This window comes from Caretta caretta, chromosome 1 (assembly GCF_965140235.1).
Source record: "Caretta caretta isolate rCarCar2 chromosome 1, rCarCar1.hap1, whole genome shotgun sequence".
Taxonomy (NCBI): domain Eukaryota; kingdom Metazoa; phylum Chordata; order Testudines; family Cheloniidae; genus Caretta; species Caretta caretta.
Genome location: NC_134206.1, coordinates 351,836,053 through 351,952,193, shown reverse-complemented (window position 1 = coordinate 351,952,193; position 116,141 = coordinate 351,836,053). Strand labels below are relative to the sequence as shown.

Below are 116,141 nucleotides of genomic sequence, written 5' to 3'. Positions count from 1 at the left end.
TGGCCCCCAAAGCTCCAACACAAACTCAGAGCACCAGGGCCCAGGCTGCCCTGCTCCGAGCTGGCTAACAGGCCGCAGCACAGACCCTAGCCGCCTCCTGCCAGCTACTTTCTGCTGCTGCAGTAAAGAGCAGCAGCAGCTCTTCTTGCTGAACCCCTTTGCCTGGGCTTGACTCCTCTTCTCCCCCCGCCCCCGCTTCTGATGGCAGGGACCAGTGCCCTCTTGCCTTTACCATCTACTCAGACCCAGCCCCGCTGGGCTCAGCCCAAGGCCCTCGTGCAGCTTGCCTCAGCACCTGCTCTCCGGGCCTGCACACGCAGCATCTCCTCCTACACCAAGGCTCCTTTGTTCACCCCAGGGATGGTTCACATGGTGGAGAGCTTGGCTTTCTAAGGGGGCAGTGAAGGGCCCATGGCCCCAGGACACAAGCTGGGCCGCTTGAAGCCATGTAAGAGGCTAGAGCTGCAGAGAAAGGCAGCTGGCACTATCAGCAGCCTGCAGGAGATGGTACGGGGAGGATGTAGGCCTGACAGAACAATAGAAACAGGTCCAAAGGCCAAAGAACACAGAGGCTCTGCGCTGAGTCCCTGACCAAGAAGGGGCAGGAGGGGAGGGTGGCTTTTCATAGCACAGTTGCTGTAGCAGCTGCCTCCCGTGTGGGCTCAGCCTTGGAGCCCAGCAGGGGAAAACATGAGCCGTCTCCAGCACCTCACACTGTTACGCTAGAGGTCAGGCGGCTCTATGGCGAGGATGGACAGGGGAGGGGGGGGGGGCACGGTGGTGTCATGGAGACAGCTAGGGCAGAAATCCTGGTACCACAGCTTCAGGGGGCAGAGCACACAGGGGCTAGGCTAGATCAGCCTGAGCCAGGCAGCTGCCCTGCAGTTTCTGCAGCCACATTTCCAGGGCCCTGCTGGCCAAGGATCCGGGCCTCAACATTCAGAGGAGGAGGGAATGTGTGCACGCACCCACCACGTGGCCCCGGGGGATTAGTATTACAACCTGGGGCAGCCTGGCAGGAACTGTCAGCCCATGCCCTATGCACCCCAGCTCCTGTCTCAGGCTGGATGCACTGGCTCCTGGGTGAGGGGCTAACCACCCCCCACTCCTGGCAGGGAGGCAGGGCTGGAATGTCAAAGGCTTTATTTAGAAAGTTACAGGAAATGTCTCCGCTCCATTAACAGCTGCTGGGAAGCACGTGCCAGCCAGGCTCTGTGCCCAGGGAGGGGCCAGGGCAAGCGAGACAGGTGCTCATGCCCCTGAACACGATCATGGGATTGCCCAGCAACCCTGGGCAAGCACAGCAACCCCCACCCCCCCACAGCAGGCTGGTACAGGAGGGGGCAGCATTAAGGCAGTAGTGGAAGGGGAGAGGATGGCATGGTTTCTATTGGGCCTCCTGCCTGCCTGTATGAGCATAGTACTGCTGTCCCTGAGCACAAGGGGAAGGGCTGGGCGTAGCTGGAGCCTGCAGCTTATCCAAGCTGGGCCACAGCTCCTTGCCTAAAGGCATCTCTGGGATGAGATCCAGGATTCCCACCCTGCCCACTTTACAGTGCCCCTAGGAGCTGGAGATCTGCCAGGTTGGGGCAATTCAGCCCCCAAGAGCCACTGGCCATGGGGGAAAAGAGTATGTGGCTCCTTGCCCTGGGTCTGCTGTAGGGATCCCCGTTACCAAGTACCCAACCCCAGTTCTCTTCTCAGCTGTAAGGGCCAGCTCCATGGGCAAAATAAGGCCACTGTTGAGCAGCAATAACCGGGAGTGCCCATGGCACTCAGGGGCAGCAAACTCCCCAGCGGGGAGGGAAGGGACTGACCTCACAGGTGTCCAGAGACTGCAGTCCTAAGGGAAGGGGATGACAACTGTTGCTCCACAGAGCAGGGTGGGTGAGGGGTAGGTCAGGGCATGGCCTCTCCTTGGGCAGACAGGGATGTAAGTGACATTCCACACCTTTCCTGAGCTGGGGCAGAGCAGCCTCCCGGGGAGCAGGCAGCTCCACAGCTCAAATCCTCGGGGCTATGGGGGAAAAAGTCCAGGCCAACATGGAGCCAGTAGGGGTGGAGGCTGATAACCAATGGGCCCCCACGGTAAGGCCTGTGGCCGGAGCAGACAAGATCCATTTGCCGTATGGTTATGGAGACAGGAGAGCTAGGAGGAGCCATCAGAGTGGAGCCAGGCAAGGCGAGAGCGGCAAGTCCAGAAACAGGAGTTCAGAGCAGAGGTGATATCAGTCATTGCCTGGAAGAAAGGGGTGGGGGGTCTAGGGCTGGCACCTCCGGGGCTACTTCTTCTTCTTGGTGCTACGGAGGCTATCTGAAAGGGCATCTCCAGCCCCTCTGGCTCTGCCCTCGACCTTCTCCTCTGCCTCCTTCTTCTTCACCTGCCCATTCTTCTCACTGCCCGCATGGTCTCCGTCTCCCTCTGCCACATCAGGCCGCTTGGAGCCTTTGTGCCGGCTGATGGGGGCGCTGCCCAGTGTCCTGCTGCTCAGCACTCGCAGGATGCAGATGGTGGCAGCAGTGAGGTAGAGAGACCACACCACGGCAGGGCCTGTGTAGGGGCAGCTAAGCTCCCGGATGAGTTGCAGGGTCATGGGCAGGAAGGCATCCGTAGGGCGCTTCAGGGGCGTCTTGTCCTGCATGCAGAGGAAGAGACACGAGTGCAGATGCAGTCACAGAGCTGGGCTGTTGGAGCCCTGGCTGCCCCACCAAGCCTATGGGTGGTCCCTGCTTCGGGGCAGACAAGCCTCTCTGGAGCCACCCACCACTAGGGGCTCAATTCCTCCATCACCACTTCGCTGAGATGCAGTGCTGAGTACCTGGTCTTAACACAGGGCCATGACATATCTGTCCCCACTGCAAGGGGGCGTGTGGGGCTCTGCTGCTCAGAAGTGATTCCAAGGCAGACATACAAGGTGTGTGCACACAGGGGGACACATTGCAATCCAACCCCATGGCAGGCAGCCCTCCCTGCTCCAAGAACACTCCCCCTGGAAGTGCCCAGGAAGTGGCCCAGGCCTCGTATGGCTCACAGCCTAGATGTGGTGTTCTGCCAATCCTACCTTCAGCCCGTACTGATTGAGCATGGCCTCCAGATTGGGGTCTCCCAGGAACACAGTGGGGTAGAACTCCTCCACGTGCTGCCGCCGCCACCATTGGCGGGGGAAGCCCCTGCAGAGAAGGGAGAAGAGGCAGGAGCTGCTCAGATCAGCCATGCTGAGCGGCAGGTGCGGTCCCAACTCCCACTCCTGGAGAGCTTTCCTGACAGCACAGCCGGCCCTGCCCTGAACGGTTATTGCATAAGGACCAGAATATTCCCACTTGCAGAAGCCAGGCTGGGAGGCAGTGGCCTCCGAGTAGTTAGGCCCTCTGCAGCCAAGAGTCTCCCCACCACACACACAGGACAGATGCCAGTATTTGCCCAACTCTAGTTCCATTATTCACCATCCCATTCCTCACATCCTAACAGCTTCTGACTGCAGCTGCAGTGCGTAGACAGCTGTCACCCAGTTCCATCTCAGGGGCTGACAGTTCATTTAGAGCCTTTCCGGTTAAGCGATTAAATGTTTCCCTCCAGCATGCATTACTTCACATTTAACACCGAATTGCATTTGCTCGCCTCTTGCCCATTCCCCTGATTTGGCTCGGTCTCTGGAGTTCCTCACAGTCCTCTCTGGTCCTGACTAACCTAAAGACCAGAATCCTCTGCAAGTTTTGCTTCCTTGTTGCCACCCCCTTCTCAGATCATTAACATGTTAAGCACCAGGGAATGCTGGCCATGGGAATAAGCAGCGCAGGGTGAGCCCTGGGGACAGTGGGCTGTGCCTGCTGCTCAAGCCAGCTCCTCATCCCCTCAGATGGAGGCTGATGGCGAAAGGTGCTGGCGTCACTCACCCGGCCTTAGGGCTCTCCGTGAACCAGTACTTGTAGAGCTGGGCTCGGACGTAGGCAGGCGGCCGTGAGCTGAATGGGTATTTAGTTTCATCAACCTGTACCAGGTGGATCACTGCCGGGAACAGAGGAGTTAGCGCAAGGCCCCAGCACACCTTTACCCCAGGCTGCTCCTCCTGCCCAGCTGCATTAACACCAGGCATCAAGGCCATGCCGCGGGCCCCAGCCTGTGGAGCCTGGTGATCTCACCAGAGTCTCCGCTCTCACATTAGGGTTTCTAGCTCTCAGTGCTGCAGAGAGAAGCTTGATGGCCACGACTCCAGTGCAGCCAATGCAGAGGCCAAGCGCTCCAGCAGGAGTGAACTCCCACGATGATGCATGGGGCAGCTAACTCCCTGCCCTGTCACTGTGGGGACCCCAGTAGGAGGAAGAGCAGAGCATGCCTTACCACCGCACCCCAGCTGCTGGGCTCACACGGGGAGGCCCCTGCTGCCATCCCAGGGAGTGCAGCTTGCCAGGTTTGGGCAGGCCTAGGGCTGGGACCACCTTAGCACAGGCATGCTCTGGCTGCACTGCATGGCACTGGGGAGGCGGGGCAGGAAAGCAGCAAGGACTCAGAGCGCTGGCCAATTTGAGGCTAAGAGGCAAGCAGGGAGTGGTATGGAAGACAGCTCTGTTCATGTCAATCCTGACCCAGAGTTCCCCCTGCTATCACAGCCCTGGACTTCTCATGCACGCAGCTCTGCCGGTGCCCCCAGCCCCAAGCCACAGCCCACTGAAGTGACTAGCTCCGTCGACAAAGCAGAGTAACACCCACTGCCCAGGGCACCACGTGAATTTACTGGGTGGGCAGGGTGAGGGGCTGATCACAGGGTGAGAGCGCCCACCCCGAGCTCAGCCTGGGACACAGAATGGCTGGGCATGCATGGCCCCCTCACCTTCTTTCTTGCCCTGCAGCAGGCGATAGACGAAGCTGGTGAACCAGGGGCTGTGAGCGTGATTCCCCAAGGCCGCAAACCACATCTGCCAGTCGAGGCGGGGCTGGTGCGGGGCCACCACAGGAGGCCCTGCGCTGATGTTCCCTGGCTTGTACATGAACTCAATCTCCTGCAGGGACAGAGGAGAATGGGGCAAAGGTGCCTCTGAACTGCTACCTCACCCCACATGCAATGGGGCTCGAACATTCTGGACCAACATGGTTGGAATGAGGATGCCACCGGCAACGCCCCAAAGCACTTTACAGCATCACTGCCCCATTCCTAAATGCAGCTACTTATGGGGTGGAACACAGCAGCTGTTTAACAGCACACAGCACCAACACAACAGTTCAGGGCAGGAACTGAAGGATGCCACATCTAGATGCATGGGGCCTTAGACCAGAAGGCCAAACTGCAAATGGGGCTGACAGCCAGCTCTTGCTGGGGGGAAGGGGGGCGGGGCTCATTGATGGCCACATGGCACAAGCAGCACCTCCAGAGCACGTCACTCCTGTTCAAGCCCCAGGGATGGTCACCTCCTCTTCAGGGAAACACAGCCACCTGGAGCCGCAAGGGGTCAATGGGGCTAACTAGTGTTGATTTCACTGCTGATGTCCAACAGAGTCTGGGTCTCGTGGTTAACCTAGACTCCCCCTCCCCACTCACCCCAGACGTATCCCGCCCCCTCCCCCCCCTTAGGGAAAAGCTACAGCAGCGGCATGAGATCACTGGCAGGGCATAGCAGCGAGTTACCGTCCAGTTCTCCTTGTCATAGCTTCCTTCCACCACCACCTCTGGCCGGCCCCCGACCCCCGTCATCCTGCGGAAGAGCCCGTATGAGTTCACCAGCTGGTAGCGGTCAACAGCACTGAACATCCGGTGGATGCTGGGCCACAGCTTCCCATTCGACTCGTACTCTAGGTAGGTGAAGGGCACCTGGGAGGCAGCAGCAGAGAACAGGCCGGCTTAATCACCCTGTGCAATAGGCACCGGGGAGGGGCGATGCAGCAGAGTGGGCCAGTTCATCTGCTGGCCCTGCCCAACTCACGCCAGGAAGCAACCCTGGCTGGTGTCTGCAGCAGTCAATATCCAATGCTGTCCACCCAAGCCCTGAGGATAGTGCCAGCCAATGCCCAGAAGATGGAGCTTTACCTTGACCTCAGGGCATGACTAAATCACCCCTGCAGTTACCCAGCCAGAGTATCTAACTCCCTGTTACCCATGGTGGGGATTCTGTGGGCTGGTCACATACTATGCCACACAGCATTTCCCCAGACCCAGCCAACCCTCCAGCACCAGTGGCCCTTCCAAAATTTGAGGCTGCCTTAGAGACAAGCCTCACCAGCGGGGAGAGCTGCCAGGACGCAGCCTTGGCAGCGTTCACAGCTTTGCTCCCCAGCGCAGGTTGTTCTGCCTGGCTGCATCGCCAACGTGCTCCCCCTAGCAGATGGCACTGCCCTCTACTACGCCTCAGGGGATGGGCCTGGGTCCAGTAGTCCGAGCCCGAGACTGCAACGAAGCTAGAGCTGCAAGAGCTAGGTAGCGTGATCCGATCACCCGGGGCTTTAACCATGCTCCTGTCCCTCCCGCATCCTGTATGTCTTCTGACCCAGAAGGCCCCAATGCCTTGAGGCAGAGCCTCACCCTGAATTGTAATGGATGGTGCTCAGTCTCCACCTGCCTTCTCTTTTCCTGAAGTGCCCACAGCACCCTGAACCCTGCCCGCCCTCTACCAGCCTGGGCTCCCTAGAGGGTGGCTGCAGGAACCAGGCACCACCCCATGCAGTGACCCTGCCTGGCCTGTACTAGGTATGGAAGGGGAGTGATTAGCCAACCGCCAATCCCCTGATCACACAAGACATGATAGGCCGCTGCCCCACACCATCCCACCCACTCACCAGGCTGACGGCAAACATCCCTGCTGCTGCAGCAGCGAAGACAGCCCACTGGAGAGTAGCCCAGAGCTTCCAGGGAAAGCCCCGGATGCAGGCACACCTGTGTGGGAGGCATGAGAAGGACAGGTCAGCAGACAGGGCCAAAGTCCCCCATTAGCCCACGACTGGAAGTGAAGCACCCACTGAACAGCAGAGCTGGGGGAGGGGCTGCAGACTTTGCCCCACTTCAAGAGGCCCAGGCCGCCAGACGACACCGCTGTACGAAGGGTTTGCCAGCCGCAGTCCTTAGCTGTGCTCCGGACTAGAGACTTTGCAGCAAAGACAACTGGAGTTTAACTTCAATCCCATCCCCAACCCCTTAACCCACAGAAGCGAGGCTTTTCATACGAGTTGCTGGCCCAGCAGGGGGTACAGGCTAAAATTCCAGTTAGTGCAACTCATCAGCTGCCAGCACAGCTGTTCTGCAGTGTACTGCAGGCTGCTCTCCTTGAGTGCAGGTAGCCCACCAGTGCCTCTCCCCTGACCCCCATGTGCCCAAGAGGGGCAGACAGGCTCCCCCACAATACCCTCAGAGCTAACTGCAGCACTAGGAACCCTGGGAAGTGCCCCAAAGAGCTGCACTCATGTGCTACGCCACGCCAGTGTAGACAGCAGCGAGTGCTTCAAGCAGTGTGGCTGCTCTCACTCGAGCCAGGATAACTGGAGAGGGGTAAGGAGAGTGTAGACAACTCCAGCCAACTCTGCAGGGAAGTCTGACCCTGTGGGGCCCCTGAGGCTGTGGGTGAAGGGTTAAGCATAGCAGTGCCTCATCAGCCCATGAGCCAATCTGACAAGACTCTCCCAGGGCAGCCAGTGGCTACAGCATGAAACTCTATCTGAATGCAGTGTTCCTGCAGACCATGCCAACAACCAGGAGCTGTGGGGATCCTGGGATCCCCCAGGCAGACAGCCTGCCCCACTGATCTGAGGGGTGCCAATTCCCTCAGACCTGCTGTACTCTAGCTCCAAGTCAGGAGTAATCAGATCTGTGCATGGATTGGCTGCATTGTTCTACCACTCCAGACCCCATGGCTGCACCTCCGGGGCAGTTCCCCTCAGCTTTAGGAGGGGATGATACAGCAGAGAACTGATGCTTGCCACAAAACCCCTCCAGTTCAGAGGCACAGCAAGCAGCAGAGCCTGCCCCTGGAACAGTGACTCACCTGTACATGGCAGAGAGAATCTCCCAGGCCAGGGAGAGGAGGCCCAACCCCACTAAAGGGAGAGTCACTGTCTTCAACCACTGGATGAAGTCATGATAAGTGAAAGCTAGAGAGGAGGGGTAAAACCACAGGAGTCAGATAGTGCCTGGGCAGGGAAGGGGGGACGCACAAATCACCCCTTTCCTCCAGGAAGGAGTGCAGGTCATATGACACAGAGGCACCGAGGGGTGTCACTGTTAGCAACAAGGTGGCTCGTTTTGAGTCACTCAGCCAAAGTCAACAGGCTCACCAGGACATGGACCAACTTCACCATTGGGCGGAGTAAAAGGGTCGGGGAGCCAAGTTGCACCTGACCTGAGGGAGGCCTTGCCAGGATGTTGCCTGGATGGTAGCTGGGTCAGGAGCTGCTCAAGGTTGCGTCCTACTAGTGTCACTCTCCTGGCTGAGCTGCAAGGCCCAGAGCGGATCACAGAAGAGATGGGATACCAGCCAAAGGGCACATCAGCACCCAGCTGTGGGCTGTGCATGCTGTCCCACCCTGCAGTGAGGGGAGGAAGCACCACACCTGTTTTGGATTCAATGAGCTGCTTTTCCCAGTTGAAATGCAGGCCGAAGTCCTGGATGCTCCAGTAGATGAGTAACCCATAGACAGTCAGCTCCAGCAGCGTGGAGAGGACAGACAGCAGGCTTGGAGGCCAGGCTGCAGGGTAGGGGAGGAAACAAGTGATGTTACAGGGACTGAGTGGAACTGATGCACAATGCTGTCTGCCAGAATCTGATCAGAGCCTGAAACAGCTCCAAGGGAAGCATAATTGTGCCATGGGGGCCTGCTCAACTATTAACTCTGAAACCCAACAATGGCAGTTTGAGAGGCACTGTTAATCATAGAATCCTAGAATATCAGGGTTGGAAGGGTCCTCAAGAGGTCATCTCGTCCAACCCCCTGCTTAAAGCAGGACCAATCCCCAATTTTTGCCCTAGATCCCTAAATGGCCCCCTCAAGGATTGAACTCACAACCCTGGGTTTAGCAGGACAATGCTCAAACCACTGAGCTATGCTCCACATCCTTCAACAGCCACCTCTCCAGATCCAGCAGCTACCCCAGATATAGCAAGGAATCCGTTACTTACAGCCAGGCACCCAGGTACCACAGAACATGCTCCGAGGAGCAAGTCTGGGATGCACAACTTAACACACTTAAAACCGCCTTCACCAAGCAAGGCCTATCCACCAGAGAAGTATACTGCATCATGGAACAAGCGACACTAATAACCTGAGAGAACTTGCTTCAATCGAGAAAAACACCCACTGACCACACACCTCTAGTTGTCACCTACCACCCCACACTGGAACTTGTACTGGCATCTAATAATTACTACCCTGACTCGATTGGGACCCCATCCTAAAAGAAACCTTTTCCAACCCCTCTCTTCTAGCCTTCAAGCATGCACCCATCATCATCAGAAGCAAGTTCCCCATAATTGAGGGCACGCCAATTCAAAGCGGCACCAGACCCTGCCAGAACAGCTGCAAAACCTGCAGTCATATCTCCACTGCTACAATGATCAAGACCCTATGCAGGCCTATTGCAACACATGGTGTACCTCATCCAGTGCATCAAACTTCACAACAGCTATCACGACGTTCTTGGATGAGCTCATGCAGAAAAATGATAAGACAAAACCATCTTATCACCAGAAGTGAACATTTCTCACAAAGTGATCACTCCACACCCGAGCTCTCAGTCCTTGTCCTCAAAGGAAGCCTGTACAGCACCTTCCAAAGATGAGCCTGGGAGAACTCTGCTGAACACTAAAAATCATGAACTAAACAGACACACTAATTTTAAGTCTCATTACAACAATCTGTGACCTAACAAATCTTTTCTCTTATGACTGAAGGGTGTTAACGGCCCGCTGCACCTTGGTTTCTTACAATGCGTGTTAATTCCTTATGCTAACGTTTAGCTGAGACACTGCGCATGGCTACACTTCGGGTATGTCTACACCTAAAACGCTGCTGCAGCTGAGCTGCTGGAGTAGATTTAGTGTAGACACCACCTACGCCAACAGGAGGGCTTCTCCTGCCAGCGTAGGTAACCCACCTCCTGGAGAGACGGTAGCTAGCTGAATGGAAGAATTTTTCAGTTGACCAAGCACTGTCTATCCTGAGGGTTAGGTCAGCATTGCCATGTTTCTCAAAGTAGGATTTTTCTACACTCCTGAGAGATGTAGCTTTGCCAATTCAAGTTCCCGCTGTGGACCAGGCCTGAGTACCTTTTGAGACCTGAACAGCTGGGGAGGCTCAAAAGCTTATCTTGTATTGAACCAGCTTCTGCTGTTGACAGACATCATCTCACCCACCTTCTCTCTCACCATTCTTTTAGCAGATGCATGCAGCCAATGTGCTTCTCCCACAATTCCTGCCTACCCCACAGCACCCCTGATTGTTTCAGTGCAGCTGTGTTTATTAGACCTACAGCCCCCTAAAAGTTAATTATGGGACAGTTTAAAATAGCCCAGCTGAGTCTGCTGCAGGATCTCCTGTCTGCACCAGGGCGCTGCCCCCTTGCTACAGGGCTCAGAGCAAGCTCCTTGCACAGCACATGGGACTGATCACCGAGAATTCTGCCAAGGGCTCCCCCTCTGCCACTTCTGGATCAGCCCCAGGACCTGCCCACCCCCAGAGCAGGACCCACCTCACCCTGTGGAACAGCTTGAGCCCAGGTGAGCTCAGACCACAGCAGAGCCCTAACCCACACAGACTCACCGCTGGTGGGTCTCCTTTTGCTGCGCCCCAGCCCCAGGTGTTCGTCATCCAGCAGCGAGAAGCACAGGACAATGGTGAGCAGGTTGAAGAAGTTGTAGTTGCCTGTGATGATGATCAGCAGCTGGAGCAGGACCTGCGGAGGAGGGCAGGAACTCAGAGCCATGGCTTGGGTCCCATCACGGCATGAAGTGCAGGCCTGTCATCCCCAGCACCTCCCTTCCTGAGCCCGGGGACAAAGTGCGAAGAGAAACACCCAACATCCCTTCCCATGCACCCCCTCCCAGGCTCCCTGCCCAAGAGGCCTCCACTCTCAACATTCCCCCACGGAGGGGTCCTGCTCCCTGTAGGGGAGCTGCCCCACACTGGCACTGCCTGCCGCTCAGCCTAGGAGGCAGCTTGTCAACTCCAGAGGGTTAACAGAGATCCACACAGCAGCATGACCATTCTTCTGGCTGGCACCAGCAGCCAAAGGGCCAGGATCGTGGCACGAGAGGAAGGTATGCAGGGGAGAGGTGAGGGGGACCCTCCCTGTCTGGCCTTGCAAGGCAGGGGGAAACCCATCTTGCTTGTAAGCTGCACCCTTCAGTCTGAGGCTCTGCTGCCCTTTGCCTCCAGTGAGCAAGGCAGGAACACCCCCTTCTGGGCCCAGAACTTGAAGGGTCCAAGGTCACTGGCATTTGACCATGGTGAGCCTGCAATGCATAATGGGAACAGACTGCTGGGATGCTCATTTCCATTGTATCCCCCTTGGTCTCCTGTCCCCTAAGTCTTATACCCGAAAGCGAGATCTGAACTAATGGCTCCCACTGGACAACACGTGGGACAAGCACAAGGCCCCCGAACTCTCTTTCCTGCTCCTATCCTCAGGGGCGCATCCGAAGTCTTCCAGCCCTCGCTGGCTGTGGACGTACCTGGCAGTAGAAGGCGAAGAGGCGGAGGCGGCGGATGGGGGAGAAGAACAGCAGGGGCACAGCGATCTCGATGACGTACGTGGCCACTACGCTGAACTTCTGGAACCACACAGGGAGCTGGTGGGCAAACCAGGCGGCCGGCGTAGGGATGCACTGGGTCTCGTAGTGATAGGTCAGGGCTGCGTGGGAGAGAGCAGGGTCAGGGCCATGAAGGGATGCATTAGACACAAGCAAGGAAGGAGGAGCCAGTGCAGGGTAATAACTGGATGTGCCTCAGAGAGCGGGAGAGCCAGGACCATATGGGGACAGAGGCCATGCAGGGATATGCAGAGATGCTGGAGCAAGCTGCACACAATATTAAGTGCTGCCCTGAACAAGTCACTTGGGCTGCACAGCAGTGCATTTGCCATGAGACCTGGTGCAGGAAACCCTGCCAGTGTCTGGAAATGGGAGCATGGCCTAGTGGGCTGAGCACAGGGCTGGGAGCCAGGAACCTCTCTCTCATCCAGGCTCTATGGCCCACCCAACCTGTAGGAAAGGGTCAGTGACACTAACTCACCCCCAGGGGTGCTAGGGAGGAGTGCTTGCATGGGTTGAGAGAGCAGCCACAGCGATGCCGCCCCCGCACTGTGGCCATGCCAAGCCCCTCACCTGTGAGCCCCCACCACGTGGGGCAGCGGCTGGTCAGCTTCACCACCCCCGAGGCGAACATGAGGCGAAAGAGCAGCCAGCGCATCAGCCAGAAGGTGATGTTGTCATGTGGCCGCCAGGCTGTGGAGCGCCACTTCAGTAGGTGCAGGGGGGCCACCAGCACGGCCAGGAAGCCTGTCTCCAGCAGGAGGCTGTCCCTGCAGGGAGCACACCACACAAGGCATCAGACAGAGGGGCCAGAGGCTCCCTGTTTGCTGGGGCCAACCTCCCCTCAACTGTCCTGGCCCCGCGGGTGCCTCATAGAAGCCCCCTCCACATGCCTCTTTGTCTGGCAGCCTCCAAGAGGCCAGGTCTGAAAGGTCACGGTCAGGCTGCTTCACCTGGCTGCAAATCGTTTCTAGCCACCTGCACGCGGATAGCATGCATGGCTGCACAAGAGCGCTGACCACCCAGACTGCTCCTACAGAGTGCCCATGTCCAGGGGTCAGCAAGGCACTAGCAGGGCTGTACTGCGACCAAGCCCCCAGAGGCTGCAATGCAGGGCACGATACAGCTGAGCTGCAACCTCTGCCTACGTACAGCCACGGGGTCACCAGTGACTAACTGTCACCGCGATGAGGCACCAACCCCATTTGCCCACCACCTGTACACAACACCCTAGGCAACCCGGAGCTTGGGCCCTTCTGGAGGATGTAGCAGTGGCCATCGCTAGGGTAGACTCTCCAGGCTTAGCTGGTGATCCCTCTTCCCCAGAGGGGAGGCGAGCTTCCCCAGCTGATGGTCTCAGGTACCACTGCAGAATCAGTGTCTTTCTCCTGCCTTTAGCATGTTACTGGAGCGGTTTTTGAAAATAGGACAAACTGTGGCCCACTCCCCACAATGCCTGCTTAAATGGCCCCAGCGAGCATTCATAGTGAAACAGGAGTCCCACAAACCTAGACATACAGCAGCCATCTTGAAAGAGAACGGCCACCTCCCCCCACCCCAGGAGCACGTGGCAGGCGGTAACAGTCAGAACCAGTTCCTGGCACACCAGACCAAGCATGATTTATAAGTTGGATAGTTCCCAGGAATGCTCAGCACAAGAGGCCTGCCTGACTACACTGAGTTAGGACAGCAGTGTCCAGGCAGCACGGTGCAGGGATCTGTACTTCAGTGTTGCTTCTCTGAACTGATTCAGCACAGCACAAGACTTGCCACTCTGAACCCCTACAGAGCTACAGTGCAGCCACACAAGAGGTCATGTGAACACCTGCATATTACAGCTGGGGCTTCCACGGCCCACCCATCGGGGGCCCATCCTGCCGGGGAACCAAAGCTGTGCTTGGAAAGGGCTGAACGACCCAACAGGAGTGGCCACGTGTAAATCTGGGGAGACGGAGTCACTTACCACTGGAAGTACAGGAACACCTGCCCCACCTGTGGGGAGAGGGAGCACAAGGGTATCAACAGGTGACCCAGGGTGCACTACGGAATGACAGGTACAAATAGGTTCTGATCACAGGATCGCTCCATTCCGGTCTTCTCTATCCCACCCAAACTAGAGCGGAGAAGAGTGCAAAGAATCATGGGAAGACAACGCCTTCTCCTGGGCACATTTCAGGTAGCAATGCCAGCTCCCTTGTGGCAACAGGCCCCGATCCAACCCCTGGGAATTGAGACCAGGCACTGTCACACAGCCAAGAGCTGTGGGGCCACGGTAAGGCCCCAGCAAAATGCCTGGGTGAGGGGAGGGGTGCAAAGACAGAGGGGGCGGGGAGCTGGGACACATCTACGTCACGTGCTCCAACAAGGCTGGATGATGCTGGGAGCTACTGCACCAGCCTCCTCTCCGGAGAGTCTGCTTCAGGCCTCGCTTGTTCCAGTGGGATGGGCTGTCTGGGTCGAGCCTGGCACCCAGATGATTATCCAAGGAAGACTCAAAGGACAAGGGACTGTGGGTTGGGATTGAGGGGTAGCAGCAGAACTGGGGGAGCCCAGGGCTGGGCTAGCGGGGGGCTGAGAGTCAGGACTGATGGGCATTTGCAGCTGAATCTTGCTTCATACCAGCCTGCACTATGGCTGCCTCTAGCCCTGGTGCTATCAGCGTCTCACTCCCACTAACGCTTTAAGCACGCTCAGAGATCAGGGCAGGACGATCAATACTGACAGTGTAACAGGCTGACTCCAGAGGCCAGCTCCTGACTCGCCCACAGCTGTGGACATGCCAACACTATACTAGAAACGCAGGGGATTGGATTACTGCCAGATTCTGAGTCAGTGCTGCTCCAGAGGGGAGGCGCCCTAGAGACTCCAATAAGAGGAATGATGTTTCTCTCCAGTGTCACCTTAAAAGGGAAGAGGCAACAAGTGGAACATCCCTAAAGCCAGGAAGGTGCTAGCGGGCCTGCGTGAAAGGGAGGCAAGACTCCTGGCAGAGGCAGGGGATGGTCCTCCCAAGCCTCTTGTTAGGATATAGATATTCAGGCCTGTCTGTAAAGGGCTATACGCTAAGAATTTAGGTGTATTCTTATCACTTAGATAGTTCTAGAGGTATAAAACAGAGAATCAAAACCACTGTCTGCCAGTGTAAGGGCCTTCCCTTACTGTGACAGTCTGAGGCCCTGTGCTTAGGCTCAGGCCTTTGGCTAAGCAACAGAGGCAGCCCTAAGCTGGGAAGCGACCGGTCACCTCCTCACATTCCAAACTAGTCACATTGAAATAACATGCTATTGGGCTGTTAGGAATACAATCCTGTCCTGATAATGCCTATCGCCTCCAGAGAAAGGGAAGTGCCTAGAAGATGTAAAAGGAAACTTAGTTTGATAGCATCCTGTCTGGCATGAACTCACTTATCCATAGCTGGGATGTGAAATCCTCACTTCTGTATTGTTTTGTCATTATAGTTCCCACTTTGCTATTGTCTGTCTGTATAATCTCTGCCTGGTTCTGTGATTGTTCCTGTCTGCTGTATAATTAATTTTGCTGGGTGTAAACTAATTAAGGTGGTGGGATATAATTGATTACATAATCATGTTACAATATTTTAGGATTGGTTAGTTAAATTTCAGGAAAATGATTGGTTAAGGTATGGCTAAGCAGAACTCAAGTTTTACTATATAGTCTGCAGTCAATCAGGAAGTGGGTGTGTGTGGGGGAAATGAGAACAGGGAATGGGGTGGGGAAATTGGAATCATGTTTTGCTAAGGGCAGGAATGGGAACAGGGACACAGATGTAAGGCTCTGTGGTGTCCAAGCTGGGAAGGGGGACACTAAGGAAGGAAACTGGAATCATGCTTGCTGGAAGTTCACTCCAATAAACATCAAAGTGTTTGTACCTTTGGACTTCGGGTATTGTTGCTCTCTGTTCATGCGAGAAGGACCAGGGAAGTAAGTGGGTGAAGGAATAAGCTCCCTAACACCTCGGCCCAGAGGTCACTGCCCTGGGGACAGAGAGGGCCTCTGAGATACTGCACCTAGCAGACCAAACTCCATCAGTTTGGAAGGTAGAGAGCACCTCCCCATGGCCCTGTTTCAGAGGCAGCTACCGTCCCAGCTAAGAGGACAGTCCAGTTACCTTTGCTTTTCCTGGCTACACAAAGCTGCAGCCAGGATACTTCACTCCCTCTGCACAGCTGGGGACAGCACTCATGGCCACAGTAAAAGCTCCCCACCCTGTCCCCTTTCCACACCTACCACCGCAACAACTGACAGGGCTGCTACAAGCTGTGGGTGGTTTGGCAGAGGTGGCTGCTGGCATTAGAGTACTTTGGTCAGACTGAGCCGAACTGGAGTGGAGCTCTTTGGAGAGGCAGAACCACCCAGCAGGCTCTCAATGGGGACCTGGCTGGCTGGCACGGGGCCAGAGCCCTATGTGGGGGTGAGTATAACATCAGCACAGTGTTAGTGCTGGAGCAGGCTGTCAGCACTCACTGCTTGGTGCACACAGGGATACCAGACAGGTGTACGGATTTGGGGAGAGCACCTAGGATGCAGCGATCCCAGATGGCTGGTCTCCTTAGTGTCCCAAACTGACCCAACTAGCTCCACTCTCCTTCACCGATCCCTGCAGGAATCACTTCTGATTGAGATCTGCCAGGAAACGACTCCCGTCTCAGCAACTGGGAGAAGCTCTGTTCTGATCAGAGAGATCAGAGCCAGCAATTAAATGCAACGCACTAGTATTAATGCAGTGTTAAGGCCAAAACATCAAACACTCAATAGCCAGGATATTCTGAAAGCTAAGGTAGCAATGACAGGGTTAACTCAACTACGCTGCCTACGCAAGGGAATTCAGGGTATACAATACAGCAAGTGCCGCCTTTTGCATTTAATTCTTCTGGTGTGAGAAGGAAGAGAAACCATGCTTACAAACTGCCAGGATACCTGACTCTCACCACAAGTTCCTCAATAGGGAGCTATGGGACCCAGGCAGCCTGCAAGCACCACCAGCAGATTAAGATCCCTTAAGTGTGCTAAAACTATTAGGCACCACTATGCTTGTGTGCAATATCCTGTCCTCAGTGGTGGTGCACTTAGCGAAGTGATTCTTTGCAAACCTGGCTTGCTTTGGAGAGCTAAAAGATTTGGGGTTTTTGTTTTTTTGAAGAAAAGTATAGTGTGATGTTTCTAGCCCAAGTCATTAAGTGAGTAAAATTCCTGCTAAGAGCAGGTGAGAATGTGACATACCCACTTCCCAAGAGGCTACTCCAAAGCCCAATCAGTAGTCACAGACCAAATATGGAGAATTTTAACCCCAGAAGGAACTGGGGGGACATTATGGAACCACCAGGAACAGGGGCAGGGATGGAGACTTGAATTCAACCTGAGATGGCAAGACCAACACCTGCTATGGAGAGAAAAATCACCCACCCCATCGCCCTGGGCAGAGGTGAGGGAAGAGGACTGACAGGAGGAGAGCTGGGCTGCTTTAAAGAGTGAGAAGCTAAAGAAGAACAGCAGGGAAGAGGATCAGGTGAACAAACCCTGCCCCAAGCACGGATTCTGCTAACCCACTGCTCTATTAGGACCCAAGCTACAGGTGGGTGCAGAGCAGCAAGGAGGGCACTCCCACCATGTACCTGTCACAGATGAGAAGTCTTCCCCTGCCCCCACACTCCAAGGGATTGCCTCTACCCCCAACCATGTACTGCTCCATCCACCCCCCAGTGCCCACATACCTGGTAGAGCGAGAGGTAGAACACCCAGAGCAGCAGGAAGACGAGGCTGTCCCGCAGGGGCTCAAGCACCAGGGCGCCGAAGGAGGTCAATATTCCCAGCAGACACAGCAGCTCCATGCCCTGTTCCGTGTCCAGCCCCAGGTGTGGGCCAAACCACAGCAGCGTTGGGGAGTCCCGCAGCTGCTCCCAGAAGCCCTTCCCGGAGACACGTAGCATCTTGCGGGCTGGCAGGATGCCATCTTTCCCATAGAGCCCTGGGGGGGGGGGGAGGAGACAAGAAAGAAAGTTGTAACCCCCAGCAACCTCTCCCCCCAGGTAACTATCCATCCGCTAGAAACATGCGGTCCTCCCTTCCCAAGGGACACCCAGCCTTTCTGGTGAGCAAGTTTGCCCTGGGAGGAGGTTCCACTGAATACCACCTTCTCCAGGATCAGAGGAACAGAGCTAGGTCCAGAAGCCTACCAGCAACATTCAACCCTCCATTGCTGCCACTGAGCCTGGGAGAGGGAATGAACATACCATGGGAAACATCCACCTGCAGCTCCTGGGGTGAACAGCTGCCTAACGATCCATGGCCATAGCCTGCAGGGCTGCCCACGTGGAATGGTTACAAGGACTCTGCTCACCAAGCAAACCAGGCTTGGTGCTGGGGACTGGGGGAGCAGCTGCAGGAGAGCAGAGTGATGCACATTCCATCCTGGTGGGCCCAGCAGCATGCAGAGGTATAGCAGCCGGGACCACTCACACCTGTTGTAAGGGCCCAAGCACACTGTACTCAGCACAGCCTGGACCCATATGTGATCAAGGCCTTAAACAGACTTGAAGCCTTTTAGTCTTTGCCGAGCAAGGGTTCTCTCTCCTTCCCCAGCCTGCAGGGTACGCTCCCTTGCGGGACGTGACCATTTCAAGGGCAGGGGCCCAAACTGTGCCACAGCCATCTTCTTTCACTCTCTAGAGCAGCTCTGGACTCATGGGGGTGGGGTGGGGTGGGGGGGGGAATTATCCTCTCCCTGTGGATTTTAGGGGCCACTCCAGATTTAGAGATGCCAACATCAGAAAGACCCCCCCTGCTACGCTCCAGCACAGCCTCAAACTAGGGAGATTAAAAGCCCTGCTCGGAGTGGCTAAGCACTTGGCCGCTCGCCCGGCTCCCAGCCAGCAATTGGCAGGAAACAGAGAAAAGGCTCTCAAATAAAGTGGTTAAACAGAGGCTGGAAGTACTGGGCAAAGGGAGGGACCAGCTGGGCAGAGCAGAAGCTACTTCCTCTTAGTCCCCAGGAAGAAGGCAGCAGCTGGAAGGCCTCGAGGAACTGCTTCCCAAGGTAGCGGCACAGAACTCCGCACCTGGGGTCAAGCACAGCCTGTATTTGCAGGCACAGCTCGCAGGGAGAGACGCAGCAGCATGAATGGTGTGATAAGGAGTAGGGTAGTGCAACTGGGAGCAGGGTAGCATTCTGTGGGCATGGGTAATGTATACAGAAGAGAAGGGTAACGGGAAAAGCTATCAGGAGGGGGGTACAAGGTAAAGAAGGCACTGGGAGGGCACTAGCCTACAACTCAGGGGATCCTGGTCAATTCTCAGCTCAGCCAGACTTCCTGTGCAATGCAGTCTGTGTCTTGGGAGGAGATAATATTGTCCTACTTCAGAGTTAGGATTAAATACTAGTGTTTGAGGGGTACTAGCATAGTAGGGCAATGGGGACTCTATGCACACCTAGACAGAACCCCCTCATCCTCCACCTGGTCTCACACACCTCAACCCACCACTTCCAGACACCAACCAGATCTGGTCCAGGTGGAACCAACTCCTATTGACTTCAGGGGAGCTACACCTGCTTACACTGGGGGACAGGGGGCAGAATTTAGTCCCCACAGAACACCAGATGGAGGCAAGTTACATACCTTGGCCACTTAGCCATCGTGGGTCACTGCTGAATGAGGCCCTTCAGCTGGGACCTGCTCTGCTCCCCCTCACCCCAAAACAGCAGGAGTCAATGAAGTGTAACAGAGGTTTCCCCCTCCCCGACAAGGGCCTTCACTGCCCATCCTCATGCCTTGGTCCAGGAGCCTCACTGCACTGAGCCAATCCTCCCCCAAGGAGCTACTGACTTGTTCCCCTTGTTTCCGCATTACCCGCCTCCCCGGTGTTTGGAGTCTCAGGGTGGCATCTGACCCCGCTACAGGCAGGAGACCAACACATCCTGGGGCGGGGGGGGGGGGGGAGGGGGATAGCTCAGTTGTTTGAGCATTGGCCTGCTAAACCCAGGGTTGTGAGCTCAATCCTTGAGGGGGCCATTTAGGGATCTGGGGCAAAAATTGGGGATGGGTCCTGCTTTGAGCAGGGGGTTGGACGAGATGACCTCCTGAGGTCCCTTCCAGCCCTGATAGTCTAGGATTCTACGTCCTACCGCTCCTAGTTCATCTTCGGCCTCTGTCTGCTCCTCCTCTTCCTCCTTCCCAACCCCACCTCCAGGGAGCAGCCCAGAGCACCAGCCCTGGCCCCGCCAACTCCTGCATCTTTCCTCCCCTTTGCCCCAACGGCATCAGGGCCTGACACAAGGCCCAACAGGAGCCACCCAGGCCATTCGATGGGTTTCTCCGCAGGCGATGAGATGACTGAGGTACCACAGCCCGTTCCCAGGGAACTCCCCGCCCCCCCAGTGTGGGGGGCTGGGACCCCTCGCGGTCTGTCATAACCGACACCGCGTCGCCGAACCAGCGAGCCCTTCCCCCCGAGGTACCCCGCCGGGCCGGGCCTGTGCCCCCCCGGGCTGTGCTCCTCCCTCAGCCCCTCCCCCTGCGGTACCCCCCCAGGTCCTGCGCTCCCCCCTCAGCCCCTCCCCCCACGGCTGCACTCCCCCCTCACCCCCCCAGGGCCCCCCCCGGGACTGCGCTGCGCTCCCCCCTCCCCCTGCGGTACCCCCCACACCCCCCCGCGCAGTACCCCCCCAGGGGCCCCCCCGGGACTGCGCTCCCCCCTCCCCCTGCGGTACCGCCCCCGCCCCCCCGCACAGTACCCCCCCAGGACTGCGCCCCCCAGCCCCTCCCCCCGCGGTACCCCCCCCGCGGCTGCACTCCCCCCTCAGCCCCCCCGGTACCCCCCCGCGCAATACCCCCCCAGGGCCCCCCCCGGGACTGCGCTGCGCTCCCCCCTCCCCCTGCGGTACCCCCCACACCCCCCCGCGCAGTACCCCCCCAGGGGCCCCCCCGGGACTGCGCTCCCCCCTCCCCCTGCGGTACCGCCCACGCCCCCCCGCGCAGTACCCCCCCCAGGACTGCGCCCCCCAGCCCCTCCCCCCGAGGTACCCCCCCGGGGCTGCACTCCCCCCTCAGCCCCCCCGGTACCCCCCCAGGGCCCCCCCGGGACTTCGCTCCCCCCTCCCCCCGCGGTACCCCCCCAGGGGCTGCGCTCCCCCCTCAGCCCCTCCCCCCGCGGTACCCCCCCGGGGCTGCACTCCCCCCTCAGCCCCCCCCGCCCCCCCGCGCAGTACCCCCCCAGGGCCCCCCCCCGGACTTCGCTCCCCCCTCCCCCCGCGGTACCCCCCCCCAGGGAGCTGCGCTCCCCCCTCCGCCCCAGGCCTCGAGCTCGCGGCAGGCCCCCCCGGGACCCGTTCCCCAGCCCCCCGGGACCGCCCCCGGCAGCCCCGCCCTGACGCCTGGGGACAGAGCCCCCCGGGCCCCCGCCCCGCACCCGGTATCTGCAGGTAGAGCGAGGCGAAGGCGGCGACGTAGACGGCGGCCAGGCCGCCCAGGAGCAGCTGCCGGGCCAGGCGCGGCGGCTCCCCCATGGCGCGAGCGGCGGCGGCGGCGGCGGGACCCGGCCTCCGAGCGCCCGACACGTCCCCGCGGCCCGCGCGCCGCCCCGCGCCAGGGGAGACCCGCCCCCGCCGCGACGTCACCGCGGCCCCCGCGCGCGCTGGCCGACGTCACCGCTCTTGAGCGGGAAAATCGAAAGGGCGGCCGGCCGCGGGGGCTGAGGCGGAGCGGAGCTATTCCCCCTGCGCCGCGGGGTGAGTGTGGCACGGTCCTGGTCTCCCCGACGCGACACCCCCCGCCCCCGCCCCGTGGTACGGTCCGGATACCCCAATGCCTCCCCCACCCCTCCGGTACCGTATTGTCTGGATTCGCCCCGCCCCGGGGAGCGGGAACCGACTGGGGGCGGGGGTGTTCTGTTAGGTGCCGGTTTTGGGGGGACGCATTCCGGGAGGTACCGTCACGTGACACTCTTTGGAACGGGCGGGGGCCGGCGCTGGGGGGGTGAGGGGCAGAGCTGGGGGGGGGCGCCGTGGGAACAGGTGGGGGGCAGCGCTGGGCGGGACAGGGGCCAGAGCGGGGGGGGGGGCGCTGTGGGGATGGGGCAGAGCTGTGGGGACGAGGAGCAGAGTTGGGGGGTGGGAGGCAGCTGTGGGGCTGGGGCAGAGCTGGGGGGATGCTGTGGGGCTGGGAGGCAGCTGTGGGGCTGGGGCAGAGCTGGGGGGATGCTGTGGGGCTGGGAGGCAGCTGTGGGGCTGGGGCAGAGCTGGGGGGATGCTGTGGGGCTGGGGGGGTGCTGTGGGGCTGGGGCAGAGCTGGGGGGGTGCTGTGGGGATGGGGAGTAGAGCTGGGGGGATGCTGTGGGGATGGGGCAGAGATGGGGGGGTGCTGTGGGGCTGGGGCAGAGCTGGGGGGCTGGGGCAGAGCTGGGGGGGTGCTGTGGGGATGGGGCAGAGATGGGGGGTGCTGTGGGGATGGGGAGTAGAGCTGGGGGGGTGCTGTGGGGATGGGGCAGAGATGGGGGGTGCTGTGGGGATGGGGAGTAGAGCTGGGGGGATGCTGTGGGGCTGGGGCAGAGCTGGGGGGATGCTGTGGGGATGGGAGGCAGCTGTGGGGCTGGGGCAGAGCTGGGGGGATGCTGTGGGGCTGGGAGGCAGCTGTGGGGCTGGGAGGCAGCTGTGGGGCTGGGGCAGAGCTGGGGGGATGCTGTGGGGCTGGGAGGCAGCTGTGGGGCTGGGAGGCAGCTGTGGGGCTGGGGCAGAGCTGGGGGGATGCTGTGGGGCTGGGAGGCAGCTGTGGGGCTGGGGCAGAGCTGGGGGGATGCTGTGGGGATGGGAGGCAGCTGTGGGGCTGGGGCAGAGCTGGGGGGATGCTGTGGGGATGGGGGGTGCTGTGGGGCTGGGGCAGAGCTGGGGGGATGCTGTGGGGATGGGAGGCAGCTGTGGGGCTGGGGCAGAGCTGGGGGGATACTGTGGGGATGGGGGGTGCTGTGGGGCTGGGGCAGAGCTGGGGGGATGCTGTGGGGATGGGGAGTAGAGCTGGGGGGGTGCTGTGGGGATGGGGCAGAGATGGGGGGTGCTGTGGGGATGGGGAGTAGAGCTGGGGGGATGCTGTGGGGATGGGGAGTAGAGCTGGGGGGATGCTGTGGGGATGGGAGGCAGCTGTGGGGCTGGGGCAGAGCTGGGGGGATGCTGTGGGGCTGGGAGGCAGCTGTGGGGCTGGGGCAGAGCTGGGGGGATGCTGTGGGGCTGGGAGGCAGCTGTGGGGCTGGGGCAGAGCTGGGGGGATGCTGTGGGGATGGGAGGCAGCTGTGGGGCTGGGGCAGAGCTGGGGGGATGCTGTGGGGATGGGAGGCAGCTGTGGGGCTGGGGCAGAGCTGGGGGGATACTGTGGGGATGGGGGGTGCTGTGGGGCTGGGGCAGAGCTGGGGGGATGCTGTGGGGATGGGAGGCAGCTGTGGGGCTGGGGCAGAGCTGTGGGGATGCTGTGGGGCTGGGGCAGAGCTGGGGGGGTGCTGTGGGGCTGGGGAGTAGAGCTGGGGGGGTGCTGTGGGGCTGGGGAGTAGAGCTGGGGGGGTGCTGTGGGGATGGGGAGTAGAGCTGGGGGGGTGCTGTGGGGCTGGGGCAGAGCTGGGGGGATGCTGTGGGGATGGGAGGCAGCTGTGGGGCTGGGGCAGAGCTGGGGGGATGCTGTGGGGCTGGGGGGGTGCTGTGGGGCTGGGGCAGAGCTGGGGGGGTGCTGTGGGGATGGGGAGTAGAGCTGGGGGGATGCTGTGGGGATGGGGCAGAGATGGGGGGGTGCTGTGGGGCTGGGGCAGAGCTGGGGGGATGGGGCAGAGCTGGGGGGGTGCTGTGGGGATGGGGAGTAGAGCTGGGGGGGTGCTGTGGGGATGGGGCAGAGATGGGGGGTGCTGTGGGGATGGGGAGTAGAGCTGGGGGGGTGCTGTGGGGATGGGGAGTAGAGCTGGGGGGGTGCTGTGGGGATGGGGAGTAGAGCTGGGGGGGTGCTGTGGGGCTGGGGCAGAGCTGGGGGGATGCTGTGGGGATGGGAGGCAGCTGTGGGGCTGGGGCAGAGCTGGGGGGATGCTGTGGGGCTGGGAGGCAGCTGTGGGGCTGGGGCAGAGCTGGGGGGATGCTGTGGGGCTGGGGCAGAGCTGGGGGGATGCTGTGGGGATGGGGGGTGCTGTGGGGCTGGGGCAGAGCTGGGGGGATGCTGTGGGGATGGGAGGCAGCTGTGGGGCTGGGGCAGAGCTGGGGGGATACTGTGGGGATGGGGGGTGCTGTGGGGCTGGGGCAGAGCTGGGGGGATGCTGTGGGGATGGGGAGTAGAGCTGGGGGGGTGCTGTGGGGATGGGGCAGAGATGGGGGGTGCTGTGGGGATGGGGAGTAGAGCTGGGGGGATGCTGTGGGGATGGGGAGTAGAGCTGGGGGGATGCTGTGGGGCTGGGAGGCAGCTGTGGGGCTGGGGCAGAGCTGGGGGGATGCTGTGGGGCTGGGAGGCAGCTGTGGGGCTGGGGCAGAGCTGTGGGGATGCTGTGGGGATGGGAGGCAGCTGTGGGGCTGGGGCAGAGCTGTGGGGATGCTGTGGGGATGGGAGGCAGCTGTGGGGCTGGGGCAGAGCTGGGGGGATACTGTGGGGATGGGGGGTGCTGTGGGGCTGGGGCAGAGCTGGGGGGATGCTGTGGGGATGGGAGGCAGCTGTGGGGCTGGGGCAGAGCTGTGGGGATGCTGTGGGGCTGGGGCAGAGCTGGGGGGGTGCTGTGGGGCTGGGGAGTAGAGCTGGGGGGATGCTGTGGGGATGGGGAGTAGAGCTGTGGGGATGGGGCAGAGATGGGGGGGTGCTGTGGGGATGGGGAGTAGAGCTGGGGGGATGCTGTGGGGCTGGGGCAGAGCTGGGGGGATGCTGTGGGGATGGGGAGTAGAGCTGGGGGGATGCTGTGGGGATGGGGCAGAGATGGGGGGGTGCTGTGGGGATGGGGAGTAGAGCTGGGGGGATGCTGTGGGGCTGGGGCAGAGCTGGGGGGATGCTGTGGGGATGGGGAGTAGAGCTGGGGGGATGCTGTGGGGATGGGACAGAGATGGGGGGGTGCTGTGGGGATGGGGAGTAGAGCTGGGGGGATGCTGTGGGGATGAGGAGCCAGAGCTTGGAGGGGTGTTTGGGAGATGGGGGGGCCAGAGCTGGGGGGGTGCTGTGGGAATGGGCACAGATGGGGGGACAGAGCTGGGGGGCCATTGTGGGAACAGGGGGACAGAGCTTGGGGGGTGGGACAGCTGAGGGGGATACTGTGGGAACGGGGGGCAGAGTTGGGGCAGCACTGGGGGGTGGGGGCTAGAGCTGTGGGGGTGCTGTGGGGATGGGGGGGTGGTGTGGGTCGGGGAGCAGAGGTGGGGATGGGGGGTGCTGTGGGTCGGGAGCAGAGATGGGGAATGGGGGGGTGCTGTGGGACAGGGAGCAGAGCTGGCGGGATGCTGTGGGGATGGGAGGCAGCTGTGGGGAATGGGGGGGTGGGGATCGGGGCAGAGCTGAGACGGTTGCTGTGGGGATGAGGGGCCAGAGCTTGGAGGGGCATTCGGGGGGCCAGAGTGGAGGGGGGTGCTGTGGGGAAAACCCCAATCTGGTATCAGGGTCTTCCCCAAGATACACTAACCATCCTGAGTCTGATGCATCCCTGGGGAGATCCTGGTTCCTTTAGCCTTGTCCCCTTTTGCGCCTGCGTACCATGATCGGACGTCCCCTGTGTCCTAGGGCAGTGGTTCTCCAGCTTTCCAGACTACTGTACCCCTTTCAGGAGTCTGATCTGCTTTGCACAGCCCAAGTTTTACCTCACTTAAAAACTTGAGACTAAAAATACAAAAGTGTCACAGCACACTATTACTGAAAAATTGCTGACTTTCTCATTTTTACCATATAATTATAAAAAAATCAATTGGAATATATGTATATTGTACTTACATTTCAATGTAGAGTATACAGAGCAGTATAAACAAGTTATTGTCTGTGTGAAATTTTTGTTGGTACTGACTTCGCTTGTGCTTTTTATGTAGCCTGTTGTAAAACTAGGCAAATATCTCGATGAGTTGTACTCCCTGGAAGACCACTGCGAACCCCCAGAGCTACACGTACCCCTGGATGAGAACCACTGCCCTAGGGTCTGACCCCTCCCTGAGTCTTTATTGCTCCAACTTTTCACACTCCCTGACCCTCCCCCACCCCATCCGCTCTCTTCGCTCCTGGGTCTGACCTCTCCATCCCTCGCTGACAGCCAAATACTGCAGTCAGCATGGTCCTGTATGAGGCACCAAGGCCCACTACCTGACACTGGCTAAAAAAGGGAGGGGAGGCGAGGCGAGGCACCCTCCACAGCATGGGAGGGCAGGATGGGGAGCAGGAGAGGCACATGAGATGGGCTGGTTTTGAGGAGAACACTCAGGTGTGTAATGAAAGGCAGCTCCTTCCTAAAGCGTAAGAAAATCCTATGTGTAAAGTGAAGGAGGACTTGTGGCACCTTAGAGACTAACCAATTTATTTGAGCATAAGCTTTCATGAGCTACAGCTCACTTCATTGGAGTGATGCCCATGTTCAGAGCAGTCTGGCCATGAGTGAGCCTGCACCTGTGTAAAAACAATGAGGAGTCCTTATGCCACCTTAGAGACTAACACATTTATTTGGATATAAGCTTTCATGGGTTAGAACCCACTTCATCAGATGCATGGAGTGAAAAATACAGTAGGGAGGTATAAATACACAGCACATGAAAAGATGGGAGTTGCCTTACCAAGTGCGGGGGTCAGTGCTAACAAGGCCAATTCAAACAGGGTGGATGTGGCCCATTCCCTACAATTGACAAGAAGGTGTGAATATCAACAGAGGGAAAATTACTTTTTGTACCAGACTGGATCCTAAGACCCAGGAGTCAGGTCATGTGTGCTTAATTGTTTGCAGAATTGGAGCTCAGGTGTGCAGATTAACTATCATAGAATCATAGAGTATCAGGGTTGGAAGGGACCTCAGGAGGTCATCTAGTCCAACCCCCTGCTCAAAGCAGGACCAATCCCCAACTAAATCATCCCAGCCAGGGCTTGGTCAAGCCTGACCTTAAAAACCTCAAAGGAAGGAGAATCCACCACCTCCCTAGGTAACGCATTTCAGTCCTTCCTACTGAAAAAGTTTGTCCTAATATCCAACCTAATCTTCCCCCACTGCAACTTGAGACCATTACTCCTTGTTCTGTCATCTGCTACCACTGAGAACAGTCTAGATCCATCCTCTTTGGAACCCCCCTTCAGGTAGTTGAAAGCAGCTATCAAATCCCCCCTCATTCTTCTCTTCCGCAGACTAAACAATCCCAGTTCCCTCAGCCTCTCCTCATAAGTCATGTGTTCCAGTCCCCTAATCATTTTTGTTGCCCTCCGCTGGACGCTTTCCAATTTTTCCACATGCTTCTTGTAGTGTGGGGCCCAAAACTGGACACAGTACTCCAGATGAGGCCTCACCAATGTCAAATAGAGGGGAACGATCACCTCCCTCCATGTGCTGGCAGTGCCCCTACTTATACATCCCAAAATGCCATTGGCCTTCTTGGCAACAAGGGCACACTGTTGACTCATATCCAACTTCTCATCCACTGTCACCCCTAGGTCCTTTTCTGCAGAACTGCTGCCTACCCATTTGGTCCCTGGTCTGTAGCGGTACATGGGATTCTTCTGTCCTAAGTGCAGGACTCTGCACTTATCCTTGTTGAACCTCATCAGATTTCATTTGGCCCAATCCTCTAATTTGTCTAGGGCCCTCTGTATCATATCCCTACCCTCCAGCATATCTACCTCTCCTCCCAGTTGAGTGTCCTCTGCAAACTTGCTGAGGGTGCAGTCCACACTATCCTCCAGATCATTAATGAAGATATTGAACAAAACCGGCTCGAGGACCGACCCTTGGGGCACTCTGCTTGATACAGGCTGCCAACTAGACATGGAGCCGTTGATCACTACCCGTTGAGCCCGACGATCTAGCCAGCTTTCTATCCACCATACTTCTGTAACTTGCTGGGAAGAATACTGTGGGAGACCATGTCAAAAGCTTTGCGAAAGTCAAGGAACAACACGTCCACTGCTTTCCCCTCATCCACAGAGCCAGTTATCTCGTCATAGAAGACAATTAGATTAGTCAGGCATGACTTGCCCTTGGTGAATCCATGCTGACTGTTCCTGATCACTTTCCTCTCCTCTAAGTGCTTCAGAATTGATTCCTTGAGGACCTGCTCCAGGATTTTTCCAGGGACTGAGGTGAGGCTGACTGGCCTGTAGTTCCCCAGATCCTCCTCCTTCCCTTTTTTAAAGATGGGCACTAAATTAGCCTTTTTCCAGTCATCGGGGACCTCCCCCGATCACCATGTGTTTTCAAAGATAACGGCCAATGGCTCTGCAATCACATCCGCCAACTCCTTTAGCATTCTCAGATGCAGCGCATCCGGCCCCATGGACTTGTGCTCGTCCAGCTTTTCTAAATAGTCCCGAACCACTTCTTTCTCCACAAAGGGCTGGTCACCTCCTCCCCATGCTGTGCTGTCCAGTGCAGGAGTCTGGGACCTGACCTTGTTCGTGAAGACAGAGGCAAAAACTAGTCCAACAAGGCCATAATTCTGACCAGGTGCTGCTAACGTATAAATAATACAATCAGTCATTTATGAAACATGCTTTACTTTATTTCTTTTAGCTTGGCTTGGTCAGTTTCACTGGGATTTCTAGTCAGTTTCATGGTCAGGTTTGTTTATTTCCAGGCATTTGTGTAGGTCTAAAATCAGATAAATATTTTTTTATTTGTAGGTTCTCAGACACTAGCTTACTGTTACCGTGTGTTGTGACAACACAGGGGAATGTTTATGTCAAAACAAAGCCCTGTTTTTTGTTTGAATTAAAACATTTTTATTGGCCTCAGGTTTTGCAAAAGCTGACTTTTTATAAAAACAAAATTGGAGCCAGCTTTGAGCTGACTGCATCCCATTGAATGACTACAGGCCACATAGGACAGCATTGTCAGCAAACTGATGGACCTGTGTCCTCGCTGTGTCCCCTCCTGGCAATTCTAGGGATCTGTTACGATGGAGGATGTGGAGTCACGCTTCCTGCACCTTCTGCAGCCCATCCGGGATCTCACAAAGAACTGGGAGGTGGATGTGGCAGCCCAGCTGGGGGAGTATCTGGAGGAGGTAAAGCATCCTTTCCTTCCACAAAGAACAGGATGGCGGGGAGGAATGTCAGTATCCAAGTGCCACAGTGTGGCCAGTGGCCATGCAGCTGGAATTCCTAGCATGCAGTGCTTGTTTCGATCCCTAATGTTCCTGTCCCTCAGGCCAGCCCTGACACGTTGTCACTGGCATTAAACTCTAAATATCAAGTCCTGGACCTCAGATCTGTTCCTTTTGCTCCCTGCCCTCCCTGTGAAGTGCTCCTGGATCCACAGTAGTTTTAGAAATGATGCTCAGCACAGACCTGTTCCTCGGAGAACCATTGCCACCTATGGAAGAGCTCTAGCCTCAAAGGTTATAAGAGAATGCGTTCTCCATTCACCCCTCTCATCTCGTCCCCCAGGTGCCACTGCAGGTTTGCTGTGGGGCCAGGGCTTTGTCCCCTCCAAAGTATCTCTTCCTGCTGTGTTGTCTCTCAAACCCAGTCTGTGAAATCAGCTTATGTTGTCCCATGTGTGTGTTCTGTAGCTGGACCAGATCTGCATTTCCTTCGATGGCGGCAAAACCACCATGAACTTCATAGAGGCAGCTCTGCTGATCCAGGGTTCTGCTTGCATCTACAGCAAGAAGGTGGGGAAGCCAAGGAGAACTGCTGTGACTCACTTCTGCTGCCCCTGCATGGCCAGGAGGAGAGCTTTTGAGGAGTTTGCCAGCTGGAGGCTTGTACAGTGGGTGTTTTGGGGAGTTTTGCTTGACTCTGAAAGTGTTAAGCCACCTGCACATGTGCTGATTTATTAAATGTAGCCCTGAAACAATAGACATTACTCAGCCCCCAATGTGGCTAGCCCCATCTCTATTTGTTTATGGACGTGCAGCCTGCAGACGCTACCAGTCTCACCACATAGTTCTTTGTCCCTCAAGCAAAATGCTCCCCTAAGCTGGAGTTAAGGCTGAAAGTGTCAAGACCTGGTGAGGACACTGAAGTTATCAAAAACAAACATTGGGGCCTTTTTAAGGACCACGTCCACACTATCCCCTAATAGAGGCAGCCTCCCTGAGATCCTTACATCCCACCCTCTAACCCTCTTGCCTTATTTTGGCAGGTGGAATATCTCTACTCTCTTGTTTACCAGGCCCTCGACTTCATCTCCAACAAAAAGTAAGTAAAGATTTTCCTTTTCCGGGAGGTTGCCTCTTGCAAAGTCTGTCTGGGCGGGGTCCCACCATGATAATGATAATGACTTCCACCAGCCCAGCTCAGCAGGCTAATGCATCTCTTTCTGACCTGTAGCTCCTGTCCTTTTTATCACGTTCACGTTTCTTTGCCCCTCCCTAGACCCTTCCAAGCAAGGGTCTTGTAGCACTTCGCAATCACTGACTAATCCTTCCAACACCCCTTCCCTTAGATATAGGTAAATTATCCTCCTTTTGCAGGTGGGAAGCAAAGTGACTTGACCAAGTCTACAGAGGAAGTCCCCCGCAGAGCGGGGAATAGACCCATGAGTCCTGACTCCCTGCTCAGATCATAAGGCACGCTCGGTCTTTATCTGGTTTTAAACTGTTGTCATCCAGGACCATCTCTGTGGCTATTTTTTGCTGGTTTTAATGCTAGGCTCCTGTCCTGCAATAGGATCCTCCTGGAATAATGTTGAAGTCAGTGGGTCTCCGTGCAGGTTTGAGGGGTCTCTGGTGGGGATCCAGCTGTAGGACTGGGGCCTTAGCTGGTGTGATCATTTTATCCCAAAAGGCTTTACAAGCAGTCTCAGTGCACAACTTAATTACTGTAACAAAACACACAATGCAGCCCAGTGAGTGAGGTATTAAATAGAAGGAGGATCTAGGCAGGATGGCCGAATAGGCCTGGTATATGGGGGGTTTTCGGCACCTCGCTAGCAGACGGATCCCATGTAGTAGCAGTTTTCAAATGTAGCATGTCGTCTCTTTAGTAACTTTTCCTTCCCTGTATATCCCCATTCGAACTGGCCCATGCTCAGTACAGGTCTTCGGTTAAGAGAGGAGAGATCTGTTCAGGGTGGATGGCAGCAGCCGTTCTGAAACGGAAATCCCCCGGACGGGTGAAGCTCTGCTAATGGCTCTGACTTTGAACAGGCACTTGGCTCCAGCCACACGAACCCACCTCCGAAATGGAATTCACTTTGGGCTCCTCTGCTTCTCTCAGCCAGAGGCCTGGCACACCGGGGGCACTTGCTAGGGCCTTGCTGAGGCAGGAAGGGACAGAACCGACAGGGAAGGATGCTGCTGGGGAGCTGGAGCTGCTAGAAATGGAGTGTGTTAAACAGTTCTCTCCAAGCTGCCTCGAAGTGAAACATGCCTCCATTTCCCCTTCCCCATTCCCTGACGGAAAGGGAATCGCCTCAACAAATAAGGGATTTGCTGGCCAGGCCTAAGCCCCTCTTCCCTACTGCAGCCAAATCCCATTTTGCCACTTGCACTCCTGCACAGGAGTGGTGGGCTCCAGGTCCGAGCCAGGCCTGCATATAGGAATCAAGTGCACTTTAGTTGGCTCTCATCAGAAGAATAATTTACCGATGTGGCTGTCTCCCTCCTGGGCTATTTAATGCTGGGCCCTTCGATAGCCCTTCACAAGGACAAAAGAGGCCCTGGGAGCTTCATCTGCTGCCCACTCCCGGGCTGGAGGAGACATGTTACATCCCTGTGTCTTTTGTCAGAGTAACTGTTGCCCCAGGGCACACCCAACCAATGACTCGGACATCCTGGGCTCTGCCCCTGGGAACTGCCCAGCTGATAATAATGGTTTTAAAAAACTCCAGTGCCCTCTTGTGTTTCTTCCCTCCCTGACCCAGGCGGGACAAACAGCCTACGTCGGTGGGGGAGGACGGCACCGACGCTGACGTGAGCGCTGGGCCCAGGACAGAGGAGGAAGAGGTAAGACAGCAGGTGTGGTGTGTATCCTTCCTGTGTGCCAGCAGTGGGAGTGCAGGCAGTACTCGGACGGTCCTCTGCCTGGAGTGTGCTAGGTGGGTTAAATGGTGGTGGTTTGACCTTAGGCTGCAGCCTCGGGTGCCAAGTCTAACTGTGCCCGGCCTGATTGCCACTCCCAAACTGCTCTTCTCTGGCTATGGGGTATTTAGACTCGACCCTGCCCCCAAACACCCTGGGCCTGAGGGTTTGGTCTCTACTCACCACCATAAGTGCAGACATAGCTGTAGAGTGCAGACACACCTGTAGCTACACACCAGAGCGAAAGGCTCCTGCAGTGGGGAGGCAGTGGGACGCTGCACTGCTGAAAGTAGCCGTGTAGCCGTGGGAGGCCCTGCTTGGGCATGTGTATACCCCAGGGGTCAGGCCTGTGGGGGACTGTATTCTACTTGCCTAAGATGTGTCTACACTGCTAGCTGGGCATGCAGTATCTGTTCTCTACACGCCACCGTAAGTGTAGCTTTGTAGCATTTCACCCCTTCACCTTGTGGGACAGAGCCCTCAGCCTCTGCAGCCCTCCAGCTCCACCCCAGAGACTAAACGCTGGACCTCCATGCCTCTCTCCGTCTCTTGGGACAGAGGGCTCTCAGCTGAAGGGTGTGTAAATGCTTGCCGGGCCACTCTGAGGGCTGGGAGAGCCTTTAGCAGGTGCACAATATAGCTGTAATGGCTAACCAGCAGCGCGGCTTGTGGAAGCCTGGCGTGCTGCCCTCGGGGGAGCGGTGGCTGCCCTGTGGTGTCTGTGGAGATAACAGGTTCCCAGCTCCAAGGCCCCTGGGAGCTAGGGATGTTTCTCAGGGCCTGTTGAGGCTCCCAGGCTCAGCGCACTGTGTGTGTGTCACCCTGCCTCTATACAGATAACAGTGTATCGGTGAATTCTGCTGCTATCCCCAAACTCACTGGCCACCATGTTCTAAGGCATTTCTGCTAAGAGACCAGCTTGCTTTGGAAGGAGTTTGCCACCAAGCATCTGGGAGCCCATAGCCCCTATGCACCGGTTGGAGAGCTCCCACTGGCTCTCTGCCTCCTCTCCCCGGTCCCGGGTTCAGATGCGGATCTGCAGACCTGTTCTCGTTTGGGTCAGGATGGACTGAGCCCAGGGCAAGAAATCAGGAGTCACTCCATGACCTTGGGCATGTCACTTCCCTCCCCCGTGGCCCAGAGATCCCGACCTGCCTTCGGGGGTGCTGTGGGGATCAGCAGAGTGTGTTTGTATGGCATGTCAAAGAGACACAGCTCTCTGTGAAAAGTGCTCCATGTTACTGCTCTCTCCCTGCAGTTCCTCTCATTGGATGACATCAAGGACACCAACGTGGTGAGCGTGGACATGAAGAAAGATCACCAGCCTAATGTAAGTGACACGGTCCCCGTCCTTCATGCCCTCCCTGCCCCTCTCATATCCCTTCTGCCTCCTGATCAGGGGGTTTCCGAGACTAGAGTCTGCCGTGTCCTACGTGCCAGCTTGCCCACCCCAGCACCCCATCTAACTGAGCAGTGCCGTTAGGGGAGACCTCTGCCAGCGAGGAGTATTTCCAGCCATTTCTGCAGACAGAACCCTCCTCAGCAGCAAGCGGTGACACACCGTGGGTACCAATGACTGTCATCTGGCTGGTGAGAGCTGGTGTTTGTACCCTGGCAGGACGGCATTGCCCAGCGCCCGGCCTGCCCTGATAGCCCTGAGAAGCAGATGAAAAAGCTCTCTGTATGTGTAAATGCTTATTCCCAGCTGCAAGGGCCCTGTCTGTGGAGTGCAGCTGGGCCCCTTTCTTCCCGCGATGGGCAGCTGGGATCATGCTGTCCTATCTTTGCAGACTGTGAACATTGTCCCCTTGACTCCGATGGCCCTGGTACCCCCAGAAGAGGCAGAAAAGAAGGACAACCCCCTGTTCAGGTAAAGGCTTCCCTTGTGATGCCTTTCAGTCACTCCTCTCTTGCCATCTGCTATCTATCTCTCTTGGATTTTCTCACCATTGGTGTTAGGGTCTGGCCCTACTCAACATCTTCATTAACGAGCTAGAGGAGGGAGAACAGCAGCAGGAGGGAAAGAATCCAAAGGGCTCCAGTGAGTTCAGAGATGTGGGCAGGACATCACATGAGATTCTTCATGGGAAACGCAACTGGGGGGAAGAACAATCATGGAGGCACAAGCCTGGAGAGCAGCCAGGGATGGAGGCGGGAGAGTGAGAAGCCAATCCGATTGAGATTGCCATGTGAGATGGGCCACCATGAGCCTGGGCTGAGAGAGGCCCTGTGTCCTGGAGCAGGGAGGGGATAGCCCCCCTCTGCCTGGCTCCAGGGAGATCCTAGCTGGGATTCTGCACTCAGCTCTGGCCCTATTGTATTGGAAAGAGGGGGTCTGTCCAGTGGTGGGGGAAGTTCAGAGAGCAACAAAACATTTGGGGTGCAGAGGTTGAGATTTAGGAAGAGATGAGCGGAGCTAAACCTGCCCTGTCTGGCTAAACAACAGGGGGATGTGACACCAGTCTGTGCTGCTTAGAAGGGCATGGCCAGCCTGGAGACAAGGAGATCTTGGTCTCCCTTATGTAGGCCCCCTCACTAGGATCTGAGCCAACAGAAGTCCCATTCATTGCTGGCTTGGGGATGTGACTGGGCTCAATGGGACCCAGTGGGTCTCTCCCAGGTCTGGGTCTCTCTCCCTTCTTCCTAGCACCCAATGTGACCTTTTACGAACCCACGCTCCGGCTGCGCCCTGGAAACCAGCGATGGTGCTAGGTCAGAGCCGTTCTAATGCTGCTCCTTCTCCTCAGCCGGAAGGGGGAGATCCTGGCCAGCCGGAAGGATTTCCGCATGAACACGTGCACCCCTCACGCCAGCGGAGCTTTCATGCTGGAGCTGGCGGGCCTCTCACCTACACAGTGCTTCCAAGCCAGACACCAGGCTGGGGACCCCGGCAGTACCACAGGTGCAGGGCTGGGCTGGGGATCTCCCCTTACCTTCCCAGAGCCGCTCCAAAGACCTCCTGGGAGGGGATGTGGGAGCCGCAGAGCCCCTGTCCTGTTCGCCGCTCCCCCTCACATCTGTGGAGAGGCTCTTCATTCCTGCCCTGTCAGCATCCCTGTCCCCTTCCGTTCCCTGGGACGGGCCAGGTAGGCTGCTTAGCTGCTGCATGACTCCCGCGTAGGGCCTGGAGCACTCTCCATTGGCTGGACCTGCCTCCAGCGAGGATGCTGTGGGGACGATGACAGAGGCTTGCTGCAGCACGGCCTGGGCGGGAGAGACAAGGGGATTGGCTGAGGCAGCTCGCCCCAAAGGCAGCGATGCCTTCCGGGGGGCTCCTGGGTTCTCCTGTGTTGTGGCTGTAGCCCTGTGCTAGGTGCTTCCCCTCCATCGGAGAGGCCGACCTGAGGGGTATGGGGGAAGCTGGCTATACAAGCCGGCCTCGTTTATGGCAGGCTGGAGTGAGCCTTGGTCACCAAACCAGCAGCTATTCAAGGGGGGTCCTCGGGGAGCCAAGGGATGAGATCCCAGCAGGGTAATGCTTGGGGGACATCATTAACAAGTCTCCCCCCTCCCCTGATTCTGCCTCATCCCTGTCAGGAGGGCAGAATGCCACCCTGGGGTCTGGAAACGCGCCCATGGAGGTCAGTGCCTGTGAGACTCCTGTCCCAGTCTTGAACTTCTCTGAAAATGAAGGTGAGAGATGCTGCCGGTTTGCTGTGTGAGATCCGGGGTTTCAGAATTGAAGGAGAGGTTTCCTCTCGGGAGGGCGGAGGATGGATGGCTTCCGAGGCTGGTTGTGGCCCCATGGATGGAAAGGGACCCATCTCTTCAGGGACTGACTGTGCCCCTCTCTGGTAGGCGCTGTGGCACCAGAGGGTGGTGATGACGATGCAGGAGGAGGAGGTGATTTCTTGCCTGATGCCCCAGAAGGGGGCGTGGAGACCAGTCCTGCGGCTGTCGAGCACATTCAGCCGCAGAAGGTAGGAGTAGGGCCGTCGTCGTGGGGGCGGCATGGGGAGGTGGGACTGCTGCACTCACTCCTGTCCAGCAGCCTGGGGTCCCCACAGGCCCAGCTGATCACTCTCGCCTCTGTACGATGCTTCAGGAAACTAACTGCCTTGTTCTCTGCCTGCTAGAGTGCGCCCGAGGGCAAGGGGTACATGCTGCGGGGAAGGGCCCCTGCCGTGGAGCCCAGCGCCCACGTAAAGGTGAGAGAGGTCTGTAGGGACCATCCAGAGGGGCAGCAGAGTCCCTTTGGGAATGAGAGCAGTTCCCAAATAGTAACTCAGGGGGAGGCTGGTGATCTGGGAACTTCCCCACTGCACTGTGTATGCCAGGGAGCAGCTGCCAATGGGCACAGGCCCTAGAGCTAATCGCTGTGAGTCCTGAACTGGCTGCCTAAGCCGTGCTTTGGTGACAACGGATGCTCCCTGCCTGCTCAGGGAGGGGGACTGCAGCGGGGAATTGAGTGGGAACTGACAGCCTGGCCATCAAGCTGTCCCATTCACTGTTCACTCATGTTCTGTGCCAGGAGATGCTGGATCTGTGGCGAAGCCTTGACTCCTTTGACGACTCTGAGGACAAGCCCTTTAAGAAAGGTAACGAGGGGCCAGCTGACCAGTGACTTGGCCTGGCTGCTCTCCGGGGTTTAGCAGCTGCTTGACCATAGCAGGGCCTGGGATGATATCCTAGCTTGGGTGTTTAGCTCCAGGAAGCAGGAACCACTGGAAGGGCTGCGTGTGCTGTGAGCAGGGAAGCCCCCATCGTAGCACCTCCTGCTGTCCATGGAGCAAACTACCGTTCCCCCTAGATGGGCGTGGCTAGTGGAGTGAATGTGGCTGCCCCCGTCCTGAGCTGAGCCGTTTGACAAGGAGCGAGTATGTGTTCCTGCCTGCCTGGACTGGAGCACCCAGCCTGCATTGCCTGCTGGGCCTGGGGGTCTCTCTGGGAAAGGCCCCTGCACTGACAGCGGGAGCGGCTGCAGTCCAGACTGTCGAATATCATGGGCTGCACTTTGACACCCTGACGCTGGAAAGCAAAGGGAACTTCCTCCTTCCTGAGCAGTCCCAAACCTGCCTCCCAAGGCGCTTGCAGCACTGCTCTGTGCTGGGAAGAGGGGTGGTGTCAGGCCCCCGCAGCACGTCTTCCAGTGCAACAGAGCCACAATGAGTTTGGAGGTGCCTCTGAACTGAAAGGCAGATCATAGAATCATAGAGTATCAGGGTTGGAAGGGACCTCAGGAGGTCATCTAGTCCAACCCCCTGCTCAAAAGCAGGACCCATACCCAATTAAATCATCCCAGCCAGGGCTTTGTCAAGCCTGACCTTAAAAACTTCTAAGGAAGGAGATTCTACCACCTCCCTAGGCAACGCATTCCAGTGTTTCACCACCCTCCTAGTGAAAAAGTTTTTCCTAATATCCAACCGAAACCTCCCCCACTGCAACTTGAGACCATTACTCCTTGTCCTGTCCTCTTCCACCACTGAGAATAGTCTAGAACCATCCTCTCTGGAACCACCTCTCAGGTAGTTGAAAGCAGCTATCAAATCCCCCCTCATTCTTCTCTTCTGCAGACTAAACAATCCCAGTTCCCTCAGCCTCTCCTCATAAGTCATGTGTTCCAGACCCCTAATCATTTTTGTTGCCCTTCGCTGGACTCTCTCCAATTTATCCACATCCTTCTTGAAGTGTGGGGCCCAAAACTGGACACAGTACTCCAGATGAGGCCTCACCAATGTCAAATAGAGGGGGACGATCACGTCCCTCGATCTGCTCGCTATGCCCCTACTTATACATCCCAAAATGCCATTGGCCCTCTTGGCAACAAGGGCACACTGTTGACTCATATCCAGCTTCTCGTCCACTGTCACCCCTAGGTCCTTTTCCACAGAACTGCTGCCTAGCCATTCGGTCCCTAGTCTGTAGCTGTGCATTGGGTTCTTCCGTCCTAAGTGCAGGACCCTGCACTTATCCTTATTGAACCTCATCAGATTTCTTTTGGCCCAATCCTCCAATTTGTCTAGGTCCCTCTGTATCCTATCCCTGCCCTCCAGCGTATCTACCACTCCTCCTAGTTTAGTATCATCCGCAAATTTGCTGAGAGTGCAATCCACACCATCCTCCAGATCATTTATGAAGATATTGAACAAAACCGGCCCCAGGACCGACCCCTGGGGCACTCCACTTGACACCGGCTGCCAACTAGACATGGAGCCATTGATCACTACCCGTAGATCTGGCAGGGACTATGTTCACGGGCGTTGTCCTGAGTCCCGAGGCATGTGACTGTATGACTGGGCGTCAGTGGCTCCTAACACCCACCCAGCTGCCCTGGGATCTCCCTGGTACCGGTACTGGTGGCTGCTGCTGCAGAGACTGGCAGAACCCCCTGCTGCTTCCTTCCTTTCCCCACCCACTGTGACTGCAGCTCATTCCCTTCTCTGCACCCGGCTCCAGGCAGACCCTTCACGGTGCCGCGTGACCTGGACGATGTGCCCGGCAGCAAGCGGAAGAGGAGGGCACCCAGGAAGCTACAGGACTTCATGCAGTGGTTTTCTGCAACCCGTGAGTATCTTCGCTCCAGCTCTGCTCCCGTCCCCTGCAGCCTGCTCCCTGGCAGGGCCCTTCTCTGGGGACTCCCCTTGTCCTGCCGGTGTCACATGGGACTACAGCCCCACCCGTTCGGCGGCCCTTGTATTCAGCCTGTCGCCTGCCTGCTGTTTGGCGTGGATCACAGAACTGGCCCCAGGCTCCATCCAGCCCAGTGACGAGCACCAGCTGCATCAGGAAGGACTGGAAACCCCAGAACAGAATATGCTGCTCACAGCAGGGCTCCGTGTGCTCCGCAGCAAGCTGGTCCTAAATTCTGCCATGAGCCCTGAATTCTACCGTGCCCGGCGCAGCAGACTGGAATTCCCCAGCCAGGCAATGGAGGTTGAAAGGCAGAGTGGCCACGTCCGCCTATTGTGATATCAAATTCCATTTAGTTCAGGCTGTCCCCCCACCTCAGGTCCACACGCACCAGAGACTCTTGCATTGCCCAGTGTAGAACTGTACTGTGGAGATTATCAGGGGAGAAGGTGCGAGCCTGGGGAGGGGGTTAGAAATCATGGGATAGGCCATACTAGTTGGGCGTTCTTGCTGAAATGATCGGCAGTGGAATAATTAATGGTACTGACATTTAAAGTGTCATCATCACAATTCAGAGTCGGTCAAATGGAAAGAATGGTGCAGAGCTATTGGTTCAGACTGTCTGCAGACTCAGGCAGATATAGCTGCATCAGTTACGCGTGGGTCACATTGTCAAGGCTTTCTCTATAAAGCTGAGGGCCCACAAGCTTCCTAAAAATGAAAATTCATTCTCTGGAGCCCTGTTCCGCTGCCAGGGGCGCATTGCTCATGGGCCCTGCCCGTAGGGGATGGTTCTTCCCAGCACCTCTCAATTACTCTGGTTTCTATTCCTTATACGTTGTTCCCTGCCTAATAGAATTGTGGGTGTTCTCATCTACAGATACACGTCAGGTCCTTTCTAAGTTCAGTAAGGTCACTACTACGAGAGGACTGAGCGCGGCACGTGGCGTTTCCTCTCATCAGTGGCTGCCCTTTGCTCGGGTATCATGAGAGCGCAGAGAGCTATGTCTGATGTGACCGTCCCTAACCCACTTGTTTGCATCCCTCTATCAGGTTCTCTTGCCGCTTCTTCCCCCCGTGGTGCAGGTCTCCTTAGGCTGCTCTGCCTCTCCAGAGAGGTTCTGGTAACCGTGTAACCGTCGTGTGGTACCAGGGCTGGTAAAGGAGCTTTGCATGGCCCCAGGGCTCTTGGAGAGGAGGTAGCATCATCATCTGGCATCCATGTGTTTGTCCATCTTATCCGGGCCCTATTGCTGTAGTATCAGAGCCTTGCCACCTATAATATATTGCTCCTCCGCACCCCCCTTGAGGCCTGGCAGGGTATCCTCCCTTCTGGTCACCTGGGGACTGAGACCCAGAGACGATGTGACTCACCCCAGGAGGCAGAGGGAGTTTGGAAGAGCAGGGACTTGAACCCAGGTCACCCCAATCCTCGGCTGGTGCCTGAAGCACTGGGTCAGCCACACATCTGTCCTTAATCCCACTCCTGCCCCCAGTAATCCGCTGGCTGGTGTCTGACTGACAGGGCTATCCCCGCAGAACCCAGCTGTCTAGTGTTGCCCATTTCTGGTCTCTCCCCAGAGAACGACAGAGCTGACAGCAGAAGAACCAAGAGGAAAGGGCCCACGTTTGCTGGTGAGCGGGGCTGGTGATGTGCGTATGAGGCAACCTCCCTTCGCTGCCCACTCTGCTTGCGCTAAACGCCCCTCCCCTCCTACACCCAAACACCTCTGGAGCCTGCTTTTCACGGAGCCTCGCAGAGCGAAACCAATGAGTGCATCAGCGCTGTCCCAGCCCCAGAGCATTCCTCCCAGCTTGTCTACACTGGAAAGCACACTGCAGTGTAGACATTAGCTATGCCGACGGGAGGGGTTCTCCCAACTGGCAGGCCAATCTGTCTCCTTGAAAGGTGGGAGCTAGGTCAACAGAAGAACCCACCTACACGGGGTCTTAGGTCTGTGTCACTTCGGCATGTGGATTTTCACATCCCCAAGTGATGCAGCTCGGTCGACATGCTTTTCTAGCATATACCAGCCCTCAGCTCCCACGTGGCGGGAGATCCAGCCGGTGAGGTGGAGGGTCAGGGAGAGAATGTGCCTCGAGCCCTCTCCCCACCTGGACACGCACGTCCCCACCCCAGGGAGCGCTGGGCCAAACTGCTTGGGGTGGGATGTCCAGCCAGCTGTCTCACTGAAGGGGGATGGGAACTGCATGCCCAGTTGGTTGGCAGCAGCTCCCGCCCCAGGGCTCTGGCTGCATGCACCTGTCCTGGAGCTATTTCTTCCCTCGGGGGTGGGGGTGGAGCCCAGCCAGTTTGTGACTACAGCCAAGCCAGGGCTGTGCCTAGAGCCCGCGGGCAGGAGCTGTGCCGGGCGTCCAAGCCATGCCGCCTGGCTCCGTCCGTCTCTGCCTGGCAGGGCAGTTCTCATGCTCCCACTGTGTCTTGGCAGATCTGGAGGTTCTGTACTGGAAGCAGCTGAAGGAGCGGCTGGCCGTGCAGAGGAAGCTGCAGAGGAGAACGGTGAGGCAGCAGCTACGCTGGGGCACGAGTGTGAATGTGGAGGTGCCCTTGGTCCGCCTGCAGAAAGGGGCAGGTTCCTGTGAGCACTCGTGCTGCTATGGGGCTGGGTGGCACTTGGGCAGCCACAGAGATTGGCCAGTGGCTAGGGCACCTTTCCCTGGCGTGCTCCCCACAGGGCAGGGACCACGTGGGCAGCCCCACCCGGCACGTACTGCTCAGGGGCTGTGGGTGTCATGGCGAAGTAAATCCCGAGGACGGCCGCTGGCTGGTGGTAGGCAGGCACTCACATTGAGACCAGCGGTGACGGCTGGGCCTGTTACCTCTCCCAGGGCCTGCTGCTGGGGAAGCATCTGCAGGAGGAGGAGCTGTGGGAGGAGGCCGAGGAGGAGCTGAATGCCGTGGACGAGGAGCGAATGGACAACTACCTGGACCACGACGGGGGGGCAGGTACTCCCGAAAGCCTCAGAGCCTGGGGCAATCTGTGCACCATCACTGCCACCCTGGGCATGGGATCCTGGCCACTGTGCCTCACTCCTGCCCTGGAGGTCTGGGCCAGTTAGCGCCCATCAGAGGGGTGGCATTTGCTACGTTGGGGCCAACTAGAAACTGGAGTGAGAATTCGTGCTGGGGCTGTTGCAGCTGTCGGACAGCGTCTGCTCTGACCTGGGCCATACCTGAGCTAGACAGGCAGGCTCTGTGCCCCGCTCTGCCCCTTGGAAGCCAGTGCAGGATTTCCTGGCCCAGGGCAGCTGCTGTGTGACGGCTTTGTCCTCTCTTGGGTGGGTCCAGGTCAGAGCAGGCTGCAGGGACTCCCCACAATCCCTGCTCCCCTTGGCTCAGCGGTTCTGCACTCAGCGCGTGAGAGCTAAACGGGGCTCGATGTCCGAGCAGGAACTTTCCCACGAACCTTTGACCAGAGTCCTCTCTCCTTCTGCAGATGACTTCTTGGAGCAAGAGGACATCCACCCAGAGGCCCTGGAGCAGCTGGCCGAGGGCAACCTGGGTAACGTAGTCCCAGACTGGTGCAGCCTCATTTACCCCAAGGGGCCTGTGTGGCAACGTGCCCGAGCCTGGAGCTACAGCAAGGATGTGTAACACAGAGCGGGCATTACCATAGCTGGGCACCTGTGGACTACGTGTCCCAGCATGCAGTGCTCCGCCTTACATGGAGCACTGCATGCTGGGACCTGTAGGCTCCATGGGTTGCAGTTAAGTTAGAGATGCCTAGAGCCCTACCAAATTCACAGTCCATTTTAATCAATTTCATGGTCAGAGGGTTTAAAAATTGGTCAATTTCACATTTTCAGATGTTTACATCTGAAACTTCAGGGTGTTGTAACTGGGGGGTCCCAACCCAAAAAGGGGTCTTGGGGGAGGGGTGTCACAAAACTGTAGTAAGGGGGTCGTGGGATTGCCACTCTCACTTCACTTCAGATGGGTCTGATCTCTCTCAACGTCCCCGGCCCCGACCTCTCCCAGAGTGGCTGTGCAGGGGGAGTCCCATTCCTCCCCAGCCTGGGGGACCAGCAGCTGGAGCCAAAGGTAGGAGTCCCGGGTGGGGGTGCCCCCAGCCCTGCCCCTCCAAAGCTAGATTTCATAGGGGAGGTCTGATTTCATGGCCCATGATGTGTTTTTCACGGCCTTGAATTTGGTAGCGCCCCAGAGATGTGTTTGGCTGCACCAGGCCCCATCTGGCCTCTGGGTTCATCAAAACCTGCCTATGTTAGGAGAGTGGTGTGTCTCCCCACCCCGAACACGTGCGTGTGCACATTTGCACATACCCAGCTGCTCAGGTAGCAAGCTCCATGCGCTTTCTGGGGACAGTGAGCCCCATGGCGCTGGGGAAGTGCGGTCCCTGTCAGTGGGTTGGCAGGGCGCCCGTGACAGCTTGCGCTGCTCTCAGCTACAGCTTCCCCTTTGCTTTCAGGCCCCTGCGCGATTCCTGACTCCCTGAGCTATGAGGAGCTGGTGAGGAGAAACGTGGTACGTACCCATCCCCTGGGGGCGGTTGGGGCAGAGCACAGGGCCTCTCTGCCTCAGCCTGGCCCTGCAGTGCCACCTGCCCATCGGCCCTTCTTGCTGCCTGGGTAGCTGTGCCCTTCCTGATGGTGCAGCTAAGGGCCGTGGCTCTCCAGGGATGCCTGTAAATGTTCATTCCCTCCTAGCCCAGGAATAAGAGGGATGGCGGGGGGCAGGCTGGGCTTGTTAGCAGGTCAGAAAGCCTCGACCCAGCTGGGCCAGAGACAGCACTGGATTCTCTCAGCCTCTTAGCTGTCTGATTCCCCCATTTCTAGGCCGTGCAGTTAGAGGGCCAGGCCTGAGCTCTCCAGCAGAGATGGGGAGCTGCCCAGCTGCTCCTTGGGGTGAGCCCTCAGCGCTGAGAGGTGAGCACCACCACACCCATTGCAGCTGGGGGGCAGCCCCCCTGCCAGCGCCGCCTTAGGTGTGGGGAGCAGCCACGTCTGGCAATGCTGGCTCAAGTGACCCCTGCCCACGTCTTCGTGTCAATGTTCCCCTGAGCCAGTGGGGAGCTGGGAGTGAGGCACAGCCGGGGCGGATGCTGGAATCTTCCCCCCTCCTCCTTTTCGCCGATCCCCCATCTCTCTGTCCCCAGGAGCTGTTCATTGCCAACTCCCAGAAGTATGCCCGCGAGACGGTGCTGTCCCAGCGCATCCGTGACTGGGAGGACAAGATGGAACCCAAGCTGCAGGAGCAGGTGAGGCCGGAGCATGGGAACCTGTCCCTGGCTGTGGGGGAGCTGCTCCAGGTGGAGCACGGGCTGGGCTCTCTGCAGGGATGAGCCCCAGGGGTGGGTGGAGTGCGCAGCAGAGGGCTAGGAGCGAGGGTGGCTGGGCCCCTGGCAGTGGGGCATGCAGGGTGTTGCTGAAGTGAGGCTTGAGAGCATGTCCCCGTCCCCCCCAGCTCTGTGCAGATTTGGCCAGAGCTCTCAGCCTGGTACTCTGCTCCCTGCAGGGAAGCCCAGGCCTGGGTCCCAGTCCCTGGCGGGCACCTCCTCTCACCCTGTTGACTTAAAGGCCCTGCCACCCCACTGCACTACAGGCTGAGCGTGTCTCTGATTAGCTGCTGCCTGGGGAATGAACAGTGGCATAACCTAGAGCAGGAGCCCAGGCCTGGGGGGCTCTCAGCACTGTTACTACCCCCTCTGCCAGCTGCCAGTGGCCCCCAATCCTGACCCACAGCCTGGGCTTTCCCCATAGCTCTGCTGTCCCAACCCTTGGCTGTCCCGCCCTTGGCTCCCACCACAGCTCTTCTGGTGCCTCTCAGCCCTGGATAGAGACAGTTGTAATGTGGTTTAGGGCAGGGGGCTGCCTGGGTCATCCTCCCGCTCCCCCAGGAGTTGGCCAGCTTTTGCTAGTGGCCTTGGGTGAGTGGGGCTTGGCCTGGCCCCTCAGTGCTGGGCACAGCGTCTAACTCCCCCTTTCCCATGCAGGAGGAGCGAGCCGCCTTCGACATCCACAGCTATGGGGACCAGCTGGCGGCGAGCTGTGGGCGGGTGGGTGAGTGGCACTCTTTCGCCAGCCTGGTGGCAGGGAAGCCGGCCTTCGAGGTGTGTCGCTCCATGCTGGCCTCGCTACAGCTGGTGAGTGTCTGGGCTAGGCGGAGTGCCCTATTCCCCATGGACAGCAATCAGCCCCTCCACCCTGCTGTGGGTTGTGCGGGTGGCCGGCCTCCCCCCTGCAAGAGTTGCCTGCGGTTGGAACTCCCATGCAGGCTGCTGCCCTCTACCCTTGGCTCTCAGCGCAACTCCCCAGGGCCACTCCATGCACCTGCATTGCTGCTCCCATGTGCCCCTCTGCAGGCCCTGACCTGTGCCCCCTCATCAGTGGTGTGCCCCAGCAACAGGCCCATGCCCCCACTTCTGGATCCCAGTCCTAGCCGGTCCCCTAACCCTGCTGTTGCCCCCTTACAGGCCAACGACTACACGGTGGAAATCAGCCAGCAGCCGGGCCTGGAGGAGGCGGTGGACACCATGAGGCTGCGACTCCTGACCCAAGAGCGAGCGCACGAGCGATTCCACACCTACATGGCCCCCTCTGTGTCAAACTGAGAGCGCCTGTGGGTTTCTGGGGTGCATGGCACCCCCAGGGCTGCTGCGTTCCTAGCGCCCTGCCTATTCCCTGTGTATATACTGAGCTCCGGCAGCATGCCCTGTACAGCCTGTCCCTTTCGCTGCCTCAGCTGTCTTCTGTGGGCCCAGCCCCTCCTCATGTGGGGTGGGCCCCTCTTCTTCTCCCTTTGCTCTGCCTCTTTCCATTGGCACAGCCTGTGCAGTAATAAATCATGGGTATGGTCTTGGGAAGTGCCTTCCCTGTGAATGGGGGGGATTGGGCCGCCAGGTGAGGAGCAGGGCAGGTTCAGGCTCAGGGCGTATAAACAAGCTATGCCCTCCCCATTCCCAAGGTGGGCCCAGCTTTTGACCCCAAATGCTCACAGGCTGGGTGTGGAGGATCCTGTCTTATCCTTCCTATTCCCTCCCCCCAGTCCCCCAGCATGTAACTGTTAAAGAAAAACATGGCTCTGCCTGGAGTGATTCCTTCCTCAGCTGCCAGCATGGGCAGCCCCTGCTCCACAACCCTTGTGGCAGCCATAAGAATGGGATCAGACCCCCTGGCCAGCCGGCCCAACGTCCTGTCATCTTGACAGTGCCAGAGGCTTCTGAGGGGATGAACGGAACAGGGCCATTTATCGTGTGATCCAGACCCTGTCCTGTCCCAGCTTTTGACAGTCAGAGGTAAGGGCCACCCAGAGCATGGGGCTGTCCCTGACCAGCTTGGCTAATAACCACTGCTGAGCTGTCCTCCAGGAATTTACTTAATTCTTTGTGAAACTCAGTTCTACTTTCAGCTGTCACAGCATCCCCTGGCAATGCATTCCAAGGGGGCCTGGGCATTGTGTGAAGAAATACTTCCCTTTGTTTGTTTTAACCCTGCTGCCTGTTAATGTAATTGGGTGACCCCTGGACCATGTGCTGTGTGAAGGGGTAAACAACACTGCCTGGTTCACTTTCTCCACATCCTCCATGATTTTACAGGCCTCTATTATATACCCCCTTAGTTGTCTCTTTTCCAAGTTGACCAGTCCGTCTTTCTAATCTCCTCAGATGGAAGCTGTTCCAGCCCCCTAACCATTTGTGTTGCTCTGCTCTCTACCATTTCCCACTCTAAGAGCTTTGTTGAGATGGGGCAACCAATGTTCCAAGTAGGGGCAGGCGCAGCATGGACTGAGCGTGTGGCCCATGCTGCTCTGCCTCTTCTCCCCGCCACATGAGCGCACAGGCTCCATAAATACAACGTGCTGCCTGAGCCTGCCTGCCTGGGGGTGGTGGGGGGACCTGCTGCAAACTGGCCTAGTGGAAGGAGCAAAGTCCTTTAAGGGGTGGCATTAGAGCTGCAGGGTGCGGATTCGACAGCAGGAGACCTGGCTCCCCAGGGTGGGCTGAGCCCCACAGACCAGCCAGCTCCTCCCAGGAGACTTGGTGGGAAATACACCCCCCCCTCCAATATCCATCCAGCATGGCTTTGAATAATCCTTAGGTTCAGTGCAGCTTCCACCTCCCTCCACCATCCCGCCTGCGGCTTCCGGCACATGGTGCTGCATCAAGCCAACACCCACAACATACAGGACAGCTGCCCTGCTGTTGCCAGCACGCCATCACCCACAACCGCTCCCGCGCCCCTCACGCTGTTCTCTTTTCTAGGAGGCTCAGGGATTTTGGCTGCTCTGCCTGTGCTAAGGATTAATGATAGCACCACAAGCAGGGCTGGGAGCTGCAAAACAGCAGCTGGGTCTGATGGTGACAGGCCTGGTCCAGCCAGTTTTGAGAACAGCACTCACTGTGCAGCTCCAGGGGGATCCTGCCCAGCTGGCCCAGGAGGAGAGGAGCTCCTGTGGCTGTAAGGGGAGGGGGTCCTGGGGCTGCAGGGGTGTGTGTGTCTGTCTGTGTCCTGCCCACCTGGCCCAGGAGGAGACAAGCCCCTGCGGCTGTAGGGGAAGGATCCTGGCCACTGGGCCCAGGAGGAACCGAGCCCCTACGGCTGTAGGGGGTCCTCCCCACCTGGCACAGGAGATGAGCCCCTGTGGCTGTAAGGGAAGGGGCCCTGGAGGAGCCGAGCCCCTGCAGTTGCAGAAGGCCCCTTCCCTGCTGCCTGTTTCACAACGCTCAGCATGGAGCAGCAGTGCTGGGCTACAGAAAGGAGATCAGGCCCCGTCATTCTGCCCTAGCTGCAAGCAGGGCGTTTATTGCCGTGTGGTGCTCAGCTGAAGAGCGTCTGGTAGGTCTCCATGTGCCCCTTGATGCTCTGGACGATCTGCGCCTCACTCTTGCTCTGGTTGTAGTAGTCCAGGAAGAGCCCGTCGGGGCTGAGCAGGTAGATGATCACCGTGTGGTCAACAATGTAGTCATTGTCCTCGTCCCTGGGCCCGGCGCTATAGTACACACGATAGGCCCTGCCAGCCTCCCGCACGTGCTCCGGGCTGCCAGTCAGCCCCAGCAGGCGCGGGTGGAACTCCTTCACGTACTTGGCCACAGCGGCCACATTGTCCCGTTCGGGGTCCACCGTAATGAAGACCGGCTGCACCCGGGGCAGCTGTGGCTCCTGGTCCAGCAGCTGCACCACCTGGCTCATCTTCTCCAGCTCCTCGGGGCAGATGTCTGGACAGTGGGTGAAGCCGAAGTAGAGCAGCACCCACTGCCCCAAGAAATCGGCCTTGGAGCGGGGCTGCCCGGTGTGGTCCACCAGGTGGAAGTCCCCCTGGCCGATGGCCAGCTTCTTCAGCTCCTGGATGCGCTGCAGCTTCTGCTGCCGTTCCTTTTCAGAGCGGATGTAGAGCCACGCACCCAGGACTGCCCCCCCAAAGAGGCAGGTGATGAGCAGCCGAGTCCTCAGCTGTATCCGTGTGGCGGAGCCGCCGGTCGACGGGGGCCCCTGGGCGAACAGTCTCCTGGTGACCCTGTTCCAGGAAAGGGTCTGACCTGCCCACCTTTGCTGCTGAGTCCCTGCTGCTGCACCTGGGAACCACCTTGCAGGCTTGGTGTACCCGCTACTGCCAACTTCCCAGGCTTTTAAGCAGGGTGACGGCCAGACTGTTTTATGGGCTGTCGATTCAAACCACCTGGCGCAGCCGGCTGGAGGGCGTCTCTGGGCACGTTCCCGGAAAGCCCAGGATTTCCCCTGGAGGCTGAGCTGCTGGGCACCACATGGGGCAAAGGGCCAGCGGCTCCGGAGCGGGAGGGTCTGAAACATCCTGGGCAAAGCTGAAAGGACGAAAAAGCCTCAAGTAACGAGTGTTTTGGGCTGGGCTCATCCGTAGCATTCTGCACTGCGGGAATTGTGGGCGGCCTGCGGGCCAGGCCCGGGGAGATCGTGGGAAGCCAGAACAGAGATGGGAGAAACAACCGACTTTAGACCCGCATGGCAGCAGAAGCCTGGTAACGCTGGAGCTCAGGCTAGAGGCTCCTGGACCATGGGGCGACCCTCACCTCCCTCGGCTCTGTGCGGATAGACCTGGCTCCAGCCTTCCAGCCACGCCCCTCCCACTGCAGCACTGGGCTCCCCCCAGCGCTGCCGATGCCCCACAGCCCCCTGGTACGCCAGCCCCACACTCCCCCAGCTCTGCCGGTGCCCCTCGCTCCCGACCCACAGCCCCCCGCCAGCCCAGCTCTGCCGGTGCCCCCCACTCCCGACCCGCAGCCCCCGGCCAGCCCAGCCCTGCCAGTGCCCCCCACTCCCGACCCGCATCCCCCCGCTAGCCCGGCCCCCCCAGCTCTGCCAGTGCCCCCCACTCCCGACCCGCAGCCCCCCGCTAGCCCAGCCCAGCCCCCCCAGCTCTGCCGGTGCCCCCCACTCCCGACCCGCAGCCCCCCGCTAGCCCAGCCCTGCCAGTGCCCCCCACTCCCGACCCGCAGCCCCCCGCTAGCCCGGCCCCCCCAGCTCTGCCGGTGCCCCCCACTCCCGACCCGCAGCCCCCCGCTAGCCCAGCCCCCCCAGCTCTGCCGGTGCCCCCCACTCCCGACCCGCAGCCCCCGCCAGCCCGGCGCCGAGCTCCCTCCTCCCACCTGGCGGCAGCGCCGTGCTCTCTCTCCACCGGCAGATTCGCTCCGAGCGCGCGCCGGGGCGGGGCGCGCCCAAACCAGGAAGTGCCGTGGCGAATCCCCCAACGCCAACACGCGCACCCAGGGCCCCGCCCAACGCATGCGTGGTTGTACAGCCCCCTCCCCTTCTCAGAGCGCGGGCACTCGGGCCCCGCCCGGACGCTAACGCTGCGCCTGCGCTCTGGGCTCCGCGGCTCATGTGTAATACCCGGCTGCCGGCAGCAGGGGGCGCTGCCCGCACAGCGCTGGGCGCGCGCGGGGCTGCGAGGGCTCGACCCCCTCCCCCGACAGAACCCTGTACTGGGGGTGTCCCCCTCCCCCCCGGTGCTCCCCAATTCCCCCCTCCCCACACAGAACCCCCATCTAGGGGTGTCCCTCCCCCCGCAGAACCCGGGGGGGGGGGTAGCTCAGTGCTTTGAGCATTGGCCTGCTAAACCCAGGGTTGCGAGTTCAAACCTTGAGGGGGCCATTTAAGGATCTGGGGCAAAAACTGGGGATTGGTCCTGCTTCAAGCAGGGGGTTAGATTAGATGACCTCCTGAGGTCCCTTCCAAGGTCTCTTCCAACCCTGACCTTCTATGATTCTATGAACCCCCATCTGGGGGTGTCCCCTCCCTCCTGCAGAGCCCCCAGATTGGGGGTTCCACCCTCCCCCAACAGAACCCCCCAATTGGTGCCCCCTTCCCGCACAGCACCCCCATCTGGGGGTGTCCCCCACACCCCCCTCCTGCAGAGCTCCCTGCTGGGCGTGTCTCCCATGCCCCTGCAGAGCCCCTCCCCAGCCAGGGGGCTTTGTTGGGCATGGGGGGCAGCCCTGGCTGGGGATGCCCCCCCATGGCTCCCCCAAACTTGGGGGTGCCCGATCCAGCCCCAGCACGTGACCCCTAGTGGGAGGGCTGCATGCACGTCGAGAGACCTGGGGTGGGCCCTTGCCAGGAGTGGCCCGTTGAACACCCCAGTGCAGGCCGCCCGCGGTCGAGGAAGGTGTCGAATGGAGTCGCTTTGTCCCCACGGGGGGCGAGGGCAGAACAGCAGCTTGCGGCAGCCTGACGTGAGCGGCCTGCCTGAATCGTGGTGGCAAGGCAGACACCCGAGGGTGCCAGTGACAGGACGGGCGGGCTGGGTCGTTCTAGGCGGCAGCACCCCTAGAGCCAAGTGTCTGGCCCAGCCCAAACCATCTGGCTGCAGTGCAGCAGAGGGGGAGGGACAGGCTGTTACCACAAATGGCCACTAGGGGGTAGCAGAGCAAGACGCTTTATTGCCCAGTCGTTAATGCTGGCAGGGGCTGGCCGTGGGGCTGAAGGGTGGTGGCGAGTTGCACTGTCCAGGAGTCAGAGGGTCCATGGGGGCAGCGGCTGGGGATCCCTCCCTTCAGGCGGAGCAGAGCAGTTCCTGGCTGCTCCCCAAGCCCTGCTCCTCTGTCAGCTCCTCCAGTGTCCGGCTGCCCTGTGGCAGGACAACCTCTGCGACCTTGCAGCTGGGCAGGAAGGGCTCCGAGCCTGCCAGGACCAGCGCCTCCTGCAGGGTCTGTCTCTGATCGTTGCTGAGCTCCGGGGTGTCGTAGTGAATCCGGATCCAGGGTGAACCTACAGAGATGGGGGGCAGGGGCTGAGACACTTGTCACCCCCTGCTGGGCGTGGGGAAGGACAGCACTGGGAGGGAGCGGGGCTCTTGGGGTGCACCTGCCGGGGCTGGGATGGGCAGCAAGGGCCTCGTTTCCTGGGCAGAGATGGGATCAAAACAGGACCCAAAGTAGAACCAACTGGTTCCTAACCCAAGGGAGGGGAGGCAGGCGCGTCCCAGGTCTTCTTGGGGTCTCAGAAGTCATGGGCTGGGGCTCTCCAAGTGGGCACCCCTCCTCACGAGTCCCTACCACTCCCTCCACCTGCTCTAATCCCAGCCAGTTACCCCGTTTGCAGTTTGGTAGGGGGTAGTGCCCGGGTGTCTCTCCCCTCCTCAAGCCAGTCTCCAGCCCAGGGGCCCTCAGTCCAGAAGTGCCACCTACACCCAGGCAAAGGGAACCCAAGTGAGCCCCCAGGCTCTGGACTACTGAACTGGCATTGCCAGCTGCAGAATAACTGCCAGGCAAAGGGCACTTGGGCGCAGCTCGGGATGGGTGCCCCAGAGCAGGTCAGATACCATGGGAATGGGCAGCGGAATAAAACCCTAAGATAGACAGAAGTCCTGGCCGGACTCTGCCCCCTTGTCTGGCCCCAGCAGCAGACCCCAGGGCAGGCAGCGCAGAGCAGGGGGTGGTTGGAGAGCCCTGCATGTTGGCGCCCTGGGCGGGGCGCGCTTGGCTCTTACCTTTAGCCACGCGCTGCCCCACCGTCACCAGCAGCTCGGCCCCCACAAGGTGGTTGATGGGCTGCCCCTTCTGGGTGCGGCCGGCGCCCAGCTCATGCAGCACCAGGGCGATGGGCAGGGCCTCGACCCGCTGCACTGTGCCTGGGGAGAAGGGCGGAGACGGGCCAGCAGTTACTGAGGCACCAGACCAGCCTGCGAGCCGGGGTCACAGGGAGCACAGATGTGGGGATGGTGGCGGGAATCTGGGGACATGGAGGTGCGGGGGGCAGCACAAGCTGCCTATCCCACTGGCCTGCCCTCCCCTCTTGCCCAAGGGTGTCCCTCTGGGCCCGGGCAGGGGGCACTAGCCTGGGCCCCTCTCCCCAGCACCGGCTCCCTTGGTTCCTATTGCGATGAGGGGCAGAGAGCAGCTCCTCCTGCAGGCTGGGGCTGCCCCACCCTCGTTGCCCGCCCCTGCTTACCGTCCTGGGCAGCGGGCAGCTCCTCCTGGGCCCGAGCCCTGCCGAGCACCTGGTAGCGCTGCTCCTCCGTTCCTGTGCACAGGGCCCGGGCCACGCCGGCCTCCACTCCCTGGGCCTGCAGCATGGCCTGGAACTTCCCCAGCGCCGAGCCATCCGCCAGCGTGGCTGCGATGCGGGCAGCGCCCTGCCCCACCGAGCCGGCCTCCCCGCACTGCCATAGCAGACAGCCCCCTGCGCAGGGAGAGAGGGGCTGGGGTCTCGCTCCTACCCACGGAGACCCCCCTCCCTCCCGCAGCCCCCTCCCGCCCCTCTGCCCCAAGGTGCTGCTCCTCGTCCCGTCGTCCCCGACACGCCCTGCCCCCAGGCTTGCCCACGGGCCCCGTTCCACCCAGTCACCGTGCTGTGACGGGGAGCCCAATGGCCATAGCCGCTCTCAGCTACTGGCCTCCGCCCCCCACTTCTCCTCACGGGTGCGGGGGGATATGACTGTAGCCTGGCCAGGGGCAGGAGGGGACAAAGGGCTGGCGCTAGGAGGTGGCCGCTTTGTGTGGAGGTTCACTCGAGCGCCTCCACGTCGGCTCCTCACACGGCCCGCGCGTCTCACTGACCTGGCTCCGGCTGTGGGGGGGCCTCGGAGCCGCAGTCTGACCCAGATAAGAGCCGCACGGCCCTGGGTGTGGGGCATGTGGGGGGGCAGGGGCATGGGCCTGGGGCTGCTTGGGCCCCCCGCACTACGGGCAGGTACAGGGTCTGCCAAGGCTCCCCACAATTGCCTGCCCGGCTCTTGTCATGGCTGGGCTGTGGCTCCAAGGGCCCCCCCAGCTGGAGCCGGGTCGGGGAGAGCTGCGCTGGGGGAGAGCTGGGCAGGCAGCTGGGGGCAGGCAGGGGGCTGCTTTCACCCCCACCTTTTGGGAGGGCTCCGGCATCCTTGCCCCGGCTGGGGTTGGGGTTAGTGGGGGCCAGCCTGCAGCCAGGGATTCTGGGTGGCTGGAGCCAGGGCTCGAGCTGCCCGCCTGCCTGGCCTTCGGGGGCTGGAGCTGCACTGCCTGCCGTGCTGGGGGCCGCGCTCAGCTGCTTACCTGCCTGGGGATTCAGGGCTGAGGGGAGTGGGGAGTATTCGGGTGGCCCGGGGCTGGTGGGGGGGGTCTGGGCTCCGGTGGGGGAAGGAGGGTGGGAGGTATGGGGCCCCTGGGCAGATGGGGCGGTCCAGCTAAGAGCTAGCCTCCCAAAGCCCCCGGGTCACCTGCCGCCCATGTTCATGGCATTAACCCTCGGGCAGCTGTCGTCTCCCCCAGCACTGCAATTCCTGAGCTCCCCACACCTAGCGTGGTGACCAGCTGGTGCAGATCCGCCGGCCCCTGGCCCTCCAGGCACTGCAGGGCCTCCAGCACCTCCAGGGAGTGGCCCACGCGCTGCCCAAGAGGCCCATCCATCTTGCTGAGCATGGCCACCGTGCAGATCCCCAGCTGGCTGCCCACCGACACCTGCAGGGATGGGAGGGAGGGGCCGAGAGTGTTTGGGACAGCTGGGCCTGGGGACAGGAGCCTGGCGTCTCCCCAGGGGACGGGGGGCAGCTCTCACCCTGCATCACCATCTCACAGGGGCTGCAGACCGTGTGGCTGGCTGAGGGTCCCAGCACCCCTCCCTTCCTGCCCTGCCTGGCCTGGCCTCACCCTGCCGTCCTGCTGCACATGGCAGACTCGGCTCCCCAGGAAGAACAGACCTTTCTCTGGGGGTTGTCTTGGAGTGACGGACACGTCCCAGCTCCCTTTGTGCCAGAGCACAGGTATGGGAACGGGGCACGGCTCCCGGTGTCAGGGACCTGTAGGAGGCCTCTAGCCCCATAGGGAGAGGGCCGGGGAGGCCAGTCAGCATAGGGATTGTGGGCGGACAGGAGGCGCCTGCAAGCAGAGTAGGGAGGAGGTCAGGCCACTCGGGGCTCCTGGGGTGGGTGGGGATGGCTGTGCCCCCTGTCCCAGGGTTGGCGGGTCTGGGTGTTCACCAGGCTCTGGGCCAGGGTCCGGGCGCTCTCCAGGCTGGTGTAGAGGGCAGCGCTGCCAAACTTCACGTCCAGCACCAGGGCCGAGACCTTCTCTGCTGCCTTCTTGCTCAGAATGGAAGCTGCAGAGTCAGGGGGAGGCCGGCTCAGAGATGGGGAGGCCTGGGCACCTCCATTGCTGGGGCAGGGCGCTGCTGCCCCGGGGACTGCTGCCATGCCCTGCCTTGATTTCTGCTCTCTGGCTCCCACCGACCGTCTCCCCTCCTGCGAGTCCCCTGGCCGACCCGCTGCTGGGCAGTGACGCCATGCACGGCACAAGGGGTGAGCTCTTTGCTCTGAGCCAGCCCAAGGGGAAGGAGTTCACACCAGGGCTGGTGGGGGCTGGACTTTGGGGTGAGAGGTCAGCTCTCTTCTCTCTGAACGTGGGTCTCCCAGCCCAACGGGCAGCCTCCTGGGCCCCCCACGGTCCTCACCATTCCCAGTCCCCCCTGGATCTCAGACATCGCTGACTGGGTGAAGAGCGCTGGCTCCCACTGCGCCTTGCGGGCTCTGCCACCCCAAGGGGGCAGCCACAGTGTAGATTCCAGGGACGCCTGCCCCATCAGTGCCACCCCACTTTCCTCTGCCCCCTGCAAAGGCCCCGGGGGAGGCAGCCAGGCGTCAGGGTGGGGGCAGTTGCTGTGGTACCTGTGATGAGGGGCAGGCTGTCGATGGTGGCCGTGACGTCCCGCAGGCCGTAGAGCACCTTGTCTGCTGGGACCAGATCCTCGCTTTGCCCCACAATGCAGCACCCCACACATTCCAGGATGCTCCTCATCTGCAGCAGTGGGGAGGGGCTGTCAGTGTGTGACCCCATGCACCCCCCAAAGCCAGGTGCGGCCAGTTACCCCAGCAGGGCCCTTTCTGGGCAACAGCCAAGTGCCAGGAGGTGGGCAGAGCCCAGATGCCTGCCCCTGGTGATGGGCAGAGGCACTGGGCGCAGGATGCCCAGCTGTCTGAGGGGCTCAGTGAGAAGCCTGGATGAGGGGAGCACCAAGGCACTGACTGGCTCTCCCCCGGCTCAGGTCTCCCCCTGCCTCCATCAGACACCCCTTTCATGGGCTGAGCCCCTATGGATGCTTGCTCTGTGCCCCCTCCCATTGTCCCAGAGGCACGGGGCACCGGATTGGGGGCAGCACAATACCAGGCAGGCCCTCGGGTCTCCCTCCCCTGGCACGGACTCAGCCCCTGCCGCGGCCCCCTCACCTGCTCGGAGCTCTGAGAGATGTTGAACCCTGGCACGGACTCCAGCTTGTCCAGCGTGCCCCCGGTATGGCCCAGACCCCGGCCACTGATCATGGGCACCTGGCAGGGGAGGAAAAAGCCACAGGCCCTGGTGAGAGGCAGCCGGGCAGGAGAGATGGGGAGGGATGAGCCCCTTTCCTTGGTGCCAAAGGGAACGCACACCGGGCAGAGGCTCTGCCAGGGCACCCATCTCTGCTGGCAGTTGTACAATGGCAGACCCAGGCCAGCAGCAGGGCACCTGGGTGTACCCACTATCACGCTGCCAGCCCCACCTGCTGAGAGACACAGGCCTCTCCGGGTTCCTAGCACACCCATCTTCAACTCCACCCTTCTAGGCATGGCTATGGGGACCCGGGCAGGCGCGTGGGGTTGCCATGAACCCCTGGGCCCCACTCGGGCCTCTGCGCAGGGAGCAGAGGCTGCTGGGCCCTGGCACTCACCTTGCAGCCGCAGGCAGCCAGGGCCGGGGCCAGGGGCAGGCTGACCTTGTCTCCCACGCCCCCTGTGGAGTGTTTGTCAACCAGGAGCCTCTGCCAGCTGTCAGGCCACTCCAGGACCCTTCCCGACACCACCATCTCCCGGGTCAGAGTCAGCGTCTCGTCCGGATCCATGCCCCGCAGCCGGATGGCCATCAGCATGGCCCCTGGGGGACAGAGCCAGGGCTGAGTACCGGGGGTTGGAGGCAGAGCTCGGGGGGATGCGCAGTACCTGCACTGATGGGAACTGGGCAGGGTGTGATGGTCCAGGGTCGCACAGGTCTGGGAATGGGCAGGCTGGGGTGTGTTGTGGGGAGAGGAGGGGATGGGCGGGAGTCCACCCAGGGGAGCAATTAACTCCAGGCATTTTAGGGCCTCCTGTCCTGGGCAGAACCAGCCCATCGCTGCGTCGGGGCCAAAGCAGACGGGGCTCCCCTAGGATCCACGTCCAACTCAGTCTGGGAGCCCATTTCTCAGCTCAGAGCAGAGACCCCTGGTCCCCATCCTGCCAGGGACCTGCCTGCCCCCTGTGTCCCCTGTCCCCCCAAGACCTAATCCCCATCTCTCCAGGACCCACCTGCTCCCTGCATCCCCCACCCCCAGGACCTAACTCCTGTTCCCCATCCCTCCAAGGACCCGCGTGCCCCCTGGGTCCCCCATACCCTCAAGACCTAACCCCTGTCTCCCTCCCCTCTGGACTTGCCTGCCTGCTCTGTTCCTCATCCCCCCAGGACCTAATCCCCATCTCTCCAGAATCCACCTGCCCCCTGCATCCCCCACCCCCAGGACCTGCCTTCCCCCTGGGTCCTCCATCCCCCCAGGACCTAACCCCTGTTCCCCATCGCCCCCGGACCCCCCTGCCCCCTGGGCTCCCCATCTCCCCAGGAAGTACCCCCCTGGGACCACCCCCCCGGGACCCTCGCGCCCGCCCCCGCCGAGGTCCCCGGGTCGGCTCTGGGGGTGCCCGGCCCATCTCACCCATCTGCCCCTCTTGGAGCCCCCCGCGGGTCACGGCCCGGACGAAGTGGCGAATCTCCTCATCCCGCAGCGTCTCCCCGTCCCGCTTCTTGCGGATCAGCGCCGGGAAGCTGCTGCCCGAGCCCGGGCCGGGCCGGTCCATGGGGCCGGGCGCTGCGGGGACAGGGCCGGGGCATGGGCGGCAGGCGGGGGCTGCGGAGGGCGCTGCCCGGTCCCGCGGGGCGCTCAGCGGAGAGACCCCAGGCGGGGACTCGGGTCCCGGCCGGGAGCCCCCTCGCTGGGACATGGGGCGAACACTGGCCCGGGGCCGGTCTCCAGGCGTCCCTGCCCCGGGCAGCTCCTGGCCCAGCCCCCGGGGAAGCCGCTGGCTCTGCCCCGACCGCGCCCCTCTCCCGGGACCAGTCCTGGCTGAAGGGGCCCCGCTGCCCCGGGCCGTCTCGGGCCGGGAGAGGTGTGTTGGGAAACTCCCATGTGGCTCAGCCAATCGGGGCTTAGTTAGAGTCACCCTGGGGACACCCGGCCGGGGGGGAGTTGGACGTCCTGATCCAGCCCCGAGATCAGCCGTCTGGCCGGGTTTAAGGTGACCCTAGCCCGGTGAACCCTCCCTGGGGTGAACCCCCAGGGCCCCCTGCAACCATGGTTCAAATCTCAGGGCACTCAGAAGACCCAGGCCTCTCTCCCTCAGAGGTGCGGTTTGCCCTGATGCCCTGGGCCAGAGTTCCCCGGCAGCGCCAGGCACTGGGCCCTCTCCCCTCTCAGCTGGGGTGTGGGTACTGTTCAGGGGGACAGGTGCCTGTGAAATCCCCATTCATTAAATCCAGTTTCCTGGCTCTCTTCCCAGAGGATGCTGGCAAGCCAGGGAGCTGTCCTTGTTTGCGGGGCATGGGGACAGGTGGGCTGCCCAGTGTCTGAAGTCCAAGGGTATGTTAGAAGTAATTTTTTTCTCTCTCTCTGGCTGGTCAGGTGACCTAAATTGGCCTTGTGAGGCTGGTCAGGTGACCTAAATCGGCCTTGTGAGGCCCATTTGGGCAGCTCCTGCCCTCAATGAGGTCACGGCTCTATTGAGGGTATGCAAGGACAGTAATAGCTTAATGCCATCAGCCAATGCGGACTGGGCCAGAAATCCACCCGCCTAGGCTCTCTGTAATCAGCTGCGGACCTTCCATCTCTCTCCAGGTACTTATATGACCCAGCCATAGTTCTGAGCTCCTCACCCTTGTTACTGGATTTGTGGCCCCAACTCTCCAGTGAGGGAAGGCAGTGCTGTGGTCCCCATGTTACAGAGGGGAACTGAGGCACCGGGAGACACAAGGACGTGGCCAGGGTCACACAAGGAGTCTGCGGGGAGTCAGCTTAGATCTTCAGAGTCCCTGTTCAGTGCCTGCAAAAGGAGACCACCCTTCCTGAGCTCTAGACACAGGGGCCCGTCGCACGGGGACGGGACCAGAGGGAGGACTCAGGGAAGACACAAATTGCGGGCTGGGGTTGCACAGAGTCGGCCAAGATTAAATCCAAGCCCAGCTCAGCGTGGCTCGTACTGGCTCGGCCGTGGGGAGGTGATGTGGGGAGGAAAGTAACAGTCTCAAGTTGCAGTGGGGGAGGTCTAGGTTGGATATCAGGAAACACGATTTCACTAGGAGGGTGGTGAGGCACTGGAATGCGTTACCTAGGGAGGTGGTGGAATCTCCTTCCTTACAGGTGTTTAAGGTCAGGCTTGACCAAGCCCTGGCTGGGATGATTTAGTTGGGGATTGGTCCTGCTTTGAGCAGGGGGTTGGACTAGATACCTCCTGAGGTCCCTTCCAACCCGGATACTCTATGATTTTATGACGTCCAGCTGAGCCGGGCTCCTGTTGAGAGTGGCGGATGCCATAACTTACTGCGAGTGTGGTTATTAGATGTGTGCATGTGGGTTTATTGTACCCAGCCACCAGGGGCAGCGTCTGCATGGTGGCTTTTGGGCTGGGCTGGGCTGGCATTGGCTTCGCTTTGCGTTTCCTTCAGTCACATTGCACACGCTCAGGGCCGGCCATCTGTGCAGCTGCTCTGCAGCAACCTGCAGTTGACCTCGGTGTCAAGCAGGAGTGAGCTCTGCCTGGGTGAGAGGGCGGAGCTGTCTCCATGGCAGCAACTGAAGCAAATCCTCTGTTTAGGCAAAGCCTTAGAGGTTGGCCAAGTGTCATGGGCTTCCTGTGGGCTTGGGTGGGTTGCCTGTTCGGCGCCCATGGAGTCAGCCCGTTCGAGTTCTGTGCTGTGCAGCTGCCAGTCAGGGATGTTCCACCCGGTCGTCATCTCAGTTTGCCACCTGGAGCTCATTACGGCTCCTGGAGAACAAAGCGTTTGCTGCTCGGCGGGAGGGAGCTCCAGGGCCTGGAAGGGCTGGTCTGTGCGTTGCTGGGCAGCGGGACTCGGCCCAGTTCTGATTGGCAGCTGTTGTTGCTGGTGTTGATTGTCAAGGGGTGCTCCCCTTGCCGCTTGTCTGGTGCCCCCTCCTGGTCACGCTGGGGATTAGCTCTCAAGGTCGACGCCCCTTCCCATTGGCCATTATCTTTGAAAACTCGTGGCGAACGGGGGAAGTCCCGGATGACTGGAAAAAGGCTAATGTAGTGCCAATCTTTCAAAAAAGGGAAGAAGGAGGATCCTGGGAACTACAGGCCAGTCAGCCTCACCTCAGTCCCTGGAAAAATCATGGAGCAGGTCCTCAAAGAATCAATCCTGAAGCACTTGCATGAGAGGAAAGTGATCAGGAACAGCCAGCATGGATTCACCAAGGGAAGGTCATGCCTGACTAATCTAATCGACTTTTATGATGAGATTACTGGTTCTGTGGATGAAGGGAAAGCAGTGGATGTATTGTTTCTTGACTTTAGCAAAGCTTTTGACACGATCTCCCACAGTTTTCTTGTCAGCAAGTTAAGGAAGTATGGGCTGGATGAATGCACTATAAGGTGGGTAGAAAGCTGGCTAGATTGTCGGGCTCAACAGGTAGTTATCAATGGCTCCATGTCTAGTTGGCAGCCGGTATCAAGTGGAGTGCCCCAAGGGTCGGTCCTGGGGCCGGTTTTGTTCAATATCTTCATAAATGATCTGGAGGATGGTGTGGATTGCACTCTCAGCAAATTTGCGGATGATACTAAACTGGGAGGAGTGGTAGATACGCTGGAGGGGAGGGATAGAATACAGAAGGACCTAGACAAATTGGAGGATTGGGCCAAAAGAAATCTGATGAGGTTCAATAAGGATAAGTGCAGGGTCCTGCACTTAGGATGGAAGAACCCAATGCACAGCTACAGACTAGGGACCGAATGTCTAGGCAGCAGTTCTGCGGAAAAGGACCTAGGGGTGACAGTGGACGAGAAGCTGGATATGAGTCAGCAGTGTGCCCTTGTTGCCAAGAAGGCCAATGGCATTTTGGGATGTATAAGTAGGGGCATAGCGAGCAGATCGAGGGATGTGATCGTTCCCCTCTATTCGACATTGGTGAGGCCTCATCTGGAGTGCTGTGTTCAGTTTTGGGCCCCACACTACAAGAAGGATGTGGATAAATTGGAGAGAGTCCAGCGAAGGGCAACAAAAATGATTAGGGGTCTGGAACACATGAGTTATGAGGAGAGGCTGAGGGAACTGGGATTGTTTAGCCTGCAGAAGAGAAGAATGAGGGGGGATTTGATAGCTGCTTTCAACTACCTGAAAGGGGGTTCCAAAGAGGATGGCTCTAGACTGTTCTCAATGGTAGCAGATGACAGAACGAGGAGTAATGGTCTCAAGTTGCAGTGGGGGAGGTTTAGATTGGATATTAGGAAAAACTTTTTCACTAAGAGGGTGGTGAAACACTGGAATGCATTACCTAGGGAGGTGGTAGAATCTCCTTCCTTGGAGGTTTTTAAGGTCAGGCTTGACAAAGCCCTGGCTGGGATGATTTAATTGGGAATTGGTCCTGCTTCGAGCAGGGGGTTGGACTAGATGACCTTCTGGGGTCCCTTCCAACCCTTATATTCTATGATTCTATAATTCCCGTGCTCGCATGCCGTCACACTGTCTCTCTCCCAGGTCTGCAGCAATTCTCTCATCTCAGGACCTGCAGCGTCCTCTTTGTGACTCCGCCCTCCAGCCTGGTCATTCGCCAGTCCCCCTTTCTGGGGTGTATCAAAGTCTTTCCTTCAGCAGTCCTAGGTAGTCTTCCCATTCACTCCTCAGGTGCCACTCCCTCAGCAGCTGGCAGGGGAACCTGGGCTTGCCCTCTCTCCCGGTTCCAGTCCAGGGACCCTCAGGCCAGCAGTTCTGGGCTTCATTCTCCCAGCCCTCACTGCACCTTTCCTGGCCTGCTTCCTACAACTTCTGGTTTCCCTCCTTACTCTGGGTGAACCACTCCCAACCCCTCTCCCTCTTCACAGGGAGTGGCTGCCCTTTCCCAGCAGCTACCCCTGTTTGTTGCCAACTTCCTGGATTTATAGGCCCTGCCTAGTCCTGCCCAGCTGAACCTGCTTGCAATTCATTCCCACTCCCTGGCTCTTGCTCCAGGTGCAGCCAGTGGGGTTAATAGGCCTATCTGGCCACCTTACAAATTTCCAGTCCTGTGTGGTATGGACGCCCCATCACACTGACCCCTGAAGTGATCAGGGAGGATCTGTAGTTTTCGTAAAATATAATTCATCTGCCAAGCGTGCTTATAGAAATAATAATAGGAAGTAGGAGAATAGAAATAATTGGGTTGTAAGCTTTGCTATAGTAACCACGAAAGGGCAGGTACACTGCAAGTTGCGCAAGTTAGAGGGAGTTTTGGTTTTTTTTGGAAGTTGGTAACTAACCAGTAAGACTGCAATAACGTATAGGAATTGTTAAGATGTTGGGGTAAGTTACCATAAATGCAGTATTGATAGCTGCAAGCATGCTATGGCTAAAATGTTGTAAAATATAACAGTATATATTGTTTGGGTATCTGTGTTCTAAACGTCAAATCTAATCTCAGCTAAGTAACATGGTGTTGGGATAAATATTAAATTGATCACCCTGACAGGAGGCGAGTGTTGACTCTGGACTGATCTTGAGAGAGCTGCCTTGGGTCAACCCATGATGGATAAGCTAATGTGCCCAGGCTTGTTGATTAGAGGTAGATTCAGCTCATGGTAATTAAAGCTGTGGCAAAAAACCTACGTTCTGCACCACGTATTCTGAAGTGATCGTAGCGGCTTGTGCACTGAAATTTTGAAGTGCACTCTGAGTTAATATTTGAATCATATTCTTTTTTGATTCTGCTTGGCTCTGCAATGCCCTGACATATTTTTCATTCTGTTATTTTTGAGATTTCACCTATTTAAATGGTTCACCCTCAAGTATGCTACTCTGTTATTTTATGTGGGCATTTTAGCCTTTTGCTGTAGTGAACTCCTTTATGTACACAAGGTAAAAGGTCATTGTGAATGAATGCTTTATATCTCCAAAACAACAGAGCTAATTTAGTAACCAGAAAGGGAGTGGAAATGCAAACAGGCTGTCACGTGTTTGTGAGCCAGCCTGAGACTCCCATGCACTTTCTTCAGTTCAGGGAAGTCAAAGGATTTAGTCCCTGATAAAAAGGCCTATAAAAGTTGTGGCACTCCCAACGGTGATGCAAGAGTGTGAGTACTAACCTCAGGGCAGATTGTTCAAAACCAGGGCACAAACCCTAAGTTGGTTGTTAATTTGAAACTGAGGGCATGGCTACACTTGCAGATGTAGAGCGCTTTGAGTTAAACCAGCCCTTGGAGAGCGCAGTAGGGAAAGCGCTGCAGTGTGTCCACACTGACAGCTTCAAGGGCACTGGTGTGACCACATTAGCAGCTCTTGCAATGCCACAGAGCGCAGTGCATTGTGGTAGCTATCCCAGCATGCAAGTGGCTGCAACATGCTTTTCAAATGGAGGTGGGGGGGGGATGTGACAGGGAGTGTGTTGTGTGTATGTGGGGGGAGAGAGAGTGGGTTTTTGGGGGGCTGAGAGCATGTCAGCATGCCGTCTTGTAAGTTCAAACAGCAGCAGACCCCCCTCCCACCTGACTTTCTCTCACACACTCACAGCAGCAACATATCACACTAATGGTTGCTTTGTCCCGGAGCAGATAAGCAGCCGGCTGTCCGAAACGGAGCTTTGAAAGGGCATATCCCCATTCCTACAGCTGAGTTCAAAACAATGACAAGGGTGGCCACTTGACTTCAGGGGATTAGGGGACTTTTCCGGAGGCCAATCAGAGTGCAGTAATGCAGCACCTTGTTCACACTGACGCCGGGGCATTTCAGCTGAGGCGCACCCAGCGTTATGCTTCTTGTGGAGGTGGATTACCAGGAGCGCTCTAGCAGCAGAGTTCCGGTGCTCTAAGTGCCTTGCCAGTGTGAACGGGTAGTGAGTTAGGGTGCCTGGAGCTGCTTTAATGTGCTCTAACTTGCAAGTGTAGCCAAGCCCTGAGATTTTCACCAACCAACTGCTCCAAGTGGCAACTTTGCAGGCACTTTATCAGCTTTAACACAAAATCACAGACCGACCTCTTGGACACACTTGTCTGTCTTGTCACCCAGGTGAGTGAATCTCTGTGATCACCCCTTACATCAAGAACCGCAGCAATATTCCCGTTATTCCTAATCCCAAAGGACCAGGCAAAATAACCAGAGAGTTATTTACAAGGTTAAAGCGAGCAAGCATAGGCCAGGTCTACATTATAAACGTATATGGGTCTAACTACATCGCTCAGGGGAGTGAAATATCGAGACCCCTGAGCGATGCAGTTACACCGACCTAACCCACACTGTAGACAGCACTAGGCGATGGGAGAGCTTCTCCTGTTGGCATAGCTACCGCCTCTCAGGGAGGTGATTTAACTACGCCGATGGGAGAAGTGTAATACTATAGCATCTTCACTAAAGCTGCAGGTCTATACATGAAGAGAAGCCCATAGACACATCAGTGAGTTACACCCATAGGTTTCCAAAGGTAATATAGGCTTCAATAATCAGCAAACTCTATTTGTCCTTTAGGGCTAACCCAGGCTAAGTAGCTGGGGACCTCTTGCTTATGCCTAGAAACACCTCTCCCCCCTCAGCCCCTGAATCCAAGCAGCATAGAGATACCTAGTTCCTTTGGCTTGAGGTTTTTATCTCCCTCCTTCCCTGTGCTCTGAGCTGCAAACTCAGCTGCTGGGATGAGTCCCCTTGCCTGATTTATCTTCAGTGGGAGGAGAGCAGAACAATAAGAGTCTTTAGTCCTGTTTGATGCAGATGGTTTCTCAATCCAGGGGAGTTTCCAGTTGTAAAATCCAAACTGAGCCGGTCTTGTATCGATGGGTCTCCTCCTTCAGGAGGGGCGTAGCAATTTCTGTAGCTCTTCACAGTTCCCTTTCCTGAATGGTAATTCATACAGTCACAGAGGCTCACCCTCCACCCGCTCAGATATTACATTCGAATACGGAACACAGATTATAGAATCATAGAATCATAGAGTATCAGGTTTGGAAGAGACCTCAGGAGGTCATCTAGTCCAACCCCTGCTCAAAGCAGGACCCAATCCCCAACTAAATCATCCCAGCCAGGGCTTTGTCAAGCCTGACCTTAAAAACCTTTAAGGATGGAGATTCCACCACCTCCCTAGGGAACCCATTCCAGTGCTTCACCACCCTCCTAGTGAAATAGTGTTTCCTAATATCCAACCTAGACCTTCCCCACTGCAACTTGAGACCATTACTCCTTGTTCTGTCATCTGCCACCACTGAGAACAGCTGAGCTCCATCCTCTTTGGAACCCCCCTTCAGGTAGTTGATGGTTGCTGTCAATCCCCCCTCACTCTTCTCTTCTGCAGACTAAACAAGCCTAGTTCCCTCGGCCTCTCCTCGTAAGTCATGTGCCCCAGCCCCCTGATCATTTTTGTTGTCTTCCACTGGACTGTCTCCTGTTTGTCCACATCATTTCTGTAGTGGGCGGCGGGCCCAAAACTGGATGCAATACTCCAGATGTGGCCTCACCAATGCCGAATAGAGTGGAATAATCAGTTCCCTTGATCTGCTGGCAATGCTCCTACTAATGCAGCCCAATATGCCATTAGCCTTCTTGGCAACAAGGGCACACTGCTGACTCATATCCAGTTTCTCGTCCACTGTAATCCCCAGGTCCTTTTCTGCAGAACTGCTGCTTAGCTAGTCAGTCCCCAGCCTGTAGCAGTGCATGGGATTCTTCTGTCCTAAGTGCAGGACTCTGCACTTGTCCTTATTGAACCTCATCAGATTTCTTTTGGCCCAATCTTCCAATTTGTCTAGGTCACTCTGGACCCTATCCCTACCTTCCAGTGTATCTACCTCTCCCCGCAGCTTAATGTCATCTGCAAACTTGCTGAGGGTGCAACCCATCCCATCATCCAGATCATTTATGAAGATATTGAACAAAACCGGCCCCAAGACCAACCCCTGGGGCACTCCACTTGATACCGGCTGCCAACTAGACATTGAGCCGTTGATCATTACGGCCCGGCAATCTAGCCAGCTTTCTATCCACCTTATAGTCCATTCATCCAATCCATACTTTTTAAACTTGTTGGCAAGAATACCGTGGGAGACCGTGTCAAAAGCTTTGCTAAAGTCAAGATATGTCACGTCCAGATATACGAGTTATTACAAGTTAGATTAATGCAGGCAGCGGCTCACAAGCATTCAATAGAGTCTAACTGCTAAACATTTTCTTATAATTGTAATACCTATTTTATTAATATTAATCCACAGGTGAGTCAGATTGACTCCAGCTATGTATCTGCTAGTATCCAGGTGAGACATGGGGATCTTAGCATGCACTGGCCCTTGGCCTGCCAGCATCACAAAAAGAAAATAAAAATATTGGAAAAAACAATTTAGCAGTTAAAACTCTGAATGTTGGCGTTACCTTCACAATTTAGGGCTCCCAATCGCTACCCTCCCTGGGCCTACGGTTCAATGTCTCTCTATGGCTTGGTGCAGGGGTTCTCAAACTGGGGGTCGGGACCCCTCAGGGGGTCACAAGATTATTACACGGGGGGTCGTGAGCTGTCAGCCTCCACCCCAAACCCCACTTTGCCTCCAGCATTTATAATGGTGTTAAATATATAAAAAAGTGATTTTAATGTATAAGGGGGGTCGCACTCAGAGGCTTGTTATGTGAAAGGGGTCACAAGTACAAAAGTCTGACAAGCCCTGGGTTGTGGGACCTTTTCCCAGTGAAAGACCCTTTACCCAATAATATCCTTAACTTGTATTTATTAACAATTAATCAACAAAGTTCACTAAGCACACAATGCTTACCACTCCCGATACGGCAGACTAACTTCTCCTGATGGCCAGTCAGGATAGGATTGTCTGGGGTTCTGGCTTCTGCACGGAATGATGGTGCAGAGTATTGAGTTCTGGAAGGTTTGATCTTGGGCTGTGTCCAGTAGTAAGGTTCCAAAGAACTTCCTTTTGGACCTCAGTTTATATAGTTAAACGTAGGTCCTGCTTATCTGTACCTGAACCAATCATTTTTACTAAAGTATTATAATACAATATTTTAACCAATCCTAGCACATTGCGAAACAATTCTTTAACCAATCCTAGCACACTGCGAAACAATTCTTTAACTAGTCCTAGCACATTACCCCTCTACGTACAAGAGTAAATTCAAATATTGTGAAGCCAGTTATGCAACAGACAGAAACAATTTAAGACCAGACAAAGTACAACAAAAGGGAACTATAGCTTTCCCAGCTTGAAACTGCTGATATGTGTTTCTGCCAGAGAGAGTGTTATCTTGCAAAGTTTTCCTTTAAACATCTTAATGTCTGTCTGTTGATCTGGCCACTGTTGGCGCTATACTTCCTTACGGCTGGAATGCTTTCTTAACAACCAGATATTCTATTGTTTTGTACAGTTTAGATGGGACGTGACACTCCACTTTTAGCTAATGGTTGTGTGACGGGGCAAGGCCAGATGGCTATAGAAAAGTAGTGGGAGATAGATATATTAGCTCCAGGCTAAACAAATCCCTGGTACCAGGTTAAGTGAAATGGAAGCTGCTCCAGGTCAATTAAGACACCTGGGGCCAATTAAGAACTTTCCAGAAGGCAGGGAGAAGGCTAGGTTGATTGGGACACCTGAAGCCAATCAGGGGCTGGCTGAAACCAGTTAAAAGCCTCCCAGTCAGTCAAGTGGGTGTGCGTGTCAGGAGCTCTGGAAGGAAGTTGCGCTGTTGGAGAGACTGAGTAGTACACACCATGTCAGGCACAAGAAAGGAGGCCCTGAGGTGAGGGTGAAGTGGAGCTTGAGGAAGTGAGGGCTGCTGTGGGGGAAGTAGCCCAAAGAATTGTACGTGTCATGTTTCTAAAAAGTCGTCTACCATAGCTGATACTATTAGGGTCCCTGGGCTGGAGCCCAGAGGAGAGGGTGGGCCCGGGCTCCCCCCGCACACACCTTTGCCCCCTGATTAATCACTGAGACTGGGAGACAACAGAGACTGTGCAAGGAAGGATAACTTCTCCTCACCTCTCCCTCTGGCTTATGATGAAAATGGCTCAGTAGACTGTGAGACAGAGACAGTAGACTGAGAGACAGAAGGGTTACGTGCAGGGTCACAGTGAGCCTCTGAGGCTAGTGAAATCTGCCAGGAAACACAGGACCCACAGAGGCAAGGACAGAGCTTTGTCACAGTTGCTACTACTGCTCCTCAATCCAAAAAGGCCTTAGACTACAGAGGTTCCCTCTGAAAAACATCAGGGACCAAATAACTCTCCAGTTGATTTTGCAGGATCGCTGCTTCCTACACAAAAGAAAAACCAATATAATAAAAAATAAAATCAGAGCAAGAGACTCACATTACTGGTCAAGTATTCCAAGGTTATTGATGATTATTATAATTCTAACAGAGGGTCCCTTTCCCTTATCAGCCCCAGGTTTTGGGGACAATGCAAAGCACCAACCGAATTATGAAATTAAAAGATGGTTAAGCTGGTGCATTGGTATGTGTAGTAGAAAGAGAGCCTGAAACATAAGGCCTTGTATCAGAGGACTGGTGTGAGGCCTAAGCCCTTAACTAAAGGAGTGGTCAAGCTTTGCTGATATAAAGCAAAGAAGCAAAGTGCGCAGAAATCAGGCTCTGCCTGCGTGCAAGCTCACAGAATCTGACAAGACCAGGGCTGGTATTGCAGAAACACAGAATCTTAAGAGGTGCTAGGCACAGAGCACTCATACAAACACATTCCAGAAGGGTGGTACCAGAACACCTTGGGACCAACACATTCCCTAAAGAGAACAGGAACACGCTGACTTATCCTAAAGATAAGATCAGAATAACAGTGCAATGGATAGAGATGAACAAGGTGATGGGTGATAAGTGGCTACATCAGAGGGTGTCAACTAACTACGTCAGAGGGGCAGTACATAACTTGTTTGTATTGATGTGTAAAATGGAGTCTCAGAGGGAATGTCTTTGGCTAACTGAGTGGGGAATGGAAAGTCCCGCCATTCACTGAGCTGCGTCCATTGTCATAGGCATACATGTCTTAGTATCCCCGTAGTCTTCCAGGTGCAATTACCGTGCTTTGTTGACAATAAACCTGGCTGGGCACCTTCGCACCTTAACGGATCTTGTGGTCATTGGGCGGTTCGCTCAAGGACTGCTGTGCTGTCTGTCTGTGCAGAGCTGGGACAGCACACAGAGAAAACACACACACAGCCAAACATCTACCAACAGTATGTTGCTGTCAAAAAGAGAAAAAGGAAAATAAAACACAAAAACCTTGGAGGTTGGTAGCCCTTCTCATATGATGTGTCAGAGCATGGCTGGTGCCACACGTGCTTAAAATCATATCACATTATTAACAAGCTTAGTTTAGTTGTATAATAAATTCAAATCACTGGTAACAAACAAAACGTAAATAGGTTTTGCCTTGCTAATTAATTAAAGCTGTACCAGGAGGAAGGTCTGTCCCCACAGAGAAGGGCCACAGATGAATCCCAAATCCTGGTGGGGCTGCTCGTCCTGCATCAGCAGTCTCCATGGTGCGCTCACCAACCAGGGCCTGGCTGAGTCATTTGCTTTGCACCTACAGCCAGGCAAAAATTCACATGCGACGTGCCACACGTAGAAAAAGAAGTTTTCACTGAAAGCAGCAATCAAGAGGTAACTTTTGGGACTGAGATTCAATTTCACATCAGTCAGAATCCAACCTTGTAACCTGTGACAGTCATAGCATTTGGGAACTGTTTATACATGTCATCCTAAGGAGCTTTAATAACCAAAATATGTTGCCTGTCCAGCTTGTATCAATGAAACTTTCGTACCAATGTATAATACTCCCACACATATGTCAGGTCTGTATGCAATAGGTATTCAGTTGGGTAACAAGAAACAAAACCAAATTGTGTTAAAAATGGTGGTTAAAGAAGGCTGATCAATGGAACACCCAAATGTGAAGAGCCCTGCCTACCAGTATTCATGCAGGTGCAGTGTCTCTGAGGTGATCCCCCTGTGTGTGGTCAGGAGGAGAAATAAAACGTGCAAGATGGGTCCAAAGGAGCAGCAGCTGGTATGTCATCATGTCTGGTGTAGTTGACAAGGTGGAAGATTCCATGCAAAGACTAACCTATACCCTGAATGCTTAGTATTGCCTAGTAACTCACTGAAAATGTTATAATTGTTGGGGGAACCAGCTGTGCTGTTATCACTCCAAAGCTTTGTTTTATATCATTGTTAAAAACTATTAGAGACCCACAGGCATTATTCTGGTTCCTGTTTTTGAGAACATCACCTGAAAAAGAAGATCAGGTCACTGCTAATTAGTGAAGTGTTGGGGCTACTGTCAAGATTATCACCCTAACAATGGGGGTCTGTTGACCCCTTACATGATGATGGAGAGCTATAGTTTTGGGTAAAATATAATTTATCGGCTAAGCATGCTTATAGAATTAACCATGAAAGTTATTGAAGCTGTAATAGGAAGTAGGAAAATATCAATAATTGGGTTATTGGGCTTTGTTATTGTTAAAGGCCTGTGATATTAATGTAAGGCCTTGTGTGACAGTCATGTTAGGGAGGGGTTTTTGGCTGAAATGATCAAGGCCTCAGGACATAACCTCAGGTCACAAGTTATGTCTTCTCATTGTGTGCAAGTAAACAAACAATCACAAAAGGACAGTTACACCATAAGTTGCACAAGTTAGATGCGGCTTTGGGGTTGGTTTGTTTTTTGCAATTTGGTAACTAGGCAGTTAGATCGCAATAATGTATACGAATGATTAAAGAATGATTGACAGTTTACTAATATTAGTGATTAGAAGTAAGGTTATGAACACCTGGAATGCCTCATGTGGGTAATAGGCAGGTATTAATCTTGTTATCCATGAAAATGGATCAAACATGGTTGTGTATCCGAAGAGTGACATAAAGAAGGGGTATGAAAAAATCCAATCTAGTTCCCTATTTTTGGGTTCTGCAGGTTCCTCAATTGTTGTCAACTAATTTGTGGCCTTCTGCAATATTTCACTGTCTATGTCCTCATCTCTTTATGTCTTCTGATTGTTGTAATTACTGTATGTTGTAAGTCTGTCATGCTTCCGGGTGGGTTAAAAGCAGTGGCTCTGTGTGGGGCTTTCTGTTGTTTGGGTATACTGATGAGTAGAATCACATGGTTTTTAAGTAAGGGTTTAATTGAATAAATATATGTCACAGATCCCGCCAGACCCACGGTCCCTTCTGTGGAGCCCACCTTGGTAAAGAACTTGTGATACCTGACAAATAGTGTATGTGGGGGATTATTAATAAACATCATAAGTGTGGAAAGTTTATAGTTTCATTGTTTGATTGGGCGAGACTGGAGTCCCCATCTGTGCACAAGGAGGCTGTTGAGAACGGCAGAGGCTGGGTTTTCACTGGGGTTGAATTGGTTGTTAAAGCTGAGCTTCTTGTGTTAGTTTTTGTGGAATAAATGGGCCCAGAGAGTCAAAGGTGTTACCAGGACCCTGTCACTGTACAACACTAGACAGGAAAGCATACTTCAGGGTTTGGAGGATAGAGACCTCAGCCTGCTTAGTCACATGGCAAACACTCCATTAACACCCTTCACAACGTTTTATAAAAGACACAGAAAAAGAGAAGGAAAAACAGTGAAAGCATTTGGAAATGAAAGAGTTAAGGAAGATTTTCATTTGAGGACTCTCCCTTACTCCCTTTTCCTGGAGTTGTAGAGTTTTATAGCGAGAACCTGTCTGACGGGCTGGTATTAGGTGGTATTAGATAGTATTAAAGATGGTCCTGACTGTCCTGTCTGGGGAAAAGAGAACAAGTTAGTTGATACAGGCTGGAGCTGCTGCTGTTGTTAATATCAAATCTTGTTTCCTTAAAGACAAAACAAAACAAAACTCCTGCAAAAGGGCAGAGACAAGAACCTCGAAGCGAGAAAATGGAGCACCAGAAAACATCTCTGGTGCTGACTTTCTCTTGTAACTATGCTGCTGAAAAAACAGCAAAGAGTCTTGTCAGCTACCCTGAGACCTGGCTGACATGTACCCTCCAGGTCCAAAGCAAAAGCAATCCCCATTTTAATCTGCAGTTTGGGAGCATCTGGTTCCAGGAAAAAATTCTGCTATTAAAATAATACAGCCCTGTGCACACACACAACTGTAATGAGCCTGCAGTGCTTTGAAGTCCTTTGGTTTGAGGAAGCCTCTGATCATCGAGCATAATACCACTATGAGAGCTGGTTGATGTGGAGGTGAACAAGCACACTGAGGTGAAGGTTACCCAGAGAGCGAGTGGCAGAGTCAGCAATAAAACCTAGTCTTAGTGATTACTCACCCCCTGCTCACCACTGCTCCTGAACTGCATTGGGCAGTTACTAGTCAAGGTTACTGATATATCCCAGTGCATAGGATGACCAGACGTCCTGATAAAGTCGGGACTGTCCTGATATTTGGTTGTTTGTTCCGTGTCCTGACCGACGTACGCTTGGGACACCATTTTGTCCCGATATTTTGGCTTGGGGCTGGAGGAGTACACTGGTGAGAGCTTACCTGGGGTCCCAGAGGTGCTTATTTGAGGTGGCTCCCAGGAAATGGCGGGCCGCAGGACGCTGCAGCCCCTGGGTACAGGGGCAGCCGGGGGGTTCGGGGGAGGGAGGGGAAGAGGTGTCCTTGCATGCTGCACCTACCATAAGTGCTGGCTACATCGCGGGCCAGACAATGGGAGCTGCGGGCACAGGCAAGGCGCAGACCGCGCCCCACCCCCGGCTGACCCTGACCCTGGGGTGCTGCATGTTACTCATGCCCCCAAATAAGTCCTGCCAGCTGGAGCCAGTGCTTGTGGCAAGCGCAGCACATGGAGTGGAGACCCCGCCAGCCGCTGCTGACCCTAGGAGTCCGAGGAACCTGCTGTACGGGGAGATTTTGGCAAACCAGTAAAGTGTCTAAACCACTATTGCTTGTTGCTAACAGTAGCCAAGTCAGCAGGTCATAAATTGGTCATGCAGCAGCCTCAGCATACCAAGGCAAGAGGGGAAGGGGTTTTGGATGCCACAGACAGGGCAGCTTGACCCCACATCCTTCCTGCTAAGAACGTTGAAATTGCTGATCTACGTACTTTAGAAAAACAGGAAGTCTGTCTATATGTGCCCCCGGGAATGTCTGTCAGGCCCCCAAGGCATGGAGACTCTGGAAAAAAAACACAGCTGGTAAACTGATGATCATAAGAAAATCTCTTGCTTGATCTTTAAAACCTGCTTGCTTAGCAAGTTTTCTTTAAGGGATATGTCATTATGTTACTAATGTATAAATAAGGGGAAAAGTTTGAGGTAACTGGACTACTCAGAAGGGGCTCTTCAGGGACACTCCTCTGGACACATCTTGGGGTCCCCACCGGCAGACAGAAGTTTGGCCAGCAGAAGCCTGTTATGGTGCCACTCGAAAGCCACGCTTCGGTAATTATCGAGGGTTGGGGGTGTTTTACTAACCTGTTGCGGATGTTTGTAAGTGCTTGAGACTAAGTAAAGTTTAGTTTTAAGTGAAAGCACTCTTGTGTTGTCCTGTTTGTGCCAGCCATCGATCGGTCGGACGGTCGTGTCTCCCCTGATTTAATTCCTGATACCACCTTCGACAGAGTAAAAGTTACCGAGAGCTTTGGGTTGAAAGAACCCCGGGTAACAGAATTTGGAGGCCCCAGCGAGGATTGGTAGAGAGGAAGGAGACGGATGGCACAAACAGTTTGTAGTTTGTCCTTTGCAATAGGAGGTGAAAGAGGGCGAGGTGGGGTTGGTCCCTATAGTTCCCATGTCGCAGTTCATGAGTTAATCTATGGATACATTCCGTTAATGGGACTCAGAAAATGGACCCTGGAAGCCCGGGGCCTCCACTGGCCCCGGAGCCTTTCTGAAGCTCCACAAGTGCTGGGATATCCGGGTTAGTGCAGGAAGGTGGGGAGATCTGAATGTTTTGGCAAAGAAAAAGGCTGCTTTGCAGGGGTTGTGGGTGGTTGCAACAACACTGGATCAGGAGATAGATCGGTTAAAAGACCAGGGGCAGGAATTGGAAAGAATCAGAGCTGAAAGCAAGGGTCCAACCCGCAGCACAGCCAGGGTCCGGGAAGTAGGAACAGACTGTGAACTGCCCTTACACTCCAGAGATGGCTGTTTGTGGGGTGTCCCTCAGCCCACAGGGTGGAGTGACCTGTTCCTTTAACCTCTCCCATTTTTCCTTATTTATTTATGAGCTGCTGTTTAATAAATTGTTTTTGCTTTGAACTATATGCAATGATCAGTGGGTCAGGGAAGCATCTGGTGTGAAGAGAGCACCTCGGTGTCGGGACACCCTACCCCTGTCCTAAGTGTCCATAACAAGACTCGGGGCTGAACCCTCCAGGAATCCTGGGCCCAGACTTGTTGGGATTACAAGGACTCTGCCACACAGGAGAGTGGAAGGGGAGTCCTCGAGGTCAGGCAGCCTCTGGGTAAAGGGAGTGGGAGCAAGGACTAAGATTCTTTCTCTAGCCAATTCAAGTGGGGGAGTGTATAAGCCCGGAAAGTTCCCCACAATAGTGGGACCATCTTCAGCTCACATAGAGGTTACATCCTAACAAGGAAACCAGCATTATTAATACTATCCCAGCCATGTTCTGTGAGATATTTTTTTTAATGGACTGGAAATCCCAGGCATTAATGACAGAAATTTTATATATTGATACTTAGGGCTTGTCTAAGCTTAAGGCTAGATTGGCACTGCTGCGATCAATGCAGTGGTGTCGATTTAGCGGGTCTGATGAAGACCCACTAAATAAATGGCAGAGCGCTCTCCCGTTGACTCTTGTACTCCAGCTCCCCGAGGAGAGTCAGGTAAATCGGTGGGAGAGCGTCTCCTGTCGACACAGTGTGGTGTAGACACCACTGTAAATCCATCTAAGTTACATCATAGAATCATAGACTATCAGGGTTGGAAGGGACCTCAGGAGGTCATCTAGTCCAACCCCCTGCTCAAAGCAGGACCAATCCCCAAATAAATCATCCCAGCCAGGGCTTGGTCAAGCCTGACCTTAAAAACCTCTAAGGAAGGAGATTCCACCACCTCCCTAGGCAATGCATTCCAGTGCTCCACCATCCTCCAAGTGAAAAAGTTTGTCCTAATATCCAACCTAAACCTCCCTCACTGCAACTTGAGACCACTGCTCCTTGTTCTGTCATCTGCTACCACTGAGAACAGTCTAGATCCATCCTCTTTGGAACCCCCTTTCAGATAGTTGAAAGCAGCTATCAAATCCCTCCTCATTCTTCTCTTCCACAGACTAAACAATCCCAGTTCCCTCAGCCTCTCTTCATAAGTCATGTGTTCCAGTCCCATAAGCATTTTTGTTGCCCTCTGCTGGACTCTTTCCGATTTTTCCACATGCTTCTTGTAGTGTGGGGCCCAAAACTGGACACAGTACTCCAGATGAGGCCTCACCAATGTCGAATCGAGAGGAACGATCACGTCCCTTGATCTGCTTATACATCCGAAAATGCCATTGGCCTTCTTGGCAACAAATACACACTGTTGACTCATATCCAGCTTCTCATTCACTGTAACCCCTAGGTCCTTTTCTGCAGAACTGCTGCCTAGCCATTTGGTCCCTAGACTGTAGCGGTGCATGGGATTCTTCCGTCCTAAGTGCAAGACTCTGGACTTGTCCTTGTTGAACCTCATCAGATTTCTTTTGGCCCAATCCTCTAATCCTCTAATTTGTCTAGGGCCCTCTGTATCCTATCCCTACCCTCCAGTGTATCTACCTCTCCTCCCAGTTTAGTGTCATCTGCAAACTTGCTGAGGGTGCAATCCACGCCATCCTCCAGATCATTCATGAAGATATTGAACAAAACCGGCCCAAGGACCAACCCTTGGGGCACTCCACTTGATACCGGCTGCCAACTAGACATGGAGCCATTGATCACTACCCGTTGAGCCCGACAATCTAGCCAGCTTTCTATCCACCTTATAGTCCATTACTCCAGCCCATACTTCGTTAACTTGCTGGCAAGAATACTGTGGGAGACCATGTCCAAAGCTTTGCTAAAGTCAAGGAACAACATGTCCACTGCTTTCCCCTCATCCACAGAGCCAGTTATCTTGTCATAGAAAGCAATTAGATTAGTCAGGCATGACTTGCCCTTGGTGAATCCATGCTGACTGTACCTGATCACTTTCCTCTCCTCTAAGTGCTTCAGAATTGATTCCTTGAGGACCTGCTCCATGATTTTTCCAGGGACTAGGTGAGGCTGACTGGCCTGTAGTTCCCAGGATCCTCCTTCTTCCCTTTTTAAAAGATGGGCACTACATTAGTCTTTTTTCAGTCATCCGGGACCTCCCCCAATCCCCATGAGTTTTCAAAAATAATGGCCAATGGCTCTGCAATCACATCCGCCAACTCCTTTAGCACTCTCGGATGCATCGCATCCGGCCCCATGGACTTGTGCTCGTCCAGCTTTTCTAAATATTCCCGAACCACTTCTTTCTCCACAAAGGGCTGGTCACCTCCTCCCCATGCTGTGCTGCCCAGTGCAGCCATCTGGGAGCTGACCTTGTTCTTGAAGACAGAGGCAAAAAAAGCATTGTGTACATTTGCTTTTTCCACATCCTCTGTCACTAGGTTGCCTCCCTCATTCAGTAAGGGGCCCACACTTTCCTTGACTTTCTTCTTGTTGCTAATTGTTGCTATGATTCTATGATTCTAACATACCTGAAGAAACCCTTCTTGTTACTCTTAACATCTCTTGCTCGCTGTACCTCCAGGTGTGATTTGGCCTTCCTGATTTCACTCCTGCATGCCCGAGCAATATTTTTATACTCTGGTCATTTGCTCAATCTTCCACTTCTTGTAAGCTTCTTTTTTGTGTTTAAGATCAGCAAGGATTTCACTATTAAGCCAAGCTGGTCGCTTGCCACATTTACTATTCTTTCTACACATTGGGATGGTTTGTCCCTGAAACCTCAATAAGGATTCTTTAAAATACAGCCAGCTCCCCTGGACTCCTTTCCCCCTCATGTTATTCTCCCAGGGGATCTTGCCCATCAGTTCCTTGAGGGAGTCAAAGTCTGCTTTTCTGAAGTCCAGGGTCCGTATTCTGCTGCTCTCCTTTCTTCCTTGTGTCAGGATCCTGAACTCGACTGTCTCATGGTCACTGCTTCCCAGGTTCCCATCCACTTTTGCTTCCCCTACTAATTCTTCCCGGTTTGTGAGCAGCAGGTCAAGAAGAGCTCTGCCCCTAGTTGGTTCCTCCAGCACTTGCACCAGGAAATTGTCCCCTACGCTTTCCAAAAACTTCCTGGATTGTCTGTGCACCGCTGTATTGCTCTCCCAGCAGATATCAGGGTGATTGAAGTCTCCCATGAGAACCAGGGCCTGCAATCTAGTAACTTCCATGAGTTGCTGGAAGAAAGCCTCATCCACCTCATCACCCTGATCCGGTGGTCTATAGCAGACTCCCACCACGACATCACTCTTGTTGCTCACGCTTCTAAGCTTAATCCAGAGACACTCAGGTTTTTCTGCAGTTTCATACCGGAGCTCTGAGCAGTCATACTGCTCCATTCCAAACAATGCAACTCCCCCACCTTTTCTGCCCTTCCTGTCCTTCCTGAACAGTTTATATCCATCCATGACAGTACTACAGTCATGTGAGTTATCCCACCAAGTCTCTGTTATTCCAATCACATCCTAATTCCTTGACTGTGCCCGGACTTCCAGTTCTCCCTGCTTGTTTCTCAGGCTTCTTGCATTTGTGTATTGGCACTTGAGATAACTTGCTGTTTGTCCTGCTTTCTTAGTATGAGGCAGGAGCCCTCCCCTTTTGCGCGCTCCTGCTCCTGCTTCCTCCCGGTATCCCACTTACATCAGGGCTTTGGTCTCCTTCCCCTGGTTAACCTAGTTTAAAGCCCTCCTCACTAGGTTAGCCAGCCTGCTTGCGAAGATGCTCTTCCCTCTCTTCGTTAGGTGGAGCCCGTCTCTGCCTAGCACTCCTCCTTCTTGGAACACCATCCCATGGTCAAAGAATCCAAAGCCTTCTCTCCGACACCACCTGCATAGCCATTCGTTGACTTCCATGATTTGATGGTCTCTACCCAGGCCTTTTCGTACCACGGGCAGGATGGACGAGAAGACCACTTGCACCTCAAACTCCTTTATCTTTTTTCCCAGAGCCACGTAGTCTGCAGTGATCCGCTCAAGGTCATTCTTGGCAGTATCATTGGTGCCCACGTGGAGAAGCAGGAAGGGGTAGCGATCCGAGGGCTTGATGAGTCTCGGCAGTCTCTCCGTCAGATCGCGAATCCTAGCTCATGGCAAGCAGCAGACTTCTCGGTTTACCTGGTCGGGGCGGCAGATAGATGACTCAGTCCCCCTGAGGATAGAGTCCCCGACCACCACCGGAGCGGTGGTCGTGGAACCCCATCCCTAGGACAGTGCATCCCATGCCTTCGAATCAGCGGAGTCTCCTTCTGTTCCCTTCCCTCAGACGTATCATCTAGTCCACTCTCCGCATTAGTACCTGCGGAGAGAACATGAAAACGGTTGCTTACCTGTATCTGCGCTGCTGGTACATGGAAGCTCCCCTTTCTTCTTCTGGAGGTCACATGCTGCCAAATTTCTTCACTGTCCTCCTGTCCCCGCTGCGTGGCCTGCTCTGAAACTTCAGAACATTGTGCCCGTAGAAGCATATCCTGATGTCTGTCCAGGAAATCTTCAGTTTCTCTTATGCAACGCAGGGTCGATACTTGTTTCTCCAGACCTTGAACTTTCTTTTCCAATATGGAGACCAGCTTGCACTTTGTACAGAGAAAGTTGCTTCTGTCCTGTGGAAGAAAGACAAACATGGCACATCCAGTGCAGGTCACAACAGCTGAACGCTCCCCATCCATATTACCTTCCTTCTACGAGCTTCCTCAGGAGTTGTAGTAACTACTCAGAGAAGCTGGCAAGATGTAAGCCTCGGTGGGCTCTACCCGGGCAAACTCCCTCTGTTAGCCTCTCTGCTGTTCACGGCTCAGCTGACTGGCTTTTTATAAGAGTCAGGCCCACTCAAGGCTCACCTGGAACAAAGCACTCCCAATTCACACTTTTCAAACAAACAACCAATCAAGCACACGGTCAAACTGTCCCCACAACAGACACTCAGATACTTACCAACACAGCCTCCCTAATGCAGCCCTTAGAGTATCTCCTCTCAAACAGATCCCAGGCAAACTCCCTCTGTTAGCCTCTCTGCTGTTCGCTGCCTTCTTCAGTTACCTTACTTACATAACTTATAGCTGTAGTATAGACCAGCCCTTAGAGACAGGATATTTTTAGGTCAAAGAGAGTAACAAGGATTCAAAAGAGCTGATTAGGTCCCTCTTCCTTCCTTTATTTCTTTCTCTCTTTCTGTGTCTCTCTCTGTAGGTCTCTACATGAGCTCAGCTGCAATAAGAGATTATCATTAAAATTTTTATTCCACCAACCCATGTACCTTAAGTTTCCTGTCTTGCCAGCTGTGTGCTTCAGATTTATCTCCATGGCAGAAAGGCGCCTTGCGTCACAAATGTGTGAAGTGACATTCCACAAATCATGCGCGACAGCTGCAACAAGCCAGACGTAAGGCTGTGCCCTGACTCCACAGTGCTGACCCAACCACCACCGGCTTCATGACTTTCCCAGGAGCCATTCTCAGCTTCTTCCCTCAGGTGCAGCTGACATCAGAGGTGGGAATGGGGGCTCATGTGCTGATAAAGGCTTATAAAGTGATGGAGGATTATATTGTAACCGACATCCCTGTGGTTATGGGAGATTATACAGTTATGGGGGCTCATACAGTTAGGAGGAGCTTTATGGTTCACAGGGGCCCATATGGTTGTGGGGGAATACAGGGTTAGGGGGATGGTGATGGAGTCATCTGTACCTTAACGGAAACTGTAGACCATCTTACACCCAGCAGGCATATCCATGGGATCAGGAAGAAGCAGGAAATGAATGGCAAGATACAGATCCAGGTCTGATCGCATAGGCCTGGCTTTGAGAAATGTTGAGTACACCGAACTCTGTGTGAAATAATGAGAGAGTTGCATGTCATCAGCACCTCTGCAAACATTCTTAATGTTTGCCATGTTACCCTTGATCATTTTCTTCGAATGCCTTCCTGGCTATGGGTTTCCTTTCTTATCATCCCAGTAGGCCTGATTCTCAACTACACAATGGGTTTTACACCATTCTGTAAAGTGCAAATGGAGCAGGGGGCACAGTATGTATGTTAACTACATCTACATTGACTTGAATGCCTCTTTCCCATGCCACAGCAGTGTCGGATGGATTTAGTGTCAATGAGAATTAGGGCAGGTGATCTCCCACCCATGAGTATGGAGCGTTTCTTTCTTTCTAACAGCAGCTGCATAATGGAGAAGTTTTTTGAACTTCTGCTTTTATTGAGTTTTGCTTTAGTTGAGACTGACCAGGGTGAAAGAAGTAATTAAAAATGGTGGAAGAGAGATTTGAGTGTCAAACTCTACAGCTGCAATAAGGGAGTAAGAGAACTGTGTGAGAAATACACCACTTTGGAGCTGGGGATAGAATACAGCCCTTCATGGAAATATAGTCTTGTTACTCTGCTTTGTTTCTTTCTTCTTTATTTTGGCAATTTTCCACTCCTCTTTATTTCAAATTCAGATATACACCACATCATACTATTGGTCTTTGGGTTTAATTGCTCTTCCATTTGCTATCATTTAATATCACCAAAGGCTTCCACATCTCTTGACCAAAAATGTCCTCCAGTTTGGGATACCCTCAGTTGGTGCACAAGGAAGGAAAACTTGTGGCCTCAAGAAATGTAGAGCATGAACAGCTCCCGTTAGCTTTAATGGGAGTTTTGAATACTCAGTACTTTAGAAAAATGGGCCCATAGCCTCTCTGATCAGGCATCTAAAATCAATGGCTCCTTTGGAAAGAGGTTGGCTAAGTTGCTAAGATCATTGGAATAGCTGCTGATTTAGCCCAGGCCCCAGTCTGTTAAGTCGTCAGTCTTGCATGAAACGCTGTTACTTCAATTCAAAGGATCAGAGTTCCCAGGCCTTTCCATTTAAAAGAAAAGAAAAGGAAAGAAAAGAAAAAAGAACTAAGTAGATATTTTAGAGAGGCGTCTTGGCGATATTTGGGCATTTGTTCTCAATGAAGCTTGTGATCTGGTGGTGAAAGGCTCATTGCTTAATATCAAAAGGTTTATTCTTGGGCTGTTCAGGTCTTTAATGCTGCAGCTTTAAATTTGTTATTGATCCTGGTGTATCTCAAAGGGGCAGGAGGAGTTGAGACCTGTCTGTTGGGGATGCAGACAGAATGGTGCTTGCAGCACCCTGGAGCAAATGGAGACTGAGATGGATTTACTGCATTTCTTCAAGTTTGGCAAGGGTATAAAGTCTTGTGCTTCAGGGTATCATCCAATCACAGAGACAGATCTGACTGACAGGGGATAGTATAAAAGTTCTTTTATGGGCAGGTGATCCCAGAAAAACTGTGTTCTGCTGGGCTTCTTGCACCTCTGAGTAAAGCATCTGGTACTGATAGATGTGGGAGAGAGGCTGGGTCTTCTGAAGCGATACCTATATTCTTCTGTTCCAAGGAGGTGTCCATGGATATGGTTTGATATTGAAGATTAGAGCTGAATTGCTTTTATACACAAAACCCATGGCCAAGACAGCTAAATCTCCCTACCTGAGTAGTGTATCATGTCCTTAAAGATGAAGAATGGTCTGGATAGGTATTTCTTTTTGTGTATTCAAATAAAAAAATTGATTAGTGGAAAATGTTCATCTTCTGGGAACTGAGAGCCACAAAAATGTTGAAGAAAAATGGAGTGGGAAATGTAATCTTTTTAATCTTCAGTTTTTGCAATATCAAGCCATGGTACATCCAGGGGATTTTATACAAGATTGGTAATATGGTAGTGTAGTGAGTCACAGTTACCTCAAAACCCATGAGATTCTTGTATGGAATGAATGGTCTGGGCATGAATCTCTTCATATCACACATGAGATTCCTAACTCCTGCAGATGACATTGGCATAGTGTAATTTGTCTATATGGGCAGAATGGACTCAGTCAGGTGTGTTGGCAACATCATTGTGAAATCAACTTTTGTTCATGTCATTTGTCCAAGGAGTGGACATGGCCGCTGACCAGTTGATAAACACATGAGGGCAAAGAATAAGAAGATTAATTTAACTGAGTTTGATTGGGCCAATGAAATCCAAAATTTCAATATGAAGCTGAACTATTTCTGCCCCATTGCCCCAAATCTTCTCAGCTCATCTCCAGCATTGTGAAATTAATGCAAAGGTTGTGTCAAGCATAGACATGGACTTTTCTTTTTGCCAGTGGGTTCTTTTGAAGAGGTGTGTCTGCTTGGGGGTGTGTGTGTGGTAATTTTGGGGTAGACTATTTTCAGCATAATTATGCACTTTTTTCATATTCTAGTTATTGAATATGTGTTGTGACAAAGCTCTGTCCTTGCCTCTGTGGGTCCTGCATTTCTTGGTGGATTTCACTAGCCTCAGAGGCTCACTATGACCCTGCACATAACCCTTCTCTCTCTAGAGACAAGGGTCACAGTCTACTGAGCCATTTTCATCATAAGCCAGCGAGGGAGGTGAGGAGAAGTTATCCTTCCTTGCACAGTCTCTGTTGTCTCCCAGTCTCAGTGATTAATCAGGGGGCAAAGGTGTGTGCGGGGGGAGCCCGGGCCCACCCTCTACTCCAGGCTCCAGCCCAGGGACCCTAATAGTATCAGCTATGGTAGCTGACCTTTTAGAAACATAACACGTACAATTCCCTGGGCTACTTCCCCCACCGCAGCCCTCACTTCCCCAAGCTCCACTTCACCCTTACCTCAGGGCCTCCTTCCTTGTGCCTGATACGGTGTGTACTACTCAGCCTCTCCAACAGCACAGCTTCCTCCCACAGCTCCTGACATGCACACCCACCTGAGTAACTGGGAGGCTTTTAACTGGTTTCAGCCAGCCCCTGATTGGCTTCAGGTGTCCCAATCAACCTAGCCTTCTCCCTGCCTTCTGGAAAGTTCTTAATTGGCCCCAGGTGTCTTAATTGACCTGGAGCAGCTTCCATTTCAGCTTTCCATTATCCTGGTACCAGGGATTTGTTTAGCCTGGAGCTAATATATCTATCTCCCACTACTTTTCTATAGCCATCTGGCCTTGCCCCACCACAGTGTCTATCATCGGTATCTTTACTATTTTAATAATGATTACATTGTTATGAACTGCACAATTACATTATCATGAATTGCAGTATATTAAAATCATTGCAATCACCTACAAGCTGTCTTCACTAACATCCCAGTTGAAAGACATTATGTCTCACTGTAGCTTTCTGGATGAAAGGGTCAGCAATCTTATTTACATCTAGTTCCCTGGTATGGTCTTGATGCACGTTAAGGACAGCGGCATTACTCAGTTGCGTCTGTCCCATTGGTGACTGGAGATCATTTGTAAGTTTTCTGAAGCTGGAGAATGAGCGTTCCCGCAGTTCAGGATGATACAGGCACAGTGAGAAGGACTGTAATAAATTTGCAGTACTTTGGAAGCATAGTGCTTTCAGAGTACTCCACATGACTCCAAGATCTCTTTCTTGATGGGTAATAGTTAATTTAGATTCCATCATTTTGTATGTATAGTTGGGATTATATTTTGCCATGTGCATTACTTTGCATTGAAAATTGAATGTCATCTGCCATTTTGTTGCCAAGTCACCCAGTTTTGTGAGTCCTCTGCTGTCAGCTTTGGACTTAACTGTCTTGTGTAATTTGATATCATCTACAAATTATGCCACCTCACGGTTTATCCCTTTTTCTAGATCATTTATGAATATGTTGAACAATGCTGGTCCCAGTACAGGCCCCTGAGGGACACCACTATTTACTTCTCTCCATTCTGAAAATGGGCCATTTCTTCCAGCCTTTTGTTTCCTATCTTTTAACTGGATTGCCTGGCAATGCTCTCAGCGTCATCTAATTATCAATTTAAGTTAATGACAAGCCTTTTGTTATCTTAATCATCCTGCCTCTATTTATAAAAAAAAATCCCTGCCCTAAGGACAGAAGCTGGGAGCAGCACAGAACTTATCACATTCCACACTCAGGCTTAGGAGAACCTGGGTTGCTGTCCTGCAAAGACTCGGGCAGTCTCTTACCGCGAACCATGTGAATGGCCTTCTTCAGTGGTTCTGAAACTAGGGACGCCGCATGTTCAGGGAAAGCCCCTGTTGGGCCAGGCTGGTTTGTTTACCTGTCGTGTCCACAGGTTCGGCCAATCCTGGCTCCCACTGGCCACGGTTCACCGCTCAAGGCCAATGGGGGCTGCAGGAAGTGGTGCGGGCTGAGGGATATGCTGGCTGCCCTTCCCGCAGCCCCCATTGGCCTGGAGCAGTGAACCGTGGCCAGTGGGAGCTGCGATCGGCCGAACCTGCAGATGCAGCAGGTAAACAAACTGGCCCGGCCCACCAGGAGCTTTCCCTGAACAAGCGGTGCCCCTAATTTGAGAACCACTGGCCTTCTTGAAATCCAAAGAAAAAAACTTATGTTCTTAAAGTGAAAAATGTATCTAAGTCTTTGCAGGAAAAGACTCTTTGCTAAAACAGGTAATGCAAGGAGGAACTCCACCCTGGTACTCAGGGCCTGCAGAATGCTTTCAAGCACTCCCAGGGCCAGATTCCCCTACCACTCCAGTGCTTTGAAAATTGCAATTTGAGAAGTTCGGTTGTACTGGCTGCACAGGAAGAAATTTTGTCCTACGCAATTTTTAAGAGAGGAGGGAGGAACAAGGAGAACCAGAGACCGATATTATGATGCAGCAGAGTTTTTAATGCAAATGAAATTGGCAGTACACAGTTACAGGAAGAAATACTACAGAGCAGAAAGAATGTATTTCCAGAGTTTCAAGAAGGCCTGCGACCAATCACACGCCTCAGTAGGGTGCATTTCAGATAGCATGTTATTTTGCTTTCTTGCAGCTGTAGAGGTTGACAAAGAAGTCCCTTTTGTAACCATTTTAAGTTCTTTGTTTTACCGCAGTCGGTGGGAAATGAGACAAAGCAAAATAGAAGCAGAGGACTACGCAGCTTCTCCATTATACATCGGTCGCAGCAAAGGTCAAGGTGAGATGTTAAAGGTATATATTGATGGAAAGGATAGAACATATAGGGCCTAATTCTCCTTGACAGCAAGGTCTCTTTTTCCCCTTGCAAAGGGACTTAAAGTGATAATGAATATACATGATGCCTATCTTAAGGCCCCTGTTTCCTTCACCCTGCGGGGTCAGCGTAGACAGCCTGTGTGTTATTCAGAATGAGTCCACATGTGAATAAGAGAATCAACACATGGCTGGAAAAGCACTAGCAGAAAGAGTCCTAAAGCGTAACGTTAGAAATGCAGCATGGCTATCAGACCAAGGTGCTGAGCACACACAGCTCCCACTGAGCTCAACTGGAGCCATGTTTGCACAGCACTTCTGAAAGCCATGCCCAAAAGGTCAGGGGTGAATCTGGATCTTCCTGTTCATTTCCTGGTTCTTCCTTCTTCCACGGATGTTCCTGCTGGGTTTAACATGGTCCACAATATCCACCAAGATACCTACGGCCATATCCCCCATATCCCCATAATCCCCCATAACCATAAAGGCCTGGGTAACCACAGTATCCCCCATGGCCCAATAATCCTCTGTAACCGTAAAGGCCCGGGTAACCGCAGTATCCCCCATGGCCCAATAATCCCCCGTAACCATAAAGGCCCGGGTAACCGCAGTATCCCCCATGGCCCAATAATCCCCCATAACCGTAAAGGCCCCCGTAACTACCATATCTCCCTAAACCATACAACCCTCCATAACGGCCTCCGTAGCCGTACAGTCCCCCCAAACCGAATGAGCCTCCCAAACCAGCTCCGACCACAGGTGCTCCTGCGGCTGCCACTTCGCTCTGCTGAGGGAAATTGCTGAGAATTGGTCCGGGGAGGGTCACAACAACCGGGGAGGGTCTGATCACCACTTCGGAGTCAGGGCACTGCCTAACGCACGGCTCGTTGTAGCTGCCAGTGACTGGACTGGGTCGGGCCACCCCGCATTCTGGATAGCACAGGCTGGAGAAAGACATCTTTCTGGGATGGAGGTAAACCTGGAACACAAAACAGGGACTAGAGTAAAGAGAAGGTACAAGTGCTGGTGGAAGAAAGGTTTCAAAGCTCGGTTACTATTGCAGCAAGGTCTGCATGGGGCCCGAGAGAGAGAGGAGAAGTGGCCTGAATCTCTTTTTGTGTGGTCATGTATTTGTTCCTATTTTCTCTTTCTATGCCTCTTGTTCACTCGCACTAAACTTCCCTCCCAGCAGGACCCTTTGATCCTCTCAAAAAGACTTTGTCTGAAAAATCTAAATTGCTAGCCTGGATCACACCTCTTGTCATCTTAATCCATTCTCTTGTCCTCAGGAGAGAGGGGTCACAGCTGCTTAATACAGTAGAAAACCACTGAATTGGCCCTTTCTGGACTAACCTGAGAATTTCTTCCTAATCCAGCAAAGAAAAAATGGCTAAATGACTTTCATAAATTACTGAAAAGATTTCAATGCTCTAATTCTTCTTCCAGTTAATAGGAAATATGTTTCTGAATTGCATGTGTTGCTCTTAAAGTCTCTCCTTTAGCTTCAGATCATCAATCTACGAGCGCCTGCAACTGAATCACGACTCAAGATAGTTATGGAAGAACCCCCTGATCCCTGACAAAAATCACAGTGAGCAGATGTAAGATTCCGTCTTCAATGAAAAGAGGCCCTATTGTGATACCTCTGTGGTTAGAAAGAGATTGAGTGGAATTGGACTTACCCAGTTCACTGAGGAGATGAAGTCTGGAGAAGTGTGTAGAAGAAATCTGAATTGTGAGTGCTTTTATACCGTTCCTAGGACTGCCTGGAGGATCTGAGATGCTGTTTGTGGAGGAGGTCCTAATTAGTTACCAAACAAACTTGATTTCCTTTGCAAGTCCTCCTTTGGATGGAGCTATTTTCCTCAGCGTTGGTGATTATTGGGCTAATCTGAGCCTCAGAGGGTGTGACATGCACTTTGCACTCTTCAGCTGTCTTTCATCTTAGAATGGTATGGGCCAACTGCATTTCTCGTATCATTCCAGAGATTTTATAGGTGCTGCCATTATAATGAAGGTCAAGGTGATGATTCTGAGCGGCATCAGTAGCACAAGCGGGTGTCATGAAAGGAATCCATGAAAGGAAAGTTTGGTCCTTGCAATTCATGCTGGTCGTGATTAGGGGCATGGGGCAGTTCATTCTAAACATGCTAGGAAGGTGGGACCCATTTTTCTCCATTCTCACCACCTCCATTCCCAGCAGGTCAGATCCAATTTCCTTTCAAATCAATGGGAATCATTCAATTGCCTGCAGTATGTTTTATGTGAGGACTTTAAGTCTGAAATTCACCCTCTGGCAGCGGGATAGTACGATGCCTACAGACAACTTGAGTCCAATTATAAAATTTCAAACTTGGTGTTAACAGGGTCTTAAGTGGAGCATGGGCCTTTGTGATGGCCATCTGCCAAGGGGTGACTCTTACCCTATGGTGATTAAAACTTGACCTAACATTGGACCTCCACTTGGGTCACCAATGCCGTCTGAAAGGGCTGCCTGGCTGCCTGGAGCCGATTTGCTCAAGAGGAGGGATGGCAGAGAGAGAAAGTAAGCAGTGCTCTTTTACAGAAAGGTTTTGAGTTAAGTCTTTGAGTTAAGTCTTGGAACCTGTACTCTACCAGAAACCATCTCTTCATCCATAAGCAGCCAAGGAACTGAGGTCCTGTAAGACAAGGCAGCTGAGTGAACCCAGCAGGAAGCTCTGGAGAGATTAAAGTGACACATTCATGGTGAAGGAGGAGATGGCTGTGGGATGGGATTTGACATAATATCTGACAAGACCTAGGGCATGTTGCAGAAAACATATTTACCAAAACATAGTTACCAAACAAACTTGATTTCCTTTGCAAGTCCTCCTTTGGATGGAGCTATTTTCATCAGCGTTGGTGATTATTGGGCTAATCTGAGCCTCAGAGGGTGTGACATGCACTTTGCACTCTTCAGCTGTCTTTCATCTTAGAATGGTATGGGCCAACTGCATTTCTCGTATCGTTCCAGAGATTTTATAGGTGCTGCCATTATAATGAAGGTCAAGGTGATGATTCTGAGCGGCATCAGTAGCACAAGCGGGTGTCATGAAAGGAATCCATGAAAGGAAAGTTTGGTCCTTGCAATTCATGCTGGTCGTGATTAGGGGCATGGGGCAGTTCATTCTAAACATGCTAGGAAGGTGGGACCCATTTTTCTCCATTCTCACCACCTCCATTCCCAGCAGGTCAGATCCAATTTCCTTTCAAATCAATGGGAATCATTCAATTGCCTGCAGTATGTTTTATGTGAGGAAATTCACCCTCTGGCAGGGGGATAGTACGATGCCTACAGACAACTTGAGTCCAATTATAAAATTTCAAACTTGGTGTTAACAGGGTCTTAAGTGGAGCATGGGCCTTTGTGATGGCCATCTGCCAAGGGGTGACTCTTACCCTATGGTGATTAAAACTTGACCTAACATTGGACCTCCACTTGGGTCACCAATGCCGTCTGAAAGGGCTGCCTGGAGCCGATTTGCTCATGGGTCAAGAGGAGGGATGGCAGAGAGAGAAAGTAAGCAGTGCTCTTTTACAGAAAGGTTTTGAGTTAAGTCTTGGAACCTGTACTCTACCAGAAACCATCTCTTCATCCATAAGCAGCCAAGGAACTGAGGTCCTGTAAGACAAGGCAGCTGAGTGAACCCAGCAGGAAGCTCTGGAGAGATTAAAATGACACATTCATGGTGAAGGAGGAGATGGCTGTGGGATGGGATTTGACATAATATCTGACAAGACCTAGGGCATGTTGCAGAAAACATTCTTGCCTGAACCAGCCTGTTCAAAGTGTAAATGATTTCCCCAAGGCTGGGTTCCATATCCAGGGAAGAGGTCAGAAGTGTCTTGCTTTCGTTGGTAATTTACCCCAAGAGAGCACCTTCATTTTCCAATAAAATAATCCCTCCAAAGGTAATAGAGCCTCCGAAACCGGCGGTGACACCAGGGGTTCCTATGGTCCCACTTGGCTCTGCTGAAGGAAATTGCTGAGAATTGGTCCTGGGAGGGTCACGACTCCCGGTGAGGGTCTGATCACCACTTCGGAGTCAGGGCACTGCCTAACGCACATGTTGTTGAAGCCACTGAACTGGGCCGTTCTACCCCGTATGGTGTTTTAAAAATGCCAGAATCAAAACTACATTTGAAAGAAAATGAAATAGCCCCAAATTGTGTGGCTTAAATCATGACCTGATTAAGGTAATGACAAGAGAGACCTTGGCCTCCATTTTGTTTCTAGTGACTGTGCAGATGTGTCTAATCCGAACAACAATTTATTAATATTCTAAGACTGGAACCGTTTGCGTGTGTGAAACACCACCGAGTGTTTGTGAGGGGCTTTGAACTCTGGAGTCCTGAGGATGCTTAAGAACTTCCAGTCTTACCACCCTGACTCTCTGAATTTGATAGGCCTAGAAACAGAGGCACGTTGAGGTGAAGGTCACAGGGGGAAAGCTGCAGAAACAGAAATATAACCCAATACTTCTGACTCCTCCTACCACAGGCTGAGGTCTAGGTTGATCCCTGTTATACTGTGTAACAAGATAATGTTAGTATCATGTCTGGTTACAAAATGTTTGCATAGGGATCAGGATATACAGGTTAGTGTTTGGCATGAGTAGTCCCAAGTGCTGGGGTTTATTTCTGACTCTGCCAATCACACCCTGTCTGACCTTCACCTGAATCTACCTCCCTTTACCTTGGTGGCAAATAGGTATAATTGTAACTTTCAGGGTGGATTGTCTGAGTCTTCCTGTGATCTCAGGATTTCAAAGCACTTCACAAACACTCATTAAATTGTATACAGCCAAAGAGATTAATTACTAAAGAAGTAATAACTTTTTACTGGGATTAGATGTTCCAACACTGAAGATTACGTTCACTTTAAAAATATATGTCAAGGTCTCAGATGTCACTCCAGTGGTCAGTTTGTGATTCCTAACCTTTGAAATTGGGGCTTTTGGACTTTCGTTCAATGTACCTTTGCATTTCCCTTTTATACATATTTTAAAGTTTCAGGGTTGATACTGAGGCAGTGTAAAAGGGAAAAGTTCCATCAAAGCTGGATGAGCACATGTCCATGGGGCTGGATGCGATGCATCCGAGAGTGCTGAAGGAGTTGGCGGTTGTGATTGCAGAGCCATTGGCCATTATCTTTGAAAACTCATGGTGATCGGGGGAGGTCCTGGATGACTGGAAAAAGGCAAATATAGTGCCCATCTTTAAAAAAGGGAAGAAGGAGGATCCTGGGAACTACAGGCCAGTCAGCCTCACCTCAGTCCCTGGAAAAATCATGGAGCAGATCCTCAAGGAATCAATTCTGAAGCAATTAGAGGAGAAGAAAGTGATCAGGAACAGTCAGCATGGATTCACCAAGGGCAAGTCATGCCTGACTAATCTAATTGCCTTCTATGACAAGATAAATGGCTCTGTGGATGAGGGGAAAGCAGTGGACATGTTATTCCTTGACTTTAGCAAAGCTTTTGACATGGTATCCCACAGTATTCTTGCCAGCAAGTTAAAGAAGAATGGGCTGGAGTAATGGACTATAAGGTGGATAGAAAGCTGGCTAGATTGTCGGGCTCAACGGGTAGTGATTCATGGCTCCGTGTCTAGTTGGCAGCCGGTATCAAGTGGAGTGCCCCAAGAGTCGTTCCTTGGGCCGGTTTTGTTCAAAATCTTCATCAATGATCTGGAGGATGGTGTGGATTGCACCCTCAGCAAGTTTGCAGAAGACACTAAACTGGGAGGAGAGGTAGATACACTGGAGGGTAGGGATAGGATACAGAGGGACCTAGAGAAATTAGAGGATTGGGCCAAAAGAAATTTGATGAGGTTCAACAAGAACAAGTGCAGAGTCCTGCACTTAGGATGGAAGAATCCCATGCACCGCTACAGACTGGGGACCGAATGGCTAGGCAGCAGTTCTGCAGAAAAGGACCTAGGGGTTACAGTGGACGAGAAGCTGGGTATGAGTCAACAGTGTGCCATTGTTGCCAAGAAGGCCAAATGCATTTTGAGCTGTATAAGTAGGGGCATTGCCAGCAGATCGAGGGACGTGATCGTTCCCCTCTATTCGACACTGGTGAGGCTTCATCTGGAGTACTGTGTTCAGTTTTGGGCCCCAGACTACAAGAAGCATGTGGAAAAATTGGAAAACGTCCAGCGGAGAACAACAAAAATGATTAGGGGTCTGGAACACATGACTTATGAGGAGAGGCTGAGGGAACTGGGATTGTTTAGTCTGCGGAAGAGAAGGATGAGGAGGGATTTGATAGCTGCTTTCAACTACCTGAAAGGGGGTTCCAAAGAGGATGGATCTAGACTATTTTCAGTGATAGCAGATGACAGAACGAGGAGCAATGGTCTCAAGTTGCAGTGGAGGAGATTTAGGTTGGATATTAGGACAAACTTTTTCACGAGGAGGGTGGTGAAGCACTGGAATGCATTACCTAGGGAGGTGGTGGAATCTCCTTCCTTAGAAGTTTTTAAGGTCAGGCTTGACCAAGCCCTGGCTGCGATGATTTAGTTGGGGATTAGTCCTGCTTTGAGCAGGTGGTTGGACTAGATGACCTCCTGAGGTCCCTTCCAACCCTGATATTCTATGATTCTATGAATGCACTTTACCTAGCCCAGGATAGAGAAACCTTGTACAGGGTGTATCTCTGTGTGCATACTCATGGGGTTGATTACAATTCTGACCTACCTAGGGCATTCTGCAAGACCTGTCTCAAGTCCTCTGGTGGCGTAGAAAACTGTCTAAAAATACTCATGAGTCAGGGGTCTTCTAACCACTTTAACTTATTCTCCTCTGTGAACTAGAGAATCCTATTCAAGTCATTCTCTCCATAACTGTTCAGATGAGGTGCCAGTGATCCTTTTAATTTAGGACTGAATCTTGCACAGACACTCTGTGATTCCGAACAGTGGGAAGAGTTTGGGGGTTTTTCAATTGTTTTCTATTATTGAGTTGCAGGCGTTGGTTTCTTCATGGTTTAGAAGTCAAGGTCTGGATTTTCAGAGCAAGACATGAATTTTAGACACAAGATCCTGTTGATTTTAGTTGGAACTTGGACATTCAAATTCCTTAGGGAGCTCTGAATAATCTCACCCCCAATTTTATTTTAGGGATGTGATAAATGGATGGCAGGGGGGGAGCTCCCTTTTATGGACACCCAGCCAGTTAGCTATAAAATCCCTCTGAGGAGCTGTTCTCTATTTGCTTTACCTGTAAATGGTTAGAAAGTCTATCGGTAGAAGGAAGGGAGTGGGCACCTGACCAAAAGAGCCAATGGGAAGGCTAGAACTTTTTAAAATTTGGAAAAAAACTTCCCCTTTGTTTGTCTGTGTTGTTCTCCCAGAGAGCAGAGACGGAGCTGGAACTATGCTGTAAGAGCTTGGGCCAGGTATGAAAAATCATCAGATCATACCTAGAAACTACTCATTTGGAACCCAGGTATGTAAGTAGATCAGGAAATGTCTTGGGAGACGCGATGAGGTTTATCTCTTTTATTTCTTTGTCTTGTGGACCCTCTGTGGTAACCCCAGGTGCTTTTGTTTTGCTTGTAATCTTTAAGCGGGACCTCAAGAAAGATATTCTTGCTTCTTAATTTTAGTATTTGCCCTTTTTAAATCTAGCAGTAGCCTGAGTTTTTAGAGTTTTTTTTTTTTTTTAAATAAAGTTCACCTCTTTTAAGACCAGGATTGCAGTTTTGTGTCTTCAAAGATTTGTGCACATGTTTAATTAGCTGGTGGCAACAGCTGATTTCCTTTGTTTTCTTACTTACCTCTTCCCCTGGTGTGTGTGTGTGTGTGTGTGTGTGAAATGGCTTGAGGGTACCCCAGAGGAAGGAATTCCCAAGTGTGCCTTCCTGGACTCTCGAAAGGGTTTTTGCATTTGGGAGGTGGCAGCATCTACCCACCCAAGGTCAGCGATAAACTGTAACCTTGGAATTTGAATACAAGCCTGGAGTGGCCAGTATTATTTTTTAGAATGCTTGAGGGCCCCACCTTCTGCACTCGAAGTGCCAGAGTGGGGAATCAGTCTTGACAAGGTTTATGAAGAAACTCCCCAAGTTTTCTCCAAAAAGGACTAATTCATTGTTCTTCCGCTCTCTCCTGAAGCAGCTGGTGAGTGACACTCACTGAGACAGGACACGGCCTTAGATGGGCCACTCGTCTCTTCCAGCATGGCAACTGCTACCTTCTCATGTGCAGGAGTAATTCTAGGTGCAGATCCCCGTCTGGTCTAACTCAGTGTAGCTGCAGTGAGGCCAGTGAAACTGAGCCGATTTACACCAGGGGAGGAGGTGGGGGTTTGTGGTTTTTTTTGACTAAAAACCCCATTTTTGTTTATTCATCCGCAAGTGTTGGTGACTCGCAGAGGTTTCCAAGCCAAAGCACCACCTTGTGATGCTGGACTGAACTTGTTTGTCAGCAGATGTCAGGGGACTGTTGGCCCCTTACTAAAACTCAGTGGGGTTTTTTCATGGCCCTCTCTCAGGACCAAAAGAAAGGGGAAGGGCCAATGAGAAATCAGGATCCTGAGACTGAGAGTCTCTAAGGCGAATGGGGAAAGGCCAATGCTGCAGGTCAGCCTGATTGACAGGGCGGGCAGGCCAATGAAGGAGTCAGGATCCCGGGGTCCCGTCCTCCGTGTGAGCGGGAGCTGCCTGAGCGGGAGGCTGAGCTAAGGCGAGAGCAGCAGCCAGAGCTGAGCTGAGCAGAGCCTCAGCAGCCTGACGGGCCAGAGCAGCAGCCCAGAGAGCAGAGCTGAGCTGGAGGCAGAGCCACACCCAGGCTGAGGCAGAGTGGAGCCGGGGCCGGGGCTGGAGCCGTCCGGAGCTGGGTGCAGTGAGCAGCTGGGGACAGTGCCGGGGGGGCGGGGCAAGGGTCCGACCCGCAGCATCCCTGCAGCACAGCCAGGGCCTGGGCAGGAGGCCTGGCGCATGGTGAGGAACAGACTGTGAACTGCCCTTACGCTCCAGAGACGGCTGTTTGTGGTGTCCCTCAGCCCACAGGGTGGGGTGACTTGTTCCTTTAACCTTCCCCATTTTCCCTTATTGATTTATTAGTTGCTGTTTAATAAATTGTTTTTGCTTTGCACGTATGTAATGATCAGTGGGTGTCCGGGAAGCGTCTGGTGTGAAGAGAGCACCCCGTTGTGGGGACACCCTACCCCTGTCCTAAGTGACCACGAGCAGACTGCAGGTCGAGCCCCTCAGGAATCCTGGGCCCAGTGTTGTCGGGGTTACAAGGTCCCTGCCACAGAGGAGAGTGGAAAGGGAGACCTTGGGGTCAGGCATCCTGTGGATAAAGGGTGTGGGAGCGAGGACTCAGGTTCTTTCTCTAGCCAATTTCACTGGGGGAGTGGATAAGCTAGGAAGGTTCCTGGCTATTGTGGGACCATCTCCCACTCATATAGCGGTTACAGCCTAACAAGGAAAGTAGCATTATGAATGCTATTCCAGCCATTTTCTGTGGGATATTTTTTAATAGACTGGAAATCCCAGGCATTAATGATAGACGTTTTATGTATGTATGCTTCTTAGAGACAGGATATTTTTAGGACAAAGAGAGTAACAAGGATTCAAAAGAGCTTCTTTCTTTCTTTCTTTCTTTCACAGATTCTATTGCATAATTTTGCAGATTCTATGAGCTATTTCCTGACATCTAGTGGTGCGCTGTGGAAAAGGATTTCAGGAGTTGATCTCGTTTGCGTGGGCACACGAACCTTGCGTAGGTACTCAGCATGGTGGGATTGATTGCCCAAATGATCACTTGTGACTACTGCTAAATCCCCAGGCTCCTTGTTATTGGGGCAGGAGTAATAAAGTATTGCTATTCCTGTTGTCTGACTAGAGGGCAGCAGAACTGTACCCAGGCCCTTGCAGCTTTTGAGGCCCCTAGCCATAATAAAAACGAAGAAGGATGACACATGAAAACAAAAAGGCACCAAAGAAAGGGTGAGACATAATTTGAATATTTTTTTATATAGCAAATGCTTTTCTAGCCTTTTTCTGTGCAAATGCACTAATTGTTGAGGAAAAATCTTGCTTTTGTGCAATGTCACAGTTGATATTAAGCATGGTGAGCCCATTCAAACGCTCTTGTCTGATAGTTGAATGATGATTGTTCTTTACCTGCTTCAAGACGTTGAAGGCGTGTTCACCTTAAGCCACTGATGGAGGCAAACTGATAAAAATACACAATGCAACTGTGATATTAGGAAATACCCCATTGAGTCCAAGTTTGAATATTTCTTGAAGCAATTCCTTTGGCTTGCAATCCAATTGAAAGTTTGTGGAATATATTTGTTTGAGGAAGATGACCTCGTCACTGAGCTCTTTTGAGATTTCTGTGTTGTACTGTTGCTGAAATTGTTCAGCTACAGAAAGTAGATCTTCATTTCTCAATCTGTTGAATTGCCAAAGAAACCCCAAAAGGGTACAAATTAGACGCAGTGACTGAAATCGACATGTAAGACCTGATTGAAGAGAGTGAATGATGACAAGGAAGACATTGACCCTATAGTGCTGCTCGGTATCGGATTCAGTCAGTAAATTGCGATTGGTGGAGAACTCAGATTGTGGGGGAGGGATAGCTCCGTGGTTTGAGCATTGGCCAAGTAAACCCAGGTTCTGAGTTCAATCCTTGAAGGGGCCATTTAGGGATCTGGGGCAAAAATTGGGGATTGGTCCTGCTTTGAGCAGGGGGTTGGACTAGATGACCTCCTGAGGTCCCTTCCAACCCTGATATTTTATGATTCTATGATTGAAGTGAAATGCCAATATTCTGTGCAACTAATTTGGACTCAGTCAGGATCACATCGCATTGTTCAGAAATCTGTTGAATATCATTGATAAGACTTTCAGTGATATCCCTCTCAACATCAAGTGTATCATGGCATGGTTCAATTACAGATTAGTTCGGTGGATCATTGTAAGTAGCTTCATCCACAAAAATGACATCAGAATGCATTCAAATGTGGACATGTGAATGAAGCAGCGTGCACAGTACAGAGATTGTTTTTCCGTATTCCAGCATAACCAGTCTCTTGTACAGGTCTCACCATTTGGAAGAGTTTTTGTGAGCAGACGAGTAGGGAAAGCATGATTCTCAGCATCTCGTGGAATGTTACTTGGAATTTCAAAACAACTAATTTGAAGAAAAGATTGCATTTGGGCAGCATTGCTCTTGTCAATAATTCCAGTGTCAGTCACAGTCAAAGCTGTACTCATAAATTGCTCTTGCTGCGTAAGATCTACATCTTCCTGTTGGTGTTGAGTTTCTTGATCGTCCACAGGATCTTCTTCTGCCTCTGTTACTATTGACACATCTCCTTCTTGACTACTGTCGTCATGTTCGGGTATTGGCATTGAAATATCACCTGTTGCAGTTGCAGAGTTTTCATTATCTGTAGCGTTGTTTGTTGGGTAAGGTGCGTTTTCCAATGGTTTGAGAAATGAAGTTATTGGCTTTGAGCTCTTAGCTGCTGCTTCACTCAATTGTTTTCGCTGTCTTTTGCTTGCACCACTTTCAAATCTCCTCTTCATCGTGATCTATCTGTTGAATATGTAGCCGATCCACACTTGAAATATTCTGCTGTCGATAAGTAGCTTTTACTGTAAACATGTACACAAATGGTACACAAATGCTGAAAAGGCTGAAAACAAAGGAATACTAATTAAGAACACAAAATAAAACAGTCAGACATGTTGTTATCCTTTTCACTGAATCAAAACTCAAGCATGCAAGGTACAATATAACAGGCTGAGCTGAAGACAAAGGGATGACATATATATATATATATATACTCACTCTACAAGATTGTCCTCACAACTTTTCACCTTGAATCTCGGCGTACGGACTACAAAAGACTATGATGATGGCCAAGCTACCAAGCTAGGGCTCAACCAACCAACCAACCAGTCACCTCTCTTAGCTACCATATGAAGATAACAATGAGGAATTCTCACACATAAACAGTTCCTTAGACAAGTAGACGTAAAACTATAAAGAAACTAAAATGTAACAATTCTCTACTTTTCCAGATGCACTTGGTCCAGCATGAGCCACTAGTTGTGGTTTGTTTATATAATCAGCTGATCTGAGAGGACACGTTCATCACGGTCTAATCTTGTGCCATCAGAACCAGTGTATTTTTATTAATATTTATGAACATTTTAAACTGTTTAATATGACAAAATCTATATCAGTTAACAAAAAAATTATGTCTTTTACCAAATCACATCTCTTATTTGCTTAAATTTGCAGCTGTAAGCTGAGAGAGTGTGTTCGACAGGGATGCACATAAAAACAAGTTGCAAAACTTATAAAATGGGAAAAAATTTATAAGTGTCTAAATTTGAGGCCCCCTTTGAGCTTGAGGGCCAGGCCAAATGGCCCTCCTGCACCCCTCCCCCACCGATTGACCTTCCCAGGAGCCATTCTCAGCTCTTTCCCTCAGGAAAGCAGAGCGGTCTCCTCGGGTGCAACTGACATTGGAGGTGGTGATGGGGGCACATGTGCTGATAGAGGCTTATAAAGTGATGGAGGATTATATTGTAACCGGTGTCCCAGTGGTTATGGGAGATTATACGGTGTGATGGGGCAAGGCCAGATGGCTATAGAAAAGTTGTGGGAGATAGATATATTAGCTCCAGGCTAAACAAATCCCTGGTACCAGGATAAGTGAAATGGAAGCTGCTCCAGGTCGGGCTCAATGGGTAGTGATCAATGGCTCTATGTCTAGTTGGCAGCTGGTGTCAAGTGGAGTGCCCCAGGGGTCGGTCCTGGGGCCGGTTTTGTTCAATATCTTCATCAATGATCTGGAGGATGGTGTGGATTGCACTCTCAGCAAATTTGCGGATGATACTAAACTGGGAGGAGTGGTTGATACGCTGGAGGGCAGGGATAGGATACAGAGGGACCTAGACAAATTGGAGGATTGGGCCAAAAGAAATCTGATGAGGTTCAATAAGGATAAGTGCAGGGTCCTTCACTTAGGACGGAAGAACCCAATGCACAGCTACAGACTAGGGATCGAATGGCTAGGCAGCAGTTCTGCAGAAAAGGACCTAGGGGTGACAGTGGACGAGAAGCTGGATATGAGTCAGCAGTGTGCCCTTGTTGCCAAGAAGGCCAATGGCATTTTGGGATGTATAAGTAGGGGCATAGCGAGCAGATCAAGGGACGTGATCGTTCCCCTCTATTCGACATTGGTGAGGCCTCATCTGGAGTACTGTGTCCAGTTTTGGGCCCCACACTACAAGAAGGATGTGGATAAATTGGAGAGAGTCCAGCGAAGGGCAACAAAAATGATTAGGGGTCTGGAACACATGACTTATGAGGAGAGGCTGAGGGAAGTGGGATTGTTTAGTCTGCAGAAGAGAAGAATGAGAGGGGATTTGATAGCTGTTTTCAACTACCTGAGAGGTGGTTCCAGAGAGGATGGTTCTAGACTATTCTCAGTGGTAGAAGAGGACAGGACAAGGAGTAATGGTCTCAAGTTGCAGTGGGGGAGGTTTAGGTTGGATATTAGGAAAAACTTCTTCACTAGGAGGGTGGTGAAACACTGGAATGCATTACCTAGGGAGGTGGTAGAATCTCCTTCCTTAGAAGTTTTTAAGGTCAGGCTTGATAAAGCCCTGGCTGGGATGATTTAATTGGGGATTGGTCCTGCTTTGAGCAGGGGGTTGGACTAGATGACCTCCTGAGGTCCCTTCCAACCCTGATATTCTATGATTCTATGATTCTATGAATTAAGACACTTGGGGCCAATTAAGAACTTTCCAGAAGGCAGGGAGAAGGCTAGGTTGATTGGGACACCTGAAGTCAATCAGGGCCTGGCTGAAACTAGTTAAAAGCCTCCCAGTTAGTCAGGTGGGTGTGCCTGTCAGGAGCTGTGGGAGGAAGTTGTGCTGTTGGAGAGACTGAGTAGTATACACCATATCAGGCACAAGGAAGGACGCCCTGAGGTAAGGGTAAAGTGGAGCTTGAGGAAGTGAGGGCTGCTGTGTGGGGGAAGTATCCCAGGGAATTGTACATGTCATGTTTCTAAAAGGTCAGCTTCCATAGTTGATACTAATAGGGTCCCTGGGCTGGAGCCCGGAGTAGAGGGTGGGCCCGGGCTCCCCCCGACCTTTGCTCCCTGATTAATCACTGAGACTGGGAGACAACAGAGACTGTGCAAGGAAGGATAACTTCTCCTCACCTGGAGAAGGAATATCTGGAATATGTTTTATCTGGAATATGTTTATGCTATCTGGAATATGTTTTATGCTAGACATGCCATGTAACATATCTTTGCAAACATTATGTTCTGCTGAATGTATTCCTCCTATTCATAATCATGTATAATTTTTATATCTGAAGTTATGAGCATTGGCTCTGTGCTTGTATTTAAAGTGTTTGCTCTAGGAAGCACATAAGGCAGATTTGGTCAACAGAGCGTGAAGGAGTTAGTTAAGTAATTGGGAGTACTTCGTTAACAATGGACCTTCAGAGACGCCAATCCACATCTGAGTTTTCCTGGGAACGTTCAAACTAACGTGTAAAGAATGGCGTCGGCCTGTAAAGAACTGAGTCATGCATGGACATGTGACTTGCCCATGTGATTCCAAAACTCCATCTTGTATCTGTGATTCTGCACAGGAGAACACCAGGGGTTTCCACCCAAGAGAAAGACTATATAATGCCCTGGGAAACCCCTCCATTTTGTCTTCAGCTGGCTCAAGAGATAGCCTCTCCACCCCAAAGAGTTGCCTGAAAGAAACTGGAACAAAGGAGAGCAACTACGGGGGGTGAGTGATTGTTGGAGCCAGAGTAGGAGGAAGTCTAGTCTGTAAAAGAAGCTTATTGGAACACCTCTGAGGGCGAGATTTACCTGCATTTAGTTTCCTACTTTATTAGACTTAGACTTGCATGTTTTATTCTATTTTGCTTGGTAACTTACTTTTTTCTGTCTGTTCTTACTTGGAACCACTTAAATCCTACTTTTTATATTTAATAAAATCACTTTTTACTTATTAATTAACCCAGAGCAAGTAATTAATACCCGGGGGAGCAAACAGCTGTGCATATCTCTCTATCAGTGTTATAGATGGCGAACAATTTATGAGTTTACCCTGTATAAGCTTTCTATAGAGTAAAACGGATTTATTTGGGCTTTGTATCTCATTGGGAACTGGGTAGCTGGGTGCTGGAGACAGGAGCACTTAGGGTGAGCAGATGTCCTGATTTTATAGGGACAGTCCTGATTTTTGGGGCTTTTTCTTTTTAGGCACCTATGACACCCCACCCCCGTCCTGATTTTTCACACTTGCTATCTGGTCACTCTAGGAGCACTTCTTAAGCTGTTTTCAGTTAAGCCTGAAGCTTTTGGGGGACGTGGTTCAGACCTGGGCCTGTGTCAAGGTTCCTCCCCCACTCTGGACTCTAGGGTACAGATGTGGGGACCTGCATGAAAACCTCCTAAGCTTACTTTTACCAGCTTAGGTTAAAACTTCCCCAAGGTACAAATTAATTTTATCCTTTGTCCTTGGAATATCCACTGCCACCACCAAACTCTAACTGGGTTTACTGGGAAACGTAGTTTGGACACGTCTTTCCCCCTAAAATCCTCCCAAGCCTTGCACCCCACTTCCTGGGAAAGGTTTGGTAAAAATCCTCACCAATTTGCATAGGTGACCACAGACCCAAACCCTTGGATCTGAGAACAATGAAAAAGCATTCCGTTTTCTTACAAGAAGACTTTTAATAGAAATAGAAGTAAATAGAAGTAAAAGAAATCACTTCTGTAAAATCAGGATGGTAGATACCTTACAGGGTAATTAGATTCAAAACATAGAGAATCCCTCTAGGCAAAACCTTAAGTTACAAAAAAGACACACAGACAGAAATAGTCATTCTATTCAGCACAATTCTTTTCTCAGCCATTTAAAGAAATCATAATTTAACACATACCTAGCTAGATTACTTACTAAAGTTCTAAGACTCCATTCCTGGTCTATCCCCGGCAAAAGCAGCATATAGACAGACCCAGACCCTTTGTTTCTCTCCCTCCTCCCAGCTTTTGAAAGTATCTTGTCTCCTCATTGGTCATTTTGGTCAGGTGCCAGCGAGGTTACCTTTAGCTTCTTAACCCTTCACAGGTGAGAGGATTTTTCCTCTGGCCAGGAGGGATTTTGAAGGGGTTTACCCTTCCCTTTATATTTATGACAGCCTGTGTTTGTAGCAGGTTAGTGTATCTGGCACAACCAGGCAAGGTACTGAAGTCCGAAGCTGCGAGGTAAAACAGACTTCGAGGTAGTCTCAGCAAATCAGGTGGCAGTCCGAAAGCGGTTTCTATGACCTTATTCATCACATCAGGGACATAGCGTAATTTGTCTATATGGGCAGAACGGACTTCAGTCAAGTGTGTTAGCATCATCCTTGTGAAATCAACTTTTGGTTGTGTTATTTGACCCAGGAGTGGACATGGCTGCTGACCAGTTGATAAACACATGAAGGGAAAGCATGAGAAGATTAATTTAACTGAGTTTTCTTGGTGCAGTGAAATTCAAAATTCCAATATGAAGCTGAACTATTTCTATCCCATTGCCCTAAATGTTCTCAGCTCATCTCCAGCACTGCGAAATTCATGCAAAGTTTGTGTCAAGCGTAGGCGCTGACTTTTCTTTTTGCCAGTGGGTTCTCTCGAAGAGGTGTGTGTGTTTTGGGGCGGGGGAGGCTGGCCAATTTTGGGGGTAGACTATTTTCAGCATAATTATACACTTCTTTCATATTCTAGTTTGAGAATATGTGTCTATCATTGGTATCTTTACAATTTTAATTAAATTGTTAGAACGACGTCTTCACTAACGTCCCAGTTGAAAGACATTATGTCTCACTGTAGCTTTCTGGATGAAACTGTCAGCAATCTTATTTACATCTAGTTCCCTGGTATGGTCTTGATGCACGTTAAGGACAGCGGCATTACTCAGTTGCGTCTGTCCCACTGGTGACTGGAGATAATTTGTAAATCTTCTGAAGCTGGAGAATGGTCATTCCGCAGTTCAGGATGATACAGGCACAGTGAGAAGGAGTCTCATAAATTTGCAGTACTCTGGAAGCATAGTGCTTTCAGAGTACGGCAAAGGACTTCAAAATCTCTTTCTTGAGGGGTAACAGCTAATTTAGACCCCATCATTTTGTATGTATCGTTGGGATTATATTTTGTCACGTGCATTACTTTGCATTGAACATTGAATGTCATCTGCCATTTTGTTGCCAAGTCACCCAGTTGAATAATTTTGTATCATCTGCAAATTATGCCACCTCACTGTTTACCCCTTTTTCTAGATCATTTCTGAATATGTTGAACAACGCTGATCTGAACACAGGCCCCTGGGGGACACCACTACTTTATTTACTTCTCTCCATTCTGAAAATAGGCCCTTTATTCCAACTTTTTGTTTCCCATCTTTTAACTGAGTTGCCTGGCAATGCTTTCAGGATCATCCTTAATTTAATGACAAGCCTTTTATCTTAATCACCCTGCCCAAGGGCAGAAGCTGAGAGTAGCACAGAACTTATTACATTCCTCACTCAAGCTGAGGAAAACCTGGGTCGCTGTCCTGCAAAGACTCCCACAAACTCTTAGCGCGAACCATGTGATTGGCCTTCTTGAAACCAAAGAAAATCTGTCTAAGTCTTTGCAGGAAAAGACTCTTTGCTAAAGCAGGTAATGCAAGGAGAAACTCCACACTGGTGCTTAGGGCCTGCAGAATGCTTTCAACCACTCCAAGAGCACGATTCTTCTATCATTCCAGGGCTTTGAAAATTGCAATTTGAGAAGTGCCCTGTGGCCCTGACTCCACAGGAAGGAATTTCGTCTGATGGAATTTTTAAGCAAGGAGGGCGGAACAAGGAGAACCAGAAGACTGATATTATGCTGCAGCAGAGTTTTTAATGCAAATGCAATTGGCAGTACACAGTTACAGGAAGAAATAGTACAGAGCAGAAAGAATGTATTTCCAGAGTTTCAAGAAGGCCTGCGACCAATCACAGGCCTCAATGGGTTGCATTTCAGACAACATGTTCTTTGTGCTTTGTTGCAGCTGCAGAGGTTGACAAAGAAGTCCCCTCTGTAACCATTTTAAGTTTTTTGTTTTACCCCAGTCGGTGGGAAATGAGACAAAGCAAAATAGAAGCAGAGGACTACACAGCTTCTCCATTATACATCAGCCATAGCAAAGGTTAAAGTGAGGTGCTAAAGATACGTATTGATGGAAAGGATAGAATATATGGGGCCTAATTCTCCTTTACAGCAAGGTCTCTTTTTCCCCTTTAAAGGGACTTACAGTGATAATGAATGTAAATGACACCTATGTTAAGGCCCTTGTTTCCTTCACACTGCGGGCTTAGTGTAAATAGCTTGCGTGTAATTCAGAATGAGTCCACATGTGAAAGTGAGAATCAGCACATGGCTGGGAAAGCACTAGCAGAAAGAGTCCTAAAGCGTAACATTAGAAATGCAGCATGGCTATCAGACCAAGGTGCTGAGCACACACAGCTCCCTCAGGTGGAGCCATGTTTGCACAGCACTTCTGAAAGCCATGCCCAAAAGATCAGGGGTGAATCTGGATCTTGCTGTTCATTTCCTGGTTCTTCCTTCTTCTACGAACATTCCTGCTGGGTTTAACATGGCCCACAATATCCACCAAGATACCTACGGCCATATCCTCCGTAACCGTAAAGGCCCGGGTAACCGCAGTATCCCCCATGTCCCAATAATCCCCCGTAACCATAAAGGCCCGGGTAACCGCAGTATCCCCCATGTCCCAATAATCCCCCGTAACCATAAAGGCCCGGGTAACCGCAGTATCCCCCATTGCCCAATAATCCCCCGTAACCGTAAAGGCCCCCGTAGGCACCATATCTCCCTAAACCATACAACCCTCCATAACGGCCTCCATAGCCATACAGTCCCCCCAAACCGAATGAGCCTCCCAAACCAGCTCCAACCACAGGTGCTCCTGCGGCTGCCACTTCGCTCTGCTGAGGGAAATTGCTGAGAATTGGTCCGGGGAGGGTCACGACAACCGGGGAGGGTCTGATCACCACTTCGGAGTCAGGGCACTGCCTAACGCAGGGCTCGTTGCAGCTGCCAGTGACTGGACTGGGTCGGGCCACCCCGCATTCTGGATAGCAGAGGCTGGAGAAAGCCATCTTTCTGGGACGGAGGTAAACCTGGAACACAAAACAGGGACTAGAGTAAAGAGAAGGTGCAAGTGCCGGTGGAAGAAAGGCTTCAAAGCTCGGTTACAATTGTCGTGAGGTCAGCATGGGTCCTGAGAGAGAGAGGAGAAGTGGCCTGAATCTCTTTTTGTGTGGTCATGTATTTGTTCCTATTTTCTCTTTCTATGCCTTTTGTCTACTCGCTCTAAACTTCCCTCCCAGCAGGCCCCTTTGATCCTCTCAAAAAGACTTTGTCTGAAAAACGCTGACTAGAATAGGTGTAAGTATTTCTGTGCTGGACACCTGGGATTCTGGGTCCATTTTAGACATTTCTGAAAGAGAAGATGGCTGGGATCATGGTAATCAGATTGTTTCCTTTGAGGATTTAACCTCTGCATGCAAACCTGTTCAGTCTGGTATCACAGTGTGGCTCTTGGTTCTCCAAACCTTGGGAATCACCAATACTTGCTAAAACAAGAAACAGAAGCTTTTCTTTTCTCCAAACAATTCACTACAGAGAAACTCCTCAGCTGGGGTTTAATGGGTTCAGTTCCACTGACTTCCATAGAGCGGCACGAAATTACACCATGTGAGGTATGGGTATTTCTGCTCAGGAGAACATAGGAATTGCTTGCCTGGATCACACCTCTTGTCATCTTAATCCATTCTCTTGTCCTCAGTAGTGAGGGGTCACAGCTGCTCAATAGAGTAATGTAGAAAACCACTGAATTGGCCCTTTCTGGACTAACCTGGGAAAATTTCTTCCTAATCCAGCAAAGTGAAAAATGTTAAGGGACTTTCTAAAGTTACTGAAAAGATTTCAATGCCCTCATTCTTCTTCCAGTTAATAGGAAATATGTTTCTGAATTGCATGTGTTGCTCTTAAAGTCTCTCCTTTAGCTTCAGATCATCAATCTACGAGCGCCTGCAACTGAATCACGACTCAAGATAGTTATGGAAGAACCCCCTGATCCCTGACAAAAATCACAGTGAGCAGATGCAAGATTCCGTCTTCAATGAAAAGAGGCCCTATTGTGATACCTCTGTGGTTAGAAAGAGATTGAGTGGAATTGGACTTACCCAGTTCACTGAGGAGATGAAGTCTGGAGAAGTGTGTAGAAGAAATCTGAATCGTGAGTGCTTTTATACCGTTCCTAGGACTGCCTGGAGGATCTGAGATGCTGTTTGTGGAGGAGGTCCTAATTAGTTACCAAACAAACTTGATTTCCTTTGCAAGTCCTCCTTTGGATGGAGCTATTTTCCTCAGCGTTGGTGATTATTGGGCTAATCTGAGCCTCAGAGGGTGTGACATGCACTTTGCACTCTTCAGCTGTCTTTCATCTTAGAATGGTATGGGCCAACTGCATTTCTCGTATCATTCCAGAGATTTTATAGGTGCTGCCATTATAATGAAGGTCAAGGTGATGATTCTGAGCAGCATCAGTAGCACAAGTGGGTGTCATGAAAGGAATACAGTTTGGTCCTTGCAATTCATGCTGGTCGTGATTAGGGGCATGGGGCAGTTCATTCTAAACGTGCTATGAAGCAAGCACCCATTTTTCTCCATTCTCACCACCTCCATTCTCAGCAGGTCCAATCCAATTGCCTTTGAAATCCATGGAAATCATTCCATTTCCTCCAGCCTGTTTCCTGTCCTGACTTTAAGTCTGAAATTCATCCTTTGGCAGAGGGATAGTACAATGCCTATAGACAACTTGAGTCCAATTTTAAAGTTTCAAACTTGGTCACAGCAGGAACTTAAGTTGAGCATGGGCCTTTGTGATGGCCATCTGCCTGGGGTGAAGCTTTTTCTATCGTAACTAAAACTTGACCTAACATTGGCCCTTCACTTGGGTCACCAATGCTGTCTCAAAGGGCTGCTTAGAGTAGATTTGGTCATGGGTCAAGGGGAGGGATGGCAGAGAGAGAAAGGAAGCAGTGCTCTTTTACAGAAAGGTTTTGAATTAAGTCTTGGAACCTGTACCCTACCACAAACCATCTCTCCATCCATGAGCAGCCAAGGAATTGAAGTCTAGTTCGACAATGCAGTTGAGTGAGCCCAGCGGGAAGCCCAGGAGAGATTAAAATGATGCATTCTTGGTGAAGGAGGAGATGGCTATGGGATGAGATTTGACATAATGTCTGACGAGACAAAGGGCATGTTGCAGAAAACATTCCTGCCTGAACCAGCCTGTTGTTCAAAGTGTAAATGATATCCGCAAGGCTGGGTTCGATATCCAGGGAAGAGGGCAGAAGTGTCTTGCTGTGATTGGTAATTTACCCGAAGAGAGCACCTTCATTTTCCAATAAAAAAATCCCTCCAAAGGTAATAGAGCCCCCGAAACCGGCGTTGACGACAGGGGCTCTTATGGTCCCATTTGGCTCGGCTGAGGGAAATTGTGGAGAATTGGTCCTGGGAAGGTCACGACTCCCGGTGAGGGTCTGATCACCACTTTGGAGTCAGGGCACTGGCTAACGCACGGGTCTTTGAAGCTGATAGTCACTGGACGGGGCCGTTCTACCCCATATGGATTTTTAAAAAATGCCAAAATCAAAGGTATGTTTGAATGAAAATGAAATAGCTCCAAATTGTGTGGCTTAAATCATGACCTGATTAAGGTAATGACAAGAGAGACCTTGGCCTCCATTTTGTTTAAAGGTACTGTATGACTCAGTGCAGAGATGACTTATCCCAGCAACACTTTATTAATATGCTAAGAATACAACCCTTTGCGTGTGTGAAACACCAGCGAGTGTTTGTGAAGGCTTTGAAATCTGGAGTTCTGAGGACACTGAAGAACTTCCAGTTTTCCCATCCTTACTCTCTGTGTTTGATATGCCTGGAAAAAGAGGCACGGGGAGGTGAAGGTCACATGGGGTCAGTTGCAGAAAACAGAAATACAACCCAAGAGTCCTGACTCCTCCTACCACAGGCTGAGCTCTAGGTTTATCCCTGTTGCACTGTGTTACAAGACAAGGTTAATAACATGTCTGGTTACAAAGTGCTTGCATCCTTGGATCTAAGCACCAACAATAAAAAACTGGCTAATGTTGTGACCCTCTTTCACTGTGGCTTCTTTATACCTGATGCTAATGCTTCTGCAAAGGAATTGCAAGTCTGTCAATATTCCAAGAGTGTGGTGGCCTTGTAAATATCAAGTTGGAATTCAAGCTTTAAAAACTTGTTTTAAGCCACAGCACCCACTGCAATGAAGACACCAAGTGCCCTGTGTGCACTACTTTTTCTCTCCTTGGAATGACCGCTCTCTAATGGGTCACAGTAATGCAGTGGTAATGAATTCTTTCAGGTCTGTGAAATGTGGTACAGAGTGGTATATCTCTTCAACATTGCCTTCTTTGTACATGAGGATAATAAAGGTCCAAAGGAATTACAAGTGTGTGCATTTCAAGCTTGTTCATGTGCAGTGTAGGAATAAAATCTCAATATACAATTCAAACTGGGAAAAATTTTGGAACAAGAGAATTTAATTCTGCTCAAGTGTAAATACCCATCACTGAGAAAACAACTACAGGTAAAGGGAATTAGAATGCATTGCAAGACTCTCAATGGTTGATCATTGTTCACACTTAGATAAGAAGATGTTTCACCCAAAAGTTCACCCCCAAATCATCAAACCAAAATTAAAAAAATTCCAGAATGATCCTCTCTCAGAGTTACTCTCAGGTTAGTGACGTATCTGGAAGCATCCAGTAGGGTTCAGGTGATACAAACAGGTATAATTTTAACATGCAGGGTGGATTGTCAGAAGCTTCCTCTGATCTCAGCATTTCAAAGCACTTCACAAACACTCATCAAGTTTTATGTAGCCAAAGAGATAAATGACTTAAGTAGTAATAACTTTTTACTGGGATTAGATGTTCCAACACTGAAGATTACCTTCACTTTAAAAATGCATGTCAAGGTCTCAGATACCACTCCAGAAATCTTGTTGGGAATGTTTCTCTCTGTGCATACTCAGCAGCTCTACCTCCTGGTGCTCAGATCCAGAGTATTGTGAAACCAAAATGGGAAACATCAGGTACTGCATCTCCATTCATGAGCAGCCAAGAGAACTGGGTCTTGTGGTGGACTTCAGCTAATAAAGAAAAGGAGGAAGTACAAGATTGACAGAGTTAAGCTGAACTTCTTCAAAGGTCACATTGCTGTGGGATGAGACTGGATTAATTGCAATTTTGACCAACCTAGGGCATTCTGCAGGACCCGTCTCCCATGGAAAGCTTTTTAGCCAGAATTAGAATGATTGTTACAGTGGAAAATACACCCCCACCAGGATTTCTTTTAACCTGAGCAGCATTAAATGCAGTGTTTTCCCCAGGAATTGAAATTAGGGGGGGTGTTCAAAATTACAGGGGGAGGGGGTGGTGGTGGTGGTCAGGGACAATAGAGGGTCAGACCGTAAGGGTGAAGGTTGGCTGTATGGCACCACAGTAAAAACTGAAAAATATTTCATGACCATTTAATTAGATTTAACTCATGTTTTAAAATCGTCACACGAATTACAGTTGGTTTCTCAAGCTTTCTATGACGCACTACATCTCCATCCTTCTTGGTTTCTTGTTATAATTTTGCACAACCCTGTTAATGAACTTCTTGAATGCAGTGCGTTCATCTTTGGTGGCTTCTTGTGTGTTCGGTACTTCCATTCCTTCAATTGATATGCCCATTCACATGATCAGGCAGAAGGCGACTTCTTTCAGAACACAAAATTGTATTCAGTGATGAAAAAGAACGCTCAACTGCAGCAGTTGTTACTGGGAGTAGCAAGAGATGAAGTCCTACTTCTTTCATCCCAGGAAACATAACATAAAGATTGGGTCGAATGACCGGTGATGATAAAAAAGAAGTTGAAGTCAAATCTTCATTCATTTGTCGTATGATATTCCACTCTGTGTTCAAATTCTCTGTTCTGTCCTGAGCACATGGAAGCCCCATTGCTGGTAGTGCCTCACTCCACTCAACTGTCTGTGTTTTATAGGACAGGGATCTGTAAAAGCTACGTAGAGGTTGTGTCGAATCGAGAAGTCGCTTTTGTAGCTTTTTAAGAATCAAGTCTGTGTACTTTTTCAGTTGTCTTAACAAACACTTCTTGTCCTCTTCACTTAAGGATTCAATATAAATGCCTTCATTAGTCAACTTCTTGATTGAAGTCTTTGCTTCTTCCAGTACTTTTTCAATGGATAGCTCTCTGATTGATCCAAATGTAGCTTCTATTGCTGGACAAAGATCTACTACTGTTGTAGCAGATGCCTGCATGGCATTGTTTAATGACCCAAGTGGTTTCAACAGTAGACTTACAAGAGAGAGAATGGCAATAGTCTTCTCTGAATGTAGTAGCAAAAATAATCCACCAGCCTCACTACTTAGATCCATCCCATCTTGGTAGATACTTTCCAAAGTCAGTAAGAATGGCTGGAGTAATTTTAAGACAACAGGCGAGGATCGCTCAAGAGAAACCAGAGGGTTTTCCCAGGTTGGACTAATTTGAACTTCAGTCCAAGTGTATCTTCTATATTTTCCAAGATATTCAGTCTTTTTGGACTCTTTCTGAAAAAAAGACTATAATGAAGACATTAAATGTATAGCTTTTTAAATGTCTTTTGAAGAGTCTGCAGCTCGTACTAGCGCTAGTTGGAGTGGATGGCCTCTGCAGTGTGTATAGGAGAGATTAGGGTTACACTTTTCTCTGAGGAAAGCTTGCACTCCACCATGTCTTCCAGAGAAGTTCGCAGCTCCATCAAATGCACAAGCAGCCATCTGTTTGGGGTCCAATTGAGAAGCATTCAACTCTTCTAAGATGTGGGTTGTCACAGATGCAGCCGATGTGTCTTCGATAACTTGAACATCTAGAAATGCATCTACTGGCCTACTGCTGACATCAAGACAACATACACAATGACTTAATACTTGATGCCCATTTGCATTGGTGCATTCATCAGCCATGTATGCAAATTTTTTGAATGTGGTGAGAGAGTTCTTCACTTTTTCAACTGTTGAGTCTTTCACTGTTGCACCACGTGCTTCTAGCCAGTCAGCTGAGTTTCTTGCAGAAAGATAGTGAGCATTTGCTGGTCTTGTTCGGAACCAGTGTCCAACTTCAGGTTGAACACGTGACAATGCACTTAACATTGGCCTCCAGTTTGTAGCGTGCGGCATCTCTTGCTTAAATAGAAAGTATGATGCCACAGCCATGTTTGTTCGCATGAACTGTGTTGGTTCTCCAGCATTCTTAACAGCCTCATGAACACTCACCGGTGTTGTCCTTGGTCAGTGGAGACTCAGAGTTCAGAGGTGCTTTCACATGAGTTCACCTCCCAGGTTGGGGGCAAGAAGGCACCTTGCTCGTTCCTCCAGCTGCTCACTGTTCGCTCTGGCCACTGCTGTTTGTTGTGCCACCGTTCACTCCATCGTTCTGTTGCCAATGGCCATGCGCCATCACCTTGTGTTGCCACCTGTCACTGTGACCTCTGCGAGTTGGTCTCCTGAGGTCCCACCCAGCTCTCAGTGATTTCAGCTGAGCTCTCAGTGGGGGAACCTCGCTGCCAGTGCAGACTGGGCCATCTCTTCCACAGAAGCACTGTCCCACAGCCAGTCTGAGCACTTTGACCCGATTATCAGTGATTTCAGCTGTAGTGGTCACTTAACAGAACAAAAGACTTATCTGTGGAGCCTAATCAGCTCTGTCTTTAAACAGTGGAGAGGGGCAGGTGAATTAGTACTTGTGACTCAGGGAGACCATCAAGGAAAACACCTGTGGAAGAAAACTCAGTCTTCACTCTTAGGTTATTTGCAACAAGTCAGAGACAATTTATTCATGCAATTGCAGGGAAGACAGCAATTGGACAGAGTGTCCGTCCTTAGGCAAATCTTCAAAGTACAAACAATATAAAGCGATATTTATACCCTTTCATTACATATAGCTGTGTCCTGTTTATACATTTTTCTTCTCATTATGTTAGTCAACATAGCATTCCATTCTTATCTTAAAGCAAGGTCCCTTGTAGTTTTCCCATCCGCCTCGCCCAAACCCCGCTTTCACAAATCTCGCGTTATTAGGGTTAAGGTTGGCCTGTTTCTTGCTCTGTCTCTTAACCAAACTAAAATAACTGCACTCAAAATCCTCTTTTCCCTTTCACACTTCCACACACCTGTCCCCACCCTCTCTCTTGATGCCCTCAATCAGCACAGGCTAAGTACAGTTCTGCTGCCCATTACTCATACAATAAGAATAACTTTTCATTACACCCCCCACCCTGCATTCAAGTGATTTGTAACCCAACAAAAGGTGCCCCAGAGTCCATAGACACCCTTCCCCTGGGGTGTGAGAGAGTGGAAATCTTCTCTAGTTTATGGGCTGCTGACCCAACAGACAAGGCACCTTTTCCCGGAGTGTGTGAAACCCTTCTTTAGCTTATCAGCCACTGACTCAGCGGACAGGACACTCCTGTGTGATTGGAAAGTGGGTGGGGGACAGTCTAAGAATACCCCCACACCACTGAAGAGCACCCCTGCATACTACATGTACGTACATTATGGTCCTAGGACCTGCAGGTATTTAGAAATTGGGATGTTTACATGCATGATAATCCATCTAAACAGTTCCCACTAGAAGGAACCTTTGATCTAGATAAAATCATACACCTCAGAGGAAGCCACAAAGAGACTCCATCGGTCTCGAGTGAGTCTGAAGGACTCCCAGGCAAAATTAAAGACTCAAGTGCAGGATTTAAAAATGAAATGTAAAGCATCTGGATGCCTCCCTACCTGAACTACTGCATCAACTCCCTCAGCTCCTTTATAGCCCCAAATAATTAAGGCTGAAAGCGAGGAGGGAACGGAACAGGTTAATCTGAAAAATCATCTTGGCCTAGAGATAAAGAGAAAGCTGCTCTGTGTTCAAGGTCAAGAATCAACACAGACCATGCCAAGTACAAAAAAAAAAAGGCAACACAAGTTGCAGGACTGAGATTACATTTGCAAAGGTTGGCCGCCCAGTGAGACCCAACAGTCTGCCTTTGCGACCCTGGAACCGGTGTGGTTTGGGGACGCTGAAGAAGCCACAGGCAGCTGGCCTGGACAGGAATACTGAGCAAAGGTCTCTGAAAGAGATGCTCCAAAAGACCCCAGGGCGAAAAAAGCCTCCCAAGAGCGGAAGCACGTTGGAGATTTTTTTTGCAGCTTACCTCTGGACAACCTGTGCACAGGATAACCTCCCGTCCACTTCTCTCTCTCTCTGTGTCTCTCCTACCCCCGAGCCTGGCCAGCCCGGGCAGCATGTTTGTGAGTATGAAAAAAGGTTGCAGGTGGGTCTACCCCCGGTCGTAGCAGGACTGGGCAATAAGAGGAGTTGGGAAAAAACCCTTCCATTTGATTTTGAAAGGGTGTCTACAGACTCTGGGGCTGCAGTGACCAAGGACAACACCTATGAGTGGGGTGCAGAGAAGGGATGGGCACGTAAAAGGGACTTTTGGGTTTCTGGATTTAAGAACCTGTGGGGAAAAGGACACTGCCCAACTTATTTGGGGTTGGGTCTTTTGCTCGCAGTTTACGTTTATGAATCTAGTTGTGGTGTTTTCCCGAATTAATGCTGAGTTACTCCCCTCCTTTTATTAAAAGTTTTTGCTACACTCAGACTCTGTGCATGCCAGAGGGGAAGTATTGCCTCTTAGAGGCACCCAGGGGGTGCTGTGTAATTGTCCCCGGTCACTGGGTGGGGGCTCGAGCCAGTTTTGCGTTGTATTGTTGAAAAGGAACCCCTAGATACTGAACCCGGCCCTTGTTACTGCCAGCTCTGACTGGCAGGAGGGTTTCTTTCTTTCTTTCTTTCTTTCTTTCTTTCTTGCCTCCTGGGTGTTTTGGATTTATCTCTACTGCAGAAAGATGTCTTCCTTCACAAACATATGGAGTAACACTCCACAAAGCATGTACAACAGCTGCAACAATCCAGACGTAAGGTAGTGCCCTGAATCCACAGGGCTGATCCCACCCCCACCGGCTGTCATGACCTTCCCAGGAGCCATTCTCAGCTCTTTCCCTCAGGAAAGCAGAGCGGAATCCTCGGGTGCAGCTGACATCAGAGGTGGGGATGGGGGCTCATGTGCTGATAGAGGCTTATAAAGTGATGGTGTCCCAGTGGTTATGGGAGATTACACGGTTATGGTGGCCAATACTGTTAGGATGGGCTCAATGGCCACAGGGGCTCATATGGTTGTTGGGGAAAACAGGGTTCGGGGGCATAGTGATGGGGTCATCGGGACCTAAATGGAAACTGTAGACCATCTAACACCCAGTAGGCATATGAAATAATGAGAGAGCTGCATGAAATAACGAAAGAGCTGCATTTCATCACCACCACTGCAAACATTCCTATTGTTTGCCATGCTACCCTTGATCGGTTTTGTCTAATAACTTCCTGGCTAGGGGCTTCCTCTCTTTTCAACCCAGTGAGCTTGATTCTCGACTACATGATGGGTTTTACACTACGCTGTAGAGTGCAAATGAAGCTGGATCCATAAGGTGTACGTTACCTACATCTACCCTGACTGGAATGGCTCTTTCCCATACCAGAGCACTGTCAGAAGGATTCAGTGTTAATGAGAATTAGGCCAGGGGATCTTCTATCCAGGAATATGGACTGTTTCTTTCTGCTTTTTAACTTTCTAACAGCAGCTGCATAATGGAGATGCTTTTTGAACCTCTGATTTTATTGTGTTTTGTTTTCATTGAGACTGACCAGGGTGAAAGAAGTCATTAAAAATGGGGGCAGACAGACTTGATTGTCAAACTCTACAAGTGCAATAAAGAAGTAAGAGAACTGTGTGAGAAATACACCACTTTGGAGCTGGGGATAAGTTGTAGCCCTTCATGAAACTATGGAAATGTGGTCTTGCTACTCTGCTTTCTTTCCTTCTTCTTCTTTTTTTTTTGTGGACAATTTTTGACTCCACTTTATTTCTAATTCAAATATATACTACCTCATACTATTGGTCTTCTGCTTTAATTTCTCTTCCATTCGTTATCTTTTAATATCACCAAAGGCTTCCACATCTCTTGGCCAAAAGTGTCCTCCAGGTTTGGATACCCCCAATGTGGTGTGCAAGTCAGAAAAGCTTGTGGCCTATTATCAAGAAATGTTGAGCATGAACAGCACCCGTTAGCTTTAATGGGAGTTTTGCATACTCAATACTTTAGAAAAATGGGCCCGTAGCCTCTCTTATGAGGCATCTAAAATTAGTGGCTCCTTTGGAAAGAGGTTGGCTTAGTGGCTTCCACAAGCAAGATCATTGGAATAGTTGCTGCTCTAGCCCAGGCCCCGTTCTGTTAAGTCTTCAGTCTTCCATGAGATGCTCTCACTGGAATTCAAAGGATCAGAGTTCCCAGGCCTTCCAATTTAGAAGAAAAGAAAAGAAAAAAGAACTATGTAGATATTTTAGAGAGGAACCTTGGCGATATTCGGGCATTTGTTCTCAATGAAGCTTGTGATCTGGCGGTGAAAGACTCATTGCTTAATGGGAAAAGGGTTATTCCTCTGCAGTTTAGGTCTTTAATGCCGCAGCTTTAAATTCGTTATTGATCTTGGTGTATCTCAAAGGGGCGGGAGGAGTTGAGAGATGTCTGTTGGGGACGTGGACAGAATGGTACTTGGAGTACTCTGGAGCAAATGGAGACTGAGATGGATTTACTGCATTTCTTCAAGTTTGGCAACGATATAAACTTCAGGATATGGTCCAATCGTGCAGGTAGATCTGATTGATGGGGGGAAAGTGAAAAAGTTCCTCTATGGGCAGGTGATCTCAGAAAAACTGTGTTCTGATGGGGTTCTTGTACCTCCCTGTGAAGCATCTGGTACTGACCACTGTGGGAGAGAGGCCTGATCTTCTGTAGCAATGCCTATGTTCTTCTGTTCGAAGCAGGGGTCCATAGGTACGGTTGGATATTGAAGACAAGAGCTGTATTGCTTTTACACAAAACCTGGAGCCAGATGGAGAAATCTCCCCTCCCCACCTGAGTATTCTATCATGTCCTTAAAGAGGCAGGATGTTCTGGATAAATTTTTACTTTTATGTTGTCAGATCAAAAATTTGATTCGCAGAAAATGCTCATCTTCTGAGAACTGAGAGCCACAAAAATGTTGAAGAAAAATGGAGTGGGAAATGTAATTTTTTTATCTGTAGTTCCTGCAATATCAAGCCATGGTACATCCAGTGTATTTTAAAGAAGACTGGTCACAGTTACCTCAAAAACCATGAGATTCTTGTACGGAATGAATGGTCTGGGCATGAATCTCTTCATATCACACCTGAGATTCCTGACTCCTGCAGATGATGTTGGTGTAGTTCATAATTTGTCTATGTGGGCAGAACGGACTCAGTCAAGTGTGTTGGCAACATCGTTGTGAAATCCACTTTTGGTCGTGTCATTTCACCAAGGAGTGAACATGGCTGCTGACCAGTTGATAAACACATGAGGGCAAAGCATGAGAAGATTAATTTAACTGACTTTTACTGGTGCAATTAAATTCAAAATCTCAATATGAAGCTGAACTATTTCTGCCCCATGGCCCTAAATGTTCTCAGCTCGTCTCCAGCACTGTGAAATTAATGCAAAGGTTGTGTCAAGCGTAGGTGCCGACTTTTCTTTTTGCCAGTGGGCTCTTTTGAAGAGGTGTGTGTGTTTTGGGGCGGGGGAGGCTGGCCAATTTTGGGGGTAGACTATTTTCAGCACAATTATACACTTCTTTCATATTCTAATTATTGAATAATATATGTCTCTCATTGGTATCGTTACTATTTTAATTATGATTGAATTGTTAGAATGACAATGGCATTATGTCTCACTGTAGCTTTCTGGATGAAACTGTCAGCAATCTTATTTGTCATTTAGTTCCCTGGTATGGTCTTGATGCACGTTAAGGACAGCTGCATTATTCAGTTGCATTTGTCCCATTGGTGACTGGAGATAATTTGTAAGTCTTCTGAAGCTGGAGAATGAGCATTCTGCAGTTCAGGATGATACAGGCACAGTGAGAAGGATTCCTATAAATTTGCAGTACTCTGGAAACATGGTGCTTCCAGAGTACTGCAAAGGACCCCAAGATCTCTTTCTTGATGGGTAACAGTTAATTTAGACCCTATCATTATGTGTGTATAGTTGGGATTATATTTTGCCACGTGCATTACTTTGCATTGAACATTGAATGTCATGTGCCATTTTGTTGCCAAATCACCCAGTTTTGTGAGTCCTCTGCTGTCAGCTTTGGATTTAATTATTTTGAGCAATTTGTATCATCTGCAAATTATGCCAGCTCACTTTTTACCCCTTTTTCTAGATCATTTATGAATATGTTGAACAAGATTGGTTCCAGTACAGGCCCCTGGGGGCACCACTATTTACTTCTCTCCATTCTGAAAATGGGCCATTTATTCCAACCTTTTGTTTCCTCTCTGTTAACTGGATTGCCTGGCAATGCTTTCAGCATCATCTAATGATCCTTAATATCATTTAATGACAAGCCTGCCTCTTTTGAAACAAACTCCCTGCCAGTTGAGCTCGGTATTACAGTGTGACTGTTTGGTTTTCCAAACCTTGGGAGTCACTAAAACTTTC

At 52.5% G+C, this 116,141-nt stretch overlaps 4 protein-coding genes across 7 annotated transcripts; 1 reads left to right on the top strand and 3 right to left on the bottom strand.

Annotated features, from left to right (window-relative positions):
* Positions 1-1,126: 1,126 nt before the first annotated feature.
* Positions 1,127-21,297, bottom strand: LMF2 (lipase maturation factor 2). Of its 2 annotated transcripts, none has more exons than XM_048836920.2 (14): positions 21,148-21,297; positions 17,457-17,710; positions 13,688-13,716; positions 12,298-12,494; positions 11,647-11,825; positions 10,736-10,868; positions 8,531-8,665; positions 7,966-8,071; positions 6,767-6,863; positions 5,622-5,804; positions 4,830-4,998; positions 3,895-4,006; positions 3,063-3,171; positions 1,127-2,636 (listed from the first exon to the last, which is right to left on the bottom strand). In XM_048836920.2, the coding sequence occupies exons 1-14, from the start codon at positions 21,242-21,244 to the stop codon at positions 2,283-2,285; spliced, it is 2,154 nt and encodes a 717-aa protein (XP_048692877.2). In that variant the 5' UTR covers positions 21,245-21,297; the 3' UTR covers positions 1,127-2,282. The 2 variants fall into 2 exon arrangements, with proteins under 2 accessions (XP_048692877.2, XP_048692878.2); XM_048836921.2 differs by lacking the exon at positions 21,148-21,297 and adding an exon at positions 19,359-19,653.
* Positions 21,298-21,345: 48 nt separating this feature from the next.
* NCAPH2 (non-SMC condensin II complex subunit H2) lies at positions 21,346-45,288 on the top strand. The gene is made up of 21 exons (XM_075124603.1): positions 21,346-21,466; positions 28,796-28,915; positions 29,423-29,524; positions 29,998-30,053; positions 31,720-31,801; positions 33,135-33,206; positions 33,667-33,746; positions 34,624-34,778; positions 35,414-35,509; positions 35,675-35,796; positions 35,953-36,024; positions 36,348-36,414; positions 38,273-38,380; positions 40,028-40,081; positions 40,897-40,967; positions 41,297-41,414; positions 41,905-41,970; positions 42,895-42,950; positions 43,582-43,683; positions 44,419-44,568; positions 44,899-45,288. Exons 2-21 carry the CDS (start codon positions 28,808-28,810, stop codon positions 45,034-45,036), a joined length of 1,875 nt encoding a protein of 624 aa, XP_074980704.1. The 5' UTR covers positions 21,346-21,466; positions 28,796-28,807; the 3' UTR covers positions 45,037-45,288.
* A 1,908-nt stretch (positions 45,289-47,196) lies between these two features.
* On the bottom strand, positions 47,197-49,154 carry SCO2 (synthesis of cytochrome C oxidase 2). Its single transcript, XM_048836923.2, has 2 exons — positions 49,045-49,154; positions 47,197-48,243 (listed from the first exon to the last, which is right to left on the bottom strand). Exon 2 carries the CDS (start codon positions 48,230-48,232, stop codon positions 47,243-47,245), a length of 990 nt encoding a protein of 329 aa, XP_048692880.2. The 5' UTR covers positions 48,233-48,243; positions 49,045-49,154; the 3' UTR covers positions 47,197-47,242.
* A 1,163-nt stretch (positions 49,155-50,317) lies between these two features.
* TYMP (thymidine phosphorylase) lies at positions 50,318-65,886 on the bottom strand. Of its 3 annotated transcripts, XM_048836919.2 has the most exons (10): positions 65,871-65,886; positions 56,585-56,737; positions 55,571-55,773; positions 55,092-55,190; positions 54,534-54,663; positions 53,850-53,968; positions 53,169-53,331; positions 51,848-52,078; positions 51,387-51,527; positions 50,318-50,665 (listed from the first exon to the last, which is right to left on the bottom strand). In XM_048836919.2, exons 2-10 carry the CDS (start codon positions 56,724-56,726, stop codon positions 50,451-50,453), a joined length of 1,443 nt encoding a protein of 480 aa, XP_048692876.2. In that variant the 5' UTR covers positions 56,727-56,737; positions 65,871-65,886; the 3' UTR covers positions 50,318-50,450. The 3 variants fall into 3 exon arrangements, with proteins under 3 accessions (XP_048692876.2, XP_048692875.2, XP_074980703.1); XM_048836918.2 differs by lacking the exon at positions 65,871-65,886 and having other exon boundaries at positions 56,585-57,006; XM_075124602.1 differs by lacking the exons at positions 50,318-50,665; positions 53,850-53,968; positions 65,871-65,886 and having other exon boundaries at positions 51,394-51,527; positions 56,585-57,008.
* Between the last annotated feature and the right edge of the window lie 50,255 nt (positions 65,887-116,141).

What these genes read in the sequence shown, in the direction of transcription:
- TYMP (XM_048836918.2), bottom strand. Translation starts at nt 56,870, where the DNA reads ATGTCCCAGCGAGGGGGCTCCCGGCCGGGACCCGAGTCCCCGCCTGGG. An exon ending in TCTCTCAGAGCTCCGAGCAG is followed by an intron (nt 54,664 to 55,091) that starts GTGAGGGGGCCG and finishes CCACTGCTGCAG; the next exon opens with ATGAGGAGCATCCTGGAATG. An exon ending in CCAGCTGGTCACCACGCTAG is followed by an intron (nt 52,079 to 53,168) that starts GTGTGGGGAGCT and finishes CTCCCTGCGCAG; the next exon opens with GGGGCTGTCTGCTATGGCAG.
- LMF2 (XM_048836920.2), bottom strand. Translation starts at nt 21,244, where the DNA reads ATGGGGGAGCCGCCGCGCCTGGCCCGGCAGCTGCTCCTGGGCGGCCTG. An exon ending in CACGTGGTGGGGGCTCACAG is followed by an intron (nt 11,826 to 12,297) that starts GTGAGGGGCTTG and finishes TCTCCCACGCAG; the next exon opens with CCCTGACCTATCACTACGAG. An exon ending in TCAATCAGTACGGGCTGAAG is followed by an intron (nt 2,637 to 3,062) that starts GTAGGATTGGCA and finishes CTCTGCATGCAG; the next exon opens with GACAAGACGCCCCTGAAGCG.
- NCAPH2 (XM_075124603.1), top strand. Translation starts at nt 28,808, where the DNA reads ATGGAGGATGTGGAGTCACGCTTCCTGCACCTTCTGCAGCCCATCCGG. An exon ending in TGGGGGAGTATCTGGAGGAG is followed by an intron (nt 28,916 to 29,422) that starts GTAAAGCATCCT and finishes TGTGTTCTGTAG; the next exon opens with CTGGACCAGATCTGCATTTC. An exon ending in CTTGCATCTACAGCAAGAAG is followed by an intron (nt 29,525 to 29,997) that starts GTGGGGAAGCCA and finishes TTATTTTGGCAG; the next exon opens with GTGGAATATCTCTACTCTCT.
- SCO2 (XM_048836923.2), bottom strand. Translation starts at nt 48,232, where the DNA reads ATGTTTCAGACCCTCCCGCTCCGGAGCCGCTGGCCCTTTGCCCCATGT.